This window comes from Oncorhynchus keta, chromosome 24 (assembly GCF_023373465.1).
Source record: "Oncorhynchus keta strain PuntledgeMale-10-30-2019 chromosome 24, Oket_V2, whole genome shotgun sequence".
Taxonomy (NCBI): Eukaryota; Metazoa; Chordata; class Actinopteri; order Salmoniformes; family Salmonidae; genus Oncorhynchus; species Oncorhynchus keta.
The window spans coordinates 35698242-35803920 of NC_068444.1; the positions used below are offsets into that span (position 1 = coordinate 35698242).

General features: G+C 44.3%; 4 protein-coding genes, 1 long non-coding RNA gene and 1 other non-coding gene across 9 annotated transcripts; 1 reads left to right on the forward strand and 5 right to left on the reverse strand.

Moving 5' to 3' along the window:
- Positions 1-7060: 7060 nt before the first annotated feature.
- LOC118357744 (protein kinase C epsilon type-like) lies at positions 7061-26149 on the reverse strand. Its single transcript, XM_052478228.1, has 16 exons — positions 24938-26149; positions 24572-24718; positions 19556-19619; positions 17737-17902; positions 16918-16952; positions 16620-16708; positions 16243-16372; positions 15917-16059; positions 15767-15842; positions 15382-15551; positions 12416-12589; positions 10386-10540; positions 10094-10232; positions 9714-9902; positions 8740-8886; positions 7061-8198 (listed from the first exon to the last, which is right to left on the reverse strand). The coding sequence occupies exons 1-16, from the start codon at positions 25136-25138 to the stop codon at positions 8055-8057; spliced, it is 2169 nt and encodes a 722-aa protein (XP_052334188.1). The 5' UTR covers positions 25139-26149; the 3' UTR covers positions 7061-8054.
- Positions 26150-38907: 12758 nt separating this feature from the next.
- LOC118357451 (protein phosphatase 1B-like) lies at positions 38908-68387 on the reverse strand. Of its 3 annotated transcripts, none has more exons than XM_035734551.2 (8): positions 68041-68384; positions 55983-56477; positions 46643-46816; positions 46347-46520; positions 46136-46253; positions 45790-45901; positions 45566-45623; positions 38908-43407 (listed from the first exon to the last, which is right to left on the reverse strand). In XM_035734551.2, exons 2-8 carry the CDS (start codon positions 56463-56465, stop codon positions 43384-43386), a joined length of 1143 nt encoding a protein of 380 aa, XP_035590444.1. In that variant the 5' UTR covers positions 56466-56477; positions 68041-68384; the 3' UTR covers positions 38908-43383. The 3 variants fall into 3 exon arrangements, with proteins under 3 accessions (XP_035590444.1, XP_035590443.2, XP_035590442.2); XM_035734550.2 differs by lacking the exon at positions 38908-43407 and adding an exon at positions 43874-45048 and having other exon boundaries at positions 55983-56474; positions 68041-68387; XM_035734549.2 differs by lacking the exon at positions 38908-43407 and adding an exon at positions 43874-45048 and having other exon boundaries at positions 68041-68387.
- Positions 46857-48680, forward strand: LOC127911452 (uncharacterized). Its single transcript, XR_008078584.1, has 3 exons — positions 46857-47593; positions 47626-47755; positions 47884-48680. It is a non-coding gene; the product is annotated as an uncharacterized LOC127911452 (long non-coding RNA).
- A 3952-nt stretch (positions 68388-72339) lies between the features above and the next one.
- Positions 72340-72434, reverse strand: trnai-uau (transfer RNA isoleucine (anticodon UAU)). Its single transcript has 2 exons — positions 72397-72434; positions 72340-72375 (listed from the first exon to the last, which is right to left on the reverse strand). It is a non-coding gene; the product is annotated as a tRNA-Ile (tRNA).
- A 4565-nt stretch (positions 72435-76999) lies between these two features.
- On the reverse strand, positions 77000-82694 carry LOC118357453 (metastasis-associated protein MTA1-like). 2 transcript variants are annotated; one of them, XM_035734555.2, is made up of 6 exons: positions 82146-82694; positions 81823-81984; positions 81707-81735; positions 81201-81331; positions 79390-79417; positions 77000-77560 (listed from the first exon to the last, which is right to left on the reverse strand). In XM_035734555.2, the coding sequence occupies exons 1-6, from the start codon at positions 82264-82266 to the stop codon at positions 77501-77503; spliced, it is 531 nt and encodes a 176-aa protein (XP_035590448.1). In that variant the 5' UTR covers positions 82267-82694; the 3' UTR covers positions 77000-77500. The 2 variants fall into 2 exon arrangements, with proteins under 2 accessions (XP_035590448.1, XP_035590447.1); XM_035734554.2 differs by lacking the exon at positions 79390-79417 and having other exon boundaries at positions 82146-82690.
- Positions 82695-83647: 953 nt separating this feature from the next.
- LOC118357452 (metastasis-associated protein MTA3-like) lies at positions 83648-98629 on the reverse strand. Its single transcript, XM_035734552.2, has 14 exons — positions 98156-98629; positions 96411-96478; positions 93131-93224; positions 92824-92962; positions 92585-92648; positions 92352-92469; positions 92108-92210; positions 91922-92021; positions 91616-91804; positions 91318-91392; positions 91114-91172; positions 84633-84751; positions 84286-84443; positions 83648-84139 (listed from the first exon to the last, which is right to left on the reverse strand). The coding sequence occupies exons 1-14, from the start codon at positions 98181-98183 to the stop codon at positions 83894-83896; spliced, it is 1560 nt and encodes a 519-aa protein (XP_035590445.1). The 5' UTR covers positions 98184-98629; the 3' UTR covers positions 83648-83893.
- Between the last annotated feature and the right edge of the window lie 7050 nt (positions 98630-105679).

The following is a 105679-nucleotide window of genomic DNA, read 5'->3' on the forward strand; positions in this document are numbered from 1 at the left end:
AAACCAAAATAGAACTTTTTGGTAAAAACTGAACTCGTCGTGTTTGGAGGACAAAGAATGCTGAGTTGCATCCAAAGAACACCATACCTACTGTGAAGCATATGGGTGGAAACATCATGCTTTGGGGCTGTTTTTCTGCAAAGGGGCCAGGGCGACTGATCCGTGTAAAGGAAAGAATGAATGGGGCTGTGTATCGTGAGATTTTGAGTGAAAACCTCCTTCCATCAGCAAGGGCATTGAAGATGAAACGTGGCTGGGTCTTTCAGCATGACAATGATCCCAAACACACCGCCCGGGCAACGAAGGAGTGGCTTCGTAAGAAGCATTTCAAGGTCCTGGAGTGGCCTAGCCAGTCTCCAGATCTCAACCCCATAGAAAATCTTTGGAGGGAGTTGAAAGTTTGTGTTGCCCAGCAGCAGCCCCAAAACATCACTGCTCTAGAGGAGATCTGCATGGAGGAATGGGCCAAAATACCAGCAACAGTGTGTGAAAACCTTGTGAATACTTACAGAAAACGTTTGACCTCTGTCATTGCCAACAAAGGGTATATAACAAAGTATTGAGAGAAACTTTTGTTATTGACCAAATACTTATTTTCCACCATAATTTGCAAATACATTCATTAAAAATCCTACAATGTGATTTTATGGATTTTTTTTCTAATTTTGTCTGTCATAGTTGACGTTTACCTATGATGAAAATTACAGGCCTCCAACATATTTTTAAGTGGGAGAACTTGCACAATTGGTGGCTGACTAAATACTTTTTTACCCCACTGTATGTGAATATAGGTTTAGGGGTTACGTTATCTTTGTCATCTGCTGTATGTTACACACACAAAAACGTGTGTAATCTCCCTGAAGTCTCAGGTGTTCCTCCAGGGAGGCTACTTTACCTGACACGGGGACACTGACGAGTCCATCCAGCCTAGCCTAAACCCTGGATAGAATGGCTCCGTGGATGTGGAGTGGAACGTGTGCAGGTGGGTCAGTGTGTTAGAGTAGACACTGTAGAAGGACAGAGTGCCAGCCGGCCAGTCTCGATACACTCCTACTCTGTTAGAGAGAGAGGACGTGGTTATGTCAGTGCTCTTGTCATTGTGCCATGTAGTGTAACTGTCATTAGAGCAGTTCAGACTCCAGGACACAGCGTTTCATCCAAAACCAGCAGTCATGTCCCTCTCCTTCTGATCCCACTCCACTCTGTCTCCCAATAGCAGCGCCCAGTCAGACCCTCTCTACACAGCAGCTTCCTCCAGCAGTCAAATCTCTCTGGGTGATCAGGAAACGGCTGCTCTTTCCCTCGCATCACCTTCCTGTTCTCTGCAGACAGCGAGAGCTCTCTGTGTGCTGTGTTTGGGTCCAGTCTGAGGTCACGGGTATCTGGGAGAAAAAAAAATGAAACTCATAGTAGAATATCACACCCATACTGTACATACATGTCTGTGGTCCTGGTCTGATCCTGAACTCAGCGCAGTACGCCACACTGTCGGAGAGAGAGGCAGTAAAACAGGGCTGGGATTCACACAGTCTCACTCAATCCCAAACCGAGTTAGTCTTTTTTTTACACATTCATTCTTTCCTAAGTTTCCTCAGCTTTTCCTTCAGCTCAGTCCAGAATGAACTTCTGCACTGAGACGTTGTTGCCGATGCCAGCAACTCCCTTTTTGTCAGAACAGTTCTGATAGGTTGATCTTGTCCAGGTGAATGGTTGAAAGATTGCATTGCATTGGATTGGTGTTTCTTGTGTTGCTGGTCTCCTGGATGCTGTCTCAATCTGTCTCACCTCATGTTCATTATTGAGCTTTGTACGTCTGTGTAGACCATGTCGTGGCAGAATCAGAATTAGTTAGGTAACATTGATAAGATGTTTTATTTACATAATAATGCTTATGTGAGATATTTGTCATTAGAATGTCTTCTTTTGGATAATACTGTTGGCAGTTGCATTTTCCTCTTTCTTCTCCAGGGAAAAGTCACTTGGGGCCCAGAGAGGGGAGAGGTCAGGCTTGTATTTTATCTGTCTCGTAATAGGCAGAATATCAGAAAGGGAGAAGTCAGAATTGAACAGTGTCTTCCAACGTATCAGTTAAACCGTGTGAAGGGCTCCACAATGTATCAGTTAAACCGTGTGAAGGGCTCCACAATGTATCAGTTAAACCGTGTGAAGGGCTCCACAATGTATCAGTTAAACCGTGTGAAGGGCTCCACAATGTATCAGTTAAACCGTGTGAAGGGCTCCACAATGTATCAGTTAAACCGTGTGAAGGGCTCCACAATGTATCAGTTAAACCGTGTGAAGGGCTCCACAATGTATCAGTTAAACCGTGTGAAGGGCTCCACAATGTATCAGTTAAACCGTGTGAAGGGCTCCACAATGTCTCTGTACCAGTCACTCCCCTCTGTGAGTTTATCCGGGAGGGGGTGTATTTGAGATGGGAGTATCTAGAATTGACAATTGATATATGCCATTGGATGAGGTAATGTTTTGGTACTAAGAAGTACCAGGAACGAGATTACAATCTCGGTTTAGGAGACCAAACTGAACAATAATTTATAGCTAATGCCATCTGGCTATGGGATACTCCTCTTTCAAGTAAAAGGCACTTTGTGAAGTTCCTAAGATCTGTGGGGGGTGGATCTTTGCTATAAAAGATCTCAGTTGCTCTGACTGGTGTGTGGTTTGTAACTCCTTATTTAGTAATACAGGAAATTTCCACGACAACCAGTGGCGATTTGTTGGGGGAGCCTTGTCTGGCAGCGAAATAGTTAATTTAGCCTTATTTACTGCCTTTTTTTAAAAACATAGCAGGTATGGCTGACTTGCTTAAACAAATGTGGCTTCTACTGACAATTGACATGTGCAAACTATGGCATAAGGCAACGATGAGCGGATAAGAGGCAATCCGTCATTTTGATTAAGACATTAACGAGCGAGCTAAGATGGACGTAGTCAATATAACTATTTGTTCAGCACTTTTGAAATGTACAGCGACATAATTCAGAACATGGGCCGTTCTTACAGTATTCTCTCTGTACACCAAGTAGGATAAATAAAGTGGGCATATGAGCAGACAGTGAAAGCTCTTTCAATATTAAATGATGTCATTTCTATAAAACAGGCTATAGGCTACATGTGCACCTCCAAGTCAGAACAGTAGGCTAAGTTATGAGGGGCTTTCTAACTAAGATTTTGACATGATCAGTCCAATCAAAGCTATGGTAGATATGTGATTTGACGTAATTTTATTTGTAGCCAATGACCTTGAGCCTTCTTGGATGGACACTTCTAATGTAAATGTAAGGCAGCCCCCAAGGGGCTTGAATTTGAGCTCTCCCCATAGATTTTGCGGTGACGTAGTCTCCCCATGAGTGACAGAACACTGAGCCAATCACAGCGCAACTAGAGAACATTACCAACCCCTACACTCCGTATTTCCCTTTGGGTGCCCCACCACAACAGAAAACACTGAGCTAGGCTGAAACACCTGCATTTTGGAGCTGCCTTACTCAAAAAAACAAACAAACAAAAAAGAGACCATGTTAGTATGCAGCTTTATTAACTAAATTATTTTTTTCAGACATTGTTTGCAAACTGATATGTGACAGGTATGTGACATGCAAAACAGGCTTCAAACACACAGTAGAACCTCCTTTTCAGATTGAGTTTGAGTTTGAGTTGGCACCTCTCCCATGTATGTAAAATGTGTATGTAAAATGTGTGTACATGTAGCAGAAAAGCTGTAAATAAAAATAAAAAATTAAAACGTGTCATCCCTGATGGGTTAAAATATATATTTTTAAATCATCATAATAATACAAAAGTTGGCACCTCTAGATTCGCTCATCTGGTAAAATAAACAAGTGACAAACACAGTATAAAAAGGTTCCTGTGTATGTAAAATAGATGGTTCTGTGGATTATCCTGTAAATATTCCACTCAAACTGAAACTGTTTCGAGACTGCAGTATAATAATGCAGGTTTAGGGTGTGGCGGATGAATCAGAATTAGTTGGGTAAGATAGATAAATTAGCTGTTTTATTTACATAATATGCTTATGTGAGATACTTGTCATTGGAATGTATCCTTTTGGACTATATTGTTGGCAGTTGCACTTTTTCTCAGCTGGGGCTCAGTCACTTGGGGCTCAGTCATTTGAGGCCCAGAGAGGGGAGAGGTCAGGCTTGTCTTTAGTATGTCACTCGTGCTATGCAGAATATCAGAAAGGGAAGAGGACAGAATGGAACATTGTCTTCATATGTGAATGTATCTGTTAAACCATGTGAAGGGATGGCGTGATTAAGGGGGAACCAATTACTTGTCTCCAATGTCTGTGCGCAAGTCACTCCCCTCAGTGAGCTTGTCCAGGAGTGGGGTCAAGAGGGGATTTACTTGAGATTGGAGTATCTAGAATTAACAATTGAGTTATGCCTTGGATCAGGTAATGTTTTTGTACTATGAAGTACCAGGAACGAGATTTGAACCTCGTCTTAGAGACCAAACTGAACGATAATTTATAGCGAATGCTATCTGGCTATGGGATACTCCTCTCTCAAGTAAAAGTCTTTCTTTCTTTCTTTCTTTGTTCCTAAGATCTGTGGTTCGTCATGTAAGTTGAGAGGGGTGTATCTTGGCTATAGAAGATCTTTATTCTTCTGTAGGCACTCTCAGAATTCATTGACACATAATTGATCTGAGAATCAAAAAGGGCTAAGATGAAGTTTAAGTATAACTCTGACTGGTGTGTGGTTTGTAACTCTCCTCATTTGGTAAGGAAATTGCCACGACAAGGGCTGTTTGATCGTGCGCTCTCTAAATACAGGTTACTGGACAACGTTGCAATCTTGTGGTTCCTCATACCAAAATCAACTTCAGTTCCAAAGCGTTTCCCTGTTCTTACCACTGCCCGAACAACCTTCTCCATACAGATCTACAGTAAGACTGCCAAACACCCCATTCTGTCTTACCGTTGTCCTCAGTCTTTACAGGAACAGATTGAAACATGGTGAGACAGGCAGGTGATGCTTTAGATTAAACGACGGGCTCTGAGAAGAGAGACAGAGAGGTGGAGAGAGGAAAGGACAAGATAAATGACTTGAAATACTTAACGCAAGGGGATTTACATTTTTAGAACTCATCAATACTTTAGAAGTATGTAGGCTGCTTACCATCTATGGAGTTGACTCTGATGTTGAAGTGAATTGGACCATTAATATAGCAGCCGGGGTGTGAAGGGACCACAACATGGCCGCCAGTCTGAGATGTACAGGTGAGGTAGACAGGAGAGGCAGGAACCGGAATTGAGGCAGCTGCTCCATCAATCTCAGCCTTTACAGAGAGAGGAAAAGAGAATAGTTTTTTTCTCAACTCCTGCACAGATTTTTCCAGAATATTTATTTTCTCAAGCAATACTAAGCAGTGCAGGAGTTAAAGAATATGGTATTACCCACCTTGGTGATCTGCCATTCACTTCTGATTCATCTTCATGATTTCCAGGGAGATCGTCATAGCTCCATCGTGGCCGTGGGAGTTCACCATGGTATCCGCGGTGTCTTGCCTGTCGGCGTTCTCCAGATGGCCCTTGGGGATGAGATGAAAGCCATCTGGTACGTTCTGAGTCAGGTACCAGTGAAATGTCCAACCATGTGTGAAATGCTCCTTCAGAGTAGCCCGTGGCAGCTCAGGGACAGGACAGGTGTCGACATCGTAGAGCACAGAACACTTCAGGCACGGACATGTTCAAAACGTGTTGAACTGAACGTTGTGCATCTATTCAGGCGGGTTCTCTGCAGAAATGGAACAACTATTTCTCGGTCTGGCTTCTGAAATGTCCATCACTCCTTTACTTTGCATCACTACATCTCCCTCTCTCTCTCTATTAGTCATCTCTTTGTTTTCTGTCTCATGCAAATGTCCTTTCGTGCCAGTGTACCAGTCAGGGAAACAGTTTCCTGTATGATGGGCTTGGTGGCGTGCTGCAGATGAAAACAGGGAGCTGTCTGTCTGTGGTTTGATGTTCGTTGCTAAAAACGGTCATTTCCCCAGACTCTACCATGTTTTGTTGAATCATGGGTGTCTTTTTCATGTCCCCACATGCCCCGCAGAGCCCAACAGCTCTATCTTCTGCCATATTAGTTAAGCTAGTATCCCTCTGATAACTTCCCCACTGGGCAATTCAACGTCTATTCCACGTTGGTTCAGCGTAATTCCATTGAAATGATGTGGAAACAACGTTGATTCAACCAGTGGGTCCTTTGGGCTGCGGTGGCAGAATATGACACATGTGTCATATTGTACTATTGAGGACCAGAGATTAGTAGAACTGTCTAACATCATCATAACCACAAATGTAATTCCTTGTACACAACAATTCAAGTGCTACTTACACAAGAAAATGGCAAAGGATCCCTTTGCTCCATATTGTGGTTTGCACAAACACTGAGAACACCTTCCTAATATTGAGTTGTACCCCGCCCTTTTGCCCTCAAAACAGCTTCAATTCGTCGGGGCATGGACTCCATAAGGTGTCTAATGCGTTCCAGAAGGATGCTGGCCCACGTTGACTCCAATGCTTCCCACAGTCAAGTTGGCTAGATGTCCTTTGGGTGGTGGACCATTCTTGATACACACGGGAAACTGTTGAGCATCAAGAACAGCAGTGTTGCAGTTCTTGACACATACCAGTCCGCTTGGCACCTACTACCATACACCCTTCAAAAGCAGTTAAATGTCTGTCATGCCCATTCCCCATCTGAACGGCACACAAACACAATCCATGTCTCAGTTATCTCAAGGCTGAAAAATCCTTATTTAACCTGTCTCCTCCCCTTCATCAACACTGATTGAAGTGGATTTAACAAGTGACATCATTAAGGGATCATAGCTTTCACCTGGTCAGTCTGTCATGGAAAGATCACGTGTTCCTAATGTTTTGTGCACTCGGTGTAAGGGACGTTATTGTTACTCAGAAATTATTTTATGTGGAATTTATTACCACTGTGCAGCACCTTTAAACACACACACACACACAGCTCAGTTAGAGAGAGCGGGAGAGAGGTAGTTTCATGTTGACAGTTGAGTATTTATTATAAGCAGACAGACAAACCAACACCCCTCCTGCTGTTACACTACATTTGGCACAGTGAAATAGTGTGACCAGGAACAATTTTACCCCGGGGTGCACATAGCATCACTACATCGCCTCTAACAGGCCTGCTATATGAACCACCTCTGTATTTAACACTGTACACTATACACAATTATTCTTAGAGAGTGTGTGGATGTGTGTGTGTGTGCAACCTGTGTGTGTACATAAAGTAGTGCACTATATAGGGAAGGGTGCGATTCCCTCCACTAGCTACTGTTGACAATTTACAAAACAGAACATAAAAAGGAAATATCAGTAGAAATGCAGCAGGAACTAAAAGTTGTTTTGGCTGAGAGAAATGGCTTCTGGGAGTAGGGGGGGTACTATGGGAACGAAAGTCACACACGCACACACACACGCACACGCACACACACACACACACACACACACACACACACACACGCGGAGTGTTAGAGTGAGGTAGTCTGTACTACATTGAGGACTACTCATCTCTGATTGGGTGAAAGTAGTTGAAATGAACCAGTGGGACGCTGACGCATAAGCAAATGAAACAAACTGTACAAACAAAACAATATTAACCAATCAAATACATCGCCAGTCAAGAAAATAAACAATACAATACATATCCAGCCAAGAAATAAACACACCGATAAAATATATATAATCAGGGTCAGGCGGTGCGTTTCTTTCACATTGGAGTTTGCAATTTTGGGACTATTCTATTGGTTCCTTTGTACCAGACAAACCAAATAAAGCACAACACAGGTATTTTACGAATGTATTTGACAGATGTACTTGACCCAAGGTATAGTTTTTCTCACTACAGTGGACAGTAATAATAATAGTAACCAGTAGCACCGGTCCATGCTTCAGACTTCTCTACAGACACAACACTTTGTAACCAATCAACACAAGCTTTATACAACACACCTAAACCGCAGAGTTCTCAAGTCTGTATCTCTGCACAGAAAGAGAAGCCTTTAAAGTCCTCCTGGTTGATCTGCCTGATAACAGCCTCGTCTGTGGGAGTTAACACAGGGTCTTCTCTGGTGAAGTCCTGGTCAAAGTTATTCACGTCACGCCTCGTCTTCTACAGAGAGAGAAGAGAGAGAGAGCAGGAGAGAGCAGGAGAGAGAGAGAGCAGGAGAGAGAGAGAGAGAGAGAGAGAGAGAGAGAGAGAGAGCAGGAGAGAGAGCAGGAGAGAGAGCAGAGAGAGAGAGAGAGAGAGAGAGAGAGAGAGAGAGAGAGAGAGAAGGAGAGAGAGAGAGAGCAGAGAGAGAGAGAGAGAGAGAGAGAGAGAGAGAGAGAGAGAGAGAGAGAGGAGAGAAGAGAGAGAGAGAGAGAGAGCAGGAGAGAGAGAGAGAGAGGAGAGAGAGAGAGAGAGAGAGAGAGAGAGAGAGAGAGAGAGAGAGAGAGAGAGAGAGAGAGAGCAGAGAGAGAGAGAGAGAGAGGTGTATAAGGAGAGAGAGCAGAGAGAGAGAGAGAGAGAGAGAGAGAGAGAGCAGGAGAGAGAGAGCAGGAGAGAGAGAGAGAGAGAGAGAGAGAGAGAGAGAGAGAGAGAAAGAGAGAAGGCGGAGTCAACCAGGAGACACGTGTTTGTGTGTGTGCAGGTGCGTGTGCTTGTGACTTACAATGCGTGGTTTGAAGGGGGGTTTGAGTCGTCTCTGCTCCAGCAGGGTCCAATCGATGTCTTTGAAGAATGAGTGTTTCTTAATGGCCTCGTCACAGCCCTGAGACAACACACACCCTAACCTCTGGGCTGGAGCCTTTGTCATAAACTACACACACGCATACACACACACACACACACACACAGTAAGGGAGAGATCAGTACAGACACAAAGATGTTAGAGAAAGACAGAAAGAGCGAGAAAGAGAGAAAAACAGAAAGGGAGATATCCGTTCACACAGATGTAAGAGGGATGGATGGAGGGATGAGATAGACAAAGGTGTATAATGATGGAGGGATGAGATAGACAAAGGTGTATAATGATGGAGGGATGAGATAGACAAAGGTGTATAATGATGGAGGGATGAGATAGACAAAGGTGTATAATGATGGAGGGATGAGATAGACAAAGGTGTATAATGATGGAGGGATGAGATAGACAAAGTTGTATAATGATGGAGGGATGAGATAGACAAAGGTGTATAATGATGGAGGGATGAGATAGACAAAGGTGTATAATGATGGAGGGATGAGATAGACAAAGGTGTATAATGATGGAGGGATGAGATAGACAAAGGTGTATAATGATGGAGGGATGAGATAGACAAAGGTGTATAATGATGGAGGGATGAGATAGACAAAGGTGTATAATGATGGAGGGATGAGATAGACAAAGGTGTATAATGATGGAGGGATGAGATAGACAAAGGTGTATAATGATGGAGGGATGAGATAGACAAAGGTGTATAATGATGGAGGGATGAGATAGACAAAGGTGTATAATGATGGAGGGATGAGATAGACAAAGGTGTATAATGATGGAGGGATGAGATAGACAAAGGTGTATAATGATGGAGGGATGAGATAGACAAAGGTGTATAATGATGGAGGGATGAGATAGACAAAGGTGTATAATGATGGAGGGATGGTACGTACAGCTCTGAGGATGGATACAGCCTCCTTGCTGAGCCAGACAGGGTAGAGGACATCGTCATGGAGGATAGACTCAAACAGATCGTCTTCGTTGTCTGCTTCAAACGGAGGCTGGCCAGCCAACATCTCATACATTAACACTCCCAGAGCCCACCAGTCCACTGATGGACCGTACTCCAACTCCTGCAGGATCTACACACACACACACACACACACACACACACACACACACACACACACACACACACACACACACACACACACACACACACACACACACACACACACACACACACACACACACAATCATCGTTCGCTTTAACATCTGAGGCTTTAAAAACACCGTAGGGGGCAGAAATGTGTGTAACACTGGCTCAGCTCACCTCAGGGGCTATGTAGTCAGGCGTGCCACAGAATGTGGTGGTGGTGACTCCATTGATGATGCCCTCCTTACACATGCCAAAGTCTGCCAGCTTACAGTGTCCCTCTGCATCCAACAATATGTTATCTAACTTCAGATCCCTGAGAGAGGGAGAGAGAGAGGACATGGTTGCCACCAACAACCAAAAAACATAACACTGGTACAACAACAGCAGTTGCCACGATATAATTCTCATGTTGTGCCGGCACGTGTGGGCTGTGGTTCAAGGTCAGGGGTTAAAGGTCGGACGTTACCTGTAAATGACCCCGTTGCGGTGCAGGAACATGAGTGCAGAGGTAACTTCAGCGGCGTAGAAGCGCGAGCGAGCCTCGTCAAACTTCCTGGAGCGTTGGATCTGAAACATCAGGTCACCTCCGTTCACGTACTCCATCACGAAGAACAGACGGTCCTGGAGAAGCAGGGAGAGGGTTGGGGTGTGAGTGTATATGTGTGTGTGTAGTGTGTACCCGGGTCTGGAAGCAGCAGTAGAGCTGGCAGAGGTAGGGGTGTGTGTGTAGTGTGTACCCGGGTCTGGAAGCAGCAGTAGAGCTGGCAGAGGTAGGGGTGTGTGCGTGTGTAGTGTGCAGTGTGTACCCGGGTCTGAAAGCAGCAGTAGAGCTGGCAGTGGTAGGGGTGTGTGTAGTGTGTACCCGGGTCTGGAAGTAGCAGTAGAGCTGGCAGAGGTAGGGGTGTGTGTGTGTAGTGTGTACCCGGGTCTGGAAGCAGCAGTAGAGCTGGCAGTGGTAGGGGTGTGTAATATATAATATAATAATATATGCCATTTAGCAGACGCTTTTATCCAAAGCGACTTACAGTCATGTGTGCATACATTCTACGTGTGTGTAGTGTGTACCCGGGTCTGGAAGCAGCAGTAGAGCTGGCAGTGGTAGGGGTGTGTAATATATAATATAATAATATATGCCATTTAGCAGACGCTTTTATCCAAAGCGACTTACAGTCATGTGTGCATACATTCTACGTGTGTGTAGTGTGTACCCGGGTCTGGAAGCAGCAGTAGTGCTGGCAGAGGTAGGGGTGTGTGTAGTGTGTACCCGGGTCTGGAAGCAGCAGTAGTGCTGGCAGAGGTAGGGGTGTGTGTAGTGTGTACCCGGGTCTGGAAGCAGCAGTAGAGCTGGTAGAGGTAGGGGTGTGTGTAGTGTGTACCCGGGTCTGGAAGCAGCAGTAGTGCTGGCAGAGGTAGGGGTGTGTGTAGTGTGTACCCGGGTCTGGAAGCAGCAGTAGTGCTGGTAGAGGTAGGGGTGTGTGTAGTGTGTACCCGTGTCTGGAAGCAGCAGTAGAGCTGGTAGAGGTAGGGGTGTGTGTAGTGTGTACCCGTGTCTGGAAGCAGCAGTAGAGCTGGTAGAGGTAGGGGTGTGTGTAGTGTGTACCCGGGTCTGGAAGCAGCAGTAGAGCTGGCAGAGGTAGGGGTGTGTGTAGTGTGTACCCGGGTCTGGAAGCAGCAGTAGAGCTGGTAGAGGTAGGGGTGTGTGTAGTGTGTACCCGGGTCTGGAAGCAGCAGTAGTGCTGGCAGAGGTAGGGGTGTGTGTAGTGTGTACCCGGGTCTGGAAGCAGCAGTAGAGCTGGCAGAGGTAGGGGTGTGTGTAGTGTGTACCCGGGTCTGGAAGCAGCAGTAGAGCTGGTAGAGGTAGGGGTGTGTGTAGTGTGTACCCGGGTCTGGAAGCAGCAGTAGAGCTGGTAGAGGTAGGGGTGTGTGTAGTGTGTACCCGGGTCTGGAAGCAGCAGTAGAGCTGGTAGAGGTAGGGGTGTGTGTAGTGTGTACCCGGGTCTGGAAGCAGCAGTAGAGCTGGCAGAGGTAGGGGTGTGTGTAGTGTGTACCCGGGTCTGGAAGCAGCAGTAGAGCTGGCAGAGGTAGGGGTGTGTGTAGTGTGTACCCGGGTCTGGAAGCAGCAGTAGAGCTGGTAGAGGTAGGGGTGTGTGTAGTGTGTACCCGTGTCTGGAAGCAGCAGTAGAGCTGGTAGAGGTAGGGGTGTGTGTAGTGTGTACCCGGGTCTGGAAGCAGCAGTAGAGCTGGTAGAGGTAGGGGTGTGTGTAGTGTGTACCCGTGTCTGGAAGCAGCAGTAGAGCTGGTAGAGGTAGGGGTGTGTGTAGTGTGTACCCGGGTCTGGAAGCAGCAGTAGAGCTGGCAGAGGTAGGGGTGTGTGTAGTGTGTACCCGGGTCTGGAAGCAGCAGTAGAGCTGGTAGAGGTAGGGGTGTGTGTAGTGTGTACCCGGGTCTGGAAGCAGCAGTAGAGCTGGTAGAGGTAGAGGTGTGTGTAGTGTGTACCCGGGTCTGGAAGCAGCAGTAGAGCTGGCAGAGGTAGGGGTGTGTGCGTGCCAGGGCCAGGATTCGCTTCTCTGTCAGGGTGCAGTCCACATCATCATCCTGCTGGATCACATCCTTCTTCAACACCTTCACTGCAAACACCTCCTCACTGCCTTTCAGCTCTGCTAACATCACCTGCAGAGGGAGTGGGGGGGGCAAGAGGGAGGGGGGCGAGAGAGAAAACGAGAGACTTTACACCTCCTCACAGCCCTTAAATGCCAGCTCCATCCCCATGTCCATTCTCCGTCCCTTCCTCCTCTTTCCCTCCTCCTAGGGCTGTTACGGTGGCCAGTTGAGTCACGGGAACTAGGGTTCTCCAAAACTGCACTCTGATGCCGCTGATGGTCATTAGTAGCCTACCTGACCTCGCTAACGGCCAGACGCTAATGGCCTGGTACTCAGCGCTCTATTGTCCCTCTAATCACACTGACATCAATGCAAATACAATCAAAAATCACTTCAAACACTTCATCAGAGTTTGAGTAAAATCAGATCACCTGTTGAGCAGCGAGAGCCAGCTCCTCATAGCTGGTTGATGGAATTCAATTATCGTTCCTATAAGCACATGTTGTGCAATATTTATATAGGTTATGCTATCTAATTGTGTGACAAAACAGAGTTTTGATGGCCTCCACTAAAAAGAGGAGGATCCCATCAGCTTTCTATAAGCTAGGCCTACTCTAGGCCTACTATATTAATTTATCAACTGTCCTAATATTAAGCACGTGGCTTTGCTTTACAACAGAGTAGCCTACCTTGATGGCATGAAAATGGGATGTGGGAAAAGCTATTCAAGTGCATTTTTATTTATAAAAAAAAAAAAAAAAAAAAGTACCTTTATTTAACTAGGCAAGTCAGTTAAGAACAAATTCTTATTTTCAATGACAGCCTAGTAACAGTGGGTTAACTGCCTGTTCAGGGGCAGAACGTCAGATTTGTACCTTGTCAGCTTGGGGATTTGAACTTGAAACCTTCCGGTTACTAATCCAACGCTCTAACCACTAGGCTACCCTGCATACAGGTGACATGTATTTTTCTCCATCAGTAAATTGGCATTGTGTTGTGTGACAAAACTGAACATGTTAGACTGGCCTTTTATTGTCCCCAGCATGAGGTGCATCTGTGTAATGATCATGCTGTTTAATCAGCTTCTTGATATGCCACACATGTCAGGTGGATGTATTATCTTGGCAAAGGAGAAATGCTCACTAACAGCAATGTAAACAAATTTGTGCACAAAATTTGAGAGAAATACACTTTTTGTGCATATATATGAAACACTTCTGGTATCTTTGAATTCAGCTCATGAAACATGGGACCGACACTTTACATGTTGCGTTTATATTTTTTGTTCAGTATAATTTCACACATGTATTATTTAGTATATGTAAAGACAAGATTCAATTGAGAATAGTGGGTGAGAATATTTTCACATGGGAATGAGGCCCAGCGTGTGCAGCCTTAAGGTCAGAAACAGCACGACCCAAAGGCCTTTATGTTTTGATAAGGTTTGTATCACAACTCAAGTGGCCAAATAACTCCCAAGTGTAACCTAAAGGCCTAGGAACAGGGTTCGAGGGCCCAGAGTCTATAGAGCGCCGAGTGCTGGGTTCCCCAACTGGCAGCCCGCGGGTGGTTTTATTTGGGGGGGGAGAGTTTTGAGCAAAAAAATAATACGGTAATAACACTTGGAAATCAGCTCCAAATGATTTTAATTTAAGAAATCTGTTCCCAGGTATTCCCACGCATAATAGAGAGACAGGTGATTGTATACAACTGTAAGAAAAGTTTAAAATGATTATGTTTCAGTCAAACATTATATCTGTTTGGGCTTCTTGCGGTCAATTTGCAGTCTACAAATGATTTGTAATTACAGTACCAGTCAAAGGTTTGGACACCTACTCATTCAAGGGTTGTTCTTTATTTGGACTATTTTCTACATTGTAGAATAATAGTGAAGACATCAAAACTATGAAATAACACACATGGAATCATGTAGCAACCAAAAAAGCATTGGGGCAACCTTTCATGTGACTTTTTTCAAATCATCATTAGAGTAGCATCATGCAGCCTTAGAATGTGTTAGAAATCAAAACATATAGCCCAACGTTTGTATCACAAGTAAAGTTGCATAAATAACTCTAAATGAAGCATATAGGAGGACCGGTTTCTTTGTTAACCGCTCAACACAGAATAGCTGCATGTGTGCACTACCTGAGAAAAATATCCTTTCAATTTTATTCAGCTATGTTCAATTGTATTCTTCTAACTATAAAATAATATAAAATAATAATGCAACGGGAATTATAAGCTAATATTGTCTGCTAAATCAGCTAGTGGAGCCCGTAGCCATATGGCATAGCCAGATCAGGGCCAAACATAAGAACGACTCAGAATACGCTATTTTGTTCATCTGAAATAGGTTACATTTCCTTCACATCATGTTTTCTTTAGACCTGCCTTTAGAACTGCCTTTAGAACTGCCTTTAGAACTGCCTTTAGACCTAGGATCGGGATGGGCAACTCCAGTCCTCGGAGGCCTGATTTGGTGTCACACCTTCTGCTCCGGCCCCAGCTAACACACCTGACTCCAATAGTCGCCTAATTATGATCTTCAGATTAGAACGCAATTAGTTTAACCGGCGGTATCCGCGAGGGATGGGGGAAAAGTGGAGCTGCCCATCTCTGGTGTAGGCTGTATTAATGGATTTATTACGTTGTTTTATGTTTTTTAAATGTAGATGTTCAAAAGGTCTGCATCAGTGGCTCGTAGGCTGTGCCCGCAGATGCTAAATGTGTTTATGATCATTTACCGGTCAATTAACCGTGTGACCGGTAGGTATTTGCATGACAGTTACCGGCTGACAAAATGTCACGGCCGCCACAGACCTACGCTCCTCCCTCGCCCTCCTTCTCCTCCTCCTCACCTTCCCAAAGCTTCCTTTCCCCAGGACCTTAATGAAACTGAAGTCTTTGAGCGTCCTCTTCACTGCTCCGTTCTCCCGCGAGGTAGAGGAGGCGTAGGAGGTGGAGGAGGAGGGAGAGCCTTGCATCTCTAGCGACGTCTCCTGTTGTAGCCGCTCCAACTCGGACAGCTCTGCACACACACACACACACACACACACACACACACACACACACACACACACACACACACACACACACACACACACACACACACACACACGCACACACACACACACACACACAAAGGTAGTCAGACAACTCTGTGTCTTCGAGTATGTTTGTGACCATGTGTGTGTGTGTGTGTGTGTGTGTGTGTGTGTGAGCGTGTGTGTGTTTGTGTATTACCTTGCTGTGAGGGGGAGGTGAGGGGAAGCTCGTCTGAGAGTTCTGAAGGTGACTGGGAGTCCAGCTCTGGGGGTAACTAGAGAGAGAGAGGGGAAAGAGACGGTTATCGTCAACATTGTCATCGTTGCCATCGTCAGTATGTGTGTATACCTTTTTCCTGCGCTGTGCGGTAGTGGAGATCTTGTCAGGGGTGACTCCCATTTCAGCCAGGACTTTGGCGATGCCTTTGGCATCCACCCCGCAGTTGGGAGCTACGTTGGCCTCACACCTCTTGTGGACATTCATCTTACACACTACACACACACACACACACACGTCATAGTTAGGAGCTACATTATACTTACACCGTCTGTTGACAATGAACACCCACCTTGCATACTACCACACACACACACACACACACACACACACACACACACACACACACACACACACACACACACACACACACACACACACACACACAGGTGCCATACCCTTGCATTGCAGACCCTGCCTCATTAGTCCCCATAGTAAAGATCCACAGTGGTCACAGAAGGTAGGGGCCTTGTAGTTGTGGTTGCTGAACTTATGAGGCATGTTGACACTAAACCTCTGGGCACCAACCTGGAGAGAGGGAGGGGTGAAGGAGGGAGAAAGGGAAGGAGGGTGGGAGAGTTAGGGAGAGTTTGGAGCTGTGATTGGAATCTACACCTAGTATATAAGAGCATCTCTCTGCACAGTTATGCCCAGCGCACAGAGGAATTTAGGCCTATAGTTTATAATTGACAGAAGTTTGTGTTTCCAAACCAAATTAAATCATGGTGGCCATAACTCTATGGTGCCCATGTTGACCAACAACAGTCCACAATACCTCCTCCGGTGTATCCTCCTGCTTCTTCATCCCGGCACACTTAGTGATGATGTGCTCATGGCAGCGCTTGTGGACCACACACGTGCACACTGCAACAAACACACAATTACACACTTCCACAACTACACACTTCCACAATTGCACACTTTTAAGTGGACACTGAACACACAATATGAATACAACAGAAAGACAACTCAATAATGTCTCGATTCATTCTAGAATGCTCAGGTATCACTAGAACCAGCATAATAATGCAAGAACCCACGCAGAAAGAAAGACTCAGACGACTTGTACTCACCCTGGCATTGGTAACCCTGCTTTCCCAGTACCCCCCTATATCAAATCAAAGAGAGGGTGAGAAAGAGAGAAAGTCAGCATTTTGTAGAGAAAACAGGGATATTGGCGGCAGGTAGCCTATCGGTTAAGAGCATTGGGCCAGAAACCGAAAGGCAGCTGGTTTGAATTCCTGAGCCAACTAGGTGAAAAATCTGCCGATGTGCCCTTTAGCAAGTCACTTAACCCTAATTGCTCCTGAAAGTAGCTCTGGATAAGAGTGTCTACTAAGTGACTAAAATATAAATACACTACATCCCCAAAAGTATATGGACACGCTTTCAAATTAGTGCTACATTATACAATGACATTCTAGACGATTCTGTGCTTCGAAACTTTGTGGCAGTGGTTTAGGGAAGGCCCTTTCCTGTTTCAGCATAACAATGCCCCTGTGCACAAAGCGAGCTTCATACAGGAATGGTTTGTAGAGATCAGTGTGGAAGAACTTGACTGGCATGCACAGAGCCCTGACCTCAACCCCATCAAACTTCTTTGGGATGAATTGGAACGCCGACTGTGAGCCAGGCCTAATTGCCCAACCTCACTAATGCTCTTGTGGCTGAATGGAAGCAAGTCCCCGTAGCAATGTTCCAACATCTAGTGGAAAGCCTTCCTAGAAGAGTAGAGGCTGTTATAGCATGTCCCCATACTTATGGTCATGTAGTGTATTCTATGATAATTACTCGGGCTGATTTCTGAGCTGCTTAATCTGGGTCTCACCAGCAGAGGAAGCTCTAGGATGGAACAGAGGGCTGATGCTGGTGTGTGTGTATGTGTTTCTCACCAGATGAAGTCTCGGCAGTGTGAGCAGTAGGTCGGTTGCCGTAGATACGTAGCCATGAACTTGTGTCCATTAACCTGGTGAACACGCCTCCGGACGGCCCCCTGCCGCCGCCGAGGACCAATCCGCTCTCGGAACACACGCTCCTCATTCTCATTGGCTGCCGGGGCTAACGAACAGACAGGCAGCATTAAAGAAGGGTCCAATTCGCAAAATCCCAAATCCCTCCATGCACCATATTACTTATCCTGTAAGATCTCCACCAGTGCCTAAGGGAGGTCATGGGTAGAGGTAGAGGCTCGGGTCCGATTGTGGATTGGGCACACGAGATCGTTCCTAAAAGTACAGTATCTTTCTCCCTCGCTTTCTCCGTCCTCCTCTACCTCTCTTTATGTCTTTCTGTGTGGGCACGACAACAAAGGACAGAATATGAAGAAATGTACATTTTCTTCTCTTCCAGTCCGATCGTTTTACCTCCATCCATCTCTCCCTCTCTCTGTGTCCCTAGGACCGAATTAGCCTTATGAGACAAGAGAACCACCTCCACTCCTCCTACTCTCTCTGTCTGTCGCTCTCTTTAGGTTGTCTTGCAGAGGTGGTTACTGTGTGCGTGTACAGGATGTGTGTGTGTGAGTGTGTGTGTGTGTGCATACGTGCGTGCATTTGTGCGTGCATTGTTGCATGTGTGTGTGTGTGTTTGAGAGAGAAAACGAGAAAGTGGAGCAGCTAAACAGGCCATTACTGAGATCAGTGTGTTTTACATAATACATCATCCATCTGTTCACACGCACCACACAGAGGGGCGGGGTTAGGCAGGTGTGAGTGATTGCCGTGGAGACGGGTGTACTATGAACTCACAGAACACTTACTGACCAATCACAGCACACACCCACAAGCACACGCAATCACCGAGGATCTCAAATAAGGAAAAGTGAGAGAGGAGTGATGGGGGGGAAAAAATGTATAGAAGAGCTCAACAACCAGGGTAAAGGGAGTGAAGAGGAGCGGATGGTGAAGTAGAGGTAGAAGAATTATAGGAGGATACGCAGCAGAAGAAAGAGAGATGATGGAGGGAGGGGAAGGGAGGGGACGAGAGAAGGCCCCTGAGCAGCACAGAACAGATTGCAGAGAAAATAACTCCTAAAAATACCTCCTCTTTCTCTCCTCACTCACCCTTCTCTCTCTCTCTCTCACTCACCCTTCTCTCTCTCTCTCTCATTCTTTTTGACTCTCCAGTTCTTGCCCACCCTTATATACAAATGTATTACAGATGAATAATACGCATATATTAGCATAAATTAGCTAGCTGAACTGGGAGGAAGTTCAGGTGTGAGGGGGGGTCAGGGAAGCAGCTGCACAAATTAACCAATGATTAAACGCCACAACATCTACATTGTCAGGCATCAGACTGCAATATCATATTGATCTAGTCACTGACATGTTGAGGGGGATCGAGAGAGAGAGAGAGAGAGAGAGAGAGAGAGAGAGAGAGAGAGAGAGAGAGAGAGAGAGAGAGAGAGAGAGAGAGAGAGAGAGAGAGAGAGAGAGAGAGAGAGAGAGAGAGAGAGAGAGAGAGAGAGAGAGAGAGAGAGAGAGAGAGAGAGAGAGAGAGAGAGTCAGAGCTTGTGTGAGACGGGGTGTAGGACAAAGGGGTGAGAATCGAACAGAGCTCTGCTGACTGGCCTTCCAACAATAGCCCTAGGGCTGGTGTCTGACCTCGCTCTCTATGGGTAGAACAGTAGGTTGTGGGGGGGAGCAGAGGATGGTGGGTAGAACAGGAGGCTGTGGGTGAAGCAGAGGGTTGTGGGTAGAGTAGTTTTACCTTCAGTAGAAGATCCTGACAGATCGATAATCACATAGACCTTCCCCTCTGGTTCTAAATCAACCTGGAGAGAGAAAGACAGTCTGTTTTGATGTACAACACACTGTATGCACCCCCCCCCCCCCACACACACACACACACATACCAATGACATCCTGGAATAGTAGTATAGTCCAACCTTTATGACGGAAATGTATCTCCAACATCCAGACATTCAAACACATATTGTTGAGAGGAGCACCTATAGCTCCTGGAGACAGGTAAGTGTTGTCAGTTCATTCTCACTGGTTTTATTACCCACACCAGGATTTGAACCTGCTTCTGTAACCTAGGCTACCTGCCACCCTTCATAGCGTCAATGGCAGCTGGCCTCACAAGTATTTTACATTTTCCAAGGGGGGAGCAAGTAGGATAGAGAGAGAGTGATAGTGATAGAGAGCGAGAAAGAGAGTGATAGAGAGAGAGAGAGTAGGAGAGAGAGAGAGTGATAGAGAGCGAGTAGGAGAGAGAGAGTGATAGAGAGAGAGAGTAGGAGAGAGAGAGAGTGATAGAGAGAGTGAGAGAGTGATAGAGTGTGATAGTGATAGAGAGAGTGATAGAGAGTGATGGAGTGATAGAGTATGATAGAGTGATAGTGATAGAGAGTGATAGAGAGGGATGGAGTGATATAGAGTGTGATAGAGTGATAGTGATAGAGAGTGATAGAGTAGAAGAGAGAGAGAGAGTGATAGAGAGAGAGAGAGTGATAGAGTGTGATAGTGATAGAGAGGGATGGAGTGATATAGTGTGATAGAGTGATAGAGAGAGAGTGATAGAGAGTGATAGTGATAGAGAGGGATGGGGTGATATAGTGTGATATAGTGATAGAGAGTGATCGAGAGAGAGAGTGATAGAGAGGGATGGAGTGATAGTGATAGAGAGTGATAGAGTGTGATAGAGTGATAGTGATAGAGAGGGATGGAGTGATAGAGAGGGATGGAGTGATAGAGTGATAGTGATAGAGAGGGATGGATGGAGATTTAGAGAGGGATGGAGTGATAGAGTGTGATATAGTGATAGAGAGTGATCGAGAGAGAGAGTGATAGAGAGTGATGGAATGATAGTGATAGAGAAGGATGGTGTGATATAGTGATAGAGAGTGATCGAGAGAGAGAGAGTGATAGAGAGGGATGGAGTGATAGTGATAGAGAGAGAGGGATAGAGAGTGATAGAGTGAGAGAGAGGGATGGAGTGATAGTGTGAGAGAGAGAGGGATAGAGAGTGATAGAGAGGGATAGAGTGATAGAGTGATAGTGATAGAGTGATAGTGAGGGATGGAGTGATAGAGTGATAGTGATAGATAGAGAGGGATGGAGTGATAGTGTGAGAGAGAGAGGGATAGAGAGTGATAGAGAGGGATAGAGTGATAGAGTGATAGTGATAGAGTGATAGTGAGGGATGGAGTGATAGAGTGATAGTGATAGAGAGTGATAGAGAGGGATAGAGATTTAGAGAGGGATGGGGTTTAAATCCTTGGTTAAGCTCTGGACAGCCGTAGATCCTCTTACGCAACGCTCTGCCTGTCATACAGCAGATCTGCCACCACACACAGACACACAGAACAATACATATGTAGACCTAATATAAACACACACACACACACACACACATACAACAATATGGCTAAGTTAGAATCACACACTCAGAGACATTGCCTGGTTGAGACTTTAAGTACTTCACTGTCGCCATGGACATGGAAAAATTAGTTCACCTCATTAATCCGGTTAGCCAATTAGAATGCAGGGATACAGCCCTAGCCACACACACACACTGTATCATTGAGTGTGATCTGTAAGTGTCTGGTGTCTAGGGAACCTAAAGTAGGTTGGAGACTGAGGCCAGCATTAAATACACATCTGAGTTCTCACTACCTGACACACACAAACACACACACACACACACACACACTGACAGTTCACACACACACACACACACTGACAGTTCACACACACACACACACACACACTGACAGTTCACACACACACACACACACACACACACACACACACACACACACACACACACACACACACACACAGTTCACACACACAGTTCACACACACACACACACACTGGCAGTTCACACACACACACACACACCTCACGTTACACTTCCACTGTGTCTGCACCCCTTCCTGTCATCATCTCTCTGTCCCTCTTCTTCTCCCTCCAGTTTCAAATGCTATTTATTAATACAATCACTTTTTTAAAATCACAGTGAAACCCCAATAACATCATATTAAAATGACATAATAATAATAATAATAATATAGGCCATTTAGCAGACGCTTTTATCCAAAGCGACTTACAGTCATGTGTGCATACATTCTATCTCGAGATATAATAGGGAAATTCATTAGTGGGTACATGTGTAATAATGGCAACAGAAATGTTCATACATTGTTTAAATAGATCAATTAAAATGTCTGAATTAAGATCCATCCTTTCCCTCTCTCTGGAGAGTTTGGGTTCGATGACAGCCTCCAACATCAAAGACAAATTCTCAGAATTGAGATTTCAGCATTTTCAGCAAACACACACACTTATATACGAACACAGAAAGAGAGTTTTCAAATTTCACCCTATTGCTTCCCTTTCACTAAGGCCATATATGACACACACTAGATACACACACACTAGATACACACACACTAGATACACACACACTAGATACACACACACTAGATACACACACACTAGATACACACACACTAGATACACACACACTAGATACACACACATACACATTGTATTGTTGATCAGGTTTCCTTTTCCAGTGCCTTTGTGCTTGTGAATGCACTGGCCCATTTGTGTGTGTGTGTGTGTTTACAAGGGCATCTTAAGCCCAGTCTGGCCTACTTCTACAGAGGGTCACTGAGGGGCGTAGCCAGTGATGTCACTGCCCGGCAACCATCCAGTTATTACCCAGGAGGCCATAGTCAGTGATGTCACCACAGAGACAGGAGAGGAGGGGAGAGGGTAACTCGCTGTAGCAGTACAGAGAGAGAGTATTGACTTGGCTGGCTCTTCAATAAAAACTGATCGATCATCAGAGTGATCCATTGATCTGTACACTTTGACCTCATACCGGTTGACAGAGCAGGACAGGAAACCCTAGGGGGTGTGTGTGTGTGTGTGTGTGTGTGTGTGTGTGTGTGTGTGTGTGTGTGTGTGTGTGTGTGTGTGTGTGTGTGTGTGTGTGTGTGTGTGTGTGTGTGTGTGTGTGTGTGTGTTACAGTGCCTTCAGAAAGTATTCACACCCTGTTGTGTTACAGCCTGAATTTAAAAATGATTACATTTGGATTTTGTGTCACTGGCCTACACACAATACCCCATAATGGAATTATGTTTTTAGAAATGTATTCAAAATTAAAAGCTGAAATGTCTTGAGTCAATGAGTATTCAACCCCTTTGTTATGGGAAGCCTAAATACGTTTTGGAGTAAAAAATGCGCTTAACAAGTCACATAATAAGTTGCATGGACTCACTCTGTGTGCAATAATAATGTTTAACATGATTTTTGAAAGACTACCTCGTCTCTGTACCCCAACGCATACAATTATCTGTAAGGTCCCTCAGTCGAGAAGTAAATTTCAAACAGAGATTCAACCACACAGACCAGGGAAGTTTTCCAATGAAGGGCATCTATTGCTAGATGGGTGAAATGTAAAAAAGCAGAAATGTAATATCCCTTGGTGAAGGTATTGATTACACCTTGCATGGTCACCACATGGATGATCACACCCAGTCTCTACAAAGATACAGGTGCCCTTCCTAACTCAGTTGCAGGAGAGGAAGGAAACCGCTCAGGGATTTCACCATGAGGCCAATTGTGACTTTTACAGAGTTTAATGGCTTTGATAGGAAAGAACAATACTAACCTAAATGACAAAGTGAAAAGTAGGAAGCCGGTACGGAATAAAAATGACAAAACATGCACTAAAGTAAAACTGCAAAAAATGTCCTGAATACACATTACTGAGTACCACTCTATATATTTTCAAGCATGGTGGTGGCTGCATCATGTTATGGGTATGCTTGTCATCGGCAAGGACTCAGGAGTTTTGGGGGTTATAAAGAAATGGAATAAAGCTAAGCACTGGCAAAATCCTAGAGGAAAACCTGGTTCAGTCTGCTTTCCACCAGACATTGGTAGATGAATTCACCTTTCAGCAGGACAATAACCTAAAACACAAGGACAAATAGACACTGGAGTTCCTTACCAAGAGGACATTGAATGTTCCTGAATGGCCTAGTTACAGTTTTGATTTGAATCAGGTTGAAAATCTATGGCAAGACTTGAAAATGGCTGTCTAGCAATGATCAACAACCAACTTGACAGAGCTTGAAGAATATATATATATTTTTTTAAATGTGCAAATATTGTACAATCCAGGTGTGCAAAGCTCTTAGAGACTTACCCAGAAAGACTCACAGCTGTAATCACAGCCAATGGTGATTCTAACAGGTATTGACTCTGGGGTGTGAATACTTATGTAATGAGATATTATATTTGTGTATTTCATTTTCAATACATTTACAAGCATTTCTATAAAAACAGGTTTTCACTTTGTCATTATGGGATTTTGTTTGCAGACAATATCAATCCATGTTGAAATCAGGCTGTAACACAATCAACATGTGTCATAAATCAAGGAGCATGAACACTTTCTGCAGGCACTGTACATACTCACCAGCCCTCAGCAGGCCCCCTCAACCTCTACACGTCACACACAGGTACGGACAGACACAAATGTTACGAAATGTATTTAGCCTGTGTGCCACAAACTCTGTTAGCCTGCTGAGCTAAAGCATATGCATTAGCTTGAGGATGTATTAATGTTTCAGGCAAGGATAGTCATGATTCTCACACACACACACACACACACACACACACACACACACACACACACACACACACACACACACACACACACACACACACACACACACACACACACACACACGTCTTCCTACCCAGGCCTGGTAGTGCGTGCTGCCGTTCTGCAGAATGTCCTCCAGCTGTATGGTGCAGTTAGCCACAAAGTCGTCATATCCGATTGGTGCATCATGGAACACTGACATCTCCAATTTCCGTCCGTCCGTCATCTGGGCTGTAAAGTCCTACAAAAAAAAATTAGACTAGAATAATATATATTTTGTCCATTTATATCCAACTGGCCAGATTTACACCAGCCACCTTCTGCCCATTAGTGTGCCTCTGTAACCTTTAGGCTAGCCCTAAACTGAAGCACATGATGACTTCAGGTGTTTGTGTTGGGCTGAAGCAAAAGTGTGCCACCAATGCTGCCCTGCCCTGGAGAAGTGGATCTGGTACAGTACCTGGTTCCATGCAGGTGAGTTGCTTCTGTTCTTGGTGCAGGTCTGTCCCAGGTGGGTCTGGTCCAGGTTGAGGGTGAGGTAGGGGTCCAGGAGGAATGAGGATGAGTTCTTCCCCCCTGCATGGCGGAGTGCCCAGGGGGTGGGCTTCAAATCCACCGCCTCACACACACGCACCTTCAACACCCCACTGAACACTGGCATGGTGGCGTGTATGTGTGTGTGCAGATGGTCCGTCTGTCTGTAAGTCTGTTCTTTCTAACTAGTCACCATATTAGATAGGTAATCCTACATCCCAGAATCCATTCAAACAGTCAGACATTTACAACACACTGTCACAGATACACACACATAGCCTACACACACTGCCTCACACACACGGCCATGTTAAAACGTAAACCTGGGTAAAAACACCCCTCTTCGCTCTTAATATAGTCTATAGAACACACCCCACAGTCAGGTACCGAGCCCGCTTGCGCCAAACCAGGTCGGGCCAGACGACAGACGGTGCCCCCTGTTTGTTTACAGTCCGTCCCGTGCAGATGGCAGAGATAGAGAGGGTTGTCGTTAGCAGAAATAACGAATAACGACGCTATAGAATAGGTCTCGGTGGTGGGAAGAAAGGAGAGAAGCCCGATGATGAATCACAGAGAACGGCTCCGGTCCTGATCATCTGATCAGAGAATGTACCCGGTAGAGCAGCTGCTGTCCCGGGCTCAGGGCGGGGGAGGAGACCTAGACATCCGCGATCCCTCCACGGTGTCTCGTGCCGGCTGTAAAGCAGCTCGACTCAGTAAACAGCTCCGACAGAATATGTCTTGAACAGCACTGGTTATTTTCTTTCCCGGGATGTCTGTCTGCTTATCCGGTGGGTCCCACGGTTTAAAGTGCTAACCAGTGACAGTTTATCGGTCCCCTTCAATCTGTCTGTCGTTTTCCTCTCTCTCTCTTTCTCTCCCTATATCTCTCCCTGTGCGCGTTCACCCGTTTCTCCAGCCAGCAGCGGTTTCCCAGTGTGAGCGCGAGCTTCAGGAAATGCGCAAAACGCGTCAGCCGCGCCGCTTGCCTTCTGCGCCGGATAAGGGATTGTGTGTGTGTGTGTTTGTGTGTGCAAGATACCACACCCAATATGGTCAATCAGACAGCCTCTCTGCCCAACGAAACGATACACACACACACAAACGCGTGTAGAAGAGATGGTTCGGTACACTGATGAATAGCCTAATGGTTTGGCTTTAGCTCAGCGGACTAACAGTCTTGTGGCGCACTGACTGCGCAGACAACCACGGTTCAAATCCAGTGGTTTACCTAAGGACACAAGAGTGTGTTGATGAAAGCTTGACTGTGTCCTTGCTATGATGTCATACATTATATCCATCTCCATGTTGTCAGTGATGTCTACTGTCATGCGCGCGCACACATATATATATATATATACACACACACAGGGAATCCGCAAAGGGCTTTTAGTTCATCCCATCGCTGTTGGATGAAAACCATGTTACTCAATTTTAGCTTATTTTCCTTGTTTACATGCAGGGATATAGGCTATTGAAAGCAGTTGGCTAACTCCGCTCAAATGTAGCCTACTCTGAACATTTCATGACTCTGGGACCAATAAAATGTAGGCCTATTTGAAATAGCTTCTGAAGTTTTATAATTGTATATTCGTTCATGGAAAAATATGGCCGTTTTTTTGATTTCCTGAAAATGTTCTGTTTTGGAGATTAGATTTTAATCTGCCAGCGATGTAAATGGCCAAGGACATTCTACTGTAGCGATGCATGTGTGCAGTTGCGACCCGTCATTAAGGGCAGATGGGTTTGAACCCCACATTTTAAGCAACAAAAAAAAAGAAATACACTACCGGTCAAAAGTTTTAGAACACCTACTCATTCAAGGGTTTTTCTTTATTTGTGCTATTTTCTACATTGTAGAATAGTAGTGAAGAGATCACAACTATGTAATAACACATATGGAATCATGTAGTAACAAAAAAGTGTTACACAAATCAAAATAGATTGTATATTTCAGATTCTTCAAATAGCCACCCTTTGCCTTGATGACAGCTCATGAGGTAGTCACCTGGAATACATTTCAATTAACCTCTCTGCGCACCGAACCCGTTAGCGGGATTCAATTCGACAACATACGGTGATCGCTACATAAATAGTCTTTTGTTTGATAAAATCCATTTTTATAGCCTAACACAAAACATTTTGTGAACCGCTTGTGTCGTGAAGTCCGTCTCATTCAATTTGACGACGACACATTCGATGTAAATACACACACTAAACGTGACTTTTCCAGTCATGTTTGGTTTCATTGCAATCAACTGGTTGTTTGTAACGAAACCAAACGTGATGGGTCATTTCGCGGGACGTATTGACTGAAAGAAACTGATTTGAAGAGAACAAGTAATGACATCATTGTGCACCAATGATATGACCGCTGTTTCATTGATTGACTGTATTTTAACCGAATTACCACTGATCGTCTTGAAATCTAGCTGGGTAGATAGCCAATGAGCTGAGGTAAAAGGCAATATGTAATGTTTGTGTTGGAAGACCAACCCATGTAGTAAACTCAGGCGTAAAGAGGGTCATTCGCCATTGAAGATTCATACTGGAAGGAGCGCATGTTACGCACAGCACTATTTGGTAAAGCGCATCTTCAGCTGTTTATATATCAATCAGTATGGCGACTAAGTCAGGGAAAGCTAAATCTAAGTCTAGATATACAGATGTACACACAATTTTAGAAAAAATTGATCGGGAAAGTGAGACAGAGATTGTTGGAGGACGATTCATTTAACTAGCATAGCTTTGATTCCCAAATGGAGGAATATTTTTTGAACGGAGAGGACATCGTTTTGGACTGGTAAGTTCTTCTCATGCTAATGCCGTTTTTTGAAATTAATAATATAAAATATTATTTGTGATTTTAAATTTTTTTAGTAGCAATATATAAAAATGTCATGAAATGTGTAAAGTACACGTTGGCTATACATTGTGCGTGGGGGTATGTTTGTATGTATGTGTATGACCCATAGCCTATGTTTGTGTGTGTATATATACATATTGTGGATTAGAGGGAGCATGTCCGAGATACGTGTGTCTGCCGCTCCACCTCACTCCACCCCCACATGAAACAGCCTATTTGAGGCTGTTGAGGGGAGGGCAGGCCCACAACAATGGCCAAAGTGAAATGGAGACAGCTGGTCTGTTGTAATATAATAAAGACAGTAGATCTAGCTGGTCTGTCATAATATAAATGAGACAGTAGATCTAGCAGGTCTATAATAATATATTCAACCTTATGTTCCCTGTACTCTATATATATCTATTTATTATACCTGTTGATACAGGGCTCATATGTGAAACTATTCTAACTGAACATTTTCTTTCACAGTGACACTGACTCCGAATGGGAGCCCCCAGTGCCAAGGTGTCCATCCCCCACTGAAGCTGGTTCATCCAGCCGGACACCTGTTGTCTCAGTGCTACTGGGGCATGGACCGCAAAAAATGTCCCCATTCCAACTGCAATAAAGGACGACAAGAAGAGCATGGGAGGTATGGACCTGTCAGATGCGCTGATAGGCTATTACAATGTTCTCCATAAGATGATGAAATGGTACAAGACATTCTATCATTTCATCGACATTGCTGTGGTGAATGCATTCATCCTACACAAGGAAATAGCTAAGAGCTGTGGAAAGCCCCCCATCTCACAGCTAGCATTCAGCTAGCTCCTCATCAAGGAGCTTGCTGGCTACAGCACCACGTTCTGGCCCCTCTCTAAATTTATATATATATATATTTTCATGTTTTTTCTCCATTTTTTGGGGTGTGTGTTAGAATACCATCTTGGTATTTTGTATATAGTTATTCCATTCAAAATGTATAACTTCACCAATTTGGCCACTTGGGTACATTTGGGCTACTTGTGTGGGACACCTGGGTGACTTCATGATAAATGTCATGTAGCACACTCATTTTGGAAGTTATCATTCTGAAACTTTGCACAAGTACTGTTGCCCTCTTATGTTTTTCACTGAAATTGTCCCCATCATTCTATCTGAATATTTGTTTTGTCTTGTTTATTTTAAAGATGATGGTACAACAATAAAAATAAAAACATGCTTTTTTTCATTGTATTATCTAAACCAGATCTATTGTGTTATATTCTCCTACATTCAATTCACATTTACACAGACTTCAGAGTGTTTTCTTTCACATGAAATCAAGAATATGCATATCCTTGGTTCTGGGCCTGAGCTACAGGCAGTTAGATTTGGGTATGTCTTCAGGCGGAAATTGAAAAAAGTAGGGGTTAGCTGTAAAAGGTTTTAACAGGTGTGCCTTCTTAAAAGTTAATTTGTGTAATTTCTTTCATTCTTAATGCGTTTGAGCCAACCAATTGTGTTGTGACAAGGTAGGGGGTATATAGAAGATAGCCCTATTTGGTAAAAGACCAAGTCCATATTATGGCAAGAACAGCTCAAATACGCAAAGAGAACCGACAGTCCATCATTACTTTAAGACATGAAAGTCAGTCAATACGGAACATTTCAAGAACTTTGAAAGTTTCTTTGAGTGCAGTCGCAAAAACTATGGTGAAACTGGCTCTCATGAGGATTGCCACAGGAATGAAAGACCCAGAGTTAACTCTGCTGCAGAGTGTAAGTTCATTAGAGTTACCAGCCTCAGAAATGACAGCCCAAATAAATGCTTCACAGAGTTCAAGTAACAGACACTTCTCAAACTCAACTGTTCAGAGGAGACTGTGTAAATCAGGCTTTCATAGTCAAATTGCTGCAAAGAAAACACTGCTTTTTTGTTTTGTTTTTTACAATGTATTTAACAAGGCAAGTCAGTTAAGAACAAATTCTTATTCACAATGACAGCCTACCCCGGGCCAATTGTGCACCACACTATGGGACACCCAATCACGGCCGGATGTGATGCAGTCTGGATTCGAACCTCTTACACTGAGATGCAGTGCCTTAGACCGCTGCACCACTTGGGAGCCCAACTAAAGGACACCAATGAGAAAAAGAGACTTGCCTGAGCCAAGAAACATGAGCAAAGGACATTAGACCGATAGAAATGTGTTGTTTGGTCTGGAGTCCAAATTGGAGATTTTTGGTTCCAACCACCATGTGTTTGTGAGACGCAGTGCGGATGAAGAATTATCTCCACATGTGTATTTCCCACCGTAAGGCATGGAGGAGGTGTGATGGTGTGGGGGAGCTTAAATAAATAAATATTACACAACAAGTTGGAAATCGCAAATTCAACAATGAGAGGTTTGGAAGGAATCAGTGGCTAACCTCAAGCATTGCAAAGCAATCATTAGCCTGCTATTCAGTGTAGTGGCTTTGTGGTCCCAAGTCTAAGATTAAGGGTCTATTTTCGAAGTTTAAAATGATAAACATTCAACATTGGCCATGCTGTCAATGAAGCATGATTTGTGCCGCGCTCAAAACAACTGTTAACTCGGAACTGCAAAATCTGACTTTAGTGAGTTCAGAGGGGTTGGGTTAAATGTGGAAGACACACTTCAGTTGAATACATTCAGTTGGACAACTGACTAGTTCTCCCCCTTTCTCTTTCACTTTCCCTTTCAAAACAATTGGGAACTCGGGAAAAATGAGCTATGACTGGGAAAATACGTTTTGAACTGTCATCCAACTCCGAATTGTAAATTCGGAACTCAGTCCTCTTTCTAAAGCTTTGACCTGAAAATCACTGACATCATTATGATTCAACCTTTTTTTCCCCTGAGTTCCCAGTTGTCTTATAAGCACCATAAATCCAGAGAACGTCACACTTTGATTACAAAGTTTGATGACAGCCATGCCACCTTCCTTTTCAAGTGAGCACAGCACAAGGCGAGTCCAAAAATGTATTGTATGCTGCTGCATAAATGATGTAATATGCCAGGGAGGTATGTATACTGTAGCTAAGAAATACTAAGTGTATGTTGTGTATTAAGCTGTTAGTAGCCCATGTGCCTCACACAAATAATTTGGTCTATTTCACCTCTTAATTTTGCCTACTGTTCTGACTTGGTGGTGTACATGTAGCCTATAATCTGTTTGTTTTTTTAGAAATGTCATTGAATATTGTAAGAGCTTTCACTGGCTGCTTAATTGTCCCCTATATTTATCCTACTGTTCTGACTTGGTGTACAGGGAGAACACCGTAAGAATGGCCCATGTTCTGAATTCTGTCACTGTACATTTCAAAAGTGCCAAACAAAGTTATATTGACGACGTCCGTCTTCCTAGCGCGCTCATTAATTTCTTAATCAAAATTATGGTTTGCCTCTTATCTGATTGTTGTCCCCTTATGCCATAGTTAGTACATTTCAATTGTCAGTAGAAACCACATTTGTTTAAGCAAGTCAGCCATATCAGCTATTTTTTTGAAAGGCAGTAAATGAGGCTGAATTAACTGTTTCACTACCAGACAAGGCTCTGCTGATAGCCAGGTGTAGCAGTGGTAAGGTGTTGGGACAGCTTTATGCAGGCCCTAACAGTTTGTGGGCACCGTTGTAGTGCAATTCATGTATTGGTTTGTGTTGTGTTGTGGCTTTGCTAGCATGCATCCCACATTTGTTTTGTCCCCAGTGCATTCTACAGTCTGTTGTCTCCATCTCGTGGCCACAAGGAGGAAGTGCGCCTGGGAGAATAATGACTTTCTAACCTCCGTTTGACCTCCTTTTCCGCAGCAACTGGTAAACATAATCAATGTAACAGTTTAGCTTCCGTCCCTCTCCTCGCCCCTACCTGGGCTCGAACCAGGGACGCTCTGCACACATAAACAACATTCACCCTTGAAGCATCACTACACATCGCTCCATAAAAGTCACCCTTGCAGAGCAAGGGGAACAACTACTTCAAGTTCTCAGAGCGATTGACGTCACCGATTGAAACGCTATTAGCGCGCACCCCGCTAACTAGATAGCCATTTCACATCGTTTACACGGGGCATGAAGAGATGGGCGTGAAAGAGCTCGAGCGGCGACCTGAACACCATCGGTTCAATGAAGAGAATAGAAAAGAAGAAGAGAGGAAAAAGACAGTTTTCTCTTATGAGCTGGCTGGTCTGAAGTCTTTCTATATATAGCTCACCTGAAGGGCAGGATGGGACCCTTAATCTGCATCTCCATTGCGTGTCCTACTGGAAAGGGCGGGACTGTAAAAACAGTGATGCCAATCACAGTCTAGCAGGCGTCAGACCACCTCCTGCCTCCCCTCTCCTACCTCCCCTCTCCTACCTCCCCTCTCCTACCCATTAGAATAGAAAACAGGAACACAATATATAACAATAACCAGGCTATATACAAGGAGTACCAGTCCCGAGTCAATGAACAGGTGTACGAGGTATTTGAAGAAATATGTACATGTAGGTAGAGGTAAACGTGACTAGGCAATCACTATAGATAGTAAACAGAGTAGCAGCAGCTATGTGGATAGTGTGTGTGTGTGATTTGTGTTTGTGAGCGCATGTAGTGTGTCTGTTGGAGTATAAGCATGTGTGAGTGTGTGGATAGAGTCCAATGAGTGTGCATACATAGTCTTTTGCTGTTTGTTACTGATCTTGTTGGCTGATGAAAAAGTTAATGTGGACGGTTCTAACATCTTGAATAATCCTCGATGTGTGTTGAACACACCATACTGATCATAGAAAGTGGAATGAACAGACATGGGTCTACACAGGAGAGCCTGCATGGACTTGACAAGTCATCAGTGATGACTTTACTGTAAACATGTAAGCTGCAGAGGTGGTTCTCATGGAATATACATACTGAACAAAAATATAAACACAATATGCAACCATTTAAACGATTTTACTGAGTTACGGTTCATATAAAGGAAATCAGTCAATTTAAATAAATATATTAGGCCCTAATCTATGGATTTCACATGACTGGGAATACAGATACCTTTTTTTAAGTAGGGGCATGGATCAGAAAACCAGTCAGTATCTGGTGTGACCACCATTTGCATCATGCAGCACGACACATCTTCTTTGCATAGAGTTGATCAGGCTGTTGGTTGTGACCTGTGGGAATGTTGTCCCACTCTTCAATGGCTTGCGAATGTGCTGTCATACACATTGATCCAGAGCATCCCAAATATGCTCAATGGGTGACATGTCTGGTGAGTATGCAGGCTATGGAAGAACTGGGACATTGAGTGTACAGATCCTTGCGACATGGGGCCATTATTATGCTGAAACATGAGGTGATGGCGGCGGATGAAAGGCACAACACTGGGCCTCAGGATCTCGTCACAGTATCTCTGTGCATTCAAATTGACATCAATAAGGGCCTCTCAAGTGGTGCAGCGCAGTGCTTGAGGTGTCACTACAGACCTGGGTTCTATCCCAGGCTGTGTCACAACCGGCTGTGACCAAGAGTCCCAAAAAAAAGAACATAACTTCACCTTTTATCAAACTTTTATCAAACTCCTTATATATCAAACTCCTTATATATAACACCAGCACAGGAGAAACAAACCACGGTCAGAATGAATGGTAGAGACAAATCTCTGGTATTGGTATACTGAATAACAACATTTTGTAATGAAGAGCTCTCTCAGGTTTCAGGGAATACAAGCCCCATGTTCACAGTCTTGCCTTGCCAGTGTAGACAATGGGTAGTGCTGTACGCATGCTGTTCGCAAAGAACCTTGGCATGACCCTGGACAACACCGTCATTCTCTGCAAACATCAAAGCAGTGACTCGCTCCTGCAGGTTCATCCGTAGAGTATGACCCTACTGCAGACAGGTAGTGGCACAGGTCCTAATCCAGGCACTTATCTCCCATCTGGACTAGTGCAATGTGCTGGGCTCCCCTCTTGTGCCATCAAACCTCTGCAACTTACCCAGAACGCTGCAGTCCACCTGGCGTTCAACCTTCCCAAGTTCTCCCATGTCACCCCACTCCTCCACAAACTCCAATGGGTTCCAGTCGAAGCTCGCCTCCATTGCAATACCATGGTACTTGCCTACAGAGCAGTATGAGGAACTGCCCTTCCCTACTTTCAGGCTATGCTCAAACCTTACACCCCAACCCGTGCAATCCATTCTGCCAGCTCTGGTCTCTTGGCCCTCCCACCCCTACAGAAGGGCACAGCTCATGCTCAAGCCCAGTCCAAGCTCTTCTCTGTCCTGGCACTCCAATGGTGGAACCAGCTTCCCCCTGAAGCTGGGATGTCTGAGTCCCTGCCCATCTTCTGAAAACATCAAACCCTGCCTCTTCAAAGAGGAAGGAAAGTTAGTGATCTTAGGAAAGTTTGAGATGTTAAGTCTTGGCTAGATTGGTGTTTTGTGCATCTCTTACAAACTGGGCATTCTCGTACAATTACGGTTTCATAAAATTCTTGATTAGAATGAACATCCATCTGCTCACTATTTGATGACGTAGGTCTCACTGCATGGCATTTTGATAGCAAAACAGCTCAACCATTTCCTTGTTTGTAAAAAAAAAAAGAAGCTTGTCCTGTTATGTGATACGCCCACATTTTTGAAACACCAGTGTTACAGGATGTGCAGTCTCCCATTGGACCTTTGGCAGTAACATCTTTCAGAAGAGAAAGCTGTCAAGGTATGTGCTCTTCTTTCAGTCAAATATACTCTGGGATTGCACTTGGCTCCTACTTAGTGAAGCCACGGATGCCCAGAAAACTAGCACCGTGAGAAACTTCACATCCATCTTTTAAAAACACTCGTATGCATTTGATCCATGGCTATCAGGAAACCCAAACCATGACCATAGGGCTGAGCCTAACTGAATCTGTGCTAATGCAGATTGAATGTGTTTGTCTATCAGACTGTTAGATATGATCATCTGACTATATTAGAATGTAGTGTGGCTTAACACTCAAATGATAAACATGATAAAGCAGAACAGTGATTAGAATAATGGTTCATATCATTGGAAAACCACTTGGAGAAACATACGCAGCCTACCGGCGATACGGTGGACAAAAAAGTCACACCCTGGACCGGAGGGCCCTAATAATACTGCTATGTGTGTGTGCTTATCTTTGTCCAGAGTGCCCAGTGTGTCCACTGCCTTCAGAGATCACACAGCAGGATTTCATTTCAGAGGGCAAGATGAAGCTATAGTACCTGTCCAATCCTCTCAGATCTACAGGAGTGCCAATGAGGTCTAGGGGTTGATTTGGGATGGGGTAAGATTGTTGTGCCCTGTCCAAAAACCACCGTATACCAGATTGGTGATTGACACGAAGACCAACGACAAAAACATCCGGGGAAACAAAAAAGCTGGGGTTCCTGCCTGGGCTCAATTAATAATGCCAATTACCACCCACAGGCAGATGGATCTGTCTGAGCCCAGTCACACTGTGTGGAGGGCTTTTCTACTCTCTAGGAATGTGTTGGTGGTTTATTCTCTCAGGCTGATACTTCTGGGTCAGGACATGTCAAGGCTGGTTACATTCATTCCATACTCTCGAACACGATTACTACTCGAGACGCCTTAGCTGTAGCTCACAGATCCACTTCATGACTAAGTGGTGCCTAAAGCAGACTGGTGGGTCTCTATAACAGAACAGGACCACCAGCTAAACATACATCAGGGTTTCGATACCAGGTATCAATGATGTGTATTTATAGCTGTATATAGGGCTGGTTCTCAGGGCTTTCTTAACTCTCTCTTCAAAACACATATATTGTCCTCAATCTCCCCGTAGAGAAATATGAACTGTACAGGAACATACAGCACATGATTACAGGAGAACACTATAGCATACCACCCTGAATCCCACTCCTGGCTTGCCGAAGAAGCTAAGCGGTGTTGGTCCCTAGAGGGGGGGACCAGATGCTGCTGGAAGTGGTGTTGGAGGTCCAGTAGGAGGCACACTTTCCTCTGGCCTAAAAAAAAAACATGTTAAAAAAGCTTCCAACGCCCCAGGTGCAGTGATTGGGGACATTGCCCTGTGTAACCCGCCGTCTTTCGGATGGGCCGTTAAACGGGCTTCCTGACTAAATGTCCAATCTGGCCCTCATACCATCACGGTCACCTAATCTTTCCCAGTAACTATTCCCCAGGTCGTTGCTGTAAATAAGAGCGTGCTCTCGGTCAACTTACCTGGTGAATTAAAGGGTTAAATAAACAAATAAATATGAAGAGGAAAAAAAGAGTGGAGAGGTGTTTACCACTCAATTACACACAAACACCCGTCACACACCCAAAAGCACAAAATACTCCCCTATAAACAATCACAAAATTATTATAAGCAAGAGAAACCGAGGAAAGGAGAAAGGGAAGGAGAGAGAGGGGAGAGAAATGTACAGGGGAAAAAGTACAGGACTTATACAAAAAGGAGTGAGACAAGAAGAGGAGGAAGGGACCGAGAGAGGCACAGGAAAAGGGAGCTTTGGTGGGAGGGGACTAGGGTTAGAAAGAGGCCAGATGGGGGCATGGGGTGTGTGTGTGTGTGTGTGTGTGTGTGTGTGTGTGTGTGTGTGTGTGTGGATAATAATCTGCACTAATCAGGAGCGTGTTCACCCATCTGAGCAGATTATCCCTCTAACAATGGCCTGTCCTCATCTGCTAAATGACCCCACTCGAAATCACATGCTGTCAGTGACAAACACCATCTATACGTAGAAGGACCCTCCAGAACACAAGGAACTACATGACGATGTCTCCCAATACAGTGCATTCGGAAAGTATTCTGACTTTTTCCACATTTTGTCACATTACAGCCTTATTCTAAAATGGAATAAAATGGTTTATTCCCCTCAATCAAATCACATTTTATTTGTCAAATACAACAGGTTACCTTACCGTGAAATGCTTACTTACAAGCCCTTAACCAACAATGCAGTTAAGACGTGTTAATTAAAAAATAAGAAATAAGAGTAACAATTAAAGAGCAGCAGTAAAATAACAATAGCGAGGCCACATACAGGGCTACCGGTACAGATGTGCGGGGGTAGAGTTACATGTAGGTAGAGTTAAAGTGACTATGCATAGATAATAAAACAGAGAATAGTAGCAGCGTAACAGAGGTGGGGGGGGCAATGCAAATAGCCTGGTTAGCCATTTGATTAGCTGTTAAGGAGTCTTATGGCTTGAGGTAGCAGCTGTTGGGAAGCCTTTTGGACCGAGACTTAGTGCTCCGGTACTGCTTTCCATGCGGCAGCAGAAAGAACAGTCTGACTAAAATTAAAATAAAATCACACCCGGCCGTGATTGGGAGTCCCATAGGGCGGCGCACAACTGGCCCAGCGTCATCCGGGTTTGGCCTGGATAGGCCGTCATTGTAAATAAGAATTTGTTCTTAACTGACTTACCTAGTCAGTTAATACCAGGAAATACCTTATTTACATACGTTTTCAGACCCTTTGCTAGGAGACTCGACATTGAGCTCAGGTGCAGCCTGTTTACTTTGATCATCCTTGAGATGTTTCTGCTACTTCACAATTCCTTCGACCTCATGGCTTGGTTTTTGCTCTGACATGCATTGTCAACTGTGGTAAATTCAAATGATTGGACATGATTTGGAAAGGCACACACCTGTCTATATAAGGTCCCACAGTTGACAGTGCATGTCAGAGAAAAACCAAGCCACGAGGTCAAAGGAATTGTCAGGAGAGCACAGAGACAGGATTGTGTTGAGGCACAGATCTATGGTACAAACATTTTTTTTAATACAGCATTGAAGGCCATTATTTCATACTGAAATGGAAGAGGTTTAGAACCATCAAGACTCTTCCTAGAAATGGTTGCCTGGAGCAATCAGAGAAGGGCCTTGGTCAGGGAGGTGACCAAGAACCCGATGGTAACTCTGACAGAGCTCCAGAGTTCCACTGTCGATATGAGAGAACCTGCCAGAAGGACAACAATCACTACTGCACTCCACCAATCAGGCTTTTATGGTAGAGTGGCCAGACGGAAACCACTCCTCAATAAAAGCCATATCACAGCCCGCTTGGAGTTTGCCAAAAGGCACCTAAAGGACTCTGACGATGAGAAACAAGATTCTCTGGTCTGATGAAACCAAGATGAAACTCTTTGGCCTGAATGCCAAGTGTCACATCTGGAGGAAACCTTGCACCATCCCTACGGTGAAGCATGACCCTAAAGCACACAGCCAAGACAAAACAGGAGTCTTCAGGACAAGTCTCAATGTTGAGTGGCCCAGCCAGAGCCCGGACTTGAACCCAATGGAACATCTCTGGAGAGACCTGAAAATGTATGTGCAGCGACGCTCCACATCCAACCTAACAGAGCTTGAGATGATCTGCAGAGAAGAATTGGGGAAACTCCCCAAATACAGGTGTGCCATGCTTGTAGCGTCATACTCGAAAACTCAAGGCTGTAATCACTGCCAAAGGTGCTTCAACAAAGTACCGAGTCTGAATACTTATGTAAATGTAATATTTCAGTTTGCTAACATTTCTAAAAACCTGTTTTTGCTTTGTCATTATGGGGTATTGTGTGTAGATTTATGAGGATATATTGTTTTAATCTATTTTAGAATAAGGAAGTAACGTTAAAAAAAATATGGAAATAGTCAAGTGGTCTGAATACTTTCCGAATGCACTGTACCGGGGTTCATGAGAAGCGGATACGTTGAACGGAGGACTTAAAAGCAGCCAATAGCAGAGGTGACCCATCACCAAATTAAAAAACACACCTATGACCCACAATGCCCATAATGTCTTAATCGATCTCAGATTGAGAAAATTGTGATTGGAGATTAGGATGAAGTGATGAGGGGCCCGAGAGAGGGGATTTAGCCAAGGGTATAGGGGGGAAGAAGGGCAGCAGCTGGATTCTCCCTGAAGTGTACTCATTCGCTGTCCCACGTGGATTTAAATGGAATGGATTTGTGAGTGAAATAAGCAAACAGGCTGCCCACTTTCATATGCTAAGGCAGACGCAGAAACGTGTACACACAATCCAGAGACACTGACCACTGGTCCTTGGCAGGTATTTTATTTCATATATAGACGCTTTCTGTAATCAAATGTGAGTGCAATCAAACAACAGCAAATACAAACATTACCGATGTAGTCTGAACCAGGTACACAGGATTAACACTAGGACACTACCTGGGTTAAAAAAAAAGGTACACTCCACCATATGACATCATACACAAAATGGGGCAGCGCTCTGCTTTACAGACAACAGCAACATTTTTATCTGCCAAGAAGACTGATCACATTGGGAAGAGTCAAGTGTCAGTTTTGGCAAATTTGAATTGTGTTGGTGTTTTCCGTAACCAGGAAGTTGCCCTGCAGTCTATGATGACATCACATTGTGGAGTAGGGCGTCTGGCGGCCAACCAGGGGTTGATGTCACAAAGCAGGACCAAATATTTAGCTAAAGCTCCTAAATATTCTTAAACAACTCCACATTTCCTAGTTTTTACAGAGACTGATTTGAATTAAACTTGGTAATACTCCGTAAAATCAACAGCTACGCGTGAATGTTGCTCAATGTGATCTGGGCCCGGTTTCACGATAGCGATGGACCTTAGGCTTACAACTGTTTTAACGATGCAACTTTCCTACAACCGCCTAATATATAACATGCGTTTCCAAAAACACCACGCGTAGAGAACGGTCGCTTAATGCATCGTTGGAGCATGTGTTGCTACTGATAGGATCGAACGGGAGTGCTGCTCTCAGGTCAGCTTTTATCCATTCAAATCTTTCCTTTACATTATATTTCTTTCACAAAACTGACTACGGATCAGCTTCTAGAGACACATTACCACCTTCAGTTGTAAATATCGAGTCGGCTTATTTTTTAACGCTTACCCAATAACAAATGCACCATATCACTGATTTGTTAGGCTACACGTGATGACATATATTGACACAAATTACAGACAGTATCCTACAGTACAGTCAGTACATTTGAAGCATCTTTGTATGTCGCCTCCCACTGTTTCAATGGCAAAGACATTGGCAACTTTGTATTTGTAGTCAACTTTGTTCTGAAGTTATAGGTGGTCACAGAGACTGATAAACCATGTGATTATGTTAAGCGGAGATCTTGTGTATAAAGTGACGTGGGAGGGCAAAAAAAAACATTAACTCGGCTGTTCTGAGATGATCTGATGCAGGCGTTAGATTACGAGCATCTTCAAGTGCAACGTTAATAACGATGGTTTTGGGAAACTGCTCACAGATTTAACGACAACGTATCTAACGTTCTTGGGAAACCGGGCCAAGGTTAACTATTGAGCCTGCTTTACTCAGGTGAGCAGAGCGGAGGGGAATAAGGTGAGACGGTGGGGTCCAGGAGATGTCCGTTTTAGATCAAAGTGATCAGGTTAACTATTGATCCTCTTTGATCAGAAGAGCGGAGGGGAGTAGGTGAGGTTCAGGAGCGGTCTGTTTTTGATGCAGCAGGTCCAACCAAGACACCCTAACCCCAGTGTTTCCCAAACTCGGTCCACGTTTTTTTTTGCCCGAGCACCACACCGCTGATTTAAATAATGAACATCATCATCAAGCTTTGATTGCGTGAATCAGCTGTGTAGTGTTAGTGCAGAAAACGCTAATGTGCTCCCCTTGGGGTCCCCATGCCACAGTTTGAGAAACTCTACCCTAACCCCTGATCCCTCCCTCCCCCAGTCCTGCCTGTGACAGACATAATCACACGGAACCCCACCACTGTGAGCCCACCCCTACCAGAGAGAACAGAAACCGCTGTAGTCCTCTGGAGTCCCAAACCAGTCCCTCGCCTCTACCAACTCTCGGAAATCACTCCATTGTCACACTTCCTGACAAGACTGATGCTGGTTTCCAGCGTGTCAAATCAATAACCCCAACCAACTTCGGGACAAAGTCATGACTTTAACGATTCATTTCAATTTCAATAAAATAGACATGTAAAAATGGACATGCAAGTCAAATTGAGAAATTCCCCATTGTTTAACGAGATTTAAACCACATTAACAGTTGAACAGTTCATTTGGGATGTATTTCACTGCTTCACAAAATAAATGCACGTGCCTTATCATTAGGCAAGACTTTTCAATGTTATTTATGAAATTGCACTTTGTGGTGCGTGTTGGAATATTACTTTGCTGTGAAGCCAGGTTGAAGTGTCTATCGGAGAGACTAAATTAGACCTAAACCCCTCAATATTTCCACTCCCTCGGCTTTGGGACACGTGCATATGGCGGGCTCACATGAATGCACAAATCGAGGGCATTGGAGCGAGTGGAAGGGACTGATTTGAGATTCAGCACTCCTCTCCTTTTTACCGCTCTTCTCCTTCGTTTATCCTACAGCAAACAGAAAATAAACATGATCAGAAGACTCCATCCATCAGGAGGAACCAATCAGAGGCGGTCTGGTGGGATCAGTTTGAACCAATACCCCCCCTGTAGCGTGGCACATAGGGGGTCAGGTGGGATCAGTTTTAACCAATACCTGTTCAGTAGCTGTGGCGTGGAGCAGAGGGTTGTGAGGGACGTGTAGCACGTGGACCCCCCACCCTCTGTGTGTGAGAGAGAGATACATGGGAAGCACAAATATTTGATAACCTGCCGATTTTGCAGGTTATCCTACTTACAATGCATGTAGAGGTCTGTAATTTTTTTTTATCATAGGTACACTTCAACTGTGAGAGACGGGATCTAAAACAAAAATCCAGAAAATCACATTGTATGTCATTTGCATTTTATTGCATGACCTGTATAAAAGACACCTGTCCACACACTCAATCAAACAGACTCCAACCTCTCCACAATGGCCAAGACCAGAGAGCTGTGTAAGGACATCAGGGATAAAAATTGTAGACCTGCACAAGGCTGGGATGGGCTACAGGACAATAGGCAAGCAGCTTGGTGAGAAGGCAACAACTGTTGGCGCAATTATTAGAAAATTTAAGAAGTTCAAGATGACAGTCAATCACCCTCCGTCTGGGGCTCCATGCAAGATCTCACCTCGTGGGGCATCAATGATCATGAGGAAGGTGGGGGATCAGCCCAGAACTACACAGCAGGACCTGGTCAATGACCTGAAGCTGGGACCACAGTCTCAAAGAAAACCATTAGTAACACACTACGCCATCATGGATTAATATCCTGCAGCGCACGCAAGGTCCCCCTGCTCAAGCCAGCGCATGTCCAGGCCCGTCTGAAGTTTGCCAATGACCATCTGAATGATCCAGAGGAGGAATGAGAGAAGGTCATGTGGTCTGATGAGACAAAAATAGAGCTTTTTGGTCTAAACTCCACTCGCCGTGTTTGGAGGAAGAAGGATGAGTACAACCCCAAGAACCCCATCCCAACCATGAAGCATGGAGGAGGAAAGAGCATTCTTTGGGGATGCTTTTCTGCAAAGGGGACAGGGCGACTGCACCGTATTGAGGGGAGGATGGATGTATCGCGAGATCTTGGCCAACAACCTCCTTCCCTCAGTAAGAGCATTGAAGATGGGTCTTCCAGCATGACAACGACCCGAAACACACAGCCAGGGCAACTAAGGAGTGGCTCCGTAAGAAGCATCTCAAGGTCCTGGAGTGGATTAGCCAGTCTCCAGACCTGAACCCAATAGAACATCTTTGGAGGGAGCTGAAAGTCCGTATTGCCTATCAACAGCCCCGAAACCTGAAGGATCTGGAGAAGGTCTCTATGGAGGAGTGGGCCAAAATCCCTGCTGCAGTGTGTGCAAACCTGGTCAAGAACTACAGGAAACGTATGACCTCTGTAATTGAAAACAAAGTTTTCTGTACCAAACATTAAGTTCTGCTTTTCTGATGTATCAAATACTTACTTCATGCAATACAATGCTAATTAATTACTTAAAAATCATACAATGTGACTTTCTGGATTTTTGTTTTAGATTCTGTCTCTCACAGTTGAAGTGTACCTATGATAAAAATTACAGACCTCTACATGCATTGTAAGTACGAAAACCTGCAAAATCAGCAGTTTATGAAATACTTGTTCTCCCCACTGTACATTTGCAGGGCTTGGTGTATCAGGTTTTAGGGTGTGTGTGTGTGTGTGTGTTCGGGCGGTTGGGGTTTTCAGGCAGCAGAGTCCAAGACAAGTACCAGATTGAACCAGTCTGGGTCCCAATCCCCACCTCCAAATTTCCTGTCTCTCTCTCACACACACAAACACATAAATCCACCCCAGGTCATGTCCATGTAGTCAGGTGATCAATGTCAACAACAACAAAAAAAATGTAACACCAGAAAACCTGGATGGTAAAAACGTCTACCATCCAGACGCTTCATCAGTCCTTACAACAACCGCAACACCTCCAAAGACACACTCCTCCCAAGGAAAAGCAGAGTGTGTGTGTGGGTGTGTTCATCCTCACACGCACACACACACACACGTTGTCCACTGGGCACGTGGAAGAGGCAATTCTCCCTCTGGGTGGCTAGACCAATCACAGGAGGAGACCGGGTCGCAGTTACCACGACTACCAGGGGTCCTCCAGATCACACTGAGATAGAGAGAACGAGAGAGAGAAATGTTTATGAGGCGCCATAGTGCATACAATATAAAACTGATGTTATTAACGTATTAATGTTGAGAAGCAGGTGTGCAAGTGGACCGGGGGCTGAGAATGTGAGGGGTTGGTATGTGGGTCAATCTGTGGGATGAGCCGATCTTGGACTCACCTGTTGGTGGCCGACTGAAAGACAGGCTGTGTCCCAATTCTTATACTAGGCTACAGCCTATGTAATAGGCTTTTTTTGTCAACAAGAATGAAACATTTGTAGATGATGCTATAAATGCCATGGTGCCATGTAGCAGGAAATCACTGTGCACTATTCAGGACACGAAGAGCAATTTCAGACCCACAATGGAATGTTCACAGGAAAAAGTGATCATATACCATAACAGTCAGACACTGACCAAATCTGACAGTCAAGAGACAAACCAAATCAGATGGACAGATCTTAGTATTATTATTAATTCAAATCACTTTTATTGATTATTTTATTCATTCACATATTGCTGTATGGAACAGATTCAGCCCAGACACACACACACACACACAATTGTGTCTTGTTGCATACAGTAAGTGCCACCATTCATCAGAGAGAAATACAACTCAGTCTTTAGAAATACAATGACACACACACCTTTTTTACTTTGGTATTTTGAACTTTTTAGAACTTTGTATACTGTTCCAGAATTTTGAAGTAGTTACAGTACTGTAGTGGACACACACCTTAACAAATTCTAACAAACACACACACACACACACACACACACACACACACACACCTCAGCTGGCTGCTCTCTCTCGGACAGACAGACAGAGAGACACGCAGAGAGACAGAGACAGGCAAACAGAGACACACAGACACACACAGAGACACAGAGACACACAGAGAGTGAGTGTGTTGTGTGTGGGTACTGTGAGATCAGGTATTGGTGGTTTATGGGAACTTGTGTTTTTATATGGACAGTCCAGTCGGTCTTCTCTCTCTGTCAGGTAGAGGTCCAGACATGATCGGTCCATTGACTTAGACCACTCATCTTTATATCTACCCATTATGGCGTTTGTGAGAGCACGGATGGACTAGACGCTGTGAGAGCACGCATGGACTAGACTAGATTTTTTTTTTGGGGGGGGGGGGTCAACAACAGAGATCAGAGGTGAATTAGGAGGGGGAGGATCTGGTTGGCGAAGCTCAGCAGCTGGAGGATATAGTGGGACGAGGTCTGCCGCCGGAGGTTCAGGTTGGTCAGTGTCTACCGCTGGAGGTTCTGATTGGTCGATGTCTGCAGCCAGAGGTGGTTGTTGGTCGATGTCTGGAGAGGGCGTGTCTTTGCTTTTCTCTGTCTCCGGGGATGAGGGCGTCTCGATGACGACAGGTGAGGGAGGGGGAGAGGGGGGTGAGGGCCGGGGGGAGTCAGGGAGGTCGTCAGCGGTAAAAGAGGAGGATTCCTCTCCCATGTCGGCTGTATTCTCCCCAGGCAGACGGTAGACTGCCAGGGCTTCCTCCAGCACCGAGCGATACTGCCCCCGGTGGTGCAGGCGGAACTGACGCAGCGCCTCCAAGAGGTTGGTCGCCGTACTGCTGCCTCCTCCCTCCTCACTCTCCTCCTCTCCTCCACCTCCAACACAGGCCTGGCCGGGGCAACACCACGCCACACACACACACACACAAGCTAGTGTCAGACACACACCAGCGTCAAACACGCACACACAGGCACACACACTGTCTCACACCATACTACCCCTACCCCTGTGGCCAGCTACCCGTAGTGACATTGTCTTTGTCCAGTGAGGGAGAGGAGAATACAACAATGCCTTCCCGTTCCCCACTACAACTCCCAACACCCCAAACACAACACAAACACAGACTAGACTAGGCAAAATAGTTCATGTTCAAAAGACGTCCAGGACTTTTGTGTGATAAAAGGTTGGGACACGGTAGGAAGGAACATCAGGGATCAGTATTCATGTGATGTGAAACCAAGTCTTGACTCTAGATTAAATATTCAATTTTGATCATGTTTGGTATTTTGACGGTCCTCGAAGCCCATTCACACGCCAGAAGAGTGGTGCTGTTGTGACTGGGCTGGAGTGGGGTCATTGTGGAAGTGGGAGGTCAGGGGTGAGCGGTCAAAGAAGAGTTACTCACCCCTTCCTCTTCTCTTTGTGGGTTCAGCCTGCTGTACACCGCCTCGATCACACTGCGCCTGACCCCACACACACACACAATTAGACATTCTTATTTGTGAACTTGTGTGAAGCTTTATTGAGAAGTTGGATCAATAAATCATGACAGTCTCTCATACTTTCATGAAGAAAGAAGGGGGAGACATGGACAATAAAGCAGTTGTCTTCAGTGTGTGTAGTATTTACTTGCAGGCCAGGCCTCCTCCAGGTGGAAGGTTGGGGATGTTCTCAGAGGCAATGTTCCTCAGAACAGACACCAGGTCAGGAACCCCCTCCTCTCCACAGCTACCCAGCAAATCTAGAGACAGACACAGGGTTAGACTGGAAACGCAACAGAATAAAAAGATGGACAGTTGCCTCTGACCAGAATATTGGCCGCCATGTCCACGTTGAAAGAGCCTCTGCTCGTCGACACCCAGCAGGTGGTCACTATTACACACCGCGGCGACAGCTTCTCGCTGCTATTAGCCGTTCGTCCCTGTAGGGTGTCTAAGCTCTTAGAAAGGATGGGGGTGTATGTGCGTGGTCTCACCCTCTACACGTGTCTCCAGGTATTTGTCCAGGTCCTCCTCTCTCTTCAGGGCTTCCTCAGACACCTTGGGAGCTCCCGGTAAAGTCACCAACACCACACTCATGTTATCTCTGCTGCCCTGGAGAAACACACATAGAGACCGGGGCTTAGAGTGTGGGTGAGTTAGAGTGTGGGTGAGTTAGAGTGTGGGTGAGTTAGAGTGTGTATGTACCTTGTGCAGACAGGTGTCCACCACGGCAGTGCAGACTCTTTCCAGGTCGTCAAACACTTGTAGCCGGGACCTGACGAACTCGCACAGCTCCTCGTTGGACATCACGTCCCAGATCCCATCGCACGCCAGCACCACAAACTCATCCCCCTCCGCAGCACGCTCCAACACACACACCTGTGGGAGGAACACACACCTCAGCTGGAGAGATCACACACACCTCAAGTAGGAGAAAGACCTCGAGTTTACTACAAGCTGTGCACAGTAATAAAGGCATTTTAAAACACACACACACACACCTCTGGCTCTGGGCTGACCAGTTGTTCTGTGGGACCCTTCCCATCCACACACTTGTAGTCATAGTCCCCCAGGGCTCTGGACACGGCCAGGGAACCGTTGACCCTCTGGATCATCACTGACCCCCCTGCGTTCTGGATACGCTCCTTCTCTCTGGGGTTGCACGGCTTGTGGTCCTGCAGTGAGAAAGAAAGCGTTTGAGATAAGAGGCTGCTGATCTACAACATGACCTTGCATTCTAAATAACTACTCATTACATGATCAGGGTCAGCGATCATGCGTCTTGCCAGGCTCAAACTGATCCCCTGCTGTCTCTCCCTATCACTCCCTCCCTCTCACTCAGTATATTGTATAAGTATTCAGCTCCCTGAGTTCATACATGTTAGAAACACTGTGGGCAGCAATTACAGCTGTGGGTCTTCAAACTCTGTCAAGATGTTGGGGATCATGGCTAGACAGTCATTTGAGTCTTGCTGAAAGATGAATTCCTCTTCCAGTATTTGGTGTAAAGCAGACTGAAGCAGGTTATGCTCTAGGAGTTTGCCTGTGCTTAGCCCTATCCCAATTCTTTCTTTCTTTCCTGAAAAACTCCCCAGTATTTACCGATGTCAAGCATACCGATACCATGATGCAGCCACCATCATGCTTGAAAATAAGGAGGCAGTTGCTTAGTAATGTGTTGTGTTGGATTTGACCCAAACATAGGGCTTTGCATTTAGGCCAAAAAGTTTATTCCTTTGCCATGTTTAGTTGCATTATTACTTTAGTGCCTTGTTCCATACGGGGCGGCAGGTAGCCTAGTTGTTAGAGTGTAGGGGCGGCAGGTAGCCTAGTGGTTAGAGTGTAGGGGCGGAAGGTAGCCTAGTGGTTAGAGTGTAGGGGCGGCAGGTAGCCTAGTGGTTAGAGTGTAGGGGCGGCAGGTAGCCTAGTGGTTAAGAGTGTAGGGGCGGCAGGTAGCCTAGTGGTTAGAGTGTAGGGGCGGAAGGTAGCCTAGTGGTTAGAGTGTAGGGGCGGCAGGTAGCCTAGTGGTTAAGAGTGTAGGGGCGGCAGGTAGCCTAGTGGTTAGAGTGTAGGGGCGGCAGGTAGCCTAGTGGTTAAGAGTGTAGGGGCGGCAGGTAGCCTAGTGGTTAGAGTGTAGGGCGGCAGGTAGCCTAGTGGTTAAGAGTGTAGGGGCGGCAGGTAGCCTAGTGGTTAGAGTGTAGGGGCGGCAGGTAGCCTAGTGGTTAGAGTGTAGGGGCGGCAGGTAGCCTAGTGGTTAGAGTGTAGGGGCGGCAGGTAGCCTAGTGGTTAAGAGTGTAGGGGCGGCAGGTAGCCTAGTGGTTAAGAGTGTAGGGGCGGCAGGTAGCCTAGTGGTTAGAGTGTAGGGGCGGCAGGTAGCCTAGTGGTTAGAGTGTAGGGGCGGCAGGTAGCCTAGTGGTTAGAGTGTAGGGGCGGCAGGTAGCCTAGTGGTTAAGAGTGTAGGGGCGGCAGGTAGCCTAGTGGTTAGAGTGTAGGGGCGGCAGGTAGCCTAGTGGTTAAGAGTGTAGGGGCGGCAGGTAGCCTAGTGGTTAGAGTGTAGGGGCGGCAGGTAGCCTAGTGGTTAAGAGTGTAGGGGCGGCAGGTAGCCTAGTGGTTAGAGCGTTGGGTCAGTAACCGAATGGTTGCTGCAACGAATCCCAGAGCTGACAAGGTAAAAATCTGTCGTTCTGCCCCTGAACAAGGAAGTTAACCCATTGTTCCCCGGAAAGCAGTCATTGTAAATTAGAATTTGTTCTTAACTGACTTGCCTCGTTAAATTTTTAAAAAAGTAAAATAAATACAAGATGCATGTTTTGGAATCTTTTCACTTGGTCATTAATGTGGAGTCACTATAATGTTAATTCATCCTCTCCCATCTCAGCCATTGAACTTTGTAGCTGTTTTAAAAATCACCAATTGCCCCCATGGTGACATCCCTGAGCAGTTTCATTCCTGTCCTAAAGCACAGTTCAGAAGGATGACTGTGTCCGAGGTGTCTGGGTGGTTTAACACATAATCCTAAGCATCATTATAAACTAGACCATGCTTAAGGAGATATTCAATGTCAGATTTGTTATTGTGACCAATCACTGCCCTTCATGAGGCTTTTGAAAAGCTCCCTGGTCTTATAGATGAACGTGTGTGTGAAATGCAATACTTGACTGAGAGACCTTACAGGTGTTTTATGTATGGGGGACAGAGTAAGGGTTAGTCATTAAATCATGTCAAACCCTATTATTTGCCAGAGTACTTGTGTGATTTGGTCATTTGACTTCTGAACTCATTTAGTTTTGCCTAAACAAAGGGGCTGAATACTTATGCAACAACTATTTTAGTTATTGAAATGTTTAATTCATTAAAAAAAAAATTCCACTTGGACAAGAGTATTTTGTGGGGGCCTCCCGGGTGGCGCAGTGGTTAAGGGCGCTGCCATCAGAGACTCTGGGTTCGCGCCCAGGCTCTGTTTTAACCGGCCGCGACCGGGAGGTCCGTGGGGCGATGCACAATTGGCCTAGCGTCGCCCGGGTTAAGGAGGGGTTGGCCGGAAGGGATGTCCTTGTCTCATTGCGCACCAGTGACTCCTGTGGCGGGCCGGCGCACTGCGCACTAACCAAGGTTGCCAGGTGCATGGTGTTTCCTCCGACACATTGGTGCGGCTGGCTTCCGGGTTGGATGCGCGTTGTGTTAAGCAGCAGTGCGGCTTGGTTGGGTTGCGTATCGGAGGACGCATGACTTTCAACCTTCATCTCTCCCGAGCCCGTACGGGAGTTGTAGCTACTAAAACAATTGGATACCATGAAATTGGGGAGAAAACGGGGTAAGAATTAAAACATTATTTTTTTAAAGAGTATTTTGTGTACATTGTCATCCCACTTTAACACAATAAAATGTGAAAAAAGTGCCTTGACAAATACTTCTGCAAGGCACTGCATATTGTACCAGTGTAGAGATGATAACCGTTAAAGGCGGTTAGCTGCCGAAAACACAGTTGACCGATTGGTCTATAGGCTCATTTGCATAATTTAGTGGAATGAAATTGTCCGGTGTGCATTTACAAAATAATGCATCTTATTTATCACACAAGCAACAATCACCTGTTGTGCAAGCTCCTCATCCAGCTGGTTGCAGCTTTAAGTGAAACATGTAATCGCATAAACCCAGTCGTCGCACAACAATTCTAAATGCAATTTGAGTGAAAACGATGTTGGCCACCAGCCTATTAAAACAGCTTTTTATTGCTACACGTTTCTCTTCCCTCCTTATATTAAAGCATCTGCACTTTTTTACAAGCGGAGTAGCCCTTGGTTAAAAAGGTCGTTGGAAACACCCTCAACTCGCCATTTGAGTGCGCACTGCGTGATACGGTAGGATCAGTGAGCCACCCACTACCTTTCAATATGCGCTGGAGGCAGTTTCCATGTACATATACAGTGCTGTCGGAAAGTATTCAGACCTAGACTTTTTCTACATTTTGTTACCTTACAGCCTTATTCTAAAATGGATTAAATACATTTTTTCCCCTCATTTCCACAAAATATCCCAGTCACAAAGCGAAAAAAAGTTTTAGATTTTTTTTAAACATCTTAAAAAAAAAAAAAAAAATACAAATAGCTTATTTACATCAGTAATCAGACCCTTTGCCATGAGACTCAAAATTGAGCTCAGGTGCATCCTGTTTCCATTGATCATCCTTGAAGTTTCTACAACTTGATTAGAGTCCACCTGTGGTAAATTCAATTGATTGGACATGATTTGGAAAGGCACATAAAGGTCCCTCAGTTGACAGTGCATGTCAGAGCAAAAACCAAGCCATGAGTTTGAAGGAATTGTCCGTAGAGCTCCGAGACAGTATTGTGTCGAGGCACAGATGTTGGAAAGGGTACAAAAACATTTATGCAGCATTAAAAGGTCCCCAAGAACACAGTGGCCTCCATCATTCTTAAATGTTAGAAGTTTGGAACCACCAACACTCTTCCTAGAGCTGGCCGCCAGGGGGAGAAGGGCCTTGGTCAGGGAGGTGACCAAGACTCGATAGTCTTGCTTGTTTGTAGGTGACCAAATACTTATTTTACACCATAATGTACACATTAAAATTCCTACAATGTGAGTTACTGGATTTTTTTTTCTCATTTTGTCTGTCATAGTTGAAGTGTACCTATGATGAAAATTACAGGCCTCATCTTTTTAAGTGGGAGAACTTGCACAATTGGTGGCTGACTAAATACTTTTTTGCCCCACTGCATCTCTTGTTCTACTGGTTTTCAATTCTCTTCCAGAAGTTAAAAGGCATATAGTCATTAACTACCCATCTTAATTTTTGCATCTTTAGAGCTCACCTCTTCCTACATTTCTAACAGAGATGCATTCATTGCAAAACAAAACTCATCTCTTGCTTAACTTCTTGGTGACGGGGGGGCAGTATGAAGTAGCTTGGATGAATAAGATTCCCAGAGTAAACTGCCTGCTACTATGTCCCAGATGCTAATATATGCATATTATTAGTAGTATTGGATAGAAAACACTGAAGTGTCTAAAACTGTTTGAATGATGTCTGTGAGTATAACAGAACTCATATGGCAGGCGAAAACCTGAGAAAAATGTAACCAGGACGTGGGAAATCTGAGGCTTGTGGTTTTTTAAAACTCAGCCCCTATTGTAGATACAGTGGGAAATTGGTTATGTTGCACTTCCTAAGGCTTCCACTAGATGTCAACAGTCTTTAGAACTTTGTTTGAGGATTCTACTGTGAAGTGGGACCGAATGAGAGAGGAATGAGCCAGGTGTCTGGCAGATTGCCACAGGCTCCGAGGCGCGGTCACGAGAGAGTTAGCTCTCGTTCCATTGCTTTTCTACAGACAGGAATTCTCTAGTTGGAACATTATTGAAGATTTATGATAAAAACATCCTAAAGATTGATTCTATACTTTGAAAAGTTTCTACAGGCTGTAACGTCCGATGTTCGGCTGGACCTGAACGCGCTTTGGATTTGTTTACCAAACGCCCTAACAAGAAGATATTTGGACATAAATGATGGACATTATCGAACAAAACAAACATTTATTGTGGAACTGCGATTCCTGGGAATGCATTCTGATGAAGATCAAAGGTAAGCAAAGATTTATAATGCTATTTCTGACTAATGTCGACCACCCAATATGGCGGATATCTTTTTGGCGGCTTTGTTGTCTGAGCGCTGTACTCAGATTATTGCATGGTTTGCTTTTCCCGTAAGGATATTTTGAAATGTGACACAGCGGTTGCATTAAGGAGAAGTATCTAATTCCATGTATAACAGTTGTATTTTCATCAACATTTATCATGAGTATTTCTGTAAATAAGATGTGGCTCTCTGCACAATCACCGTATGTTTTAGAACTACGGAATGTAACAATGTAAAATGAGATTTGATATAAATATACACTTTATCGAACAAAACATACATGTATTGTGTAACATGAAGTCCTATGAGTGTCATCTGATGAAGATCAAAGTTTAGTGATTAATTTACCTCTGTGCTTTTTGTGACTCCTCTCTTTGGCTGGAAAAATGGCTGTTTTTCTGTGAGTTGGTGGTGACCTAACAATCGTTTGTGGTGCTTTCGCTGTAAAGCATTTTTTTTTAAATCAGACACTGTGGCTGGATTAATGAGAATTTTATCTTTAAAATGGTGTAAAATACTTGTATGTTTGAGGAATTGTAATTATGAGATTTTTGTTGTTTTGAATTTGGCGCCCTGCACTTTCACTGGCTGTTGGCGAGGTGGGACGCTACCGGTGCGTCAATCGACTCTAGGGGGTTAATAATAGTGTTTAACACGACTGCATCGTCTCTGTACCTATCACACACATTTATCTGTTGAGGTCCCTCTGTCGAGCAGTGAATTTCAAACAAATACCAGGGAGGTTTTCCAATGCCTCGCAAAGGGCACCTATTGCTAGATCAGCAGACACGGAATATTCCTCTGAGCATGGTGAAGTTATTAATTACACTTTGGATGGTGTATCAATACACCCAGTCGTAGAATGATACAGGGGACCTTCTAACTGAGTTGTCAGAAAGGAAGGAAAACCACTCAAGGATTTCACCATGAGGCCAATGGTGATCATGATAAAGAGAAAACTGAGGAAGGATCAACAACATTGTAGTCAGTCCACAATACTAACCTAATTAGCAGAGTGAAAAGAAGGAAGCCTGTAGATAATACAAACATTTCAAACATCCATCCTGTTTGCAACAATGCACGAAAGTAACATGCTGACCACACCGCTTGCGTCGCATACTCTGCAAAATAAATGTACGCATACATGTTATTCAATCATTGCACCCACACTGCTCACGCGTGTCTGTGTAGTCAAGCGTTAAAATAGAACTTGGTTCTATTTGTGATGCTTGACGCGCTGCAATTCCCGCCTATCCCAGCTCATTGGTTTTTAGGAGAGTATTCCCACAGGGGTGATTGAAAGATGAACTGAGGGCCATACTCCAGTCCAATTGGTAGTGGTAATGTACCTTAAAGTTGGTTGCCAACCGACATATAAACTCCAAAGAAGAATCCTGGAGGAGAGGTTACTAGAAAAACTCGGTTTACCCTTTTATCTGTGGATTAATTGTCAGAGAAGAGGACTTTGTGCACTTCAAGTTAAAATAACAATTGTAATTGTTAAGGACTAGGCAGTTTTTCAGGATAAACAAGAAATGTAAGAGCTAAGCACGGGCAAAAACAGAGGAAAACCTGGTCTGCTTTCCACCAGACACTGGGGGATGAATTCACCTTTTTGCACAACAATAACCTAAAAACACGAGACCAAATATACACTGGAGTTGCTTACCAAGAAGACCGTGAAAGTTCCTGAGTGGTCGAGTTAGTTAGAATTTCAAGCAGATTCAAAATCACATGGCAAGACTTAAATGGTTGTCTAGCAATGATCAACAACCAACTTGACAGAGCTTTTAGAAATAAAAAATAAATAAATGGTGCAAATGTTGCACAATCCCAGGTGTGTTAAGCTCTTAGAGACTTACCCACCACCAAAGGCGCATCTACAAAAGTATTGACTCTGGGGTGTGAATACTTAAGTAAATTAGATCATTTCTGTATTTCAGGTTTTTTTTTAATTGCAAAAAATTCAAACATGTTTTCACTTTGTCATTATGGGGTAGTGTGTGATTTCATTCAAGCTGTGACATTTGGAATAAGAAAGGAGAATGAATACTTTCTGAAGGCACTGTGAGACGATAGTCACGTTACAATTAAACTCTTCAAAAAAAGGTCCAATGCAGCCGTTTTTACCTCAATATCAAAATCATACCTTAAGGTTCTATCTGCAAAAGATGATCCAGAGATATTAGTCTTTAACCTCTTGCTCCTACCTGACACGCAGGCGTCCCATCTAGACATCTGGAAATGCAAATGCGCTACGCTAAATGCTAATAGTACTAGTTAAAACTCAAACGTTCATTAAAATACACATGCAGGGTATTGAATTAAAGCTACACTCGTTGTGAATCCAGGCAACAAGTCAGATTTTTAAAATGCTTTTTCGGCGAAAGCATGAGAAGCTATTATCTGATAGCATGTAACATCCCAAAAGACCCGCAGGGGACGTAAACAAAATAATTAGCATAGTCGTCGCTACACAAACCGCACAAATAAAATATAAAACATTCATTACCTTTGACCATCTTCTTTGTTGGCACTCCTAGATGTCCCATAATCACTATTGGGTCTTTTTTTTTCGATTAAATCGGTCCATATATAGCCTAGATATCGATCTATGAAGACTGTGTGATAAACGGGAAAAAATAGCGTCTTATAACGTAACGTCATTTTTTTTAATTAAAAAAGTCGACGATAAACTTTCACAAAACACTTCTAAATACTTTTGTAATGCAACTTTAGGTATTAGTACACGTTAATAAGCGATCAAATTGATCACGAGGCGAAGTATATTCTTTAGCTGTCCGTCTGGAAATAATGTCCGGGTAAATCTCAACCAAAATATCCGGTCGGAGACCAGAAGAACTGCGCTGCCTTGCGTCTGTTTGACCAAGAAACAAATAGTAGGCAAATGACAAGACTCTAGACAACGTGTGGAAGCTGTAGGTATTGCAACCTCAGCCCCATTAAATGTGGTTCACCTTTATCAATGGGTTCAAGTCGCGCATGGATATATTTTTCCATTTTCAGTGATCAGATTTTCCTGCACTTTTCGATGAAACGCAATGTTCTGTTATAGTCACCGCCGTGATTTAACCAGTTTTATAAACGTCTGAGTGTTTTCTATCCACACATACTAATCATATGCATATACTATATTCCTGGCATGAGCAGCAGGGCGCTGAAATGTTGCGCGATTTTTAACAGAATGTTCGAAAAAGTAGGGGGTAGGAGTAACAGGTTAAAGTTGAGAACCCCCATTTGTTTGAATGAAGTCAGCCATTTTGATCTTGTATTCTTTTGAACTTAACATGAATTGGGAGATATATATATATATAGAACATTGAATGTAATTTTAGGGCCTAACGCCCACCGCCACAGGCAGGTAAGATGTCTATTTCCCCATCCACGTTGGCGGGTGGTCAGGGCTCCACAGTACGATCATTTCACTCACATTTCTGAATAAAATAGTAAAGTACGAACCCATTTAAAGTCAAATAAATGGTGCACTAGCTTTTTAAAAATGATTTCTGCTGTTTTGCATCATAGCTAGTAAATTAATCCCACTAAGTCAAAGAACTACGATTTATGCAACAATGCCGGAATGGGGGCTGTGTGCATGTGAAGGTGGGCGAATGTTTTCTTTTCTTTTTTAAGCGCTATGAACAGGTATAAAAGTTGGTCTAATTTACTTGAAACTAAAGTCTACTGAAGTGAGGCTTAGTCCTTCCTTGGCTATTTAAACAAAAAAAATAGATGTTTCACAAGCTGGGTTGTCTTTCTACATTCGAGTTTCAACTGCTAAGGAAGAGAAGCAATGCGGATGCTAGTCAGATTCTCAATTCCACAGGCACAAACATGACGAGTTCCGCAACCTCGGTAACCTCCCACACTTAAAGGGGCAGGTGAAAATGTTTGTCTAATCTGTGATATTTTGGTTAAAAGACTCTAAACAAACCGGTGCGCCTGGCACCTACTACCATAACCCGTTCAAAGGCACTTAAATCTTTTGTTTCACCCATTCACCCTCAATAGCACACATACACAATCCATGTCTCAATTGTCTCAAGGCTGAAAAATCCTTCTTTAACCAATCTCCTCCCCTTCATCTAGACTGACTGACATCAATAAGGGATCATAGCTTGCATCCCTAATTTGCATCCCTAATCTAGTGTAATATATTGTACCTGTGTAGAGAATCCAACTCGTCCATCTCGGCTCAGCACGGCCCGGGAGTCACCACAGTTTATGAAGTAGAGGTGGAAAGGGCTTAGCAGCACACCCACCGCCGTGGAGCCGCTGCGGTCCAGCCCTTGTCGCAGGTCCGTGAAGCTGCGCATGTATTCGTCGATCTTCAGGAAGCCCGTGCGGATCCCATCCTTTACACCCTCCACTGAGCCCGTCCCCGGGGTGAACTCCGCCCCCCCTGATAGGATGTGCTCCAGTAGGTGGGCGGAGCAGTAATTGGCAACGCGGGAGCCGGCATGCCCGTCGTAGACAGCGAAGAAGGACCAGTCGGTGAGGCCGTGGGGCAGGCCCACCATGGCAGTGTGGGCATCCTCCATCTCCACCCGCCAGCCCTGCATGGAGCTCAGGCCGTAATGCAGCCCATTGCCCTCACCATGGGCCGTATGCTTCTCTGTCTTAGGCTTGTCCAGGAACGCCCCCATACCTACAAACTGCTGACAGGAGAGAAAACATACATAAAGCTACGTTATCAACGCAGTCATACTTCAATAGGCCAATGGTGGCTAGGGTGCCACTGAAATGTTTTTCAGCTGGTCATGTTAGTTTTTGGTTCCCTATATTATTATCATCACGATTTGGGTATGCAACAATGGGTATGCAGACAAGGTATTCAAGAAGTTTGGTCTGAAGTCTTAGTTGAATCTTTGTAATACGCAACTCGGTTATCATGCGCTGATTGAAAAACAATTTCTAATTGCTTTCCCAAAAACCAACTGCAAAGTAGGCCCTCCCTGGCAGAATGATATCATGATAATTTGTATCAAATCACAGGGCATTCTGCCATTACATGTAGCCTACATCGTACAAAAATACATCTAGCCTAACAACATTCTCCTGGAAGGTGCACAATTTAATAAAAGGGCAACTACACCCCCCCCCCCCAAAGATGTGTTTGATTGTTGAGACCTCAAAACATATCAGAAGACCGCTCTTAAGTCTACAGTAATGCATAAACCATAACATTTTGTATTTTTACATGCATTTTTTTTTTTAAACAAGAGTGTGATTAAAGTGTGAAAACCTGAACTACAAGCAAAGGAAGAAGAGAACTGGCTCTGGAGCGGCATGTGGACACGCTGTGCAAGAACTCCGGTACACAGCAGGCAAGACACGCACTTTGCCCCCCTGAACTGTGGGTCTAAATTACACACTACTGGGCTTGCATGATCTGCTTGAGAAAGATGCAACTGAGGACTGCAATTTGGAGCATTCCTGCTTGTGGACATTCCTGCATCTGCAGGAACCCCTCTTTATACTTCTATTGGTCAATTTGTATGCTAGGACTCTTGTACACAGGTGGGAGGTGGTGGCACTCTAGTACAGTAGGTGGTGGCAACGCATCAGAAAGTTGGATGCCAACTGCCAATAAACCCAACAGAAAAAGATGTGGGGCTAGCTAGTCAACACTGGAGTTGCTTACCAAGAAGACAGTGAATTTTTCCGAGTGGCCGAGTTACAGTTTAAACTTAAATCTACTAGAAATTCCATAGCAATACCTGAAAATAGTTGTTTAGCAATGATCAACAAGCAATTTGACAGAGCTTGAAGAATTTTAAAAATATTTTTTGGGGTGGAAAGCTCTTAAAGATTTACCCAGAAAGACTCACAGCTGTAATCACTGCCAAAGATGCTTCTTCAAAGTATTGACTCAGGGGTGTGCATACTTATGTAAATTAGATTTAAGTATTTTATTTAAAAAATAAACTAAATACAAGTTTTCACTTTGTCATTATTGGGTATTGTGTATAGAGGGGTGAGAGAAAAAAATCTATTTAATCCATTTTAAATTCAGGCTGTAAGAACATGTGTGGGGTATGAACACTTTCTGAAGGCACCATGTTGAATTAATTGGATTAAATCTCGTTTTTGTTTTAGCACAAAATTCCAAATGCCTGTATCACAAGAAAAAAAAATGTTTTTCATGGAGCATTTATGTATTTTTTGACTCGTCTCATTCGTTCGTCCTGTGCTGTGTGTATCTTCCCATTCTCACACACGCCAAGCCACTTCCCCTGCCACTAACAACAGAGATAAAAGATCACTTCTTCTTCTTTGAAAAGCCGTTTCATCTCGGTATTTGCATTTGAGGTTTGGTCCATCGGAACAGGTCATGTAGACAATGAAACAAAGATATTATTTTACTGTAATAGGATGAGAATGTTAGCGCAGACCCTACTAACACTGGAGTATCCATGAACGTTGATTCTGAGAAAAGTATTCTACGATTGTCGAGCGCGGCAGTGCAGTGCCACGTATCGCCAGCAGGATTATAGCCATAGACTTATTTTCTGGCTTTCTAGTTTGTGTTTTATACATTTGCAATGAATATAAAAATATGCATTTATTGATTTCAACATCTAAGCAAAGTGGACAGGCTAGCATGCTGTTCAAATTTCAAAAAGCTAGAGTCGGACAGGAGGGTGTGTTCATAACAGTTCAACTGTTTAACCTTGTTGGCTTGCAAATAGATCCAAGTTGACTCGACTTGAAATAAAGATTAGTTGGCTACTCACTAGAACACGGGCTTGTGCTGGAGATTGTTTATGAGATATTTGTTGATTTTATAAATGCCTGCTATAAGAAGTTGGTCATTATTGTTGAATTATGCATGGTTCTGGCTAAAGTTGTAACAAAAAGGGCATTTTCAGAGAGACTTGAAAGCCAGATCAGTGATTACAAAAAAACAGGTAAACACATTTTGATACAATTATTAGTGGGTCTTATGGTTATGGAAGGCCTATATGTAGCCTAGGTATAATTACACAAGCCCTGAATTCATTAGATTGCTGACTGCTTGAAAATGCAGTCTATTGACCTTTACAAACGGTGCAATAAAGCTTATAGACAAAAATAAAACTGAGATATTAAGTTTGAAAAAAAATAGATTTATATGCCATATCGACCAGCCATAAATTGTGAGCACACACACACACACACACACACACACACACACACACACACACACACGGCACGACAGGCATGTGCCCCAAAAAAGGTTGGTAGGCACAAAGAATGACTCCCCAGCTGGCCTCGGAAGTATGAGAGTGTGTGTGTGCGTGCGGGTGGGTGGGTGAGAGCCAGTGGGGAGCACACAAGTCATGATGCTCTGTAAAAACACAGTCTATTAATAGTGTGTGGTTTGAGTTTCAAGCTCAAGGTGGGAAAGACACTCCATTCATACCTCTACTAGCCCCCTATCACTCCTTCCACTAGCCCCCTATCACTCCTTCCACTAGCCCCCTATCACTCCTTCTACTAGCCCCCTATCACTCCTTCTACTAGCCCCCTATCACTCCTTCTACTAGCCCCCTATCACTCCTACTAGCCCCCTATCACTCCTACTAGCCCCCTATCACTCCTACTAGCCCCCTACCCCTCCTACTAGCGCCCTATTCCCCATCACTCCCCCAACTATCCCCCTGTCCCTCTACGAGCCCCCCATCACTCCTTCTCTTCTAAGACTAGGCTACCCCTTCGTCCCTATACTCAGGGTCGATATCCATGTAATAAAGAATTCACCAACTACGCCCACAAATTGGACAAAACAAACATTATTTCCAATTGAGCCCCATTTAAAAAGGAGCCAACTTAGACATACAATTTTTGTTATGCCGAAAAGCTGCTGTGTTGTTCAATGAACAGTGCCAGTTAAAAGTTTGGACACGCCTACTCATTCAAGTTTTTTTTGTTTGTTTAATTATTCATGGTTATTATTTCAAAGTTTTGATGTCTGCACTATTATTCTACAATGAATAGTAAAAATAAAGAAAAACCCTTGAATGAGTAGGCATGTCCAAACCTTGGACTGGAACTGTACATGTAGCCAGGTCAAAAATCCTGACTTCTGTTTCACAATGCTCCCAGGTAAGGAAATATAGCCTGTGAGAAGAGCCCTGTGGCTTCAGGCTGTTAGGCATGGGAAAGTGGGAACACGGTGTCTAAGTAGGCTACACGTAGCTCTGTGTGTGTGGAAAACATTCTCACATGCAAGACATTTAACTTGTTTAGTACAGTCCGTTTGTGTTGTTGGTAGCATTCACTCAATTGGCTACTAGCCAATGGGGTAACCTAGGTAACCACAGGTTGTTTTCCCCCACAGGTGGGCAGCAATATTCTATCTAATACCGACTGGGTCTATATCAATGTGTGTGTGTGTGTGTGTGTGTGTGTGTGTGTGTGTACAGAACGTCTGTCATGTTAGGCAGTACAACTCTAAAATAAAACAAACTCACTACTGTTGCCTAGCAACCAAACATGCAGTCTTGGCTTCATTCAGCTACCTCACACTCTCTCCAAAAAAAATGGGAGCAGTGTGTGTGTGTGTGTGTGTGTGTGTGTGTGTGCGTGTTCGAGGAGGAACTAGTTACATTGCCCAGCCTGAAATGGCAGGGAATCACAAAGCTCCAGCTTCCTTCTTAGTATCCCCTTTATTCTCCAGTGGCATTTGGATGGACTGCTACACACACACACACAGACATAGGTGTTATTGAGACACATACACCCCAGCTCAAGGACGAAACCACAGACTCTCGACCACTCAACCCTCGAAACTGATGTCACCCAACTTAAAACCACAAGCCGAAACCAGGACTCAGATCTCCCACAGCCACACGTGGTTGTCAAGAACCACTGGCTCTGCAGAGGGAAGTGGAGGCCAGTGATTACATAACTCTAATGAGCGCAGAGTACAGCTCTGTGGTCACACACATACATCACTTTTCCAACTGTTCACAGATCCATTTAGAGGATTCCATTAGGCTTGCAAGAAAGGAATTTCTCTGTACTTGTGCATACGACATTACAACCTATTTGAATTCAATAATTTGACAGAACCCCTTTTGATTTGATCAAAACCTTCCATAAATATTTCCCCATTGTATAAGTGCTCAGAAAGTGACTTTTGTCATGCTGAAATAGGAAAGGGCCTTCCCCAAACTGTTGCCACAAAGAATGTCATTGTATGCTGTCGCGTTAAGATTACCCTTCACTGGAACAAAGGTGCCAAGCCTGAACCATGAAACAGCCCCAGAACATTATTCCTCCTTCACCAAACTTTAGAGTTGGCACTACGCATTGGGGCAGGTAGCGTTTTCCTGGCATCCGCCAAACCCAGATTCGTCCGTCGGACTGCCAGATGGTAAAGCGTGGTTCATCACTTCCCACTGCTCCAGAGGCCAATGGCGGCGAGCTTTACACCACCCCAGCCAAAACTTTGGATTGCGCATGGTGATCTTAGGCTTGTGTTCTTTGGCGGTTCATATACTGATGTTGCTTCCAGAGGCAGTTTGGAACTTGGTAGGGAGTGTTATAACCGAGGACAGGCGGTTTTTAGGAGCTACGCGCTCCAGCACTCGCTGGTCCCGTTCTGTGAGCTTGTGTGGCCTACCACATCGTGGCTGAGACGTTTTTGCTCCTAGACGTTTCCACTTCACAATAACAGCACTTACTGTTGACCGGGGCAGCTCTAGCAGTGCAGACATTTGATTAACTTGTTGGAAAGGTGGCATCCTATGACAGTGCCACATTGAACGTTTCATTTGACAGCGGACGTAGCTGTCCCAAATCAACTCCTCAAACCGTAGCAACTAAACAAAAAAGACTGGATAAATGTAACAAACATATGATAATCATTAGGTAGGATGATTGGATTTGTAAGCATTAAGACAATTGGTTCAGCTTGCCCTCAAAATGGGTGGAAACCTATCCAGTCCATTCAGATCGACATCCCAGCACACCTGATATAGCTAACAGAGATCTTGATGAATTGATTAGTTTAAAATCACACCTGTTAGTGCTGGGCTGGAACTAAAGCCTGCTGAAACTGTAGCTCTCCAGGACCAGGGGAGAAAACAAGTATTGTTACCTATCCAATAAGAAATACAAAGTCTTGTTCCAAAATATTTTTGTGCAGATGTAACCGCTGTGAAATGGCTAGCCAGTTAGCAGTGCGCGCTAGTAGCATTTAAAATCAGTGACGTCACCCGCTCTGAAAACTTGAAGTAGTTGTTTCCTTTGCTATGCAAAGGCTTTACTAGGCTTTTGTGGAGCAATAGGTAACGACGCTTCGTGGGTGACGATTGGGGCAAAGAGACGCACAGAAGCAAACCTGTCACACCATCTGAACACGCCCCTGTACTGAACCACTCAGCCTCGCACTCAACTTCCCTCAATCCCTCAGTGATGGGAGAAAGAGATCTAGTTAACTGTATCAAATGTCATAGCTTGTTCTCCATCTTTCTAAATAGGGAGCCAATTTGTTTTTAGCATTTATTTCCATGACTGATCAAAACTAACTTCTCATTGCTCCCTCGTCCATCTGCAGCAGAAATATCTTTGGAACATCGAAATCGCAACACATACACTGAAAAAACAATAGAAAATTCAACATGTAATGTTGGTCCCATGTTTCATGAGCCGAAACAAAAGATCCAGAAGTGTGCCATACGCACAAAAATATTATTTTGCTCAAATTCGTTTACATCCCTGTAAGCATTTCTCCTCTGCTAAGATTATCCAATAACCTGACAGGCGTGGCATATCAAGAAACTGATGAAACCTATGGTACAGAAATTAACATAAAATTATCTGGCAACACCTCTGGTGGACATTCCTGCAGTCAGCATGCCAAATGCCCGCTTCCTCAACTTGAGACATCTGTGGCATTATGTTGTGACACAACTGCACATTTTGGTGGCCTTTTGTCACCAGCACAAGGCGCACCTGTGTAATGATCACGCGGTTTAGGGAATTGGGCAGTACGTCCAACCGGCCTCAGAACCGCAGACCACGTGTCACCACGCCAGCCCAGGTACTTCACATCAAATCTTATTTTATTGGCCACATATTTAGCAGGTGTTACTGCGGGTGTAGTGAAACGCATCCAGCTTCTTCCCCTGCGGGATCAGCGGGAAATTGCTCAGCTTCGATGGTCACAGAGATGCCATGATGAGAACCCGAGGCCCATTGTCATGCCATTCACCCACCACCATCACCTCATGTTTCAGCATGATAATGCAGAACCATGTCACAAGGATCTGAACACAACTCCTGGAATGTGAAAATGTCCCAGTTCTTCCATGGCCTGCATACTCAGACATGTCACCCATTGAGAATGTTTGTGGTGCTCTGGATTGACATGTATGACAGCATGTCCCAGTTCCCGCCAATATCAAGCAATCTTTGCACAGCCATTGAAGAGTGGGACAATATTCCACAGGCCACAATCAGCCTGATCAACACTATGCAAATGAGATGTGTCACGTTGCATGAGGCAAACAGTGGTAGCACAAGACATTGACCGGTTTTCTGATCCACGCCCATACTTTGTGGTATTCTATGACCAACAGTTGCATATCTGTTTCCCAGTCATGTGAAATCCATAGATTGGGCATATTGAATTTTTTTTAATTATCGATTTCCTTACATGAACTGTAACTCGATATAAAATCTTTGAAATGTTGCGTTTATATTTTGTTCAGTGTAAAATCGTGAGAATTGCAATAGATGTAAAAATATATATATATATATATCAAATAAAAACACACTGAAGTATCATGATCATATCGTGAGGTCCCTGGCAATTCACAGCCCTACTCTCCTGGTCCGTCTTCTACCTAAGAGTGACTCCTCATGAAGCCCAGACAACAAAATGGTTTAGGGGACTTTCACAAAATGTAATCCATACAATAGTCTTTTGGAGGAAGGATTGTTGACATATTTTGACATTTGTACAGTGCCCTCCACTAATATTGGCACCCTTGGTAAATATAGTTGAAGTCGGAAGTTTACATACACCTTAGGCAAATAGATGTAAAAACTCAGTTTCACAATTTCTGACATCTCATCCTAGTAAAAATTCCCTGTCTTGGGTCAGTTAGGATCGCCACTTTATTTTAACAATGTGAAAATGTCAGAATAATAGTAGAGAGAATGATTTATTTCAGCTTTTATTTCTTTCATCACATTCCCAGTGGGTCAGAAGTTTACATACACTCAATTAGTATTTGGTAGCATTGCCTTTAAATTGTTTAACTTGGGTCAAACATTTCTGGCAGCCTTCCACAAGCTTCCGACAATAAGTTGGGTGAATTTTGGCCCATTCCTCTTGACAGAGCTGGTGTAACTGAGTCAGGTTTGTAGGCCTCCTGGCTCGCACACGCCTTCTCAGTTCTGCACACAAATGTTCTATAGGATTGAGGTCAGGGCTTTGTGATGGCCACTCCAATACCTTGACATTGTTGTCCTTAAGCCATTTTTACACAACTTTGGAAGTATGCTTGGGGTCATTGTCCATTTGGAAGACCCATTTGTGATCAAGCTTTAACTTTATGACTGATGTTTTGAGATGTTTCAAAATATCCACATAATTTTCCTCGCTCATGATGCCATCTATTTCGTGATGTGCACCAGTCCCTTTTGCAGCAAAGCACCCCCACAATATGATGCTGCCACCCCCGCGCTTCACAGTTGGGATGGTGTTCTTCGGCTTGCAAGCATCACCCTTGTTCCTCCAAGCATAACGATGGTCATTATGGTCAAACAGTTCCATTTTTGTTTAATCAGACCAGAGGACATTTCTCCAAAAAGTATGATCTTTGTCCCCATGTGCAAACCGTAGTCTGGCTTTTTTATGGCAATTTTGGAGCAGAGGCTTCTTCTTTGCGGAGCGGCCTTTCTGGTTATGTCGATATAGGACTTGTTTTACTGTGAATATAGATACTTTTGCATCTTCACTAGGTCCTTTGCCATTGTACTGGGATTGATTTGCACTTTTCACACCAAAGTACGTTAATCTCTAGGAGACAGAACGTGTCTCCTTCCTGAGCGGTATGACGGCTGCGTGGTCCCATGGTATTTATACTTGCGTACTATTGTTTGTACAGATGAACATGGTACCTTCAGGCGTTTGGAAATTGCTCCCAAGGATGAACCAGACTTGTGGAGGTCTACAACAAAAAAAAAATCTATGACCTTGGCCGATGTCTTTCTTTTGATTTTCCCATGGTGTCAAGCAAAGAGGCACTGACTTTGAAGGTAGGCCTTGAAATACATCCACAGGTGAACCTCCAATTGACTCAAATTATGTCAATTAGCCTATCAGACGCTTCTAAATCCATTACATTGTCTGGAATTTTCCAAGCTATTTAAAGGCACAGTCAACTTAGTGTATGTAAACTTCTGGCCCACTGAAATTGTGATACAGTGAATTATAAGTGAAATAATCTGTCTGTAAACAATTGTTGGAAAAATTACTTGTGTCATGCACAAAGTAGATGCCCTAACCGACTTTCCAATACTATATTTGGTTAACAAGAAATGTGTGGAGTGGTTGAAAAATTTGTTTTATTGACTCCAACCTAAGTATATGTAAACTTCCGACTTCAACTGCATGAGCAAAACAGGCTCATGATCTTTCTTTAAAAATTCATAAAAATCTAACTTTTATTTAAAGTTAAATAATTTACACAAATAAATTAACATAAAACAAATATTTCTCAATTATATGTGCGCTACAATTATTGGCACCCCTTCATTCAATACTTTGTGCAATCTGCCTTTGCCAAGATAACTCAGAGCCGTTTTCTCCTGTAATGGGTAATGAGGTTGGACTATGATGAGACTATTCCTCCATACAGAATCTCTCCAGATCCCAAGGTCCACGCTTGTGGACTCTCCTCTTCAGCTCAGGTTTTCTATGGGATTCAGGTCAGGGGACTGGGATGGCCAAAGCAAAACCTTGATTCTGTGGTCAGTGAACCATTTTTGTGTTTATGTTGAGATGTGCTTTGGTTCATTGTCCTGCTGGAAGATCCAACCAAAGCCCAGTTAAAGCTTCCGTGCAGAGGCAGTCAGGTTTTGATTTAATATCTGCTGGTACTTGGAGTCCATGATATTATATATCCTAACAAGTTGTCCAGGTCCTTTGGAAGAAAAACAGGCCCACAGAGAAGATAAACCACCATACTTCAGTGGTGGTGAGGTACTTTTCTGCATGGATATCTTTCTGTCTACGCCAAACCCACTACTGTGTTTGTTTCCAAAAAGCTCCATTTTGGTCTCATCTGACCATAGAACCCGGTCCCATTGAAAGTTCCATTAATGTTTGGCAAACTGTAGGTGCTTGAGTGTTGTTTGATGACAACCAAGGCTTTTTTATGGCAACCCTCCCAAACAACTTGTGGTTACGTAGGTGGCGTCTGATCGTAGTTTGAGACTTTCTGACCCCAAGACCCAACTAACATCTGCAATTCTCCAGCTGTGATCCTTGGATATTTTTTGGCCACTAACTAGCCTCACTGTGCGTGCGGTCAGTATAGACACACGTCCTCTTCCAGGCTGATTGTTAACATCTCCAGGTGCTTTAAACTTCTTAATTATTGCCCTGATAGTGGAAATGGGCATTTTCAAATGTTGAGCTATTTTTTCATAGCCATTTCCTGGTTTGTGCAGCTCAACAACCTTTTGTCGCACATCATTACTGTATTCTCGGGTCTTTCCCATAGTGATGGATGATCTTGGCCTGTATGTCACCTCATATTTATACCCCAGTGAAACAGGAAGTCATGGCATACCACTTAAGTATTCCTAAACTCTCAAGTGACTTTAAAAACATGAAATATTAATGGGAATATACTATAGATTTTACTCATAAGAATTTCTAGGGGTGCCAGTAATTGTGGCACACGTTTGAGAAAAATATTTATTTCACATTAATTTTTTTCCAATAATTTTACTTCAATTAAAAAGTTCGATTTTTTGTGAATATTTAGAATGAAAGACCAAGAGGAAAAACAGCAAAGACATTTTTTTGCAGCCTGTTTTGCTCATATTTACCAAGGGCGCCAATATAAGTGGAGAGCACTGTATCTAAAAGCATAATTGAGAAAAAAAATCAATCAAAGTTGACCTTACCCAGGCCTCCTTTGAGACCCCATGTTTCATCTGCAGATGCTACAAAGCCAAAATTGGTGTTATATTAAGCTTGTCCGCTTGCTCTGTAGTATGAGTAGTATTTATGTAAAAAAAACATGTACATTATGAATATTGACTAAATTAAACATGAATATTCTAAATAATAAATATACCTATCAGTCTCCTACAGTAATAAAGATAGGGATGTGTAAATGACAAGGTTCTGTCTAAGTTAACATCATTGCACCCAGTGTCACTACTCTGTGTGTGTGCTCTACGTCATGTAACCATGATTGTGTTCCGACCTCAGTACAGCTCAGTGTAAACAAGTAGGTATACTGGTAGGGTCAGTATCTTCTGGCAAGGTGAATGGGACAACGTCGGGAGTCTGTTGGTTTGACTCCCTGCGTTGTGCATCGTTCTGGTGTGCGGCGACGGAAAATAACCCTACAACGATATAGCCGGCTACTAGGACCCCTGGGGGTACTTAGCCTAGCCACAGGGAGTACTTAAGACTCATGAGACAATATGCTTACTACAGGTAAAAAGAACATGAGGGGATACTTCGGCTAGAGCAGAATTCAGTTGGTGGTAAATGTACAGTAACCGAAAAAGGTTAGGAACAACTGGATTATATAATTAACTGTGCTAATATTACGCTCGATCAGATTCGATTATTTCTGCCACAAACGGATGTTTGTTGGTTGCGTTAAAACGGACAACACACCAAACGCCACATTTAGCTAGATAGCTGACGTTAGTTAAAGGTGTCATCTAAAAAAAAATAAGCGGCTAGCTATTTAGCTAAATAGTTGGCAAAATAATGACTTTTCCCTGCCCAAGCACAGCATTTGAAAACAAGTGATGTACCTTTTAGACGACGTTGACAGTCAAAAGCATGTAAACTAAGGTTAAACGTTAGTTGCTATTCGTCACACAAAATCATGCGAGAATCAATCACTGGTGACGATAACGTCAGCTACAGTTGTAAGCTAGTTAAATGCGAATAGGCCATGCTAGGCTAACGTTAGCAAGCTAGCCAACACAACGATTGCCCCCTAGCTAAACCTCTTAATTTATACTTACGTTTCCAACTGTAGAACGAATGTAGATGTTTTTTAGGTACCTGACTAGTGGGTATCGTCGTAGTGATATATTGTTTTGTTTCCTTACTTGACAAAACAAAATATGCGATTTTGGCCTCAGATGAGCGGCGATAATTCCTTTCTCGGCGGTTCCCTGCTTGGATGGCGTAGGTTTTTACGCATGTTTGACACCAAATAGGTTTCTCACATCAAAAAAAAAACTGTTCAGTACGTTTCTACACAAATATGGACAGTAAGAATTGGTTATAATAGACAACACAGGCGAATCTCGCACTTTCGTCCTTTGGGTGCTGAACAAGAGGAGGTGCTATTTTTGGTACATGTTCGGTGATTGGTCAAGAATTATCGAGGGTGCTAACATTGATTGGTTAAAATCGCTTTCAATCAGCTCTGCCCCCGTTCAAATCTGCCGTTTCATTGGTTAATGTGTAACCGTCTGACGTTTCGCAAAGGTGCGCTCGTTTTCACCGATGGTATGTCTCGAAATCAGCAGATGAGCTCAGGGCTTGAAAGTCAGTTCCAAAAAAAAATGAGTTTTTAGTTTTAGACAATGAGGTGATCTTCCCATACTTCAAAAGATTTACAACTAGATGATTCAAAACACCTAACACACACATACACACACACACACATAGGAGAGGGAGTGACAGAAAATACATTTAAAACATTTAATTTATCTTGGAAAGTCAGTTTAGAAACAATAGCTTATTTACAATGACAGCCTACACCAGCCAAACCCAGACAGCACTGGGCCAATTGTGCACTGCCCTATGGGACTCCCAATCACAGCCAGTTATGATACCAGAATGCAGTGCCTTAGACCACTGCACCCCCCAGGAGCCCCAAAGAAAGAGAAAGGAGAGGGAGAGAAGAGTTATAGGGGAGTAGGATGAGGGAGGTCGACAATAGATTGTGCAGACAGACAGTCTGGGATCTTTAGGGTGATAATCAGCAATTGCTCCTCTTTGTAAGACCAGGGGAGCTTGTTTTCATGTAGTGTTTCTTTGTGTTTTTTAGCAGGATTAATCTCAGTCTTATTAATGGACAACTCATCAGATATCACAGCAGCTTTCCCCCGAGGCCAACAAGCGTTGTGACACTCAGCCACAGGCCTGGGTGAGTGAGTGAGTAAAGTCGGTATTTTCATTTGCTAAAATGCAGGATTAGCGTGGGTAAAAATGTATAAATTTTCTCTGTTCTCAGGATGTTCAATCTCAGTTTACCCCCCTGAACAAACACACGCAGGCTCTGGTCAGCTTGGAGGTTAGGTGTGTGTGTGTGTGAGTGTGTGTGTGTGTGTGTGTGTGTGTGTGTGTGTGTGTGTGTGTGTGTGTGTGTGTGTGTGTGTGTGTGTGTGTGTGTGTGTGTGTGTGTGTGTGTGTGTGTGTGTGTGTGTGTGTGTGAAAAGAAAGAAAGAAACCGGGGGTCAGGGGCTGTGTTGCTCTGGCCCCTTCAGGGATTTAGAGTCTTATAGCAGCGGATCAGAATCCTAAATTAAAAACTGTCCTGTCTAATCTGCAGGGAGAAAATAGTGTGACACACACACACACTGAAATCTGAGCACTAATAAACTGTGATCAGTGATTGTGTCCTTGGCCGGATAAAAGAAAGAGGAAGAGAGGGAGGGAAGAATGAATGATAGGTAAGGGACACAGATTTACTGTCTTATGTTCAGTCCAGATATCAGATATCTATGTCACATCATTACTACAATATTATTCTTGTTCATTCCCAGTTAACACATTTGACAGAGTTTACACACACACACACACACACACACACACACACACACACACACACACACACACACACACACACACACACACACACACACACATGTGCGTGTGCACACGCACACACACACACTCTTATACACATATTTGATTGCACAATTAAACATTGGTAACAGAAATGTCACAAATATGTAAAAGGTCTAACAGTTGCTTGGTGGCTAGCCCCTTTAAACAATGTTCTGTAAGCTTTACATTGCAACCTGCCCCCACCTGGCTCCAATATTTTTTGGGTGGCCCTGGCCTCAGCCATGGAAACACAAAAGTCTGAGTCTTTAATTCATTCATTTAAATGTATTCATAGAAAGTACTGGTCAGTTTTCATTTCATCAATTGAATTTCAATTAACTACCCGAATTAACTGACTTAAAAAAACATCCCTTGGGTTGTGCCGTGGCGGAGATCTTTGTGGGCTATACTCGGCCTTGTCTCAGGATGGTAAATTGGTGGTTGAAGATATCCCTCTAGTGGTGGGCGGTGCCAAGAGTGTGCAAAACTGTCATCAAGGCAAAGGGTGGCTACTTTGAAGAATCAAAAATCTGAAGTATATTATGATTTGTTTAACTTTTTTTTTTTGGTTACTACATGATTCCATATGTGTTGATGTCTTCACTATTATTCTACAATGTAGAAAATAGTGAAAATAAAGAAAAACCCTTGAATGAGTAGGCTTGTCTTAATTCATTGCTACTTAGATTTGTGTGTATTGGGTACATGTTGTGTAATTTTTTAGATATTACTTGTTAGATATTACTGCACTGTCGGAGCTAGAAGCACAAGCATTTCGCTACACCTGCAATAACATCTGCTAATCACGTGTATGTGACCAATCAAATTTGATTTGATTTAAAATAAGATGTAAGTAGCATGTAATAAGACGCTACTATACCAAGGCAAAGGGACAAAGAACAAAGATGTGGGAAGACTGGGTTGGGGCTGGTTGTGATATATGCTTCCCTCTGGTGGAGAAGTACAGATCACACGTATTTTGCATTGTTATGATTATGAAACCGTCGTTTCATACAGTACTTTCATTACGACAGATGCACAATGGAAACAGTCACTAACATCTGCAACAGTAAAACAATGTTTCCTTTCAACCTTTTAAGTAAACCTTTTAACATATTTCCAACGGGTAGAGAGACCCTCTGCTAGTCAGTTGCTTGTTTACCAGTAGGGTGTCTTGAGCAGCTATTAAAGCACTACTTGAACACGCACAACGCAAAATGTTGGGCATCTTTCGAGAGCTCCAATTTTCCGAACTGAAAATCACTGATGTAATGATTTGACCTCGTTTTTTTCCGGAGTTCCCAGCTGTCTTGTGATGCGTTCAAGACAACTGGGAACGCGGAAAAATACAAGGTCAAATCATAAAATCAGTTATCCTCAGGTCGGAAAGTCGGGGCTCTAGAGGCCCGAGTTCTCGAGTTAGAATTCTGACTTGGATGAACGTAAAAAATATATTTTTCACCGTTGCATCTCGTTCACAATTGTCATGAGTGCACTGAAGTCGGAAGTCAGAGATTTCCGAGTTCCAAGTTGTTTTGAACTCGGCATTGAAAACATCATAAATACAGAGATGACACCATTGTTATCAATTATGTATTATGCCTCGTTCAAAACAACTGGGGAAAAAATAATTCTGACTGGGAAAAATATTTTTGAATGGTCATCCAACTCGGATTTTCAAGTCGGAGAAAACATCTTTCTCAGATCCGACTTTACGACCTCAAGATCACTGACATGAGTTTCCAGTTGTCTCGAATACACAAATAAATCCTGAATTGCTGATATTATGTGTTGGCCAATGAGAGACTTTGAAGCCACTGGTCGGCCATATTAGCACTTCCCAGGCTCTCCAACCTGGTTCCTGGAGAGCAACCAACATATTTTCATTCCAAAATGTATCTAGCGAAACTGATTCTAATAATTAGCTGGTTGATAATATGAACCAGGTTAGTTACAGCTGAGGTTGGAGCAAAAACATGTAAGAGGGTACTTAGCTGAACAGGATTAGAGAGCCCTGCTCAGAAGAAGCAGTCTCCATAGGAATGAATGGAAATCTACAATATTGCGCAATAAATATAAGTTAAATATGCAATTCAATTGCACAATTAAATGTTTCAAGGACACAATTACAGGTATTGTGGTAGTGGCCACAGTAACATTATAAAAAGTATGATTTAAGGAAAATGGTTTTATATATTTTTTATGTTTATGTTTAGCTCACATAATATTATTTTTAATGTAAGCATTAAAGTGTCTGTAATATCATAAACGTGGCAAAAATGAATGTAGACATTAATAAATGTTTTTCTATAGTTCCCAAAATATTTCTCTCAACTCCTTGGGGAGTTCCAAGATGGAGGCTTGGTGAATTCAAAACAGCACACCTTGTCATTGATCCTGTGTATATTTAAATAATTGGTTGTAACTTGTGTATTTGTCTTCTCCGCCGTTCGTTCAAGCGGGATCAGTTAAAAATTCTCTGCTCCAGGTGAGGCTCGAACTCACAACCTCGGCATAGCTCAACTGAAATACTGCTGTATAAGTACCGCGCGCTAACCGATTGCGCCACTGGAGCACCGATGTTGCCGACTAGGAATACCGTTTAAGAATGTCATGTTTGTTCATTATGGAGACGACTTTTTCTTTTTTCCTTTTTTCTACATCCAACCGAGTAGCTTGCAGCTAATTGTGTGGCTGACAATAACCGACTACGACGTTATGCAGTGAAATCACTGGCAGCGAGGAACAAGGGAGGAGAGGAAAAATGAAAAAAGAGGAGGATACAGGAGAATGTTGGGTCAGATAACATACGGGGCTAATGGAAAATAAAAGTTACAAACATGAACAATTAGCTAATAATATTCGAACTATTCTTCATAAATATCTCAGTATCTGTGGAATAACAGGGACCAACTTGACACCTGAGGCGCAGACTTGAATCAGTTCTCATTGCTCCCATCCTTGGGCCTTCCTCCCTGAGACCAACCATCACCACAAGGCCAACACACACTAAACAGACTGTAGAGACAGAGTGAATTCTGTGTATTGTATGAGGCTATTGTTTATTTGCAAGTATCCTGGGGCAAAGATTATTCTCATAGCTAACCGTATTTCCCTTATTCTCTGTGTCCCATTGTGTAGTCTATAGCTTTCACTGGTCTTCACAATGGAGTTAGTCAGATACAAACAGCCCCTGCCCACCCTCTTCCCCCCATCTCTCTCTCTCTCTCTCTCTCTCTCTCTCTCTCTCTCTCTCTCTCTCTCTCTCTCTCTCTCTCTCTCTCCCACACACACACAGGCACACAGACCAACACTCACACACACATCCCTGTGGCAAATGTGGTCTCAGAGCATTTCGTATTGTTGTGTAGTAAATCCGAGACAGTCTAATATAGTATAATATGTTTCGTATAGTATGTATTAATTTATCATTCATTTTTTATGATATGTTACTAATTACAATTTGTACAATATGTAACGAATTTGCAAAACACACACACACACACACACACACACACACACACACACACACACACACACACACACACACACACACACACACACACTGACCCCTGGGAATAGAACAGTTGAATGAATTCAACCGTCAGGCTCTCTGAAGGAAAGGACACAAAGAGACACGGAAAGGAGACGAGGAAACATAAAGGAGGCGAGTCAAGAAAAATCTGTAATGTGTTTTGTTTTTAATCACGTGACGTACAGGAACACGTGACATACAGGAACACCAACATAAACATAGTGGAGAAGTAATCAAAGATCAGCTGATCAGGAGGTTTGACCTCAGAGGCATGCTGCTGCAGGAGACATGTCCTAAAAGTCACCCTATTTCCCTAGTGCACCAGATGGCTCTGGCCAAAAGTAGAATAGGGTGCCAAATCAGATTAGATCTGTCATGACAGTCCCAGGTTCTGTTGAGCAAAGAGGAAGCGTTCTACCTAGAGCAGGGCTAGGTAGAGCATAGAAATAGAGTGGCTAGACTGTACAGTGTTGCAATGGGTATAGTAATATACAATGACTCTGAGGGAGAGGAGCGTATATCTATGTTGTTGCCTCAGAGGTTCGCAGTGTCATGGAACTGTAGGCTACAGAATGATGCAGCTATCCTTTTAAACGATAACAATCCCTTTAACCATTTAGTTTTTGATCAAACCATCCCTTTAAATCTAGTTGATCGATTTGGTTAGTTGATATCTGGTTAGATCTCTTTGACACACGGAGGAGAGCTATACAGTATATACAGTGCCCTCTGTAATTATTGGGACAGTGAAGCATTTTTTCTTCTTTTGGCTCTATACTCAAAAATCAATCAATGACCATGAGGTTAAAGTGCAGACTGTCAGGTTTAATTAGAGGGTATTTTCATCCATATTGGGTTAACCATTTAGAAATGACAGCACTTCTTGTACATAGTCCACCCATTTTAGGGGAACAAAAGTATTGGGACAAATTCACTTTGTGTATTAAAGTAGTAAAAAGTTAAATATTTGGTCCCATACTCATAGCACACAATGACTCATCAAGCTTGTGACTACAAATGTGTTGGATGCATTTGCTGTTTGTTTTGGTTGTGTATTTTGCTCCCAATGGTAAATAATGTATTGTGTCATTTTGGAGTCACTTTTTTATTGAATAGAAATAAGAATAGAATATGTTTCTAAACACTTCTGTATGAATGTGGATGCTACCATGATTACGGATCATCCTGAATGAATCATGAATAATGATGAGTGAGAAAGTTACAGATGCACAAATATCATACCCCCCCGGCCACAAACAAATGCCTCCCCTGTTATTGTAATGGTGAGAGGTAAGCATGTCTTGGGGGGGTGATATTTGTACTTTATGGTTGTTGTAATTACAGCACGTTTTGTACATAGTCCCCCCATTATAGGGGACCAAAAGTATTGGGACAAATTCACTTATGTGTATTAAAGTAGTAAAAAGTGAAGTATTTGGTCCCATATTCAAAGCACTACATCGAGCTTGTGACACATTCGTGAATAATGATGAGTGAGAAGGTCAGTTTATGGCAGCATCCACATTCATGTAGAAATGTTTAGAAACATGTTCTATTCTTGTTTACAATAAAAGTGACTTCAAAAGGACACAATACATTATTTACCATTCATTTATATTGGAGACAAAATGTGAAACACAGCCAAAACAAACAGAAAATGCATCCAACAAATGTGTAGAGTCACAAGCTTCATATAGTCATTGCGTGCTATGAGTACGGGACCAAATACTTCACTTTCAAATATGTTAATACACATATAAGTGATTTTGTCCCAATACTTTTGCTCCCCTAAAATGGGGGATGTACAAAAAGTGCTGTAATTCTTTGAGGGTATTTACATCCAATATGGATGAAAATACCCTCAAATTAAAGCTGACAGTCTGCACTTTAACCTCATAGTCCTTGTTTAATTTCAAGAAGAAAAAATGCTTTACTGTCCCAATAAATACGGAGGGCACTGTATATATACATGCATTCGGAAAGTATTCAGACCCCTTAACTATTTCCACATTTTGTTACATTACCGCCTTATTCTATAATGGATTAAATACTTTTCCCCCCTCAATCAATCTACACGCAATACCCCATGATGACAAAGCAAAAGCAGGTATTTAGATATTTTATCAAATATTACATTTACATAAGTATTCAGACCCTTTACTCAGTACTTTGTTGAAGCACCTTTGGCAGCGATTAGAAGCCTCAAGTCTTCTTAGGTACACCTGTATTTGGGGAGTTTCTCTCATTCTTTTCTGCAGATCTTCTCAAGCTCTGTCAGGTCGGATGGGGAATGTCGCTGCATCGCTATTTTCAGGTCTCTCCAGAGATGTTCAATCTGGTTTAAGTCTGGGCTCTGGCTGGGCCACTCAAGGACATTCAGAGACTTGTCCCGAAGCCACTACTGCATTGCCTTGGATCATTGTCCTGTTGGAAGGTGAACCCCCGCACCAGTCTGAGGTCCTGAGCGCTCTGGAGCAGGTTATAATCAATGATCTCTCTGTACTTTGCTCTGTTCATCTTTCCCTTGATCCTGACTAGTCTCTCAGTCCCTGCTGCTGAAAAATATCCCCACAGCATGATCCTGCCACCACCATGCTTCCCTGTAGGGGTGGTACCAGGTTTCTTCCAGACATGATGCTTGGAATTCAATCTTAGTTTAATTTGACCAGAGAATCTTGTTTGTCATTTAGATGCCTTTTGGTCATTTAGAGTCCTTTAGATGCCTTTTGGCAAACTCCGAGCGGGCTGCCATGTGCCATTTACTGAGAAATGGCTTATACAAATTTGTGAATAAAGGCCTGATTGGTAGAGTGCTGCAGCGATTGTTGTCCTTCTGGAAGGTTGTCCCATCTCCACAGAGGAACTCTGGATCTCTGTCAGAGTGACCATCGGGTTCTTGGTCACCTCCATGACCAAGGTTCTTCTACCCCGATTGCTCAGTTTGGCCGTGCAGCCAGCTCTAGGTAGAGTCTTGGTGGTTCCAAACTTCTTCCATTTAAGAATGATGGAGACCACTGTGTTCTTGGGGACATTCAGTGCTGCAGAAATGTTTTTGCACCCTTCCCAAGTTCTGTGCCTCGACAAAATCTTGTCTCTGAGCTCTACGGACAATTCCTTTGACCTCACGGCTTGGTTTTTGCTCTGACATGCACTGTCAACTGTGGGACCTTATACAGACAGGTGTGTGCCTTGCCAAAACGTGTCCAATCAATTTAATTTACCACAGGTGGACCCCAATCAAGTTGTAGAAACATCTCAAGGATGATCAATAGAAACAGGATGCATCTGAGCTCAATTTCGAGTCTCATAGCAAAGGGTCTGAGTATTTATGTAAATAAGATATTTCTGTTTTTATTTGTAATAAATGTACACTTTAAAAAAAATGGTTTTCACTGCGTCATTATGGTGTATTGTGTGTAGACTGATGAGGATTTGTATTTATTTAATCTATTTTAGAATAAGGCTGTAGCGTAACAAAAAATGGAAAAACGAGGGGTCTGAATAATTTCTGAATGCACTGTATATATATATATATATATATATATATATATATATATATATATATATATATATATATATATATATATATATATATATATATATCTCACAACCCCCACTCACTGGCATGTAGCAGGTACAGAAGAAGAAAAAACATCAAGTTCACACACTCATGCACACGCTCATATCCTTGCGCGTGCACACTTGTGCTTAAACACATAAATTCTCACACGCACACACTGGTTTCTGTCCCAGGGAAGTTTAATCTGTACAGATGGGAACCACTTTCTGTCTGTCCCCACGGCAACACAGCACATCACTTCCTCCCGAGGTGAAGGGTCAGACTCCGTAGGATGGGGAGGTTCACAATATTTTTTTTAAGTGGGCGATGGGCAGGGCGGGAGTCGGGGGCCAGGTGAAACTAGGGTTAAGGTCTTGCATGTAGAGCATAGGCAGGTGACAAACATGGCAGAGAGATAGGGTCAGAGGTCAGTGGTCAGTCGTGGATAACGATGGGTCCCCTCATCCTGAGGCTGGGGTGGGGGTGTGGAGGGGCGTGGAGCGGCCCCTGCGATAGTGCCTGGGAGGCCTTGCGCAGGGTGATCTGCTCACAGGGCTGCCGACAGGCGCGCCTCAGCTGGGACCGTGACAGCAGCCGCCTGGCCCTCCTGGAGAGACAGGATATGACATCAGAGGGGAACTCAACAGAACGTTAGAACACACGTCTCACTCTAACCTTTTATTCTGCCAAAACATTGAAAGAGACACAGAGAACGATACATGAAGTAAAGGGCAGTTGTTGCAGGGAGTCTATTACTACAGCATTTCTCTCTATCTCTCTCGGTCTCTCAGGGTTGTTCATCATTTCTCTGAACAGAGAAATGTATCAATTTCCTCCAGTACAGTGCACGCTGGGATTTAATTAGGCTAATATAGGCACTATGTGTGAGTGTGTGCGTGCATATTATGTTGTTTTGTCCATTGTGTTTTACTGCATCAAGGAAAGAGAGGGAGATGAAGAGAGATATGGGTCCTGAGGGCAGGGCTGTCTGGTGAATGTCTGAGTGTTTATTAGAGAATTTCTCTGTGATATAATCAGTAATATCAATCACTCCATCTAGTGAGGCAGGACCAGTCACAGAGTCATGGAAAATGTATGTGTTCCACACACACAGTCTTTTACTGAATATATTCTTTCATAGTCTCGAAAATCCCAGACCTAGAGCAACAGCATTAGGTCTGGGGAATATGGGGGATTTTCTCGGTAACTTCGAAAGGGTAGAACAAAAATGTGAATGGCAATTCTTGCTCTTGAACAATAATGATCTCGGAAACATGACAGAGGTAGACACAACACGGATGCACATACAGTAGTTAGGCTTATTATATTGGTTGTAAGCTAGTTACCCTAACGTTAGCTGTCATGGTGCATGCAAACTAGTTACTTGGGAAATACAAATATTGTCTGCAAGCTCCGTCGGGCTAGTTACAAATGTTGTGTCCGGTGGGGATGTTTAAGGCATAAGGCTCAGAACGGATTTCCTGTATGTCCATTTCTGCCTTGCCCAACCTACGCCTGAACCTTGGCACACCTGTAAATTGGAACATTGTCATTGTGGGAGACAAGCTGTCTGCCGGCCCTTGGGAGACTAATCTCTACCTGTTTAGAAATATCGGGCATATGTAATCTCTCACACCCACATACACACACAAATGCACACACACACACCACCAGCCTGACCTCTACCTGAGCTCTAATTGGGTCTAATAAAGCATAGAGCATCTCCATCATATGTCGTTAGTGTCAGCCAATCAGATGAGACTCATTAGCATATTCCAGCTGTGATTCTGGGAAGAGGAAGTGTTCTGGCGCACACACACACACACACACACACACACACACACACACACACACACACACACACACACACACACACACACACACACACACACACACACACACACACACACACACACACACACACACACACACACACACACACACACACACACAGTGGCATGTGAGTGGATGCTCCAGTGGTTCAGTAATGATATTTCCACTGAAGCCTGGTCAATTTCAGACAGTTAGACTAAAATAACCCTTCATCCAGGGAGCAAGGGGGGTGATGCGGTTGGCAATTTTTCATGGACACAATGAGTGTGTCTGTTTGTGCGTGTGTCTGTCTGTCTGTGTGTGAGTGCATTATCCCGTTGACTGGACTGTACGATCCACAAATGAGAAACAGACTCCACAGGTAACCCAGGTCACGTTTGTATGTGTGTGCTTGCACGTGCATGTGTACGTGAGTGTGTGTGTGTGTGTGTGTGTGTGTGTGTGTGTGTGTGTGTGTGTGTGTGTGTGTGTGTGTGTGTGTGTGTGTGTGTGTGTGTGTGTGTGTGTGTGTGTGTGTGTGTGTGTGTGTGTGTGTGTGTGTGTGTGTGTGTGTGTGTGTGTGTGTGTGTGTGTGTGTGTGTGTGTGTGGGGTGGGGGGCTTACCGTGAGCAGGTGTGTAACGGCTGCAGCACTGAAATGAAACAAGCAGCCAGTCACTGACACGAAGGGAAACACACGCCGACCCACGATGCAACAGGGCACGAGAGGTCAGGGCCTGTATTCCCAAAGAGTCTCAGAGCAGGAGTGCTAAGGTACACTCTTAGTAAAAAAGGTGCTATCTTCAACCTAAAAGGGTTCTTTGGCTGTCCCCATAGGAGAACCCTTTGAAGATCCCTTTTTGGTTTCAGGTAAAACTCTTTTTGGTTCGATGTAGAACCCTTTCCACAGATGGTTCTACATGAAATCCAAAAGGGTTATCCTATGGGGACAGCCGAAGAACCCTTTTGGAACACTTTTCTTCTTAAGAGAGTAGGATTTTGCATTTGAGGTCGTAACAACGTTATATGGAACTGATCCTGGATCAGCACTTCTATTCTGAGACACTTTTTGCATACAGGCCCAGGTGTGTGTGTGTGTGTGTGTGTGTGTGTGTGTGTGTGTGTGTGTGTGTGTGTGTGTGTGTGTGTGTGTGTGTGTGTGTACATTAAGATACATAAAATTATGTGAGTGTGTTTTGTATGAGATGAGCCTATTTGGTTACCTGTGGAGTCCCATTCATCAGCTTAGCAGTGGCCTCAGTCTCAGCCCTGTCTACCCTACAGTTATGACCCCCTGTAAAGAATGTCCAACTAACTATCCCTTAACCTAGCAAGTTGATGCATAGCAAAACAATTTCCATAGACCACACACTAAAAACAAATGGTTCTATATAGTGGCAACTAAGGGTTCTTTGGCTTGTAACCATAGCGGAAGTTTTTTGAAGGTTCTATAAAGAACCACGCTCATAAGGTTCTAAATGGAACCTGTATGGTGCTATAAAGAACCCTTTCCTAAGGTTCTATAAAGAACAATTGAAAAAGGTTCTATAGAGCACCTAAAAATGGTTCCGCTATGGTTACAACCCTTTTGGGAGCTAAAAATAACCCTTTTTATGGTTCTTTATAAAACCTTTATGGAGAACGGTTCTATAAAGAACCTTTCTCAATACAAACTTTTTTTTTGTAGAACCATGCAGGGTTTTAATTGTGGTTTATTAGCCATATTAAATAGTTAAAATGCCATACATTTTATTATTGTGTGTATGAACAAGTTGAATTAGGTGAGCTAGCTCTGGAACGGCTGGGGGTCCCTGAGGAGAGAATTGAGAACTACTGATTTAGTCAACCGTGAGTTTTATGCGAGTCTTTCACACGACACCATCATTGGCCATAGTCATAAGTCAAAATGAAATAGCATAACATAACAGATTAGATAAACTGTAATGACACTCACTCACGGTTGAACAAAAATAGCTGTGTGCGCAAACCCAAAATATTTGAATGAGCCGCCACCCCTACATTTGAATTATCACTAAAAGAGGAAAGAACCCTTTTTTGAAGTGAAAAGAACCATTGAAGAGCTCAAAGGGTGCTTTGGGTCAATATGGTTCCACATAGAACCATCACCCTTCCAAAAGAACCCTTGAGGAACCCTCATTTCTTAGTGTGCATCTACAGACCAATTTGACCCAGACTCAACTTCTGATGCATCTCAACGCTCAGCAGTGGCCTGTTTATTCATTTCATTTCTACATCCTGATCTCTATTATTCTATTTCTGTGCTCGGTGAGTCATGGTTGTCGAAGCTTGTCAGGACATGGCTTCTTCAACCCAATCAGCTGTCAGTCCCAGGCATAATCAGCCGTCACGCTCTAATCACATATAAGACAGTCTAACGTATCATTAGCCCAGCAGCCAATCAGAGGCCATGCCTACCTGGTCTCCCGGGAGACTACGAAAAAGCTGTCGTCAGGGGCATCGATCAAGTTTGGGCGTCGCTTCCTAATCATGACTCCGCCCCTAGCACTGCCCCTGGTCCCTCCGCCACCACTGCTGCGGCCGTTGTGCTGGGAAGAACCAATCATAAACAATTAGAATGAGCCAATCAAATACAAGCACCTCATAATCATCCAATAAAAACTGCCATGTTAAAGGATGTAATATTGCGGAGACAACCTTAAATGGCTGTATTTGAAGTCTGTGGTTGAATTGCTGCCCGACGACATTGCAGACGTTGCATTGCATCATCAACCAATGGTTGAGTTGCTTCGTCATCAACTTGGCAGCAATTGGGCAGATTGGTATGTCATATGATGTGATTAGCAGATATATTAAAAACCTTTCCAGGTGTTTTGAGATCTGGGATGAGTCTGCAATGAGGTCAAGTAGGAGCGCCACCTACAGTATGTAAAGTGTTACGTAAAAGAAAGACTGTTACTCACCACTGGTCCCGTTGTCTGCCCTGGGTTTTCTACAGAAGGACACAGGAGACAACACGATAGAGATAAATAGGAGTGTATGCGATTGTTTGTGTGCGTGTAAGTGTGTGAGTGTGTACCTGGGCGTTTCTCCGGCTCGGCTCTGGTGTGGTGGTGGAAGCTGCGTTTACCCAGAAGGCCGTGTGGACCGTAAGGGAGAGAAGAGAGGAGGCGGCGTGGGGGAGGGGCTTGCAAGCCGAGGGTTCGGTGAGAACGGGGCGCGTGTATCGCGGGGCGGGACTCTGGAACACATTACATCACAGATTTGACACCCATATTACCAATTATTTTAGGTTCTTGTCATCATAGGAGTGTCATTTCTTACTTCATGTCATAGGAACACGCCGTGGGACGTATTTGCTCCATCATTTAGGTATTGTGAGTCGGTATGTGTGTGTGTTACCCAGAAACTGCAAGACGCTAGCCAGGGTGCTCCTCTGGGCAGTCCGGATTCTAGGTGGTCGCCCGACTTGCCCCTCCGACACCCGCAACATATCTAGACCAATCACCAAACAGCAGCTCATCTACTGACCAACCACACCGCCAGTGACAAACAAAGCAGCTGTACTGTCATTCAGTCAGGAATATGGAGACATGTTCAGAGACTAAAGGTGTGAACATCGGTTTATTTACCGGTGCCTGTTGCAAGCGGTGCAGTTTCCTGGTATTGTTTCATCTCTTAAGGCGGAATTTACCTGAAGGCTTCGAAACTAACTGTAGCCCACCAATAATAGCTGTGCAACTGCTGATCTGCTAACACAACTATCTAGCTTCAGTCCAAGTTGAGAGCAGTCAGTTTGAGACAAACGCGTGTTTTATAGACGACTTTCTGAATAAGATGGTTATGGGGAGACGTAGTAGCAGTGCTTTCTCTCACACACAAACTGAATATAAGTATAAACACAACACCTAAAAAAAAAATTAAAAACACATACATGCACATACACACAGCATGTTGAGGGTGTGATGGAAGCAGGCAGGGAGGCTGAGTCCATGCTGTTGGGGCAGGCCTCGTCTGATCCTCTGGCCAATCGGTATGTTTGGTGTCGTGATGGACAGGCACACAGACACATGAAGCACAAGGACTCAAGAGAGGATGGTTTCAGCTGTGACTTTATTAGTTAACCACCGTCACATTCATAGAGGGAGATGGAGAGAGCACTGGAGAGAGGAAGAGAGAGTTGAAGAGCAAGAGAGAGGAAGACAAGGTAGGAGAAATAGAGATGAGTCCATATGACTGGGACAGAGGAAAGTCCTGATATGGGCATGTGAGAGTTGCTTATAGGACGGGAATGGGAGTGGGCTGACAGAGCAACACAGAAACAGGAAATGATAAACAAGCTTCAAACTCAGAAAGGAAAGCAGAGAATGGAGATCTGATTACCACCATCTTCATAGAATCCACTACTGCCTGAACTCCCCCTCCCTCCTCCCTCCCTCCTTTATGTCCAATTCCGCTTTATCGCCCTCCTTGGTCGTCAGTTGAGCTCTAAATCAAACTGCTCTCAATCAAATCACACACACAATTACTGGCCCGAAAAAGGCACTGACACACGCAGAAAAGCACACATACAAAAAGGCTCATTAAGTGTAACACACACTGTGCAAAATAGAGCTTCTCTTAGTAAAATACGTCTCCTCTACTTCTAACCAACCTTAAATATACGCGTACATTCAACAACCATCATGTACCCTGGCCTGGAAAGTAGGAAGAGCATCAATTATATGCATCCATGTTTGTCTATGGGTGGGCATGTATAGTGCATGGCATGCATGTATAGAAAATGACTTCTGAGAAAAGGTGTGGAGAAGATTGTGTGCTTGTATGGATTCCAAACGGCTCTAAAGGCTCAGTGGCTTAAAAATCTAAAATAAAAACGAAACAAAAACAGACAAACGAACAGATGATGAAACCCAAAAGTCATGAGGACAGGCAGTCTTTATTGAAACCGGGGAGAATACAAAAACCAAAATAATAATAATAATATAATACAATATAACAAAAACAGAGAGAGAGACAGACAGGGAGGGCGGGGAGGAGACAGCGAGGTGGGGTGAAAAGGGGGGTGTCAAGGTGAAGGAGGGGGGCGGTGTGTGTGTGTGTGTACGTGTGTGTGTGTTCGTGCGTGTGTGTGTGTCATGAGGCAGAAGTTAGGAATTGAAGGAGCTCTTACACTCTGCCTTTATGGCGCCACAGTTAATGGGCACAAAGGGGCGCCGCGCAGCGCGTCGCAGTCTGATGATGTCGCGGCACATGTGGCGTGCCAGCTTGGTGAGGCGGGTGGCCTGCAGCAGGAAGGCCTGCTTGGTCTTCGTGGAGGACTTGGGGCTGCCGCTGTTACGCACCGGCACCATGTGACTGGACTGGCGGGGGCCATGGCCACGCGACCGAGGCTCCTAGAGAAGGAGAGAAGGCTCACATGAATACCTGTTCTCCATGACCAAGAAGATCAACTGTTCTGAATTTTCAGTAACATTGTATAAGCAGAATTTGGTTTTATGTTAAAGAGGACGTCTGGGGGTAGTTAAAGGTGAAGTCTTACGTTGGGCACAGGGCTTGGTGGGGTCTTCTCCTCAGGCGCCTCCGCTCTGCTTGGCATCTTAAGGCCACCGTACTTCTTCCAGTACATCCAGCACGAGACACACAGGCGACATTGCATGTTGGGCGGCCCCCACGAGTACCACTGGGCTGATTGCATTGCTGTACACACACACACACACACACACACACACACACACACACACACACACACACACACACACACACACACACACACACACCCCTTATCAATGCATAATCAATAAACATGATCAATATGGTTTCCTCTTAAACACTGTTCATCAGTCTCTCATCAGGGATGGATGGATGGAGGGAGGAAAGTGTACTTACAGTAGCAGCTCTCGCAGGCCCGTCCTCCCCCCGCTGCATGGTAGGCTCCAGGCCCCGCCCCATTCACCGTCGCCATCTTCCCATTGGTCACTGAGATCTGGTTAGGGTTGGGCTTATTGCTGTGAAACAAGAGGAAAGTGGAGACAACAAAGCTTACAATCTCAATCCTATGTAACGACTAAAGACAAACATGTCTGCCCTGCTAGAGCTGCCACCGGTCAACTGTAAGTGCTGTTATTGTGAAGTGGAAACGTCTAGGAGCAACAACGGCTCAGCCACAAAGTGGTAGGAAACACAGTCTCACAGAACGGGACCGCCGAGTGCTGAGGCGCCTGTTGTCGGTTGCAACACCCACTACAGAGTTCCAAACTGCCTCTGGAAGCAACTTCAGCACAATATCTGTTCGTTCAGAGCTTCATGAAATGGGTTTCCATGGCCGAGCAGCCAAGTGTCGGCTGGAATGGTGTAAAGCTCGCCGCAACTGTACTCTGGAGCAGTGGAAACACGTTCTCTTGAGTGATGAATCAAGCTTCACTATCTGGCACGAATCTGGGAATCTAAGAACTTGACTGTCCTGCACAGAACCCTGACCTCAACCCCATCCAACACCTTTGGGATGAAAGGAACACCGAATGCGAGCCAGACCTAATCGCTCAACATCAGTGCCCTAATGCTCGTGGCTGAATGGAAACAAGTCCCCACAGCAATGTTCCGACATCTAGTGGGATGCCTTCCCAGAAGAGTGGAGGCTGTTATAGGAGCAAAGGGGGGGACCAACTCCATATTAATACCCATGAGATGTTTGACGAGCAGGTGTCCACATACTTTTGGTCATGTAGTGTATATGGACATTGTGCACCCACACACACTCAAAACATACTAGAGGTCGACCGATTAATCGGAAGGGCTGACTTATTAAGGCCGATTTCAAGTTTTCATAACAAATCGAAAATCTGCATTTTTTTTACGCCAATTATGGCCGATTACATTGCACTCCACAAGGAAACTGCGTGGCAGGCTGACCACCTGTTACGAGAGCGCAGGCAGCAATGAGCCATGATAAGGTGCTATCTAGCATTAAACGTAGCTTATTAAAAAAAACTATCCATCTTAACATAATCACTAGTTAACTACACATGGTTGATGATACTACTAGTTTATGTAGCTTGTCCATCATTGCATATAATCATTTACATTACATTACATTTAAGTCATTTAGCAGACGCTCTTATCCAGAGCGACTTACAAATTGGTGCATTCACCTTATGACATCCAGTGGAACAGCCACTTTACAATAGTGCATCTAAATCTTTTAAGGGGGGGGGGGGATTACTTTATCCTATCCTAGGTATTCCTTAAAGAGGTGGGGTTTCAGGTGTCTCCGGAAGGTGGTGATTGACTCCGCTGTCCTGGCGTCGTGAGGGAGTGTGTTCCACCATTGGGGAGCCAGAGCAGCGAACAGTTTTGACTGGGCTGAGCGGGAACTGTACTTCCTCAGTGGTAGGGAGGCGAGCAGGCCAGAGGTGGATGAACGCAGTGCCCTTGTTTGGGTGTAGGGACTGATCAGAGCCTGGAGGTACTGAGGTGCCGTTCCCCTCACAGCTCCGTAGGCAAGCACCATGGTCTTGTAGCGGATGCGAGCTTCAACTGGAAGCCAGTGGAGGAGCGGGGTGACGTGAGAGAACTTGGGAAGGTTGAACACCAGACGGGCTGCGGCGTTCTGGATGAGTTGTAGGGGTTTAATGGCACAGGCAGGGAGCCCAGCCAACAGCGAGTTGCAGTAATCCAGACGGGAGATGACAAGTGCCTGGATTAGGACCTGCGCCGCTTCCTGTGTGAGGCAGGGTCGTACTCTGCGGATGTTGTAGAGCATGAACCTACAGGAACGGGCTACCGCCTTGATGTTAGTTGAGAACGACAGGGTGTTGTCCAGGATCACGCCAAGGTTCTTAGCGCTCTGGGAGGAGGACACAATGGAGTTGTCAACCGTGATGGCGAGATCATGGAACGGGCAGTCCTTCCCCGGGAGGAAGAGCAGCTCCGTCTTGCCGAGGTTCAGCTTGAGGTGGTGATCCGTCATCCACACTGATATGTCTGCCAGACATGCAGAGATGCGATTCACCACCTGGTCATCAGAAGGAGGAAAGGAGAAGATTAATTGTGTGTCGTCTGCATAGCAATGATAGGAGAGACCATGTGAGGTTATGACAGAGCCAAGTGACTTGGTGTATAGCGAGAATAGGAGAGGGCCTAGAACAGAGCCCTGGGGGACACCAGTGGTGAGAGCGCGTGGTGAGGAGACAGATTCTCGCCACGCCACCTGGTAGGAGCGACCTGTCAGGTAGGACGCAATCCAAGCGTGGGCCGCGCCGGAGATGCCCAACTCGGAGAGGGTGGAGAGGAGGATCTGATGGTTCACAGTATCGAAGGCAGCCGATAGGTCTAGAAGGATGAGAGCAGAGGAGAGTTAGCTTTAGCGGTGTGGAGCGCCTCCGTGATACAGAGAAGAGCAGTCTCAGTTGAATGACTAGTCTTGAAACCTGACTGATTTGGATCAAGAAGGTCATTCTGAGAGAGATAGCGGGAGAGCTGGCCAAGGACGGCACGTTCAAGAGTTTTGGAGAGAAAAGAAAGAAGGGATACTGGTCTGTAGTTGTTGACATCGGAGGGATCGAGTGTAGGTTTTTTCAGAAGGGGTGCAACTCTCGCTCTCTTGAAGACGGAAGGGACGTAGCCAGCGGTCAGGGATGAGTTGATGAGCGAGGTGAGGTAAGGGAGAAGGTCTCCGGAAATGGTCTGGAGAAGAGAGGAGGGGATAGGGTCGAGCGGGCAGGTTGTTGGGCGGCCGGCCGTCACAAGACGCGAGATTTCATCTGGAGAGAGAGGGGAGAAAGAGGTCAGAGCACCGGGTAGGGCAGTGTGAGCAGAACCAGCGGTGTCGTTTGACTTAGCAAACGAGGATCGGATGTCGTCGACCTTCTTTTCAAAATGGTTGACGAAGTCATCTGCAGAGAGGGAGGAGGGGGAGGGGGAGGAGGATTCAGGAGGGAGGAGAAGGTGGCAAAGAGCTTCCTAGGGTTAGAGGCAGATGCTTGGAATTTAGAGTGGGAGAAAGTGGCTTTAGCAGCAGAGACAGAGGAGGAAAATGTAGAGAGGAGGGAGCGAAAGGATGCCAGGTCCGCAGGGAGGCGAGTTTTCCTCCATTTCCGCTCGGCTGCCCGGAGCCCTGTTCTGTGAGCTCGCAATGAGTCGTCGAGCCACGGAGCGGGAGGCGAGGACCGAGCCGGCCTGGAAGATAGGGGACATAGAGAGTCAAAGGATGCAGAAAGGGAGGAGAGGAGGGTTGAGGAGGCAGAATCAGGAGATAGGTTGGAGAAGGTTTGAGCAGAGGGAAGAGATGATAGGATGGAAGAGGAGAGAGTAGCGGGGGAGAGAGAGCGAAGGTTGGGACGGCGCGATACCATCCGAGTAGGGGCAATGTGGGAAGTGTTGGATGAGAGCGAGAGGGAAAAGGATACAAGGTAGTGGTCGGAGACTTGGAGGGGAGTTGCAATGAGGTTAGTGGAAGAACAACATCTAGTAAAGATGAGGTCGAGCGTATTGCCTGCCTTGTGAGTAGGGGGGGAAGGTGAGAGGGTGAGGTCAAAAGAGGAAAGGAGTGGAAAGAAGGAGGCAGAGAGGAATGAGTCAAAGGTAGACGTGGGGAGGTTAAAGTCGCCCAGAACTGTGAGAGGTGAGCCGTCCTCAGGAAAGGAGCTTATCAAGACATCAAGCTCATTGATGAACTCTCCGAGGGGACCTGAAGGGCGATAAATGATAAGGATGTTAAGCTTGAAAGGGCTGGTAACTGTGACAGCATGAAATTCAAAAGAGGCGATAGACAGATGGGTAAGGGGAGAAAGAGAGAATGACCACTTGGGAGAGATGAGGATCCCGGTGCCACCACCCCGCTGACCAGAAGCTCTCGGAGTGTGCGAGAACACGTGGGCGGACGAAGAGAGAGCAGTAGGAGTAGCAGTGTTATCTGTGGTGATCCATGTTTCCGTCAGTGCCAAGAAGTCGAGGGACTGGAGGGAGGCATAGGCTGAGATGAACTCTGCCTTGTTGGCCGCAGATCGGCAGTTCCAGAGGCTACCGGAGACCTGGAACTCCACGTGGGTCGTGCGCGCTGGGACCACCAGATTAGGGTGGCCGCGGCCACGCGGTGTGGAGGGTTTGTATGGTCTGTGCAGAGAGGAGATAACAGGGATAGACAGACACATAGTTGACAGGCTACAGAAGAGGCTACGCTAATGCAAGGAGATTGGAATGACAAGTGGACTACACGTCTCGAATGTTCAGAAAGTTAAGCTTACGTAGCAAGAATCTTATTGACTAAAATGATTAAAATGATACAGTACTGCTGAAGTAGGCTAGCTGGCAGTGGCTGCGTTGTTGACTTTGTAGACTAGCTGGCAGTGGCTGCGTTGTTGACACTACACTAATCAAGTCGTTCCGTTGAGTGTAATAGTTTCTACAGTGCTGCTATTCAGGGGCTAGCTAGCTAGCTAGCAGTGTTGATTACGTTACGTTGCGTTAAAAGAACGACAATAGCTGGCTAGCTAACCTAGAAAATCGCTCTAGACTACACAATTATCTTTGATACACAGACGGCTATGTAGCTAGCTATGTAGCTAGCTACGATCAAACAAATCAAACCGTTGTGCTGTAATGAAATGAAATGAAAATGTGATACTACCTGTGGAGCGAAGCGGAATGCGACCGGGTTGTTGAGTGCGGAAGTTCTATTCAGTAGACGTTGGCTAGCTGTTGGCTAGCTAGCAGTGTCTCCTATGTTAAGGACGACAAATAGCTGGCTAGCTAACCTCGGTAAATTAAGATAATCACTCTAAGACTACACGCTCTAAACTACACAATTATCTTGGATACGAAGACAGCAAAGACAACTATGTAGCTAGCTAACACTACACTAATCAAGTCGTTCAGTTGAGTGTAATAGTTTCTACAGTGCTGCTATTCGGTAGACGGTGGACGTTTGCTAGCTGGCTAGCTGCTGGGCAGATAGCAGTGTAGACTATGTTAGGACGACGAAATACGAAGTTGCAATAGAAGTGCTGACTGTTTCACTTTGTTGTCCTCTTTCTTTTCCTTTTTCTTCTGTCCTTCTTTTGTCCTTATTTTGTCTTCCTTTCTTCTGTTAACTAGATATTTTTTGTTGTTATTCTTTATAAGCTAGCTAGCTTCTTCCAGGAGAGTCCCTAGCAACTGCTTAGCAACAAGTAAACAATTCTGCTAGCAATTCAGCTAGCTAAGATAACTGTACAATTTTATGAAAAATAGTTAATTTTTCAAAAGCCTGTCTTTTTTGGCTTGTTCCTTGTTTTGTCTTCTATTGAGTCTTGCAGTTCTCTCTTGATTTTTTCGATGTACTTCTCTAAAAAAACATTTAAATCTCAATATATACAGGAGCTCATTTTTCAGCAGCTGCTCAATTTAATAATCGATGCGGTGCCTGAAATTGTGTCACTTGTCTTGCGTTCCGTGCAAGCAGAGTCAGGGTATATGCAGCAGTTTGGGCCACCTGGCTCGTTGCGAACTGTGTGAAGACCATTTCTTCCTAACAAAGACCGTAATTAATTTGCCAGAAATGTACATAATTATGACATAACATTAAAGGTTGTGCAATGTAACAGCAATATTTAGACTTAGGGATGCCATCCGTTAGATAAAATACTGAACGGTTCCGTATTTCACTGAAAGAATAAGCCTTTTGTTTTCGAAATGATCGTTTCCGGATTTGACCATATTAATGACCTACGGCTCGTATTTATTTCTGTGTGTTTATTATATTATAATTAAGTCTATGATTTGATATTTGATAGAGCAGTCTGACTGAGCGATGGTAGGCAGCAGCAGGCTCGTAAGCATTCAATCAAACTGCAATTTACTGCGTTTGCCAGCAGCTCTTAACAATGCTTGAAGCACAGCGCTGTTTATGACTTTAAGCCTATCAACTCCCGAGATTAGGCTGGCAATACTAAAGTGCCTATAAGAACATCCAATAGTCAAAGGTATATGAAATATAAGTGGTATAGAGAGAAATAGTCCTATAATAACTACAACCTAAAACTTCTTAACTGGGAATATTGAAGACTCATGTTAAAAGGAACCACCAGTTCTCTTGTTCTGAGCAAGGAACTTACATGGCACATATTGCACTTTTAATTTCTTCTCCAACACTGTGTTTTTGCATTATTTAAACCAAATTGACCATGTTTCATTATTTATTTGGGACTAAATTGATTTTGTTTATGTATTATATTAAGTTAAAATAAAAGTGTTCATTGTTCATTCAGTATTGTTTTAATTGTCATTTATTACAAATATATATAAAAATCGGTAACCGCTTTTTTTCTTCCTCCAATAATCAGTATCAGCGTTGAAAAATCATAATCGGTCGACCTCTAAAACATACACTTACTATGTGGGGATGTAAACCTGTTTCAGTTTGCTCTCTGCCTCTGCTGCCTTCAGTCTCTTCTGCTCGGAGAGAAACAGAGAGGAGAGTTAGACTGCAAGCCAAGGGAACACCAGAGGATAGCTTGGCACTGGATGCTACGTTGTGGCTAACAGCTAAGCTAGCTAGTTAGTTAGCAGGAGTGGTGTAGAGATACCCGAGACTTACCTGCTGTACGTATCTGTCTGTTGTCTTCCACATGTAATAATACTCTATTATACTGGTCAGAGACTTCCACGGTAGCTAAAGTGAGAGAAAAGTATTATTAACTCATGTTTTTGATGTCTGTGGGTCAGATCCCTCAAAAAAAAGTTGAGCAGGCTGACCAGGGTAATTCTGAACCCAATGTGTCAGACGCAAAACACAGTTTACTATATACACAGGCAATCTCACATGTATGGCTATTCATGAGCACCTGACCTCCACACACACACACACACACACACACACACACACACACACTTACAAAGTCTTGTCTTATGTCGTTGAAGTCCTTTCCGTATTTCTCCAAAGCCTCCTCAAACATGGCTGCCTCCGAGGCGCTCCACTCCTCCATCTCGTCCCGACACAGCACCGGCCCACCGGACGGCACCAACACACTCAACGCACTGGACAGGTCGTAACCATGACGATGCAGCGTGTCCATCGCATGGAACTAGACACACACAGGCAGATCGAACGTTATAGAGTTGATCAGTGGATGTTAGAGAAGGTTACCGCCGTAGACAAACAGCCAAACCCAGGACAATTAAAAATGGTGTGTGTGTCTTACCAGTGTGATGTCTCGGGAGGCGGCAGCTGCACTCGTATGTAGACTGGGCTGTCTGACCGAGCTGCTACAGTCCAGCGCTCTGGCAAACGTCCCCACCGCCCTACAAACACAGTTTTGAGGTCAGGGGCTAGAGATCAAGGAGATCAAGGAACTGAGAGGTCAGGGGTTAGAGGTTAAATGTCATACCGTGCGACCACCAGGAACTGGTCTATCTGTTTGCTGGAGAGAGGACAATCAGGATCCCACAGCTTCTCCTCTAACTTTGACTGGTCCCACTCATCTGATTCCCCTACAAAGAGATGAATACAGTCAGAGGGTGTGAGTGTGTGTAAAGAACGTATGGTAAGTATGTCTGTGTGTGTGTGTGTGTGTGTGTGTGTGTGTGTGTGTGTGTGTGTGTGTGTGTGTGTGTGTGTGTGTGTGTGCCTACCCTCCTGTAGCATGTCAGGTACATCGGCCTGAAAGCGTGGTCCCACTCTGATCTCTCCTTTATCAGCCAACAGTGTCTTCTGGGTAGGGTCATAGACCAGCGAGTAGAAGAACGTATCCTACATAAAACACACACACGTTTTACATTATACACACACAAAGATGACGCATGGTAGGCATTTTAATGGCAGATGTGGATGCATGGTGCACACACACACACACAAGCCCTCTTACCTCTTTGTCCAGGTAGGAGAGGACAGCTTCAGTCTCATTCAATAATGCCACACTACACTTCCCCCTGCGGGGAAAAAAAAAGACAGAAAGAGGAGAGAGATGGCGAGGGGCGAGACAAAGAGATGGGGGAGTGAAAGGAGAGAAAACGAGCACCGTTGTCTGTGTTAACATGGTTTTATGGCTGGGTGAGTGGGTATGCAGGGGTACTGCCTGTTACAGTAGGGTGTGTGTGTGTGTACCTGATGTGTGTGGCTGGTAGACTCTCATACTGACGGGAGAGGAACAGTTCTCTGTGGCGTAACTGATGTTTCTGTTTGTCTGTCAGCTCTGCCTCCAACGGACTCTCTTTCTCCTCCTCTTTCTCCTCCTCTAAGTCCTCTGCGCGCACACACACACACACACACACACACACGACCGTCTGAACCTGGACCCCTACTGTAAGGATCAGGAAACTCTCCAGACATTCAGCTACCGCCAGTTGTTACACTACTACACAAAAGAACACATATGGACAGACGGACGGGCCCCACGCACAGAGCCACTTACTTGCATGTTTGTCAGCCAACTGTATGAGGCTGTGTGAGATGTCTCTCCTTCTGTAGAAACACACCACCTTGGCCTCCACATTGCCACTGGCCGTCTGAAGAGAGAGAGAGAGAGAGAGAGACGTAAAGTGAACTCTTAAAACAACAGATTTATCACAATTAAATGATTCTCCTCCACATTACCACTGGCTGTCTATGGGAGGGGGGGGAGAGAGTATACACACACTCTAAAAACAGTGTCTTGATTTGAAATGAGAGAGGGGCTGGGACTAAGTAACAAGTCTGAGACGTTGCTCCCTGGCCCAGGAGCCACAACACTGACTGAAAGACTATTTATTTGCAAAGTACATTTTACATTTACACATACCCAGAATGTTACCCGGTAATATGGCGCTACTAGCAAAAGACAATAAAGAGACAGAAACAGACAGAGGAATTTACACAAAGGTTTACATACATTTTATACAAAAAACGATACTATACATTGATTGATTGCCTGATTGGTCAGACAGATGTTTTGTCTCCTCTGAGATTAAACACACTGGAGGAAAAGCATGGAGGAGGAGAGAGGGGAGGGAGGTACGGATTAGGGGTGTGAACTTTAAACAGAATTGGGAGTCTTAACATGACGACAACCGAAAAACTTTTTTTCCCCCCCTTCACAAATTAAAATCACAGTGCAGTTATCACAAAACTACCACTAACAGGTCCCAATCATCATCATCAGAGGGAACATTAAAAAAATGGACAAATACCTAATGCAATAATGTTGTGACGTTAGCAGGAGGAAAAAATATATATATACATACACTGCTCAAAAAAATAAAGGGAACACTAAAATAACACATCCTTGATCTGAATGAATGAAATATTCTTATTAAATATTTTTTTCTTTACATAGTTGAATGTGCTGACAACAAAATCACACAAAAATGATCAATGGAAATCAAATGTATCAACCCACGGAGGTCTGGATTTGGAGTCACACTCAAAATGAAGGTGGAAAACCACACTACAGGCCGATCCAACTTTGATGTAATGTCCTTAAAACAAGTCAAATGAGGCTCAGTAGTGTGTGTGGCCTCCACGTGCCTGTATGACCTCCCTACCAATGCCTGGGCATGCTCCTGATGAGGTGGCGGATGGTCTCCTGAGGGATCTCCTCCCAGACCTGGACTAAAGCATCCGCCAACTCCTGGACAGTCTGTGGTGCAACACAGTGGTGGATGGAGCGAGACATGATGTCCCAGAACGGGCGGCCCAGTCCATAGCATAAATGCCTTCCTCTTGCAGGAACTGCTGACACACTCCAGCCACATGAGGTCTAGCATTGTCTTGCATTAGGAGGAACCCAGGGCCAACCGCACCAGCATTTGGTCTCACAAGGGGTCTGAGGATCTCATCTCGGTACCTAATGGCAGTCAGGCTACCTCTGGCGAGCAGATGGAGGGCTGTGTGGCCCCCCAAAGAAATGCCACCCCACACCATGACTGACCCACCGCCAAACCGGTCATGCTGGAGGATGTTGCAGGCAGCAGAACGTTCTCCAAGGCGTCTCCACTCTGTCACATGTGCTCAGTGTGAACCTGCTTTCATCTGTGAAGAGCACAGGGCGCCAGTGGCGAATTTGCCAATCTTTGTGTTCTCTGGCAAATGCCAAACGTCCTGCTCGGTGTTGGGCTGTAAGCACAAACCCCACCTGTGGACGTCGGGCCCTCATACCACCCTCATGGAGTCTGCTCAAACGGTCAGAAACAGACACATGCACATTTGTGGCCTGCTGGAGGCCACTTTGAAGGGCTCTGGCAGTGCTCCTCCTGCTCCTCCTTGCACAAAGGCAGAGGTAGCGGTCCTGCTGCTGGGTTGTTCCTACAGCCTCCTCCACGTCTCCTGATGTACTGGCCTGTCTCCTGGTAGCGCCTCCATGCTCTGGACACTACGCTGACAGACACAGCAAACCTTCTTGCCACAGCTCGCATTGATGTGCCATCCTGGATGAGCTGCACTACCTGAGCCACTTGTGTGGGTTGTAGACTCATGCTACCACTAGAGTGAAAGCACCACCAGCATTCAAGTGCCCAAAACATCAGCCAGGAAGCATAGGAACTGACAAGTGGTCTGTGGTCACCACCTGCAGAACCACTCCTTTATTTGGGGTGTCTTGCTAATTGCCTATAATTTCCACCTGTTGTCTATTCCATTTGCACAACAGCATGTGAAATTTATTGTCAATCAGTGTTGCTTCCAAAGTGGACAGTTTAATTTCACAGAAGTGTGATTGACTTGGAGTTACATTGTGTTGTTTAAGTGTTCCCTTTATTTTTTTGACCAGTGTACATTTAGCTACTTTACTAACCAGAGCTGTAATGCACAAGGTAGAGTGAGAGGCTTGAAGCAGAGAAGCAGCTCAATTGTGAGTGACGAGGGGAGCAGGGAAGGGGGAGAGAGAGAGAGAGATTGCAACAAAATTGACTCACGCTGGTAGACTAATTAATCGCTAGTTATTTATTATCTCAATACATAGGACCCGTCTTGACTGCATCAAAAAGAGTGGTGCTAGTTAAGCTAACTAGCATTAGCCAGGCTAATTGAGACAACATATTGTAACTTGAACTGTGCACCTTCTCCTACAGTAAATAACTATGTTCAGATTATTCAATAGCAGCCTACCTGTTTGGCTCTTGGTGTTGTAGCTTATCCTTATTGTTTAACTTTTAGTCTGTCATTTTAATTCCATCTATTAGCCTAGATCTCCTAATATCTTGCCACCCGGAGGCTCTATGACCATAGCCTAGTGCCGGTTTGATGACTTGTGATTACAAACAAGCTACACTCATTAAAAGCAAGAGCACCAGCAGCATATATTATAAATCTGTCTCGCTCTCTAAGGGAAGCATGATGTAGCCCATCTACATTGGGAATTTGCATGGAATTTTATGAATTTGTATTGTTTTAGCGGAAAACCGATAGAAAAATTGAGGTTTAAGTGTTAATAAAATGTTTCCGTTGGTCACATCTCTAATACTGATGGAGAGCAAGGGGGAAGGGAGGAATTGTGCCCATTTTCACCTGCCGATTGAAAATGACAATTGTGGGCAGGTAACATCTGTTGCTACGCATCATATTACACACACAATCTCACATGCGCGCGCGCACACACTAGCGCAGGGGAAGAGAGGGAAAGTCACAAAACAGACAGGCATTCCACCTATTCCCTCCTCAGGCACATCGGCCAGAGTACTTGAATTACACACAAACACACACTCCAGGACGAGCAGTACCTTGTTGAGCTCTTCTATCCGGCGGATCAGGTAAGGGTTGCTGGAGGAATTCTCAAAGAATACATAGTCTGGAAGAGAACAGAATAACATCACATTAACACACAGCCTGCCATATAACCATTACATATATCCATATATCCATTACAATTACTAGGTGTGCAGGCTTTTATTCCAGCCCTGTTCTAACACCAGCCTAGTGCTCTAACCACTAGGCTACCCTGCCTAAGTGGCAGGGTAGCCACTTAGGCAGGTTGCAAGGTTGCAAGTTCAAATCCCCGAGCTGACAAGGTACAAAATCTGCCGTTCTGCCCCTGAACAGGCAGTTAACCCACTGTTCCTAGGCTGTCATTGCAAATAAGAATTAGTTCTTAACTGACTAGTAAAATAAAGGTACAATTAAATTAAAAATAAAGATCCAGAACCCATTGAGGCTGCAGTAGTCAAATGCTGGGAGCCAGGGTACACAGCTCGCATTGATGAGCCACTTGTGTGGGTTGTAGACTCAGTCACACACACAAATTCCTTCTGAGAGTTGGTGGTTCAGGTCAGAGTTAAACAAGTCAATCAGATATGAGTGGCACCTCTACCTATAGAGATGCCGGTCAACCGGCATCAAAATGGCTTGCTACCATACTGCACACACACAGTTCACATCTCTACTCAGAAAGACAGACAAAACCACTCTCAACCCATAGCCAGATTACATATTAACAGAGTTGATATAATATCATAGCAATAATATCATATTGATGCAATATGAAAAATACACAGTGACATCCGGTGGAAAACACATCACCAACAACTAGCTTCAAGATGACAACAAATTAGACATCACGTGACACATTCCAATATTCTGTAGCCAAGTAGAAAAAAAATCGTTACATTGTTGCCAGTTAATCTTTTTCACCCAGCAGCGTGTGTGTGTATATATATATATATATTTATGGTGAAATACAATTTCCTTTACCGCCGACTTTTGTTGCACAGATGTTGTGGGATAAGTATCATAAAACAGTAGCTGGCTATCCTCGCAAACGTGAAAGTCATTCCCGCGACGCCATCATGAGACAATGTCGGATGCCATCAACAGCTTTATAACTGTTAGGTGGCTAACCTGGTAAAGCTAACCACATAGCTAGTTATGTAGCCATCTGAATATGAGCAACAGTAAGACGACCAAATAAAGACGTATGGGACATTTCCTTCACACTGTCAAACAATAGCGCGTTATTATAACGGTTACGACGAATTAATTGCATTGGCAACAAAGCCTACACTTCTAACCAGGGGGGTAGTTGGCTAGTTGCTAGCTAACGCAATAAGGAGCCGTAATACATGGATGCGTGCCAAAAAGGAGCCAAATACAAAGGCACCTATTCCAAACAACAAAGTAAATCAAACACGCACACAGCAAATCATGCAATGCATGGCTGTGCATGTGTGGATTAGATGGGATATAAAGTGAAAATACCTGCATAAAGCTAAAGAAGAAAATAGTAAATGTTTACGGTGTAGCATGCGAGCTAAGGGCTAACTGGTATGGCCACGATAGTCGCGAGGCCTGACCCATTAGAATCGCAAATATTGGGAAATCCATGCGTTTCTCCGGGAAATGACAGCACACGTTTGCAAGTATAATATCAGAAATGACACCACAGAAATATATATAAGATAAAATAACACATTTGCTGCATTGATAAATCTGCATGTTTCGACTTCATAAAAAAAAAAACAATGTGACATACCTCCGACCCGGTACATGTTGGCGGCCATTTCTGCCCTCCCGGAGTGTAAAAACACAAACCATAAACTAACCGAAAATAGAATCAATAAATAAAGCAATCAGATGTTTAAATCCTGTGGTCGGTTTTAAAATGCGTTGAAGTTAGAAGGTAAATTGGTGGGGGGGTTGAATGTGGAGTTGAGCGGGAGATTTTGGAGAGGTGCCCCCTATCTGCCTGCCTTCTCACAGTACAATACAGTAGGCAGACAGCCCAACACACAGCCAAAAGACTCTGATCAACCCGAAACCACATTGTTTGTGGGCCGACGCATCGTATATGCTTTAGTTTTCGAGATGATCGGTCCCTGGCGAGGGAAGAGCTGTTTTTTAAATATTGTGTATATGTATTTCTTCTTAACACATTTCCGTTTGCTGGCAATGTCAATTCTTGCCCATTTTTTCAAAATACATTTATGTTCGCTAGCTGGACCAATAGTGTGCAACTGCAGCCCGCAATTAGGGGCGTTCCTGCATGTGGGCATTATTTTATTTGCAGGAACACCCGCCCCTCCCCCTTCTTCCTCCCTCCCAGCACCCAATTGGTTCCTGCATGAGCATTACATTTTTAAGTTTATGTGACACTTTCGAATGCACATAGAGCGATCAGTTTCAGGAGCTGTGATAACAGCTTTAGTGGGGGCAGCTACTGAGGCTATACCTAAGAGTTCAGAGAGGAGAAGGGGGAAAGCAGTCCCATGGTGGATGGACGAGTGTGGGGCAATGGTGAGGAGTAGGAACAGGGCATTTACAACTTCCAACATCTGATTCAGTATGAGCAGGCCCTGGTGAGGACAACTATCCGTCAGGCAAATAGGTCACGTTGGCGTCGGTTCTGTGACACCATTGGAAGGGCGACACCTGTGGGGGATGATTTAAAGGATGAGTGGGGTCAGAAGGGAGTGGGATTATCCAGTGTTGACGAGTGGGGAGGATGTGGCAGTAAGAGATGAGAAGGCAGAGATGAAGGCTGAAGCGTTTGTAGAAGTGCATAGCTCAGCAAATTTGTCAGAGGAGGGGCATGGGGGAAAGAGAGAATGAGAGAGGAGCACCCTGGAGTGCTGGATAGGAGGAAGGATGTAAATGATGCATTGAATGCACCCTTTACCATGGCAGAGATAAGGGCAATAGGTAACGCTGGGTTAACTTCACCTGGGAAAGATGAGGTGTGCGATGTTATGTTGGCCCATCTTAGTGATGAGGCACTAGACAAGGAAGCAGAGGGCTAGTATCGCCACATCAGTGTGGGTTCAGAAAGGGGAGGGGTACTATTGACACAGCACTCTGCTTAGAAGCAGAGGTCAAGAAGGAGACTGTTGTAGCTGTCTTTTTTTATGTGGAGAAGGCATATGATATGGAAGGAGGGGTTGTTAATCAAGCTTGATATTATGGTGGTTGGAGTGAGAACGTACAACTGGATAAAGGATTTCCTGTTTGGAAGGTCTATCCAGGTGAGTGTGGGGAAGTCTCTATCAACCTGGTGGATAACGGTACACTGCAGGGGAGCGTGATTTAGTCCTCTGTTGTTCTCAATCATGATCGTTGATGTTTACTCTCAGGTCCGGCCGGATATTGGATGGTCGTTATTTGCAAATGATGGAGCCTAATGGAGGGGGAAAGAGGAAGAAATGTGCCATGCATAATCAGGAAGGTACAGGAAACAATTCATGAGGTAGAGTGGTGGGCATTAATGTGGGAATTCAGGTTCTCTGTAGAGAAAACTCAGACAGTGTTCTTTACCAGGGGGAAGGTCGGAGATGAGGTATGCTTGAGGTTATATGGGAGAAACTTGGAGAGGGTGGGGGCCTTCAGGTTCCTTGGGGTATACTTGGACACTAGGCTGACCTGAGCAGAACACATTGAGAGAGTGGTGGGAAAGTGTAAGAAGGTACTAAATGTGATGTGCTGTCTGACAGGGAAGGAGTGGGGGTCTGGGCATTCTTCATTGAGGACCATGAATGTTGCATTGATCTGATCTGTAATATGGCAGTATAGCATATGGTTCCGCAGCCCCAACCTTATTGGATAGGCTCATACAGAGGCAAGGACTCTGAATATATAGTGGGGCGTTTCGTCTCTCCCCACTGGCTGCACTACAGGTGGAGATGGGGGATATGCTATTGCACATTAGGAGACAGCAGCTGGCAAAGAATGATTGGGTCAACCTACAGGGACATGGTGAGCCTGCTGGAGCGGCAGCGTAGCCTAGTGGTTAGAGTGTTGGACAAGTAACCGGAAGGTTGTGAGTTCAAACCCCTGAGCTGACAAGGTACAAATCTGTCGTTCTGCCCCTGAACATGCAGTTAACCCAGGCCGTCATTGAAAATAAGAATGTGTTCTTAACTGACTTGCCTGGTTAAATAAAGGTTAAAAAAAAAAAAATAATAATAATAATAAAATCCTGCGAAAATAATTTTACAGGCTTGCTGGGTACATGAGCAAGGACAGAACACGAGCTTTGGGTGGGTGGGTAATACCCTAGTTGATCAAGAAGTGTTGGAGGGACTATGGAAAGATTGGGATGGTGTTGATCCATCTGATTGGTTTAAGAGACATCTGGATACTGGGATTTTGTGGCCATTTACACAGATGGTTCAAAAGATCCAAGGACAGGACGTACTGGGTCAGCATTTGTAGTGCAGGAATGTGGGGTGTCAGTCAGGAACCCTTTGACAGATCATCTGACTGCATATACTGTACGTTAGAGCTGATGGCCATACTGTTTGCCTTGCAGTGGGTGAAGGAAGCCAGACAGAGTAGTTATTTGCTCTGATTCATGTGCAGTGTTGATGAGTCTCCAGTCCTTTAGCTCACGTAGCAGACAAGACTTCCTTTATGATGTACTACAAACCCATGGCAGGATTAGACAGATGGGTACACAGATAAGATTTACTTTGATCCCAGGCCATGTGGGGGAGGAGGGGAACAAGGCAGTTGATATACTGGCTAAAAAGGCACTTAGTAGTGGGGATGTTGATGCTGTAGTTTCAATGAGCAAGGCACCTGCCATGTACCATGATAGTGCAGAGATGGCAGGAGCAGTGAAATAGAGATACTAAGGGCAGGCATTTATTTCAAGTGCAGAGGAAAGTCGGGGGAGGGGAGTACGGCAGGAAGGGACAAGGTTGAGGGTGAGACACAGCCGTTTGATTAATACTTTAAATGTGTTAGGAAAGCATCCAACAGGAAAGTGTGATTATTGCCAGGAAACAGAGACCGTGGAGCATGTATTGCTTCAGTGTGGTTAGGATCAGAGGCAAAGAGAGAGGCTGAGATCTAGTATGAGGGAGAAGGGAATGCAGGAAATTAGTTGAAAGAGTACAACGTCATTAAAGACATAGAGCAATGGGTAAAGTCTATCCAATTTAGTCCACTATGTTTATATAACAGGTTCTACTTTTGGGAACAGAAAACTGTATTGAGATCAAATTTTTCATCGATGAGAAGTTGCAAAATGATGGCCAAAATCCATCTCCAAATCCATCTCCTTCAATCTTTTCCCACTACCGGCCACTGGGCTTCCTCTCACTACCATATTTAGTAGTGATACGCTCGGTATCTTACTCATTGGTCTATCTGGCTTCATCATTAGCATGTCATTCCGGGACAGGAAGCTTTAGCTATCATTATTCCAAGTAATAATTTAAGACTACAAAATTCTATAGGGAAAGTATTGTATAGCTCATACAGTCATCAAGACAGGACTCACAAATTGTATTTATCCTGACAAATAAGAAATGCCATTTTATCCCTGCCAATGGGCCTAGTTGGAGTTAGCTACAGATTGTAGCTACACCTGATAATGTGATATAACCAAAGATTGTTGTTATCCATTACGGGACGTTACAGGTTTAACTATACAAAACGCTGCCGTAGATTCTTCAAGATTCTTCTTCCTATTTGGTAGTCGGAATAATGGATTGGCAAGATTTTGACACGGGCAACTTTTAGAAGGTGAGTAGGAAAGTTCATCATTTTAACCACCTAAATATATTCACATTCACTGAACATTTAGTATTTTGGAACGCAAAACATGAATTCTTCAGCTGCTTTTTCTATCATCCTTCCTGCAGACTCTTTATCGTTCTCCATACTTTATATTCCGATGTATTCCTTATATTCCGAAGATTATGCATGCCCACCATGCTATTGGGCAGCTTCTGACATTTGAGAACTCTACTGGTCTAGAAACTTAAAGGGAAAGGAAGCTGGTCATCGTATTGCAGAGCACATTGTATCATTTTTTGCTGAGCTGTTTTTAAGAGAAGATTGTATTGCAAGGTATGCTATATGCGTAGGATATGCTGTGTTGGCTAATATGTATCTGCAGCTGTAGTTTTTAAACCTCAATTCCAGCATACCTGGCACACACATCTTTCTATCTACATGCTTTTATTTGGTTTTATATACAAAGTATATGATTGAGTGTTTCTTTAAGCCTGCTGCAAGTTGCTTGAAAGGAGACATATGATCATGCTAACGGAGTTACCTCTTCATATGATCAAGACAATTGATAACACATGCTGCATATTTCAAGTGCACTCAAAAACAGGTTTCAGTCTTTGGGAGCTCATCACACATGATACAGAAACAGGCTCCAGTTTTCATTTGGCTCCAGTTTTCATTTGAGGCTGTGTTTACATCCCATATAGAAGCAGGCCATTAGCTTCCTTCATCACCAGGGGTATGTATGGGAGTTCTGATTGGTTCCAGGTTTAGCAGTTCTGCAAATTTGCCTGATTACACAGTGTTGAAATATGATCCAAATCAAATTGTATTTGTCAAATGCGCCAAATACAACATACCATAAAATGCTTACTTATAAGCCATTAAACAACAATGCAGTTTTAAGAAAGTAGAGTTAAGAAAACATTTACTAAATAAATGAAAGTTAAAAAACATTTTTTTAAATAACAATAATGAGGCTATATACAGGGAGTACCGGTACCGAGTCCATGTGCAGGGGTACAGGTTAGTCGATGTAATTTGTCCGGGTAGCCATTTGATGAATTATTCTTATGGCTTGGGGGTAGAAGCTGTTCAGGAGTGTTTTGGACCTAGAGTTGGCGCTCTGGTACCGCTTGCCGTGCGGTAGCAGAGAGAACAGCCAATGACTTGGGTGACTGGAGTCCTTGACAATTTTTGGGCCTTCCACCACCTAGTATATATGTCGTGGATGGCAGGAAGCTTGGCCCCAAGTTATGTACTGGGCCATACTCACTACCATATGTAGCGCCTTACGGTCGAATGACGAGCAGTTGCCATTCCAGGCGCTGATGCAACCGGTCGGGATGCTCTCGATGGTGCAGCTGTAGAACTTTTTGAGGATCTGGAGACCCATGACAAATCTTTTCAGTTTCCTGAGGGGGAAAAGGCGTTGTCGTGCCCTCTTCACAACTCTCTTGGTGTGTTTAGACCATGATAGTTTGTTGGTGATGTTGACACCAAGAAACTTTTCCTTTTCCTGTAGTCCACGATCATCTCCTTTGTCTTACTCACGTTGAGGGGGAGGTTGTTGTCCTGGCATCACACTGCCATGTCTCTGACCTCCTCCCTATAGACTTGCTCATCATTGTCGGTGATCAGGTCTACCACAGTTGTGTTGTCAGCAAACTTAATGATGATGTTAGAGTCATGCTTGGCCACGCAATCGTGGGTGAACGGGGAGTACATGAGGAGACTAAGCACGCACCCTGAGGGGCCCTCGTGTTGAGGATCAGCGTGGCAGATGTGGAGTGGGTCTAGGGTTTCCGGGATGATGCTGTTGATGTGAGCCAATGACCAGCCTTTCCATACACTTTATGGCTACCGACGTGAGTTCTACGGGGTCATATAGGCAGGTTACCATTGCTTTCTTGGGCACAGGGACTGAGGTGGTCTGCTTGAAACATTTAGGTATTACTGACTCGGTCAAGGAGAGGTTGAAAATGTCAGTGAAGACACTTGCCAATTGGTTCGCGCATCCTGATAATTCGTCCAGCCCTGCGGCCTTGTGAATGTTGACCTGTTTAAAGGTCTTGTTCACATCGGCTACGGAGAGTGTGATCACACAATCGTCTGGAACAGCTGGTGCTCTCATGCATGCTTCAGTGTTGCTTGCCGCGAATCGAGCATTAAAGGAATTTAGCCCGTCTGGTAGGCTTGTGTCACTGGGCAGCTTGCGGCTGGGTTTCCCTTTGTAGTCCATAAAGGTTTGCATGCCCTGCCACATTCGACGAGTGTCAGAGGCGGTATAGTAGGATTCAATCTTTGTCCGATATTGATGCTTTGCTGTTTGATGGTTCGTTTGAGGGCATAGTGGGATTTCTTATAACCGTCCGGATTAGTGCCCCACTCCTTGAAAGCGGCAGCTCTAGCCTTTAGCTCGGTGTGGATGTTGCCTGTAATCCATGGCTTCTGGTTGGGATATGTACGTGCCGTCACTGTGGGGATGACGTCATCAATGCACTTAATCATGAAGCCGGTAACTAAGGTGGTAAATCAAATCAAATCAAATTTTATTTGTCACATACTCATGGTTAGCAGATGTTATGAGGATTTTTATGATTAATGACTAATAATGACTAAATGATGTATACATTTATACATTTAACATAGTTATAATTCTATAATTCTAACAGAATTTTACCCTGACTTTCTAGCAGTGTTAAATCATGTTTGTTCATTAGGAAGGGGTCATGTAGCATAGATCTATGAAGAAAGGAATGTTTGTGGGTGTAGAAAGAGAATGAAGGGGCTCATTAACATATGTTTGAACCGACCTGGCTGTAAATCTGGGGAGATAAGATATGACAGTGTCACGGCTTTCTTCCTGGGAAGGAGAGGCGGACCTAAACGCTGCGTGGTTATAATTCATGGTTCTTTAATAAGAAAACTCAAACATGAACAAACTACAAAACAATAAATGTGAAAACCGAAACAGTGCCAACTGGTGCATAAAACACAAAGACAGGAAACAATCACCCACAAAATACCCAAAGAATATGGCTGCCTAAATATGGCTCCCAATCAGAGACAACGATAAACACCTGCCTCTGATTGAGAACCAATCCAGGCAACCATAGACTAACCTAGACACCTAAAAGAACACAACCCCATAAATCTACAAAAACCCCTAGACAAGACAAACACATAAATCACCCATGTCACACCCTGGCCTAACAAAAATACTAAAGAAAACGAAGATAACTAAGGCCAGGGCGTGACAGTACCCTCCCCAAAGGTGCGGACTCCCGGCCGCACACCTAAACCCATAGGGGAGGGTCTGGATGGGCGTCTGTCCATGGTGGCGGCTCTGGCGCGGGACGTGGACCCCACTCCACCATAGTCTTAGTCCGTTTTTGTAGCATCCTAGGAACGGCGACCCTCGCCGCCGACCTTGGATTGGCAACCCTACTAAATGGCCCCACTGGACTGAGGTAGCTCAGGACTGAGAGGTAGCTCAGGCTGGTTGACGGCTCTAGCAGCTTCTGGCTGAATGGCGGCTCCT

Coding starts and splice junctions, on each gene's coding strand:
- LOC118357453 (XM_035734554.2), bottom strand. CDS start 82,266: ATGAGCTGCTGTTTGGTGATTGGTCTAGATATGTTGCGGGTGTCGGAG. Junction 81,332..81,706: donor GGCAGACAACGGGACCAGTG/GTGAGTAACAGT, acceptor GGTTCTTCCCAG/CACAACGGCCGCAGCAGTGG. Junction 77,561..81,200: donor GTAGTCTCCCGGGAGACCAG/GTAGGCATGGCC, acceptor CTGTCTCTCCAG/GAGGGCCAGGCGGCTGCTGT.
- LOC118357452 (XM_035734552.2), bottom strand. CDS start 98,183: ATGGCCGCCAACATGTACCGGGTCGGAG. Junction 93,225..96,410: donor GGATAGAAGAGCTCAACAAG/GTACTGCTCGTC, acceptor CTCTCTCTTCAG/ACGGCCAGTGGCAATGTGGA. Junction 92,470..92,584: donor TCTCCTACCTGGACAAAGAG/GTAAGAGGGCTT, acceptor TGTTTTATGTAG/GATACGTTCTTCTACTCGCT.
- LOC118357451 (XM_035734550.2), bottom strand. CDS start 56,465: ATGGGGGCGTTCCTGGACAAGCCTAAGACAGAGAAGCATACGGCCCAT. Junction 46,521..46,642: donor TGGTCAGCCCAGAGCCAGAG/GTGTGTGTGTGT, acceptor TTCCTCCCACAG/GTGTGTGTGTTGGAGCGTGC. Junction 45,624..45,789: donor GGAGGAGGCCTGGCCTGCAA/GTAAATACTACA, acceptor GTGTGGGGTCAG/GCGCAGTGTGATCGAGGCGG.
- LOC118357744 (XM_052478228.1), bottom strand. CDS start 25,138: ATGCCAGTGTTCAGTGGGGTGTTGAAGGTGCGTGTGTGTGAGGCGGTG. Junction 24,719..24,937: donor ACTCACCTGCATGGAACCAG/GTACTGTACCAG, acceptor TTTTTTTTGTAG/GACTTTACAGCCCAGATGAC. Junction 19,620..24,571: donor GCACGCACTACCAGGCCTGG/GTAGGAAGACGT, acceptor TTCTCTCTCCAG/GTTGATTTAGAACCAGAGGG.